Raw genomic sequence first — 131121 nt, 5'->3', positions numbered from 1 at the left:
CAGAAACATGGTTACAACAAAGGCCTCAGCCAATCCTTCAAGGATCTTGGGAGCTGAGGTTTTCCCTGATTGAGATAATGTGGCTGGGCCTTTGTATCTCTCCATTAGCCAGTTACGGTCATGGGTGCTCTCTGGGAAAGGATCTGCCCTTGGAAAGGGCAGTTCCCTGTGGCTGAGGGCAATTCCCACTGAAGGACTCAGCCACGAACCTTCAAAAGCCATTATTTCCAGAAGCTGGGGATGGGTATGTGGGCCCTAAAGAGGGGGCCTGGGTGGACCCCTAGAATATCCACGACACCTTCGCCAGTCATTTGGCTGCAATGTAGATTGAATGAATATCCAAAATGCAAACCTGATTCTGTTGGTTCCTCACATAAAAGCTTTAAAAAATGGTTTCTTATTCTCTTTAGGATAAAGCCAGACTCCTTAACACGGGGCCTGCTGCGGTTTGACCCCCACCTTCTTCTCTAACTTCATCTCTCACACTTCCCCCCTTCTGTTTCTCTGTCTCTCTCTCTTTCATCCAATCCTAATAGATCTCTCACTTCCAGGCCTTTGAACAAGCTGTTGCCTCTGCCTGGAACACTCTGCCCCATCTTCCAGCCACTCTTCCAGCTTGTCCTAGAGTTTCTCTCACTTAAACCTCTCATCCTCCTAGTTGTCTTTGGTGGGCCTCCAGGCTACATGCTCCTAGACTGCCCAGATAATGATACTCATCTTGTTGTACTAGAATTATATTACACTTAAATGTGCTTTTGTCGAAAAAGGAGACCACAAAGGCAAGAGTGCCCTGGGGCCCACGTAAGTCTTCTAATACAACCTTGTCTCCATAAAGGTTTTCATAACTCACTTCATTTTCTTCCCACCTCTAACCAGATAGAATTAACCACTGCTTTGTAACCTCACCATATCTATACATCTTTTCAGTTATAACAATCACAATATTTTATTTTGACTATTTGTTTATATACCTTCACACTAAATGTAATATTCTTAGAGGCAGTGTTCAAGTCACTTAGCATACTGCCTTGTCTTCCTATTTCCTTCCCTTTCTGTCTTCATTCTTTCTTTCCTTTATTCTATAATGGTGAGCAAAATCGAAAACAGTCGCTGCCCTCATGGAGCTGAAAGTCTACATAGTCAGAACTCAATAAATGTGTGCTAATAAACAAGCAAATGAGATGGTGGCTGTCACAAGGCCATAGTCTTATACCTTCTGGGAGCAAAGCCTGGCCCCTCTCTGTACATGGAGGAGCTTGAATTGGTGGCTGCAAATTTTTTGACTTGGGCACCATTTTGACTTGGGAACTATGTACTCTTTAACGTTATTAGGGCTTCCTTATTTTTAGGAGAGGAATGAGATTTCAGTTGGTTTACTAAAGAACTATTTTCTATCTTACATCCTCTTGAGTTGTATACTCCAGAATACGGTGGCCTTGCGTATATAATTGGTGAAACATCATCTGAATTCAATCAGTGTGCACTAGCAGGCATCATCCAAGACATGCATTCTCAAGAGGGTGGAAATTGTTCTTGGTGGGGAGAAAAAAATTTCAGTATTACAATGGTTTATAATCCTCCAAAGGACCACAGTACGTAAACAGATGAAAAGTGTATCTATGGTATTAAAATTTCCTGGGTGAGCTATTAGGAGATGTCTGAAAAGTCTCAATAATGGAAAAAAAGAAAAGATTGAGAAACACCAATCCTAGATAAGCTTCTTATTTTGAAGGCATGGGATGGACCAATTTGATCATTAGATCATTTTCTTCACTGTTTATCCTGAAGGGGAGGGGATCTGTTCCATTGGCAAAGATCTGCTCCACTAAATATCCTTGTTGAGGAAGTTTTCCATGCTAGCAGAGATGAGCTGTAAACTTGACAGTCAATATAACAGCAAAATAGAGCTTATGTCTCCTGCCCACTGGCTTTGACAAACACTCTGGGTAATTAGAGGGCAGCCAATCATCAACCATACCTTTCATTTTAAAAATAATGATCCTGTAATGTTCCACAAGGGAACACATTGCGAGGTGATATGTACTGGAAATAAAATGCTGTAAAGCGAGTGGAAATATAGCTGTCACTCCAGTCTCCAAGTCCTTAGCAAAAACTATGGTGAAACTGGAAAGACAGACGCATCTGAAAACCAAGTCACTGCAGAAACAATGAGCTGGGATGGTGATATCTGGACTTGTTTCACAGAAGAAATGTAAATGCAGGTAGATTTTGGGTTTGGGGGTGTAGTTTCATCTACCATGTTTTCCACAAGGACTAACCAATACAAAACATCACTATATAAAAGAATGCAGTGAATTGTTGCATTTAGAATGATACATGATCAGATTCCAGATATTAGTATCACCAAGTGAAGTATGCACATTTATCATCCCTGGATAAGGAACAAGGAATAGGACAGAGCACAGGTGAAGAACCAGAAAGAGTATAAAATCCCTCAAAGTCCAAATTCCCAGTCCTTATTTCAAAGTTATGGAGCCCCTTAACATAGTATTTTATTTCCCACTTTACATCTTGTTTTGTTTCATAAAAAATATTGCATGTCTAGTTACCTCAATTACACAAGCAAATGCATGGAAGTTTTTCCTTCTTTCCTACTAACTTTCCTTTGGCCCTTCCTTCCTCCCTCCCTCCCTCCTTTCCTTCCTTCCTTCCTTCTTGCCTGAAGAATTTATTGAGTGGAGGCAGTCTGTGTAAGATAAGATGCTAGGTTCAGGAAATATAAACAGAGAGATAATTTCCTAGAAGGGACCTGTTCATAATTTATGACAAGATTCAGTTTATTACCAAGAATACCATTCTGTTTTAGGAAGTTTTGGTTTGAATGAATGAATAATTTCTAGTTGTTATTTATTGAGCTATTTTGCTCTTTATTTTCACAGCACTGGTTGAAAATGGATTTTATATTAGTTATGGGCAGAGACTATGAGCCAATTTATAAAGCACAGCGTTAGTCTCTTCTTTATTATAACACATTAGGGCCAGTAGTAGGATGCAAATAGTTGGTACAAGTCTTTATCATGGTACTGGGCAGTAGGGGAGAGTTTGGCCAGTAAAGAAATGACAACTGTGTCCCTAGATGTAATTTTTCCGTAGTTACTCCTTGATGTTGCTTATATTTTTTGAAAATTAGTGAACATATGACAATAATATGGGCGTGGGGTGTTGGGTGAAGGGAGAGATTTAATCAGATGCAGAGAAAGTGATCCTAGGTTTGTTTGTTTGTTTGTTTTTTCCCAAGTGTCTGATGTCTTTTGGCCCAATCTGAAAGTAGGTTCCCAGAACAACAGGGCTAGGTCATATCCAAGACCATCGGAAAGGGTAGAACAAGAGCTCCTGGGCCTGGTGTAGAACAAAGGTGAGCACTAGCCACCATGGGCAGGCAGGCCTAGAAGGTGCCATTGTCAGGTGCCTTGCTGCAGTGAACAAGTGGCCCCTTTTGCAAAACTTAGCAAAAGTTCACTTAAGACTCGTGTTAATCACTCCTGGATTCCATTTGTCCTCTTCCACCATAATTAGTGAACAGTGAATCAGGGTGGCAATATTCAGTTTGTATCAGGGTAGCATTTGAAAACTTAGGAGGTTGAACCAGATCAAATTGCTGCTATGCAATCATTTTTGACCTACAGAAATGGCAATTTCCTATACTTCAAGCTGTTAGCTCACTACTCAATTCTTTGGAATTTAGGAGAGATGTTCCCCATGTAAATATGTCACATGTGGTAGGACAGCCTTCAGGCCAGTTCACAGGAGCATATTAACCCATGATGTAGCTGACATGTTGTGTATTTATGATGTACAATATTAGAAGACAAACTGTTACAATGCCAGCGAGTTAATGGAAACAAACAACAAAAAAAGAAGACTAATAAGAACCATCTTTGATTGTATTTTATTGTCAGTGCTTGAGGAAAAGCAGGTTTTAATGGAACAATAAGGAAGTGCATGGAACTAGTGAAAGGAATTTAACTCTGAGGACCTTTAAAGGATGTTGATCCTGGCTAATTAAAAATTAGGTCTGTATTTACTGTCTTGGCTTCACCAACATCCACTTGCTCCCTAACTCTTTGCATTCTGGGTTCCATTCCCATAACCCTGAAGAAACTGCTCCCTCAAAGGTCACTAGGGAATCGCGGGTTGCCAAGGTCACGGCATCTTGGTCCTCACCCTCCTGAATCTTTTTGACTCACTTGACAGTGTAGGGCGCTCTGTCCCCCTCTTTGACACACTCTTCCTTCTTGACTTTTCTGTGATATGATCCTATCTTTTTACTCATCCCCTCTCTCTAATCATTCTCAAAGAAGCCAGAGAAGAAGTTGAAAGGGAAAGAAAGACACGGGTGAAAAATTAAGAGATTTTGTGTAAAGTATAGTTGAGCTCTCAGTAGTGCAAGAAAAGAGAGTTGCCTCTTGTGCATAAGGAAGGTGATGGAGAAAATACTTGGGCCTGATGGTTCTCTCTGCTGACCACCAACAGGTTGGTTGCTCTTCAGAGAAGCCTTGGAATAAGAGATAAAAGGTGTGTAGCAGCCATTGTATGTTAAATAATTAGTGCTTCACACAGTGGTGGAGAGCACCAAGGCTAGAGGAATACACATCCACAATCTGCAACTCCGAAATCCAAAACTCTCTGAAAACCATTTGGCAGCAAGCCCTGGCCCAGATATGATACTCTTTATGATCTTTACTGTACTCAGTGGTCTTTATTTATTGTACTTAATATTATTGAATGCAGAAATATTCAACTGTTTACTGATAGGATGCTGCCCCAGATCTCACAGGGTGTAGATTAATACATGGTATATGCACAGTATTACCGCTAGTATTGCCTGAGTTCTAATCCTAACACCACCATTTACTAAGTGGGTGGCCCCAGGTGAGTAGGGCTTCATAAAAGCGGAGAGAAAGCAATCCAGTGAAATAACTTATTTCCGTTTGATGTAAATAGACTAGCTTTAAAAAGGAACTAATATTTGCCCTATCTGCCCAAAGTGTTGTTGTGAGAATAGAATGAGATAAAGAATAAAAACAGCAAAATTAATAAAGAAAGTGTGCACTGTGAATGAAATTTTTCTTTGTTAAAATTGATAGTGAAACTTCTCAACTTGAGGCCATAAAGAGGAATAAGGATTTATTTAAGGAAAATATTTTACTGTATGAATAATTCATAACTACAATGGCTTAATCTCAGAAGTAGATAACCTACCCATCTAGGAAGACACAACTACACATAGATGAAGTATCTATTTGAATTTTCAACCCAAAGAAATTAAAACAAAAACAAAAACAAAAACAAACCTGCAAAACTCCGCTAGTGTAATTGCAAAGAAAAAACTTCCAAGTCCGTACACATTGCTTCTAACTACCACAATGCCTTCATTTTTCCCCAGAGGATATAATTCTATATAATCCCTGAAGAGACAGAGAGACAGATAGAGACAGAGAGAGAGGGAAACTTGTGGTACCTCAGCTAGTCATCCCAGTATTAACTTCAGTTCAGTTAGGTAATGGTGATTATGTTTTTAAATAATTACTCTTTTTCTTTTGACTATCATTGAACCAGTTGACATTTGTTGAATCAACTGGCCTCCCAATCAACTGAGTTAAAAATTATATCTGACTGGATGGGCAAGCTGTTTTGTTGAATTAACTACTCAATATGGTAGAACTTTGTGCATCCAGTCAAATTCTACTGATACTTAGACTCTCCTATATTGAGGATTGGTGCCTGTGACTTGTCTGCCAGGTATGTGGGGATGAGTCACCCATCCTATTTCTTTATTAGTTAGGGCTCTTACAAGCAAAGACTCAAAGGTGCCTGGGAGGACAGGGCCACAAGACAGCAGTAGAACAATTTCATATGATAAGCCTTTTGGCTTTTTTTTTTTAATTTTACTTGAATTTTATTTTTTTATTTTTAATTTTTTAATTATTTTTTTAACATCTTTATTGGAGTATAATTGCTTTACAATGTTGTCTTAGTTTCTGCTGTAGAGCAAAGTGAATCAGCTATACGTATACATATATCCCCATATCCCCTCCCTCTTGCATCTCCCTTCCACCCTCCCTATCCCACCCCTCTAGGTGGTCACAAAGCACTGAGCTGATCTCCCTGTGCTATGCAGCTGCTTCCCACTAGCTATTTTACATTTGGTAGTGTATATATCTCAATGCCACTCTCTCACTTCATCCCAGCTTACCTTTCCCCCTCCCCGTGTCCTCAAGTCTATTCTCTACATCTGCGTCTTTATTACTGTCCTGCCCCTAGGTTCTTCATAACCCCTTTTTTTTTCAGATTCCATATATATGTGTTAGCATAAGATATTTGTTTTTCTCTTTCTGACTTACTTCACTCTGTATGACAGACTCTAGGTCCATCCACCTCACTACAAATAACTCAATTTCGTTTCTTTTTATGGCTGAGTAATATTCCATTGTGTATATGTACCACTTCTTCTTTATCCATTCATCTGTCGATGGACACTTAGGTTGCTTCCATGTCTTGGCTATTGTAAATAGAGCTGCAATGAACATTTTGGTACATGACTCTTTTTGAATTATGGTTTTCTCAGGGTATATGCCCAGTAGTGGGATTGCTGGGTTGTATGGTACTTCTATTTTTAGTTTTTTAAGGAACCTCCATACTGTTCTCCATAGTGGCTGTATCAATTTACATTGCCACCAACAGTGCAAGAGGGTTCCCTTTTCTCCACACCCTCTCCAGCATTTATTGTTTGTAGATTTTTTGATGAGGGCCCTTCCGACCGGTGTGAGGTGATACCTCATTGTAGTTTTGATTTGCGTTTCTCTAATGATTAGTGATGTTGGGCATCCTTTCATGTGTTTGTTGGCAATCTGTATATCTTCTTTGGAGAAATGTCTATTTAGGTCTTCCGCCCATCTTTGGATTGGGTTGTTTGTTTTTTTGATATTGAGCTGCATGAGCTGCTTGTATATTTTGGAGATTAATCCTTTGTCAGTTGCTTCGTTGGCAAATATTTTCTCCCATACTGAGGGTTGTCTTTTTGTCTTGTTTAGGGTTTCCTTTGCTGTGCAAAAGCTTTTAAGTTTCATTAGGTGCCATTTGTTTATTTTTGTTTTTATTTCCATTTCTCTAGGAGGTGGGTTCAAAAGGATCTTGCTGTGATTTATGTCATAGAGTGTTCTGCCTGTTTTCCTCTAAGAGTTTTATAGTGTCTGGCCTTACATTTAGGTCTTTAATCCATTTTGAGTTAAGTTTTGTGTATGGTGTTAGGGAGTGTTCTAATTTCATTCTTTTACATGTAGCTGTCCAGTTTTCCCAGCACCACTTATTGAAGAAGACTTTCTTTTCTCCATTGTATATTCTTACCTCCTTTATCAAAGATAAGGTGACCATATGTGCGTGGGTTGATCTCTGGTCTTTCTATCCTGTTCCATTGATCTATATTTCTGTTTTTGTGCCACTACTATACTGTCTTGATTACTGTAGCTTTGTAGTATAGTATTCTCTTTCTCAAGATTGGCTATTCGGGGTCTTTTGTGTTTCCATACAAATTGTGAATTTTTTTGTTCTAGTTCTGTGAAAAATGCCGTTGGTAGTTTGATAGGGATTGCACTGAATCTGTACATTGCTTTGGGTAGTAGAGTCATTTTCACATTGTTGATTCTTCGAATCCAAGAACATGGTATATCTCTCCATCTGTTTGTATCATCTTTAATTTCTTTCATCAATGTCTTATAGTTTTCTACATACAGGTCTTTTGTCTCCTTAGGTAGGTTTATTCCTAGGTATTTTATTCTTTTCGTTGCAGTGGTAAATGGGAGTGTTTCCTTAATTTCTCTTTCAGATTTTTCATCATTAGTGTATAGAAATGCAAGAGATTTCTGTGCATTAATTTTGTATCCTGCTACTTTACCAAATTCATTGATTAACTCTCATAGTTTTCTGGTAGCATCCCTAGGATTCTCTATATATAGTATCATGTCATCTGCAAACAGTGACAGTTTTACTTCTTCTTTTCCAATTTGGATTCCTTTTATTTCTTTTTCTTCTCTGATTGCTGTTCCTAAAACTTCCAAAACTATGTTGAATGCTGTGGTGAGAGTGGGCAACCTTGTCTTGTTCCTGATCTTAGAGGATATGGTTTCAGTTTTTCACCATTGAGAACGATGTTGGCTGTGGGTTTGTCATATATGGCCTTTATTGTGTTGAGGTAAGTTCCCTCCATGCCTACTTTCTGGAGGGTTTTTATCATAAATGGGTGTTGAATTTTGTCAAAAGCTTTTTCTGCATCTAATGAGGTTATCATATGGTTTTTATCCTTCAATTTGTCAATATGGTGTATCACATTGATTGATTTGCATATATTGAAGAATCCTTGCATTCCTGTGATAAACCCCACTTGATCATGGTGTATAATCCTTTTAATGTGCTGTTGGATTCTGTTTGCTAGTATTTTGTTGAGGATTTTTGCATCTGTGTTCAACAGTGATATTGGCCTGTAGTTTTCTTTTTTTGTGACATCTTTGTCTGGTTTTGGTGTCAGGGTGATGGTGGCCTCGTAGAATGAGTTTGGGAGTGTTCCTCTCTCTGCTATATTTTGGAAGAGTTTGAGAAGGATAGGTGCTAACTCTTCTCTAAATGTTTGATAGAATTCGCCTGTGAAGCCATCTGGTCCTGGACTTTTGTTTGTTGGAAGATGATTTTTAATTACAGTCTCAATTTCAGTGCTTGTGATTGGTTTGTTTATATTTTCTATTTCTTCCTGGTTCAGTCTCGGAAGGTTGTGCTTTTCTAAGAATTTGTCCATTTTTTCCAGGTTGTCCATATTATTGGCATAGAGTTGCTTGTAGTAATCTCTCATGATCCTTTGTATTTCTGCAGTGTCAGTTGTTACTTCTCCTTTTTCATTTCTAATTCTGTTGATTTGAGTCTTCTCCCTTTTTTTCTTGATGAGTCTGGCTAATGGTTTATCAATTTTGTTTATCTTCTCAAAGAACCAGCTTTTAGTTTTATTGATCTTTGCTATTGTTTTCTTCATTTCTTTTTCATTTATTTCTGATCTGATCTTTATGATTTCTTTCCCTCTGCTAACTTTGGGGTTTTTGTTGTTGTTCTTCTTCTTCTTTCTCTAATTGCTTTAAGTGTAAGGTTAGGTTGTTTATTTGAGATGTTTCTTGTTTCTTGAGGTAGGATTGTATTGCTATAAATTTCCCTATTAGATCTGCTTTTGCTGCATCCCATAGGTTTTGGGTCCTTGTGTTTTTATTGTCATTTGTTTCTAGGTATTTTTTGATTTCCTCTTTGATTTCTTCAGTGATCTCTTGGTTATTTAGTAGTGTATTGTTTAGCCTCCATGTGTTTGTATTTTTTACATTTTTTTCCTGTAATTGATATCTAGTCTCATAGCATCGTGGTCGGAAAAGATACTTGATACAATTTCAATTTTCTTAAATTTACCAAGGCTTGATTTCTGACCCAAGATATGATCTATCCTGGAGAATGTTCCTTGAGCACTTGAGAAGAAAGTGTATTCTGTTGTTTTTTGTTGGAATGTCCTATAAATATCAAGTCCATCTTGTTTAATGTGTCATTTAAAGCTTGTGTTTCCTTATTTATTTTCATTTTGGATGATCTGTCCATTGGTGAAAGTGGGGCGTTAAAGTCCCCTACTATGATTGTGTTACTGTCGATTTCCCCTTGTATGGCTGTTAGCACTTGCCTTATGTATTGAGGCGCTCCTATGTTGGGTGCATAAATATTTACAATTGTTATATCTTCTTCTTGGATTGATCCCTTGATCATTATTTAGTGTCCTTCTTTGTCTCTTGTAATAGTGTTTATTTTAAAGTCTATTTTGTCTGATATGAGAATTGCTACTCCAGCTTTCTTTTGATTTCCATTTGCATGGAATATCTTTTTCCATCCCCTCACTTTCAGTCTGTATGTGCCCCTAGGTCTGAAGTGGGTCTCCTGTAGACAGCATGTATATGGGTCTTGTTTTTGTATCCATTCAGCCAGTCTATGTCTTTTGGTTGGACATAACATTTAAATCCATAAACATTTAAGGTAGTTATTGATATGTATGTTCCTATTACCATTCTCTTAATTGTTTTGGGTTTGTTATTGTAGGTCTTTTCCTTCTCTTGTGTTTCCTGCCTAGAGAAGTTCCTTTAGCATTTGCTGTAAAGCTGGTTTGTTGGTGCTGAATTCTCCTAGCTTTTGCTTATCTGTAAAGGTTTTAATTTCTCCGTCGAATCTGAATGAGATCCTTGCTGGGTAGAGTAATCTTGGTTTTAGGTTTTTCCCTTTCATCACTTTAAATATGTCCTGGCACTCCCTTCTGGCTTGCAGAGTTTCTGCTGAAAAATCAGCTGTTAACCTTATGGGGATTCCCTTGTATGTTATTTGTTGCTTTTCCCTTGCTGCTTTTAATATTTTTTCTTTGTATTTAATTTTTGATAGTTTGATTAATATGTGTCTTGGTGTGTTTCCCCTTGGATTTATCTTGTATGGGACTCTTTGTGCTTCCTGGACTTGATTGACTCTTTCCTTTCCCATATTAGGGAAGTTTTCAACTATAATCTCTTCAAATATTTTCTCAGTCCCTTTCTTTTTCTCTTCTTCTTCTGGGACCCCTATAATTTGAATGTTGGTGTGTTTAATGTTGTCCCAGAAGTCTCTGAGACTGTCCTCAATTCTTTTCATTCTTTTTTCTTTATTCTGCTCTGCAGTAGTTATTTCCACTATTTTATCTTCCAGGTCACTTATCCGTTCTTCTGCCTCAGTTATTCTGCTATTGACTCCTTCTAGAGAATTTTTAATTTCATTTATTGTGTTGTTCATCATTGTTTGTTTGCTCTTTAGTTCTTCCAGGTCCTTGTTAAACATTTCTTGTATTTTCTCCATTCTATTTCCAAGATTTTGCATCATCTTTACTATCATCACTCTGAACTCTTTTTCAGGTAGACTGCCTATTTCCTCTTCATTTGTTTGGTCTGGTGGGTTTTTACCTTGCTCCTTCATCTTCTGCGTATTTCTCTGTCTTCTCATTTTGCTTAACTTACTGTGTTTGGGGTCTCCTTTTCGCAGGCTGCAGGTTCGTAGTTCCTGTTGTTTTTGGTGCCTGCCCCCAGTGGGTAAGGTTGGTTCAATGGGCTGTGTAGGCTTCCTGATGGAGGGTACTGGTGCCTGTGTTCTGGTAGGTGGGGCTGGATCTTGTCTTTCTGGTGGGCAGGGCCACATCCAGTGGTGTGTTTTGGGGTGTCTGTGAACTTATTTTGATTTTAGGCAGCCTCTCTGCTAATGGGTGGGGTTGTGTTCCTGTCTTGCAAGTTGTTTGGCATGGGGTGTCCAGCACTGGAGCTTGCTGGTCGTTGAGTTGAGCTGGGTCTTAGCATTGAGACAGAGATCTCTAGGAGAGTTCTCGCTGATTGATATTACATGGGGCCAGGAGGTCTCTGTGGTCCAATGTCCTGAACTCGCCTTTCCTACCTCAGAGGTTCAGGCCTGACACCCAGCTGGAACACCAAGACCCTGTCAGTCACACGGCTCAGAAGAAAAGGGAGAATAAAAGAAAGATAGAAAAATAAAATAAAATTAAGTTAAATTTAAAAGTTATTAAAATTTTAAAACATTATTAGTATAAAAAAATTTTTAAAGTAAGGCAAAAAAAAGAAGAGAGCAACCCAACCAATAAACAAGTCCACCAATGATAACAAGCACTAAAAACTATACTAAGATAAACATAAAAATCAGAAACTAGTCAGTCGCATACAGCAAATCCCACGTCTGTGGTTGCCCCCAAAGTCCACTGCCTCAATTTTCAGATGGTTCGTTTTCTATTCAGCTATTCCACAGACGCAGGGTACCTAAGTTGATTGTGGGGATTTAATCCACTGCTCCTGAGGCTGCACAGAGAAATTTCCCTTTCTCTTCTTTGTTCGCACGGCTCCTGGGGTTCAGCTTTGGTTTTGGCCCCGCCTCTGTGTGTAGGTCACCCTCTGGCATCTGTTCTTCACCCAGACAGGAGGGGGTTGAAGGAGAGGCTGATTAGTGGGCTCTGGTTCACTCAGGCCAGGGGGAGGGAGAGGTACGGAATGCAGGGCGAGCCTGTGGCGGCAGAGGCCGACATGACGTTGCAACAGCCTGAGGCACGCCGTGCTTTCTCCCGGGGAAGTTGTGCCTGGATCACGGGACCCTGGCAGTGGCGGGCTGCACAGGCTCCTGGGAGGGGAGGTGTGGAGAGTGACGTGTGCTTGCACACAGGCTTCTTGGTGGCGGCAGCAGCAGCCTTAGCGTCTCATGCCCGTCTCTGGGGTCCACGCTGATCGCCGCGGCTCGCGCCCGTCTCTGGAGCTCATTTAGGCAGTGTTCTGAATCCCCTCTCCTTGCGCACCAGGAAACAAAGAGGCAAGAAAAAGTCTCTTGCCTCTTCAGCAGCTCCAGACTTTTTCCCGGACTCCCTCCCGGCTAGCCGCGGCGCACTAGCCCCTTCAGGCTGTGTTCACGCCGCCAACCCCAGTCCTCTCCCTGCGATCCGACCGAAGCCCGAGCCTCAGCTCCCAGCCCCCGCCCGCCCCGGCGGGTGAGCAGACAAGCCTCTCGTGCTGGTGAGTGCTGGTCGGCACCGATCCTCTGTGCGGGAATCTCTCCGCTTTGCCCTCCGCTCCCCTGTTGCTGCGCTCTCCTCCATGGCTCCCAAGCTTCCCCCCTCCACCCCCCGCAGTCTCCGCCCACGAAGGGGCTCCTAGTGTGTGGAAACCTTTCCTCCTTCACGGCTCCCTCCCACTGGTGCAGGTCCCGTCCCTATTCTTTTGTCTCTGTTTTTTCTTTTTTCTTTTGCCCTACCCAGGTATGTGGGGAGTTTCTTGCCTTTTGGAAGGCCTGAAGTCTTCCGCCAGCGTTCAGTAGGTGTTCTGTAGGGGTTGTTCCACATGTAGATGTATTTCTGATGTATTTATGGGGAGGAAGGTGATCTCCACGTCTTACTCCTCCGCCATCTGGAAGGTCCTCTGCCTTTTGACTTTTATTTAACACAATTCCAGGTAATCTAACGTACTTTCTGAGGAACTAAAGAAAATTTAAACCTATGAATGCAAGAACTAAAATCTGCTTGCTCAAAAGTGATGGAGGCTTGCTGATGTTAATATCTTTGCCATCATTCCAAGGGTGACTGAAGCTCATAGTAAATGCTCGTCATATATTATAGTGTTTGTCTGCTAGATTGTCATCTGCTTAGCTATAAAGGGGTATACCAAGGTTCATTTTAGTAGTACAGTGATTGCCGAAAGCCTTAGGTTACAGTTTCAAATATAGTGCTTTGACACAGCGCATTCCAATAGATGAGGGGGAAAAAAAGCCATTTATAAAACCTCTCCAAGGATTATACAGGAGTCCTCTGGGGGAGAATTGAGGGTGTGGGGGGCTAGAAATCAGGGTACCTGGCAATTTTTCTCATAGTTTTGTAGTTCGTTTTTACTTTGTGTTGCGAGTCCAAATAGATGCCTTAAAATATCTATGTATTCCCTTTCACCACCTCCCTGTCAGATCTATGTTTCTTTCCAGATAGATAGGTTATCTTAGTTAAGATTTAGTCATTGTAGATATGAATATCCGTATTGTAAAATAGTTTCCCTAAATCAGTCTTTTTTTCTTCTCTTTGTGGACTCAAGTTGAATAGTTTCAATAACACTTTTTATAAAGAATATAAAAGTTTTATTCACAAGGTCCATTTTATTTACAAATTTTTATTGCTTCTCATTATTTATTTTATTCAAAAGCAAGTATTACTAATCCAACTTAACAAAAGAAGAAACAGCTGAGTGAATTTAAATATCTTACCTGAAATCATGCAGCATTTAAAAATGTTCACATGTTGTTAGAGGGTTTGGAGCAACTGATTCTTTTAGTTTCCATATTTTAATTATATTGTTCTACGTTTAGCTTATTTCCGTTTAAAAAGGACTTTGTCATCAACTCCTCTTCCTGGAATGACTTGAAACATGTCATCAGTGCCATGCCAGCCATGTCCTCAATGAGGAGAAGAACTGGGGTTGGGGTGCCTGAAACCCCATGACTGGCTAATGTGCAGGGTGGTTGCCAGGATTATTCTTGGTCCAAACCAAATACAGTACCATGGGCAGTGGCATAGAGAGAAATCAGAATCTTAAACAGATTGAATGTGTTTCACAACTGGAAAATGTTTAAAATGAGGATTATATTTTTGCTTCAGCATTTGTATAGCTCTTTGGATCATTGTTGGCCATTCCTGTGCTATGCTTGATTTAGGTCATTTGCTATTTATACTTGGCTTGGGGGTAATGAAAGGCACATTTTAGTGGCTCTGGTAAAACTGCAATCAGAACTGCAACTTTCCTCATCCTATATTGAGTCAGATTTAAATGGAGGAAGAAAACCCTGACATATCCTGTTTACATGGAAAGTCAGGGAATTCCCTGGTGGTCCAGTGGTTAGGACTCCACGCTCTCACTGCCGAGGGCCCAGGTTCAGTCCCTGGTCAGGGAACTAAAATTCCACAAGCCACACAGCACAGCCAAAAAAAACCAATAAACAAAAAACAAAAAACCCCGAAATAAACAAAACAAAAATAAAAACAAAAACAAATGGAAAGTCAAACCATGATATCATTCCTTTACTTAAGCCTCTCCTCTCTACCCATCTCTTTCTAGGTAGAACCCAACCTCTCTAAATGGTGATGGGGCCCTACACGATCTGCCCTCAGCTCCTGTACACCTCCTGCTACTTTCTAATTATAAACATTATCATGCATAAAGAAAGGTGGAGGAGTAGTATAATGAACACCCACTTATCCACCACCTAGATCTAACCATTCAAAACGAATTATAAAGGGCTGGGAGAGATGAGGTCCTGAGAGGGTTGGAAATGAAAGGAGAGAGGACACACCAGGTCAGGCTGTTAGAGATGTAATGGAGGATGGGCTGGGCTCCTTACACAGGGAGTGAGAGGTAGGGGTGGGGAGGGGAGTGGGGAAGAAGCCCCATTTGGACTGTGGTTGGGGCTCATTCTCAGAGCAGCATTTGCTTTCCTTTGTTTGTTTCCCAGCTTTATAGAGATATAACTGACCTATAACATTGTGAAAGTTTAAGGTGTACAACATGTTGATTTGACATAGATTTCAAAATGATGACCACCATAGTGTTAGCTAACACCTCTATCACATCACATAATTACCATCTCCTTTTTTTTTTTTTAATAAATTTACTTATTTATTTTTGGCTGCATTGGGTCTTCATTGCTGCACACGGGCTTTCTCCAGTTGCGGTGAGCGGGAGCTACTCTGTGTTGTGGTGCGCGGGCTTCTCATTGTGATGGCTTCTCTTGTTGCAGAGCACGGGCTCTAGGAGCGTGGGCTCAGTAGTTGTGGCTCGCGGGCTCTAGAGCACAGGCTCAGTAGTTGCGGCACATGGGCTTAGTTGCTCCGCAGCATGTGGGATCTTCCCAGACCAAGGCTCGAACCCGTGTCCCCTGCATTGGCAGGCGGATTCTTAACCACTGCGCCACCAGGGAAGTCCCCCAGCTCCTTTTTTGAGGTGAGAACATTTAAGATTTACTCTTAGCAACTTTCAGTATTTAATGTAGTATCATTAATTATAATCACCATGTTTTACATTAAATCTCCAGAACTTAGTTGTCTTATAATTGGAAGTTTGTACCCCTTGACCAACATCTCCCCATTTCCCCCACCCCAGCCCCTGGCAACCACCACTCTACTCTCTGTTTTTAAGAATTCGGCTTTTTTAGATTCCACATAGAAGTGAGATCATACAGTATTCCTCTTTCTATGTCTGACTTATTTCGCTTAGCATAATGCCCTCAAGGTCAATCCATGTTGTCACGAATGGCAGAATTTCTTTTTTTTTCTCATGGCTTATAATAGTTCAATATATATGTGTGTGTGTGTGTGTGTGTGTGTGTGTGTGTGTATATATTTCCACACCATGTTTTTTTCCAGGTTCATTGAGATATAATTGACATATAACATTGTGTGAGTTTAAGGTGTGCAACGTAATGATTTGTTACATATATATACTGCAAAATAATTACCATGATAAAGTTAGTTAACACACCCATCACCTCAAATAGTTACAATTTTTCTTTTTGTGGTGAGAACTTATAAAATCTACTCTCTTACCAACTTTCAAATATACAGTACAGTACTGTTAACTATAGTCGCCGTACTGTACACTACATTTCCAAAACTTCTTTATCCATTCATACATTGACAGACACTTATGATGTTTCCATATCCTGCCTATTGTGAATAATGCTGTAATAGACACAGGAGTGCAGATATCTCTTTGAGATCCTGTTTTCATTTCCTTTGGATATATACCCAGAAGTGGGGCTGCTGGATCATGTGGTAGTTCTATTTTTTAACTTTTTGAGGAACCTCCGTATTGATTTCCATAGTGGCTGTACCAATTTACATTCCCACCAACAGTGCACAAGGGTTCCCTTTTCTCCATCCTCACCAACACTATCTTTTGTCTTTTTGATGATACCCGTTTAAAGAGGTGTGAGGTGATATCTCATGGTGGTTTTGATTTGCATTTTCCTGGTGGTTAGTGATGTTGAGCACCTTTTCATGTATCTATTGGCCATCTGTATGGGTTTTTTTGGAAAAATGTCTTTAAAAAGATAATGGTATGTTGTGTTTCCATTGTCATTTGTTTCCAGATATTTTTTAATTTCTGTTTTGATTTGTTCTTTGACTTATTGGTTGTTCAGGAGTGTGTTGTTTAATTCCCACATACTTATGAATTTTCCAGCTTTCTTCCTGTTATTGAATTCTAGTTTAATACCACTGTTGTTGGAAAAGGTACTTGGTATGATTTCAGTCTTTTAAAATTTGCCAAGATTTGTTTTGTGACCTATCATATGATATATCCTGGAGAGTGTTCCATGTGCGCTTGAGAAGAATGTGTATTCTGCTTCTGTTAGATGGAATGTTCTATATTTGTCTGTTAGGTTCATTTGATCTAAAGTATGGCTCAAGTCTAATGTCTCCTTATTGATTTTCTGTCTGGATAATCTATCCATTGCTGAAAGTGGGGTATTGAAGTCCCTACTATTATTATATCGTTGTCTACTTCTTTCTTCAGATCTGTATTTGCTTAATATATATAGGTACTCCAATGTTGGGTGCACATATATTTACAATTGTCATATCTTCTTGATGAATTGACCCTTTTATCATTATATAATTACCTACTTTTCCTCTTGTTACCATTTTTTTACTTAAAGTCTACTTTTTTCTGATATACGTATAGCCACCCCTGCTCTCTTTTGGTTTCTACTTGCATGAATTATCTTTTTTCATCCCTTCACTTTGTGTGTCTTTAAAGCTGAGGTGAGTCTCTTGTAGGCAGCATATAGTTGGGTCTTGTTTTTTAGCTACTCTATGTCTTTTGATTGGAGAATTCAATTTATTTACATTTAGTGTAATTATTGATAGGTAAGGACTTACTCATGCCATCTTATTCACTGTTTTCTAGCTGTTTTGTGGTTCCCTTGTTCCTTTCTTCCACTCTTGCTGCCTTCCATTACGAATTGATGATTTTCCATAGTGGTATGCTTTGATTTCCTTTGCTTAATCTTTTGTGAATCTACTGTAGCTTTTTGTTTTGTGGTGACCACGAGGCTTACATAAAACTTTGTATGGCTATAACAGAATATTTTATGCTGATAACAATGTAACTTTGATCACATACAAAAACTCTCCCCTTTTACGCTCCCCTTTTATGTTTTTGATGTCAGAATTTACATCTTTTTATATTGTGCATTCATAACCAAATTATTGTAGCTATAGCTATTTTAAATAATTTTGTCCTTTAACCTTTATACTAGAGTTAAGTGGTTAACACACCACCATATTACAGTATTAGAGTATTCTGAATTCTTTACCAGTGTGTTATACATTTTCATGTGTCTTCATGCTGTTAATTTGCACTCTTACATTTCAGCCTGAAGATTCCTTTCAGCATTTCCTGTAAGGCAGGTCTTCTGGTGATGAACTCCCTCAACTTTTGTTTGTTAGAGAATCTTTATCTCACCTCCATTTTTGAAGGACAGCTTTGCTAGGTAAGGTATTCTTGGCTAACAGTTTTTTTTCTTTCAGCACTTTAAATATATCATCCCATTTTGTCTCCAAGCTTGCAAGGTTTTTGCTGAAAAATACGGTTATAGCCTCATGGGGGTTCCCTTGTATGAGAGAAAAATTTTTTTCTCTAGCTGTTTTAAAAATTCTCTCTTTGGCTTTGATTTAGATAGTTTTATTATAATGTGTCTCAGAGAAGACTGTCTTGGATTGAAATTTTGGGGTGACCTATTAGCTTTGAGAATTTGGATGTCCAAATCTCTCCCCAGGTTTGGGAAGTTCTCAGCCATTATTTCTTTAAATAGTCTTTCTGCTTCTTTCTCCCTCTCTTCTCCTTCTGGAATTCCAATGATACAGACATTATTTCTCTTAATGGTGTCCCATTAGTCCCATAGGCTTTCTTCATCCCCTTTCATTATTTTTTCTTTTTCCCAGAGCAGCATTTAACTGGAGCTCTGCCCAGCCATGTCCTCCCCCTCAGTCAAGGCCAAATTCAAACCCTCCTAAACCTTCCTCAGCCTATGAAACCTTCCAGAGACAAAGATTACACAACACCCTTCAATAGTCTATGTCAGTGTTGACCACTGTCAAGCGATTCTCCCTTAAGACTAAACTTGAATTCTTGCCATCATGTCCTTTCAGCCCATTTCCTCCTGTCCTTTTCTTGGGAGAGACAGAGCTGTCTGGATAATATCTCCTACATATTGACGTCAACAAATTTCAAGGCAGAAGTACTACATCATTTTCATCTATTTTTAAAAATCATAATTATCTTCTTCTTCAACAATCTTACTAGCTCTTTTGAACTTGACCACATCCCACGGAAAGAGGCAGGAGTTGAAATGGAAAACACACTGACAGGTTAATCCCAGTTCTCTTACTGGGTGACATAGAGCTAGTTACTGATCATGCTGAGCGTTTAGAAAGTAACAACTTCCACAAAGGTGGTTGTGAACACTCAGCAAGGTGATCTACAGTAAATGCTTTAAGTGTTAGTTTTCTCCCCTGTCATGTTAAAGTCAGGGCTAATTATTTGTACTGATATTTTATTTTTTCCGTATTTCTCCTACTTGTTATTGAGACTAGTGCAAATGCACGCATATTCATGTCTAAACAGGATTAGTTACTTTGTGCTCAAATGTCTTGGCAGCTTTGCTATTGGGAGTAGGTAATTTACTATTCTGCTTGGCCCTGATTGAGATGTAAGGAGGTGGAATCACGCACACATGATTCTTGAGAGTACTATGTTCATAGCGCTGTCTATCTAGGTCAGGGTCCCTTAACCTCACACTAGACATTTGGGGCAAATAATTCTTATTTGTGGGGAGCTGTCCTATGCATTGTACAATGTTTAGCAGCATCCCTGACCTCTACCCACTAGATGCAGTAGCACCCTCCCCCCAAGTGGTGACAACCCCAAATGTCTCCAGGCATTGTCATTTGTCCCCTGGGATGCAAAATCATCCTGGTTGAGAGCCGCTGCTCTTTGTTACTGATATAGATTTGCTTTGAAGAGAACAAAATGACTGCCACACCATCTGAGGTTGTCATCTGTGAACCTATGATCTCTAATTACTCTCTATTCCTGAACATTCTCGCCCTACTGAGAAAAACATAGCTTTTCACCGAAAGAGGGTAGAGCACCAATGGTCTCCCTTCAGTGAAAATTATGAAGATGAATGCAGTAAAAGGAGTGCAAGGAGGAACTGTGTTTGTAACTTGTGCAAGTTTGATGTCATTGTGGGACCATTTTTCAAGCTGTCCAGCTACACCTGTTATGCTTCTTTATGCCTTGACTGTCCCTCTCTTCCATGTCTGCAACAGGAATTCCTTCGAAAAGCCCTTTCTGACCACAAAGAGTCTGGGCATGAAGTCAGACTGCTGAGGTTCCAACCCCAGTTCTATTAATTTCCAGCTTTGTGATCTTGATTCCATGCCTCGGTTTCCTCATCTAGAAAATGTGGGTGGTGCTAGCGCTTACCTTATAGGGTTGTTGTGAGGATTAAATGTGGGGACACATGTAAAGCAGTTACATTCTGCCTGGCACATAATAAGCACTCAACAGAGTTTGGATTTTATTATTACTGTTACTATTATTAGTAGTATTAGTCTCTATGATTCAGAGTCTCATCTCCTTTGTAAAGCCTACCTGACTGACTCCTTGTGCCCACTCTGACCTCCTATTTCTCTGAAATCATGAAAAGTTTTATACTCTTACGAATCAGAATTTGTTCCATCATCTTTTATCTGTGTCTTCTGAGTAAAATTTCCCAATAACACAGGATGTAATGAGCCAGAGATTATGTGTTCTATGTGATTTGCATTCTCTCATCCATCTCACTTATTGGATAAGTAGTTGTTAATACTGTTGAGGGGATCTATATCCTGGAAAAAATTGGGTAGTGGTTTGGGAAAATATCTTTTCTTTCCTATTAGAACTTTCTTCTCCTCTTGCCCACTCTTCTTGGTTATATCATATATATTCAGCGGGTAGAGACATCAGCATGCTATTGATACTGAGGTGGAAACTCCCTCCAGACCAAGGCACAATTCAGGAAGATCTTACAAGCTCTGTCTTCTGTGCCTGAAATTCATAAGAACCCACACTTATGGTTGGAATGGAATCTCTACAGAAAATATCCCAGAAATAGTGGGACATTCTACAATGGGTGGAATACGCATGACCTATATTACATATATGAAAGGCATCCCCTCCTACTCTCTTAAGGCAAAGCCAGGTTTAGCTGGAGGTCTACCATTCTCCAACATGAATCAGATGTAAATCTTGATTAGTCTAAGCCACTTATGCTAGTCCCCTGAGAAAGCTTCCCTTAGTCTTAAAAAAGTCATTAAAAAAGAGCGAGATTCACAGGAAGAAACTGCTCCTCTTTTTCCATGTTGTCATTTCTAGATGTGACGCTTGAAATGAATGTAGCCATCTTGTGACCCCAAGGGAAGCTTTAATCAGAGCAGAGCCAACATGCCAAGGGTAGCACAGTGGAAAGATGGAAGAAACCTGGGTCTTTGATGGTATCAGTAAGGCACTAAGTTAACTAACTTTGGATTTAACATATCATGGTCTTTTATTTGCGTGAGTTAATATGTTTTCCTTGTTGTTTAATCCAGTTGAGTAAGAGTGTCTTCTTACTTGCAACCCAAGAGCATCCTATCTGAATAGATAATTTGGAAAGACCTTGGTGAAGTTATTAAGAGATTGTATCAGTTAGCTTTTTGCTACACAAAAAGCCAGCCTAAAACTCCGTGGCTTGAAACAACAGCCATTTGTTTAGTTCATGAGTCTATGGGTTGACAGTTTTGTCTGGGCTCACCTGAGAAACTCTTCTGGTCTTAGCTGCTCTCATTTATGCATCTGTAGTCAGTTGCCAGGGAAGCTGGGGGCTGGCTGGTCTAGGATGGCCTCAGCTTGGTTGTCTCATCTCTGCTCCAGTGGTCCCTTGCTCAGGCTTGTTCACTTGATAGCTACTCAGCCTTCAGAGAGAGGGGGGGGGGGGGGGAGAGAGAGAGAAAGAAAGGATGGACTGGCCCACTATCACTTCTGCCATATGCCATTGGCCAAAGCAGATTCAAGAAGAAGGAAATAGACTATATATCTTGATGGAAGAAACTGCAAAGTCACATTATAAAGGGTGTTGATACAAAGAGGAGTAAAGAAGTCGTTTTGCAATCTACTACAAACATCTTATAGTGAAAGATAAAAAAGCCCTCTCCCTGATTAGCTGAGCATCATGGTAAATAGTGGGTTAAAATGTGGGCAGCTGTACTTGTTACTCAGACTTAGGCTCTTTAGTTAACCTCTTTAAGTCTTCATTTATAATCCTATTAGATGGAAGTTATCATAATTCCTTACAGGGTGACAGTGAGGATTCCAGAAGATACTGCTTGTAAGGTGCTTAACATAGTCCCTGGCATATAAATATTAACCACGATTTGAAATCTATAAAGACAGGCTTGTATGCTCTAGTTAATGCCCTAGAATCCTCTCGCCCTCTCTCTCACTTTTCCTTCTTCTCCTCTCCTCTCTTAGTTAAACAACACTGTGAGTCATTTCTTATCCATTCTGCTACTCCCCTTTACCCCATGACTATTCTAGCTGGCAGCTGCATCACAGCATCCCCATACCTGTCAGAGGCTTGTGCCTCCAGTGGAGCTCTTTAGGATGCTGGCTTGCTAATGCCTGATGCTCACTGATGGGTGTATTGGGGCCTGACCTAATGCCTTGCCTTGTCCTGGGCCTTGTTACTTCTGGTTTTTGATAAGCAGCAGCTCTCTCTTCAGGGAGAGTGCCAGGTTGAAATCCCAACTGAGTAATATATGGAGATTTTTGCCCTCCCCCACTGCTTTTCCAGTTTCCCAAGGAGTATGTTACTTGTCGGCATAGATCTAGACTACCAAAAGTGTCTCTAGAGTGCCCCATGCTCCCAAGCGTCCTAGATCTTCCAGAAACATAATATGGAAGAGTCGGAGCTATCCCCAAATTTCAGGTTCATGTTGAATTTGTATGGAACTTGGGCCTAAGGACTTCTTGACCAAATAAATTCAGAGAGGATGCTGAATCAGCTTCCAAAGATGATCAAGCATCCCAGCGAGCTATAACTGACTCCTGCTCCCCAGCTAATTTTAGGGAGATTCCAGTATTACAATAGGAGAGGCAAAAAAGCTTGTGACGGTACCAATCACAAAATCCAGGGGAAAGGCTGAGCAGAGAAGGATGCTCACTATGAGAGTTCCTCCAAGTGTATTCTCAAGTTTTCAATGTTCACGATTGCTTAGTGATTTCATCCTTGCAGAGATCGCTGAAGCTTTGCCTAACCTTATGTAAAGCAATGTCAAAACATTGGGAATAACTGAAATCCAAAAATAACATCTTGTAACATAATGGCATTATCCAGATTCCAAGGCCATAAGGCCTTGATTCCTTTCTGGATGGAATCCAAATTAATATTATTAATATCTACCACATTCTGACTGTCCTAGAAAAGATGCAAGGCTGCCCTGGGATTTATGTTGTATAGTTTCTGGTTTCTAGGCATTGACATATTTCTCAGCCAAAGAAGATTCCTGATGAGATTGATGACAGGCTGGCAAACCTTAAGAGGGTCGTCAGTGGCAAAGAATGAAGAAGTAGTAAGACTCTTACCCAACTGAGCTTCTAGTTTTTAGGTATTTGTGATGACATTTCATCAAAAGCCAAGATATTTTGATTTAAAAAATGGTAGATTCTGAAGTCTCAGAAAAATTCTTATAATTCCAAGTGCATGTATCCATGTGGGCATGAGATTGAAGCGCAGATGTTATGTTAGGCCCTTGAGGATTTATAATGTGATTTATCTACTCCCCATCTCTCTGATTTGGCCAAGGTAACTAGCCTTGGCCAAGCCCTACCGATGACCCAGACCAGACACATCCCTTAGAAGAGGAGCAGGGAATGGTACAGTGTCTCCAAGATGAACCTGCTGGACTTCAAGAAGACAACTGCTGTTGGACATTTCTCGTTGGATCTGAAAACATGGCTCTTCCACTCAGTCTGCAGACTGAGATAGAGGTCAATAGGGATGAAGGCTTATTCTAAGATATTTAGAGCCAATTAGGAAGTATTAACCAAAGTGTAAAAGTCTTCGGTCCCCCTCAGACTCTAGCTGACAGGCAGGAGCTAGCTCCAAAAGGAGTCTTCTATGCTTTGAATGCCCGTCAGTGTTTCAGCCTTGACCTGGACTGGGTCTAAGCCACTTGACTTTGACTGTATATCATGTCAGCTGCCTTCTCTGAACCTGCACCTTGCTTCAACTCAACCATCCTGTGCTCCTGAGATGTGTCTACTTTTCTATAAACCAGTCAAGAAATGTGATGCTCTGGCCAAGTTCCTGAAACTCCCTTTTATCAGTTCCCTGTACAGTCCACAGATGGCTCCTCTAGGGAGGGTTGTTTCAAGTAACTTTTTTCCTTCTTATCCCATCCCATTTTCCTTTTGAGGTCTGGACTATGTAATAGTTTCCAGCACACTGGGATCCTGAAGAAGTAAGATCCTTTCCTCTTTGCCTTAACTGAAAGGACATATTTGACTAACAACTCTCAAATTTATATCTTCATCCCTGAGCTCGCTGCCAAACTGAAGATTTGTATATAGCCTCACTTGGATTTCTCACAACCTTGACTGACCTCCTACTCTTCCCTCTAAACTGTTTTACCTGCAACCTTCCCCATATAAATTGATGTCAACCTCATCCTTCTCGTTGTTCAATCCAAACACCCTGGAGTAATCCTTGACTCTCTCTATCTTTCACAGCCTACATCTAATTCAGCAGAAAATCCTCCTGGTTTCATTTTCAAATTGTATTCAAAATCTAGCCACCTGTTCTTGATACAGCAGCCAGAGCGATGCTTTTCAAATGTAAATGAGATCATGTCACTCCTCCTTTCAAACTCTACCATGGATTCTCATTTCACTTAGAATAAAGGCTCAAGTTTTGCTTCTAAGGCCCTAGATATAAATTTATACTAGCGACTCTAGTGTTACCTGCTATTTTGTACAGTCTGGGTGGGGGAATAAATTCGGGTTACATGGCAAGCACTGTACTATTATAAATTCAGAGCAGTAATAATCCATACAACCTCCCTGGAATCCAGAGTTTGGCCTCACAAACTTGAACTCTGTCCGTTGAAAATATTTGTCAATTTGGTTAATGAAGATTATCTTTGCTCTATCTGTAGGAAAAAGGGGCAGCTATGCAACTAGAAATGTAAACAGGAAAGAACTTTAGCTTTTCCTTTGGGCTAAAGAGTCAACTTATTTATTTTCTGTAAAGTACTTATAAATGCACTTTGTGTGATAAATATGTGGTCAAAACCAATTGGACTAAAGGCAAATCATTCTTGGTCATGTGGAGTTTTAAATTCTCTCTACTTTATATTCTTGATATCCTTTCTTATTTCTGTCAGAAACATTACTCTCTCAATTTTAAGATAAGAAATTACGCAAAACATTCTTTTTGCTCTGACCAAAGTTGTCCTCTTAACTTGGGGAGCTAGAGGAAATTTTTGCTATAGCTATTTAGCAACCTCACCATTTATGACTCGGTTGGAAGTGGATAGAAAGTTGAGCAGTAAGGGAAAAATGGATCTCAAAGTCTATGCACTTTGCTCGAGGAGAATGAAGACCCACCCTCAGGTCTGAGCCTATGAAGAGGGAGCGTTCTGATTGAACTCCATGGTTATCTGGTTTCCATTTAGTTCTTAGCAGACAGCAAATTAGAAACAGGGAGGGGATTCGTGGTAGGCAGGGCCAGTCAAAGTGCATTCTTCAAGAAGTGGCACAGAATTCAGAACCTGCAGAGACAGCAGTTAATAGCAATAAAGCTGTTTGGAGCCATTTAATGTAAAGCCCCGAAGATGTTGTCACGTTATAGCCTAGTCAGTAAACGCTGCCCAAGATGATGACACTGAGTCATCTGGAAAGAAAAAAGAACACATAAAATAATGTTCAGGCAACATCCTGATTAGATGGAATGTATTTTAGAAAAATGTCTACCTTAAATGGTTAAAAAGAGCAAAACTAGTAGAGTCAAAGCAGTGCATTTTCATCTTGCTTACGTGGGCCTGCTTATTCTCAGAATATGACAGTTTTCCTACAGAACGCTTATGGACGAGTCTCCAATCTCCCTCACTTCTCGGAGTCCACTAATTATTATACAGCTCCTCGCGCTTTGAGTGGCTTTTATTACTAGGCTCCCAGCATTTTTCTCTGTGTTCTCATGTATTAATTCATAGAATACTTACAATGTCCCTGTGAGATGGGTATAATATGATTATCAGCTTTGAAATAAGGAAATTAGACGTGAGGGAAATATCACCTGCTGAAAGTCACACAGCTAATCAGCGGCAGAGTCAATCCGTTAAGCTACCTAAGTCTTCTTCTAAATGACAGTCCCGTGATGGAGGAGAGCTGTCTATGCTGGGTCTCCTTCCTCACGTCTGCACTGTGCTTCAAATGACATTATTTTAGACCTATTTACTCTCTTCTTTATTCTCCTCTGGATACTCTCCTGTGTGCCTCTAAAATTGTGGGTCTTAGAAATTAGCATGATGCTCTAAATTCTTTTGTATCTAATACTTCTAGTAACAAAGTCTAAGATAGTCTAAGATGGCTTTGCTTTTTGGTGGCAGCCATGTTGGATTGATTGCTCATATTAAGCTTTTATTCAACCTTGCTTGACTGGGCAGCTGTAGTAGCTCGCTGACTGACCTCCTTGCTTCTACCCTCACCCCTCAGTGTCTGTTCTCTAACCAGCAGTGAGAGTGATCCTGTTAAAACGTTTGCCGGATCACTTCTCTGCTTGAAGTCCTCCAGTGTCTTCCCACATTACTCAGAGTAGAAGCCAAAGTCCTACAATTGTCTATAAGGCCCTCCTTACAGCTTCCTCTCCATCTTCACCTCCTGCCACTTTCCCCATGCACTGGGCTCCAGCCACAAAGGCCTCTGATGTTTTTGAGACCTTTGCACTTGCTGTTCCCTCTGCCTGGAAAAGACTCCCCTCAGATATTCATGTGGCTTTCATCCCTTCCTTCAGGTCTTTGCTCAGATGTCATCCTCTCATCCCCACCCCATCATTCACCCTCCTCCTTTCCTGCTTATTGTAAAGCCATAGTATTTACCATCAGCTATTTGTTTCTTCCTGCTACCCCACCTCGTATAATATGATATCCACGGGAACTTTTCTTGTCTTATTCATTAGTGTATATCCAGTATCTAGAATAGTGCCTAGCATAGAGTAGGTAGTCAATAAATAATTGTTGAATCAAGATTCTTTTTTTTAATTGAAATATAGTTGATTTACAATGTTGTGTTAGTTTCTGGTATACAGCAAAGTGATTCAGTTATACATATATGTGTATATATTCTTTTTCAGATTCTTTTTCATTATAGGTTATTACAAGATATTGAATATACTTCCCTATGCTATACAGTAGGACCTTGTTGTTTATCTATTTTATATACATGAATCAAGATTTTTGTTGTTTTGGACATGAACTGTTGTTGATCAGAGGACTGCTTATTTCTGTGCCGTGTGGTTCTTTCGGGGACATTTAGAGCTAGTTGTAGAACTTTACATTTTGTTAAATCCCTTATTGAAATGGAAGATGCAAGGGAAATGAGGCAGGCAACATCTTATTTGTTCCTAGTGAATCCCTAGATATATATTTGGGACCAGAGATATATATTGTCCAAGTGCAAACCACATTCTAAAAATGATATTTTATAGTTTTTGTCTGGTGTCAAGACCAAACTCTTCCATCTACCCTTTTGAAAAATAGAACAGGTTTCCTCAATTTCCACTCTCCTATTTTTTCTGGTTCTTCATTCTTTCACAGAAGATCTGTTCCTTTAGGCCAATTGTTTTTCTGGCTCCCATCCCCTGGGTCTTTAGTGGGCTCTTTCCATTCTCAGAATGGTCTCAGGACACTTCTGGGCAGCTGTCAGAACATCAGCATCTTCTCAGTGGAGAGTCAACAAAAATTCCAATAATTCAGTCATTGCTTGCAGTTGGCCATTGTGAGCTAGTTTTCCTACAGAATTACTGTGACAAAATTCTCCTATTTCCCTCGCTCCTCAAAATTTCTTGGCTTCTAGATTTCTCCTGCCTCACTGTTATCTCAGGCTCCTTGTTCATCTGTTTTAACTTTCAGATTTCATATCCTGCTTTCTCTATTTCAATTTGATCGCGTTAATCTGATTTTCCGCCTCAGTGTATTGCAGTTGGACTACTCCCATTTTTTTCCTGAACCCAAGAGCTTCGTTCAGGAAGCAACCTGAGTAGAGTTGTGTTTCAGCTTTTATTAAAGTAACATTCCACCTCTTGGTTCAGAGCCCCACACACTGCCCCCTTTTCTCTTGACCAGTTTTTCTCTAAATGCCTGTGAAAGCGAGTGGATCTCAGCTTCCTTGAATGTGGAAGGAGCCTGACTGAAACTGCACTGATCCCCTCAGCTCACTTTCTTTTAACCTTCTTGATCATAATTGCTTAAATGTGGCAATTACTTTATTTCTTAGAAGGATCATGTCTTTTGATTCATATCAAGGGTAGTAAGAATCCACCTCTTTTTTTAAAATATTTATTTATTTGGCTGCATCAGATCTTAGTTGTGGCACATGAGATCTTTCGTTGTGGCATGCAGGCTCTCTAGTTGTGGCGCGAGGGCCCTGTAGTTGTGGCGCACGGGCTCTAGAACCTGCGGGCTTAGTTGCCTCGCGGCATGTGGGGTCTTAGTTCCCCAACCAGCGATCGGACCAGGGATCGAACCTGCGTCCCCTGCATTGCAAGGCGGATTCTTAACCACTGGACCACCAGGGAAGTCCCAGAATCCACCTCTTTTTGATGTAGCGGAACCAAATCCATCATCGTCACCAAAGGCCCACGTCCCTGTGCTGTTCTTTATCTACACCTCCATCATTGCTCTTAGACTATTGACAGCAACTTAAAGGCCTGTACTCTAGATTCAAACTGCATGCATTCGTATCCTGGCTCTACCACTTCCTGGCTGAGTAAGGTTTGGTCATTTATTTAAGTTCTCTGAGCCTCAGTTTCATAATCTGTACAATGACGATAAAAATATTTGCCTCTAGGTTTGTTGTAATGCTTCAATGAGATATTATAATGCAAAGCACTGTAAACAGTTACTTATCATTTTTTTTCCTCTTCTACAATAACATGTACAACTTTGGAACAAGGAGAAGTAGTGGAAACTTTTTTTAAAGGCTTGGTTACTGCCATTTCACCTGGACCTGGAAGACTTGTTTTTTGGGTAAAGAAATGTTTTCCCTGTGTGAAGGTTTCATAATCACAGTCAAGCAGGCCCATGAGCCCTGCCATTTAAAGTGGCTCCTCTCTTTTACCTATGACACTCATACCTACACCCTGGGGATGAGGACAGTGGTCCAGCTCCTGAGATTCTACAGGATGACCACTAAAGTCTCTTTGAATTCTATGCAATGATACATGGCTATGGATGACCAGAACTTGAGATGGACAGTCTCTGAATTTCATACCATGTGGTGGCATTCTGATTTCCTTGTGACCTTGACCGAGCTTTGAACAGGTAAGTGAAAGGGATGGAGGCACACAGTGAAGTTAGTCGTAGAACCAGTGTTTAGCATGATCATCTGAGAAAGAGAAAAGGAGCCTTTTTAAGTTTTTCCAAGTTAAATCAGGAGAGTTAACTTGTGGAGTGGAGGGTGGTCTTATAATTTTAAAAATGGCCCTGGAAATTAAAATTTATCAGAAAAAAATGAATTCTATAGAGACAAGGGCAAAGTTGTTTATTTAGGAAGGGAAAATGTTACCCAAATAGAGAGTTTCTGTGAATATGAGTGTAAAATAAAAAGGAAGGAGAGAGAAGTGACTTAATGGAATTGTCTCTAAAACGTATAAGTCCCAACATTACCCCCATGACCCCTAATTCTAGAGTTCGTTGGTCACTGTAAAATCATAACACCTTCAGTGTATCTTTAACAGATTTTAAGGAACATACTAACCAAATGGACAAGTTTTGATTTGGCCATAAAATTTGAGGAGAGCTATGATTCTCTAGGATTAATGAATAACATTTGTTTATTTGATTTACTTTAAGAAATCATTCTAAAATCTGTTTACATATCTGTCCTCTCCAGGATGAATTTTGTGTTGGTTCAGCAGATTGTTTACTGTTTTTTCTTCTTCTTCCTTTTTTTTTTATCTTCCTGCTCAGTGCCCAACCCAAGTTCAAAGGCTGATGAGAGAGAAAATCTCATGAGGAGGTTTCACTCTAGGGAAGTTGTTCAGTGAATGGGATCTTCGCGCACAGAGAAGGATGTCAGGCTCTTTCTGGCTCCTTCTCAGCCTTGTTGCTGTAACTGCTGCTCAATCCACCACTGAGGAACAGGCCAAGACATTTTTGCAGAAGTTTGACCATGAAGCTGAAGACCTGTCTTATCAAAGTTCACTTGCTTCTTGGAATTATAACACCAATATTACCGATGAGAATGTCCAAAAGATGGTGAGTTCTTTCCTATAGCTACATAGGGATATCGGTTGCTTCTTAAAAATCAGCTTACTGCCCAGGAAACTGAAAAGGGAAATCAAAGAAATGCTCTGAGCTGTGAGGTTGGATGTTTGCCTCAGTATTTCTGATTCTGGAGTCCCAGATGCCTGAACAATTGACCTTTGGTTCATTTGGAAAATTGTTACAAAATAATTCACTGGTCTCAGTACAGATTCTTGGAAACCAGTGAACATGCTTTAGAAAGTTGCCACCATAATTCTCATCATAGTCAGGCTTTCAAAGCATTTCATAGAAATGCCATAAGTTATTGAGTTAATAATTTTCCCAAGCCTACAATGTCAACAGGAATGTCTAAAGACTCTCTACAAATGATCTATTAACTGAAAAATATGCAACTGGAGGCTTAGTGAAAGAGCTAGCCAGTAATTAAGATTACCAGGGGTCGGGTGAGGCTGGACTTGGGAATTCCTTCCTTAATGGTTACGGAGCTCTGAGGGACTTCCAGAGCATACGGGATCCACAGAACCCTCCAAGAAAAACCATAATCAAACCAGTTCTGACAAATCTCAGAATGCTCTGGGAAAGCAAGATGTTTTGTTTGACAAGTGCAAGGATTTAGGAGATTTCTTCCCTCACAGATCCCAAAGCAGTGCTGAAAATGGAGTGACATTATTTAAGAAAAGTTTTTATGACACTTGTACAGCAATACATTCTTTCAAAAATGTAGTTCAGAAGCGTATTTTTTCAAATAGTGGGTTGCATGTAAATTAAATTACTGCTGCTCACTGGACAGATCCAATCTGAGACCTGCTGCCTCATTTGAATTCCTCAGGAGATTTTTTCCCCCTATTTTTCTAAAGCTTAAAGAAATCCAGGAGATTTTGACAGCCCAGTGTTGTCATAGGAGAGCATTTTTCTTTCTTGTCTCATAGTTTGGTCTTACCTCTCTTCACCTCTTCACTGTTGCTTTTTTCTCACTTTTTATTTGATCTCTGTTGGAGGTACCTGCAGTGCATTGTGCATTTGTTTTCATTCTCTCTTTTTTTTTTAACATCTTCATTGGAGTATAATTGCTTTACAATGGTGTGTTAGTTTCTGCTGTATAACAAAGTGAATCAGCTATATGTATACATATATCCCCATATCTCCTCCCTCTTGCGTCTCCCTCCCACCCTCCAGAAAGAGAAAAACAAATACGGTATGCTAACACATATATATGGAATCTAAAAAAAAAAAAAAAAAGCTTCTGTTTTCATTCTTAGCTGAATGGTCCGCAGGTGGTGGTGAAGGTCGACCGGCATCATGCCTAAGAGCTCTGGAGTCAGACTGCTGGGGTCCAAATCCTGGCTCCACCACTTTCTACCTGGGTGAACGTGAGCTAGTTAATGAACCTTTCTGCGCCTTAGTTTTTGTGCCTGTGAAGAACAACGTAACACTCATATTTGCCTCATAGGGTTGCTGTGACGACAGTTAATACACAAAACCACCAAAATAGTGCTGAATGCTTGTGAGCCTGGGAGAACAATACGATATCATTGCTGTGAATGTGAGAGGGAGTTATAATTGCTGAAGAGACATGTAACAGTTCTGTTGAGTGCCCACATGCTGAGAAGGCATGTTGTACACCGAGATGTAGTGATGTTTGTTGAAATCATCTCTGGATGTTAAGTGCTATCATTTTTGAATTGCACTGGTTGATTAGAGGAAAGGCCGGAAATGAAAGGGCACAAATCCACAAAGTGTGGTCAAAGTGCTGACGGTATGGGCCCTTTAAGGAAAAGTGAAAATATCTGAATGCAAGAAGCAAGCAGGGGGCCCAATATCTCCTTCCTCCAGCAATGGTGAAGGGCGCGTTAGTGCATTAGTGCGCCTGCGTGGATTTACCTGGGGAGGGGGCAATGGACAGGGAGAGCAATAGCTCTTCTATTCTCTTATCACATATATTGAGATCCCCTGATGAAACGGGCACTGCAGCTGGTGCTACAAGAGGCACCAAGATGAGCAGGAAGCTGAGATATGGTCTGCTGCTGGTGGCCATCAATAGAAAGAACTGGAGAAATGGAGCATGTTCCCCAAGAGCCACTGGAATGATTTAGGGGGATCAGAGAGAGTTAGAAGAGAAAGCAGAATTAGCTCTACAAAGCCTGACTCAAAAAGAAAAAAAAAAACTGAGTCTGAGAGGGAACAAGAAAGGATAGAGTGTTCTCAGTTGTACTGGCCAACTCTCTTCAGACTAGAAAGGTGGTGCCTTTGAAAGCTCAAAAGAGAGAAATTTACAATAAATAGGAAGAGGTGCTGTTTACATTACAGGTGGTAAAACTGGTAAGACTTGTAAAACTAGGCCATTCTTTAATCTAAAAATGTGAGACATTGAAAACTGTAAGTCGGTTTTCGAAGTATTTAAGCGAATGTAAGGATTGTAGATCCACTGTGGGTAAGGAAGTATGGTTAAGTGCATTTATGGACCCAGTTCTTTACCTTTCCCTATATCAACACCCAAGGTTATGTCACTTTGCAGTGCCATCCCACTGAAGGTGATGTGACTGTGTCCTTTGCCATGTGACTTACTTTGACCAATGGGCTGTTAGCAGACGTGATGCAAGTGGAGGCTTGGAATGGACTTGAACAGTGGGGCTTGTTCTTTGCACCTTTGGCTTTGCCGTGAGAACATGCCTGGGTTGGCCAGCTAAAGAGTGAGGGATGTGTGGAATAGTTGTCCCGTCTGAAACCAATCCCCCAGAGTTGTACGCAAATCCAGCCAAGATCAGCAGAGCTGCCTGGTAACCCTCAGTGATTCTAGGCACGTAAACAATGAACACATGCCATTGAGATTTTTGGTTGTTTGTTATGTAGTATTATTGTAGCAATAGATAACTAATACAGGAAGAGAAATTTGGGCTGTATGACATGTGTCTGTTCATATCCTATCAGGGTGACATTATTGAGGGCAATCTGCCACTTCCTAATTATCCCTTGGTATAACTTTCAGAGTCAGAATATTGGGCTTGTCAGCCAATCAATCTGACCTAGTATGGCGATTCTCAGATCAAGTCATGAGACTATAGCTTAAAATAATAGAAGACACCAAAACTTGATCAGTATAGTGTCCCCAAATCTCCCTGCTTAGGAGAGGCCCATCAGATAGAGATAAGGAAAAAAGCTTGGTTCAAAACAGGTTTCCATATAGTTCAGAAATACAGTGAAAATTAATTACCAAACACTTGCTTTAGAGCAAATACTGTTCTCATGTTTGAGATCGAACATTCATCAATTAAACTGTAATTCTCTCCTCAGTAAAATGACATTACTTTTTTGCATTGCCCCTTCTTTGTAAGTTTATTGTTCGTTTTGTTTTTGAAAGAGTCCTTTGTAAGTCAAAAGGATTTTTTTTTCTTTTTTCTTTTTCTTTCTTTTTTTTTTGCAAAGTCGGAAGCTCTCTAGCAACATAGGAGGTCCCTGGACAATTTTTTTATCCCTGGAAGAGAGCAAACGGATCCCATCACTGGCAGGGGCAGCCTGGTTCACTGTTCCAGTACTTGGCAGTAACTACTACAGCTGCCCCAAATTCCTGTGCATGCAGCTGAAGGGCGTGTTGAAGACTGCCCTGTTGGAGCCCTGGAGGTCTCCAAAAACACTTCATAAATATTTCTTGTTGAGTTATCAGAAGTTGTGAAGAGAGAGCAGGAGGCCCACACTTACCCTTTGGGTGGTCAGGGCCCCTAGAGTCCTTGGGCACACCTGCTTCCTAAACCTTTTCCTCTGTCTTTAGGGCTGGGGGCACAGTGAACCCAGAGAAGGGTCATTTTAAACTGCTATTCTGTACCCAAGGAAAGAATGTAGACTCCAACCCTGTCTCCAATGAATCTGTCCCACACTCCCCAACACATACAAGTACCTACACCCAGGTACAGGGGTTGGGAAAAGTCAGTGTGATGCAAATACGATGGAATTCAGGGAATCTGATGCTATCTTGACTCTCCTGAGCTGGCTGTGATACCTTGGGCAAGTCACTTATTTTTTGTCTCTTGAAACATAAGAGGGTGGATGGGCCCAGCCAAGATTTTTCAGTGGATAACTGGTGAATAAGTTCCACATGTGGAGGATTAACATGAGTCAAGTGCATTGGAGGCCTGTTCATGCTAGTTTTTCTTTGTCATGAAAACTTGATGATGTCCCAGTTGAGTGATGTAATTTGGTGAAACTGAACTTGAGCAACTCAAAATGACATGTTTAATTCCATCCAAATTTGACACAATTACTCACTGATCTAAGCACTCTGACAGGACACCAGGCAGCCACCAGCTACGCCCAGGGAGGGCGGCCTGGTGGTCAGGAACTGCCGCTGCTTCTTAGTGTGTGCCAGGTAACTGGGCAAAAGAGAATTCATTTAATTTTGGCTAAATCCTTTGGTTTGGAGCAGTTCCATGGGTGTTTCAGATCTAGTTATAGGAGCTAGGGAATAAGGTGGTTTTTTTTTTTTTCTTTGCTTTTACTATTGAGGGCTTTTAACAACAGCTTTGTTGAGATACAATTATGCACCATAAAATTCATCAATTTAAAGTCTACAATTCAATGCTTTTTAGTATATTTACAGAATTGTACAACCGTCATCACCATCTCATTTTAGAACATTTCCATCACTCCCAAAAGAAACTACACGCCCATTAGCAATCATTCGTCCTCCCCCACCCCCAGCTCTAAGCAACCACTAATCTACTTTCTGTCTCTATAGATTTGCCTATTCTGGACATGTCATATAAATGGAATTATACACTAGGTGGTCTTTTGTGACTGGCTTCTTTCACTTTGCATGCTGTAGCATGTATCATTACTTTGTTCCATTTTATTGCCAGGTAGTATTCCATTATATGGATTTTTTTTTTTTACTTTTCATTGTAAAAATTGTCAAACACATATAAAAGAAGAAGGACTAGTATGTTGGATCTCCTTATACCCATCACCTAGCTTCAGCAATTGTCAACACTTTGGCCAATCTTGTTTTATTTTTCTACCCAACCCCATGTTTATTGGATTATTTTGAAGGAAATCCCCAACATCATATAACTATATGTTATGTGTAAATATTTCACCTTCTAGCTCTCAAAGTAAGAATTTTTAAAACAACCTTAATAACAGTACCATGTCAAAAACTTGACAATAATCCCTCAATACCATCAAATATCTAGTCAGTATTCAAATGTACCCTAATGTCTCGTTTAAAAAGAATTTCAGCTGGTTTGTTTGAATCAGGATCTAACAAGGTCCTCTCTTGATCATTTTAGCAGATGTACTTTAAGTCTCTTTTAGTCTATAGAGTCCCTCCCTCATTTTTCTGTTTGTTTTGTTTTGTTTTGTTTTGTAATTTATTCGCAGAAGTACTGAACTGTTAGTCCTATAGAAACTCCCACTTTCTGGATTTGCTGATTATGTCCCTATAATATTGCTTAACATGCTCTTTTGACCCCTGTGTTTTCTGTAAATGTATAGATCCGGGACAGAGGTCAGCACACTTTTGCCATAACAGGCCAGGTAGTAAATATTTCAGGCTTTGTGAGCCCTACAGCCTCTATTCAACTCTGCCATTGTAGACCAGTCAACTCTGCCATTGTAGCACAAAAGCAGCCATAGACAGCACATAAATGGGTGTGAATATGTTGCAATAAAACTTTATTTACAAAAACAAATGGTGGGCAGAGTCCTGATCTAGAGACTTGATCAAAATCAGGTTTCACTTGTGAATTTTTTTAATAGGTGTGGAAAATGAATTTACACAACTAGCAGGGTGCAGGAATATTGAGCCAAGAAATTGACAAAAAACTTGTTCAGGTTCCTAGAGCTCTGGAAAAAAGAAGCAAATTTAAAAATGTGTAGGGACCCTTTTATGACCCAAAGCTCAAGGCATTCCTACTTTATGTAATAGATACAAATAAATTTAAGATAGACTAAAAATTAAATGGGAAAAGCAAGACAAACTTTTATAAGGATATATAGGTGACTCTTGGTTAGAAATGGTTTATTATTATTATTATTATTTTTATAGATAAGATTTCTTTTTTATATTTATTTTTATTTATTATCGTTTATTTTTGGCTGCATTGGGTCTTCGTTGCTGCGCATGGGCTTTCTCTAGTTGTGGCGAGCAGGGGCTACTCTTCATTGGGGTGCGTGGGCTTCTCATTGCGGTGGCTTCTCTTGTTGCAGAGCACGGGCTCTAGGTGCGCGGGCTTCAGTAGTTGTGGTGCGCAGGCTCAGTAGTTGTGGTTCATGGGCTCTAGAGCGCAGGCTGAGTAGTTGTGGTGCACAGACTTAGTTGCTCCGCGGCATGTGGGATCTTCCCGGACCAGGGCTTGAACCCGTGTCCCCTGCATTGGCAGGTGGATTCTTTTTTTTTTTTTAATTTTTTTAACATCTTTATTGGAGTAAAACTGCTTTACAATGGTGTGTTAGTTTCTGCTTTATAACAAAGTGAATCAGTTATACATATACATATATCCCCATATCTCTTCCCTCTTGTGTCTCCCTCCCTCCCACCCTCCCTATCCCACCCCTCTAGGTGGGCACAAAGCACCGAGCTGATCTCCCTGTGCTATGCGGCTGCTTCCCACTAGCTAGCTATTTTACATTTGGTAGTGTATATATGTCCATGCCACTCTCTCACTTCGTCCCAGCTTACCCTTCCCCCTCCCCGTATCCTCCAGTCCATTCTCCAGTAGGTCTGCGTCTTTATTCCCATCTTGCCCCTAGGTTCTTCATGACCATTTTTGTTTGTTTGTTTTTTAGATTCCATATATATGTGTTAGCATACGGTATTTGTTTTTCTCTTTCTGACTTACTTCACTCTGTATGACAGACTCTAGGTCCATCCACCTCACTACAAATAACTCAATTTCATTTCTTTTTATGGCTGAGTAATATTCCATTGTATATATGTGCCACATCTTCTTTACCCATTCATCTGTTGATGGACAGTTAGGTTGCTTCCATGTCCTGGCTGTTGTAAGTAGAGCTGCAATGAACATTGTGGTACATGACTCTTTTTGAATTATGGTTTTCTCAGGGTATATGCCCAGTGGTGGGATTGCTGGGTCGTATGGTAGTTCTATTTTTAGTTTTTTAAGGAACCTCCATACTGTTCTCCATAGTGGCTGTGTCAATTTACATTCCCACCAACAGTGCAAGAGGGTTCCCTTTTCTCCACACCCTCTCCAGCATTTATTGTTTGTAGAATTTTTGGTGATGGCCATTCTGACCGGTGTGAGATGATACCTCATTGTAGTTTTGATTTGCATTTCTCTAATGATTAATGATGTTGAGCATTCTTTCATGTGTTTGTTGGCAATCTGTATATCTTCTGTGGAGAAATGTCTCTTTAAGTCTTCTGCCCATTTTTGGATTGGGTTATTTGTTTTTTTGATATGAGCTGCATGAGCTGCTTGTAAATTTTGGAGATTAATCCTTTGTCAGTTGCTTCATTTGCAAATATTTTCTCCCATTCTGAGGGTTGTCTCTTCATCTTGTTTATGTTTTCCTTTGCTGTGCAAAAGCTTTTAAGTTTCATTAGGTCCCATTTGTTTATTTTTGTTTTTATTTCCGTTTCTCTAGGAGATGGGTCAAAAAGGATCTTGCTGTGATTTATGTCATAGAGTGTTCTGCCTGTGTTTTCCTCTAAGAGTTTGATAGTGTCTGGCCTTACATTTAGGTCTTTAATCCACTTTGAGTTTATTTTTGTGTATGGTGTTAGGGAGTGTTCTAATTTCATTCTTTTACACGTAGCTGTCCAGTTTTCCCAGCACCACTTATTGAAGAGGCTGACCTTTCTCCATTGTATATTCTTGCCTCCTTTATCAAAGATAAGGTGACCATATGTGCATGGGTTGATCTCTGGGCTTTCTATCCTGTTCCATTGATCTATATTTCTGTTTTTGTGCCAGTACTGTACTGTCTTGATTACTGTAGCTTTGTGGTATAGTCTGAAGTCCGAGAGGGCAGGCGGATTCTTAACCACTGTGCCACTAGGGAAGCCCAGGAATGGTTTATTAAATGACTTTTGCTTTAGAATGATTTATTAAATAAGAGACAAAAGAATCAATCTATAAAGGAAAAGACTGAGCAAATCAGTTGAATTAGGATTAGAAAGAAACTTCTGTGCACTAAAAGACATCATAAACATACACACACAGACACACACAAGACAAGAAGCAGAGCTTGATAAAACATTTGTGATACATATAATTAACAGAAGATTAACAGTCAGAATCTATAAAGAAATTTTACTAAGTGATAAAAAAGACAAAAATTCACTAGAAAAATGGGGAAAAGATATGAGCAGTAAATGCATAGAGGAGGAAATTTGAATATATATATATTTATATACCTCATATATATGTTTAACCTCACTAATAATCAGAGGGATAACATTATATTAATAATGAAACGCCGAGTTGACATAAAATCAGATTTACCAAGATTTAACAGTATCTACAGGAGTTGAAAATTGCTTTAACCCATCAATTCCACTTCTGAGAATATGTGTTTTTTTAAAATTAATTAATTAATTTTTGGCTGTGTTGGGTCTTCATTGCTGTGAGGGCTTTCTCTAGTTGCGGCGAGCGGGGGCTACTCATCGTTGCAGTGTGCGGGCTTCTCATTGTGGTGGCTTCTCTTGTTGCGGAGCATGGGCTCTAGACATGCAGGCTTCAGTAGTTGTGGCACGTGGGCTCAGTAGTTGTGGCTCACGGGCTCTAGAGCACAGGCTCAGTAGTTGTGGCACATGGGCTTAGTTGCTCCGCGGCACGTGGGATCTTCCCGGACCAGGGATTGAACACGTGTCCCCTGCATTGAAAGGCGGATTCTTAACCACCGCTCCACCAGGGAAGTCCTACCATTTCTTTTTTGTAGTGAGAACATTTAAGATCTACTCTCTTTGCAACTTTTGAGTATATAATATGGTATTATTGATTCTAACCACTAAATAAATATGTCTGAAGCAACTATTGCAAAGTGTCAACATTTAAAAAATCTGAGTAGAGGTTTTCGTGATATTTTCTATGTTACTTATACTATGTTATATTTTTTTATTATGAAATATCTCAAATATATATCTGGTGGGCCACTTTCTGGCAGGACCCAATTTCAGGTGTGAGTGGATTTTTCTTTTTCCCTATGAGATAAAATTCAGAAAAAATTAAAATGTTTGAAAGCCACACCCCTTCCTCCCATCTGAAAAAAGAAAAAATAAATTTTTGATTCTCATGGCAAAGCAATATTGTTATAATTTAGATTACCTACTTCGTTGAATAGAATAAGCTGTTTTAAAAAATATGCAAGTATCTGGGCATATTTGAAAAGTAACCAAGGCAGTTTTCATCTTTGAATCTGATGTGGTTTTGAGAGCTATATATGGAAACTGGACCAGCATATGGGACCTGAGGGTGGAGGGTTCCCTGGGAGCCTGTCGGGCTCCAAGTCACTGCTTGGATGCTAAGGTTCCATTCAGTGTTTCATCTTCTGTCTTCAGGGAACTCTCATACCTACAGGGGAAGAAGTGGTTTAGGGGTTGATAGTGAGCTATAGAAAAAAAGAAAATGAGATTTTAATTCTTTTCATTTCAAACAACTTATCACAAAAGCATTATAATTGTTTAGATAAAACTATCATAATTTGGGTAGAGACCGCAGACCTGTGGCTTAAGATGAAGCTCATATGAAAACATTTAAAAGCATAATGAAATCATATTTAACTTGTATATCATTAGGGCCAAAAAGAGCAGGATATCTTTTGGAGAGTTTTAAAATATAATTTAGGATTTTACATTTTCAGTCCTTGAAATTACAAAGAATCTCTTGTAGGATGAGAATATGGTATCCACTGTAGTTATATGTAGGAAGTCAGAGAGGGTTCTAACTTCCTGTGATTGTACTGAGTAATGTGTGTCTTGACCCCAAACCCTCATCAATGGCTGTGGAAACTTTTGCTGTGTTAGTTGCTGCTCTCCTGCCTTTGCACAGAGGCAGTATGGGATGCCACTTATTTGATTTGTAATGGTTCCTTTTGAACCCTGTAGCTATGTAAGTTACTGTATACGCTTCAATTCATTCATCATTCAAATCCAAAAATTACATATAGCTCTCAAGCACTGTCTATGTTACTTGGTTGGTATGTATGAACTGACTTTGATTCTCTGTATAACTTCTAAGCTGTCAGTTTTATTTAGGCTTGGGAGCCTTATAGTATGAATATGGAATAAATTGTAAGCAATATTAAAAAGAACAGCTTGGGATGGAGCAGTGTGTCCTCAGGGGCCAAAATTCAAGGCAACATAAAGTAATTTTTTTGTGATATAAAGTATAACACTTGTATATGATAGTGATAAATAAAATAAAACAGATATCTTCAAAGTTCCCACATGCAGTATAATTTTTAAAAAATATTTTAAGATTGGGGCCTTTTGGGGATTGTGAGCTGTTTCCAAAGTAGATTGAAAAGGAAAGAATTGCCTTAATTTGGGATCAAAGTTTTACTAGAAATTTTGCTGTCAGTCATTCTGGATTGGATGAAAAAGGGTAGGGACTGAGAGGTGAGTGGTGGGTTGCATAAATGAATTTGTGCTGTAGACCAAACTCCTCTTTCCATAGCTCACTCCCTCTCATTCGGGCATGTTAGAGACAAGACCAGAATGTGTCGAATCCAATCTATAGCCAATGGTTAAGAGCATTAGCTTTGGAGGTAAACATTTCTGGGTTGACACCCTGGTTCTTCCAGGTGCTAGCTGTGTGACCTAGGCAAAGTTACTTACCTGCTCTGTGCCTCATTTCCCTCATTTGTGAAGTGGAGACAATCACAACTACCTCACAAGATTGTTTGTGAAGATTAACTGAGAAGTAGTTCCTGAGGGGTTGTGTGTGCTCAACAAAGAGAGAAATCTTTTTCCATTTCACTGCGACTATTCCCTTCATCTCTTGTCTGATCCGTTGTTGTCCCTTTCCTGCACCACTTTCATCATGTCACACACCTGCTTGCAACCCCTAAGTGACTCCCTAGTATTTAGGATAAAAGTAAAATTCCTTGGCCTAGAGAGTGCAGTCATGCCTGGAGTCCTGCTTTGGAATCTGTACTAGTTATCTATTGAGTAAAAGATTACCACAAGTGTAGTAGCTTAAAACAACACACACTTGTTATCTCACAGTTCCTGTGGGGCGGGAATCCAGGCATAGCTTAGCTGGATCTGCTTCTGAGTCTCATAAGCTTACAATCAAGGTCCCGGCTAGAGCTGTGGTCTCATCTGCAACTCAACTGGGGTTGAATCCACTTCCAAGCTAATGTGGTTAGTGGTAGCATTTAGATCCTCATATGTTGCTGAACTGAGGTCCTTAGGATGTCAGTCAGAGGCCATCTTCAATTCCTCACCATGTGGCCCTATCCATAGGATAGCTCACAACATGGCATCTTGCTGCATCAAAATCAGCAAGGGAGAGTCTTCTGGCAAGATAAAAATGGCAATCTTATGTAACATAAACATGTATATCCTGTCACTTTTGCTATATTCTCCCAGTTAGAAGTGAGTCACACAGGTCCTGCTCACACTCAAGGGGAGGGGGACACACAAGGGTGTACCACCAGGAAGTAGGGATCACAGGAGCCATCTTAGTGTCTGCCCACCACAGGATCCAGGATTCAGATACTGGCAGTTAGTTGCCAGCTCCACTATTTATTTCTCTTAGCCCCTTTCTACACATAGAAAAATGGAAATAGAATAATTTTCTGTCTCGTGGTGTTGTTAAGAAGACCAAATGAGGTAAATTATTTTGCAAAGTCCTCTACACCCATCTATCTCCTACCTACTTTAAGGTCTGTCTTAAGTTCCACCTCCTCCATGAGGGCTTGCCAAATCTGGTCCCTGTAACAGGAACTGCTTAGCCCCACTCACAGTTTATACATTATCATATGCTCTTGTTTCAGTAATGAAACATTCACGATGCATATCTTATCTATTTGATAAAACTGTCAGCAACTTAAGGACAAGACTTTTTTCCCTGTAAGTGATAAAGTAGCTATGATTTTTAAATGCTTGGGATGTATCAGGCACTTTGATAGGCATTATATTACTTGTTAAATTTTCTCGCCCTTACAACAACCCTTTGAGGTAAGTTCTACTATTATTACTCTCATTTTACGGGTAAGGTAACGTGACTCAGAGAGACTAAGTAATTTGCTCAAGGTCACAACAGCTAGTCAGAAGTGTCTGACTCAAGGAATGGAGTTCTTACTTGCCTCATATGCTACCTCTTTTATAGGGTCTAGAGAAGTACAATGTACAAAATAGTTGCTCATTTCAGTCTTTGATAAATGGAAATGAGCTTGTGCGCTGAGAGAAGACTGCATTGGATAAGTCTGGAGAAGTCCACTTGCCTACTGATGGTCAAGATGGGGGGGCAAGTGAATCCTGGCATCATCACCTGCTTATTGGTTTCTTTTGCTGGGAGAAAATCACCACAGCTACCAAATGGCCATGTTCTGGGCAACCTTGACTGGGGATCATACTTTAAGATCAGAATCTCTGGTAAATCATGGCACCACGGAGCTTCCTGTAAACTGGTTCTCATTTCTTATGGTTCTCATTGCCGTGAGGCGCTGTATGCCCAGGAAGTCCGCTCTGAGCTCTGCTGGACTCTCCCTTTAGAGCGCTCATCCTTGAATCCTTGAACAACTCACCCACGTCACAAGTGCTAAGGCCATACATTCCAGGGCCTCACAACATGAATCATCTGTGAGAATTCACTTCCAGTTCTGGGGACAGGACCCTTGGGAAAACTAAGCACTAGGTCAGAAAGAGAGAGTGACCAAGAGTGGCTTGGTCACTCTTAACCTAAACTTTGACCTTCAGCAAAGTAGAGAATTAAATCACTCAGGAAATATTAAATGTTCCACCAGATGCTCTTTGGACTATATCTTCTGTTCTATCTATTCGAGCAGTGCCATTCTAACTTCAACTTTATTATTATTATTATTTTTATTTTTTGTCGTTTCAGAATGCAGCCAGGGCCGAATGGTCTGCCTTTTATGAAGAACAGTCCAGGACTGCCAAAACTTATCCACTAGAAGAAATTCAGAATCTCACACTCAAGCGTCAATTGCAGGCCCTTCAGCAGAGTGGGACCTCAGTGCTCTCAGCAGACAAGAGCAAACGAGTATGTGACATGCTAGCATTGACCCCAAGAGTTGAAATATTTGGGAAATCTTAAACATTAATATAACCCCGGGCTGCTTCCTTTATCTGCCAAAATAGCAATGCTCACAATAGAAAGAGCTCTGTGCCTCGGTAGGGTGGCCACGTAACTTATCATCCAAACTGGAATCCTTTGAGAGTGAAGGAGGACACTAGTATGTTAGGACACATTGTTAAACCACGATTGTAAGGGCGCTGTGGTGTATATGGACACAGTGACAGTTTGACAACGTCTGGAGACATTTTTGGTTTTTACAACTGTTGAGGGGTGCTGTTGGCATCTAGCGGGTAGGGATGCTGCTAAACACTCTACAAGGCACAAGGAAGCCCCCAAAGACAAGAGTCGTCTGGTCCAAAACGTCAACGGTGCTAAGCTTGAGAAGCCCTGTATGTCGTCTGATCCTCCCCCACCCCTTTGATTCTTGACTCTCCTCTGCAACTTCTTTAACAAGTGGCTAAACCATCCCAGCTCAAACTGCTTCAGGGATGGGCGACTCACTTCTTTCCAAGACGCCAGTTCCATATGTGGGTCCCTCTAACTGATGGCAAGATACTCCCTCCATTGAGCATAAAGTGCTTTACCTCCACTTTGTACCGCCTTCTCGAGCCAGATTGCTCTCTGCCATAATGGTCTTTAAATGAAGGAAGGCAGGTAATTTTTTTTTTAACTAGTTGAGTCTTTTCTTCTCTAGGCTAAACATCCTTCACTCTGTCGATTTTTCCTTATACGATGGTTTCAAGTTCCCTAACCAGTCCTAGTTGCTGGCTTCATTTTGTCAGTATCCTTGGACTGAACACAGCCCTCCGAGTGGGTTTGGGTCTGCATGGAGGTGAGCAGGGGTACGACATCCTGCCTCCTGTGCTTTACATCTACTAAGACAGTCCAGGATTACATTAGGCTTCTGTTTGCTTGCTTTGGTTTTTTGACAGTCAAATTCCATGGTTGATTCATCTCAACATCACTGTTAAGAAAGTCTCCAAATCTCTTCCACCAATGTTGCTCCAAAAATGATACCTTTGAAAATTCTATTCTTATGTAGGTAGTTTGTCTAAATTCAAGAAAGCCTATATTCACCCCTGTTAAAATAAAAATCTCTCATCCTATCTCTCTAGCCCAGGAGTCAGCCAACTTTCTTTCTGTAAAGGGAACGATAGTAGATATTTTAGGTTTGTGGGCCATACTGTCTCTGTCCCACTGAGTCAGTCTGCTCTTGTTGCGGGAAATCAGCCACAGCTAACACGGAAACAAATGGGCATGGCTGTGTGCCAATAAAACTTTACAAAAACAGGCAGCAGACAGGATTCGGTCTGCAAATCATAATTTACAGACCCTTGATTTGATCTATTGAAATATTTTTATCTAAAAGATTTGGCTATTTAACATCAAAGTCTTTCTCAGCTGCTTGCCCTCTGGTACTGTGTTCTTATCTGCATCTATAAAAAGAAAAATGCACGATAAGGACAAAGATAAAACCATATGGCATGTGTCTTCCTACAAGTTGTTGTTTATTATTCTGCATTCTTTGGGGCCCATTATTCAAATAGTTATTAATCCACTTTATTTTATCCATTTCGCCCTTCCCCATCTTTTCCACAAGGACACCGTGTGAAACCTTGCCCATTGCTCTGTTACAATCTAGAGCTTGGTCTAGTCTAGGTGGAAACTGGACATTGTATTTTAAAAAGATCCCCAGATAATTCTGATGTGCAGCCAGGATTAAAAATCACTGAAATGCGTGTAAGAAGAGCTTAAAGTGTTTGGGAAGAGGGGACGCTCAAGGATGCATGAATTCAATGGAGAGGAAGGAGGGGAGATCGAAAAAGCAGGTGGAGAAAGAGACCAGGAGGGGTTTTGTGCCATGGACTTGGGTTTATTCCTTTGGACTGTGGGATCTTGTTGAAGTTTTAAGCATGAGATCTGTTTCATGTTTTAGGATAATGGCTCTTGTAACAGAGTGAAGGAATAACGGAAGAGAGAAATAGGAGAAGGGGAAACAGGGCCGTTCATCCAGTGCTTCTTAAATCATCTGTGGGAGAGAACTAGTCCCTCCCTCCCTCCCTCCCTCCCTTCCTTCCTTCCTTTCTTCTTTCCTTTCTTCCTTCCTCCCTCCCTTCTTCCCTATCTTTCTTTGTTTCCAATCCATCGCAGATCAGTGCTTGGTTAATTTCATTGATCACATGCTTAGCTGTCATGGAAATAGCAAATCGTTTTTAAAAGTTTATAAACATTTATTCTCTCAATTCTTGTGCTTCTCATAGACGAGAAACAAACTATTTGCTGACTTGCACTGGTCCATGGACCATACTTTGAGTAGCACTGCTTTACTCTATTACCCTTATGTTCCTTTACCTACAGGGTAAAAGTTAAACTCTTCAGTAAGGCATAGAAGGCTGCTCATGATCTGCCCCTACTTCCCTCTCTATTCTCCCATCCTCCATGCCCCTCAATCAACACCACTACCCCAGCTTTCTTTTCTCTCTCATGTCACCACTCCCTGAAAATGCCTTGTCTTTCTCAACCTTCTTCTGTCTTGTAAGCTCTGTCCTCTACTTCCCTTCTCTACTTGACCAATTCCTACCTCTCTTCCAAGACACAGCTCTAATGTGCCCCCTCTTTGAAGCCATTCCTGAATCTCCAGGTTATTAATTTATCCACCCCCCCATGCTGACACATCACTTTTTGGCGACAGTTATAGTACCTGTCACTCTATTATGTAATCATTGATTTCATGATTGTCTCACTGTCGCATGATTGTGGGGTCCTTGAGGACCAGTGACTTGTTCATGTCATAATTGTCAGAGTGTAGGACATAGCAGATGTTCAATAAATGTGCACTCAGTGAAGGCTGAATGGAACAAGAAATGCACTGCTCTGCGTGTGGGGGTGAGATACATTCTTGGGATTTTGGTAGATCTGGTTTTTTTTTTTCCAGTCACTCCACATATATTTATCATGTGCTTATAAGGCCAGTCTGTGCTAGTTGATGGTGGGAAAATTTAACTGAGATGTTCCAACCCTACATGAAAGAAGATACTTAGCCAAGAAGATGTGAACTGCTGTATTTTGAGGCATAAAAAAATCACATGGTTGAAAGGACATCTCTACATTAGCATTCTCTTTTGTACATCTTCCACTTTTAACATTGTTTATTATCTTTAATTTGCAGTTGAACACAATTCTAAATACAATGAGCACCATCTACAGTAGTGGGAAAGTTTTGGACCCAAATACACAGGAGTGCTTAGTACTTGAACCAGGTGGGCTATTAATTTTGAGCAGTGATTATAAAATTTACTTTTTTTATTCCAAGCTTTAAAAATGAGTTTTACATTAGATGATGACATTGTGCCTTTCAGATGGATCATCCAAAGAGGGGAAGATTCCAAATGTGTGTGTTTCAGCACATAGATGCTCTTTTAAGTTTTAACAGAACTGCACTGTAAATTCTGTCACACTCAAGTAATTTAATTAAATTAGTAGTTCAATGATCTCAGTGGTTTATTTTCTCTGCAGAAATATTTTGAAACTATAATAAGGGTGAGGAAATGAATGAATCATGAGATTTCATTGAACAACTTTATGACCTTGATGTCTGCCAGCCTTTTAATTCTTTAAATTTCATATAATTCTTTACAAATAAAAACTTTACAAATGCATGTTTATTTCCGTTTGGGTGCTTTGCGATAATAGGTTTGGATGACATAATGGAAAACAGCAAAGACTACAATCGGAGACTCTGGGCTTGGGAAGGCTGGAGGGCTGAGGTCGGCAAGCAGCTGAGGCCATTTTATGAAGAATATGTGGTCCTGGAAAATGAGATGGCCAGAGCCAACAGTGAGTTTGCTGGGCTGTGGCGGTTCTGAAGCTCTCTACAGGGCTGCGGGGCTATTTCTCATGAATCACCAAGCCTGCCCTTTGATATAAGGGGTATTCCTAATTTAACGATCACCTGCTGAACAATTAGGTTACGTGTCTCAAAGAGGAGACCACCAGGGAATAAGGAAAGGTGAATTGACATTCTACAGTTGAAAGGGCTCAAGAGTGAGACTAAGTTACCGGGCCTCAAACAAATCAGTTGTCTGGGTAGGGCTCAGGCCCCCGAGGGTTCCTGAGGTAGTCTGGGGGATTGATCGATTCTATTTACCAGAAAGGATGAGAGTCAGAGACACCATCTCTCCCCTAAACCCCCATCTGGCCACAGTTCATTCTCAGAGGTCATTTGTGTGTTTACGTCAGAGTGGTGTCCCAGAAAGAAACAAATCAGAGTAGTTTAGGCTGGAAACCTACTATTCTCTGTAGTTGTAATTATAACTCAAATCACGTGGTCATCAAAATCTTAACATGGTGAGGAATTTCCATATCTCTTAACTTACCCTCCAGCCTGAATAATGAGCCAAAGCCATGGCATTATGAATTAATTTATGCTCTGGGGTTGAGGAAGGAAAAAAATTTTTCATCTGTTCTTCCTAAATATCTTTCACTACCACTTAAACTCATATTCCCAAGCCATAGGCAAGCTGGAGACAGGAGCCCATCGCCACATCCTTCCATCCAAATATTTACTTGTCTCCTCATCTTCCTGATCATCCATTGCCAATGTGCATGTAAAAATAAAAGTTGCTAAAATACATTTACAGACTTTATTAACTATTACCCTGACACAAGCTTGCATTTCCTGATAACAAGACACTACATGAAGCATACATACAATTTGCCAACAAACACAGGCCCACTGTGGCCGTGTCCAAGATGAGTTGGGTTAGATTTGAAACTATAAGGCCCTGAACAAAATGAGAATTTAAAGATCCAATCACGTGTTTTAAAGCTAAAGATGCAAATTGACCTATGGAGAGAGTAGAGACCCGGGGTTAGGAGACTCGGAGTGCGCCTCTGCCCCTCACCAGTTGTGTGACCTTGGACGAATCATTTAACCGGCCAAGAGCAGGCTGTTACCCTGCACCACGGGGATTATAATACTGTCTGTCTTGTAGAGTTTTTGTGCTTAGTAGATGAGATAATGAATTAAATTTCGGACACATTAGCTAGTGTTATTATTTACTTGCATCCCTTTGAGGTGATATTTAGAAGGGCAATAAAGATGTGACAGGTTTTTGGAGTTTTTAACCTCCCAGGAAAGCTATTCTATGTATATTGTGCTTTATCTCTTTCTTTCCAGATGTTCTCATTTTTCTTCTTTTTAAAAACAGATTACGAGGACTATGGGGACTATTGGAGAGGGGATTATGAAGTGACGGGGGCAGGTGGCTATGACTACAGCCGCGACCAGTTGATCGCAGATGTGGAACGTACCTTTGCAGAGGTAACAAGGAACTGTCTGCAGAGATAGATGTAGGGCAGCGTGCAGGAAGAAGGGACAGGGACCAAAAGTATTCTGGCTTATTCTTAACACACTGGCTGGTCGTTCCCAGGCCTCAGAGTTATGGAATATTAGAGCTTGAAAAGATTGTAAAGAATCACACGGCAACTGCTACAGATGATCGGAATTGCTCTGCTTTTCTCTCCCTTTCAGCCATTGACCAGCAATTACCAACAGGAAGATTATGAGAAGGAAAGACTATAGGAAGGAGTGGTCTTTTAGATTATAAGAAGGCATGGGTTTCAGGAGCTATGTGGGGCCTGTGCTGTCTTCCTTTGTTAGCAGAGCCATAGGCTTTGCTTCCTTCCTCAGGACACTTGATACTGTTGTTTCCTTATCTTTGGCTAAGGAAGACGTTCTAGGGAAGGGAGAGTCCTATTAGAAGTGCCCCATAGACACCTCTCAATGTCTCCCTTTTCCTTCATTTTGACCCCCACATCCCCATGCCTTCCAGCTTCTTATGTGAAGCTGTTCTGTCACAGCCATAGCTGGGCAGAGCTATCAAAAACGGAAGTAGGACAAACAACCCCCCCGAAAAAGAAATGGGCAAGAGATGTGAGTAAGTACATCATCAAAGATGAATAAGCAAATAAAACGTTATTAGGGAAATGCACATTAAAACCATGGTTAAGAACCACCACAAATAGAGTTACCATATGATCCAGCGCTCCCACTCCTGGGCATATATCTGGAAAAGAGGAAAACACTGATTTGAAAGGATACATGCACCCCAATGTTCATAGCAGCACTGCTTACAATACCCAAGACATGGAAGCAACCTAAGTGTCCATTGACAGATGAATGGAAAAAGAAGATGTGGTATATATATATACACAATGAAATATTATTCAGGCATAAAAATGAATGAAATAATGCCATTTGCAGCAACATGGATGGACCTTTCATATTTAATGAAATGCTACTCAGTAATAAAAAGGAATGAACACTGTTACATGCAACAACATGGATGAACCTAAAAAACATTAAGCCAAGTGAAAGAAGCCAGACGTGAAAGGTCACATATTGTATGGTTTCATTCATATGAAATGTGCAGAATAGGCAAAACGATAGAGAAAGAAATCAGTTCAGTGATCAACTGGGGCTGGGGGTGGGAATGGAGTTGACTGCAAATGGGTGCAAGGAAACTTTGGGGAATGTTGGAAATGTTCTAAAACTGAGCGGTAGTGATGGTTGTCCAACAGTATACTTTTATTAAAACTCACGAAACTATATATTTTAAAATGGGTGAATTTTATATGTAAATGATACTTCAGTTTAAAAATGAAGGAAGTAGATAGCATCTTAGAAATGAATTTTGTTTTGCATCTGCCTTCCTTTTGGGATCTGTATCCCTCCAGGTGTGTTCATTGCTTTATGCAGTGGAACTAGTCATCATCGATATCTGGGAAGAATGAATGCTTTCAAACTCTCCAGAGTATTTCAGAGGAGAAGAAATTAGAATTTAGGGAAATCCTACTTGTCTAAAGAAGCTCCTATTTTTAGTGTTGGGGATTGGAAATAGGCTATTCTTGGTCTTAAACTCTCTTCCTGAGCTTTTCAGATTAAACCATTATATGAACAACTTCACGCTTATGTGAGGGCAAAGTTGATGGATGCCTACCCTTCCCGTATCAGTCCGACTGGATGCCTCCCTGCCCATTTGCTTGGTAAGAAACTCCAGGAATTCTTTGTGTACTTTGCTCTTTGTCATTTCTACCAATAAAGTTGTTTTTTTGGAGTGAGGCCCAACTTTTGAAAAATTCTGTGAATGAAGTTAGTAACATTATAGAAATCACAGTTTGAAAGCACTGTCTTCAACAGAGAAGTCATTTTAAATTGTTCTGTTGCATTACTTTAGGCATAAAGAGTTATTATGTTGGCCACAATCCATAGGATAAAGGGGTTATTTAAGATCACTAGAGAAATGAGAGTGGAAATGGGGAAAATAAGTTTTATTAATCAACTTGGTTGGCTAATCCTCGAGGTGGGATTTTAGCATCATATTGTCAGAGGAAAGAAGCTTGGTTGGCTGGGGGGGGGTCAGGGGTGAGAGAAAGACTTTCTAGAATTAAGGTATAGCCTGAGTGAAACTTTGTTAAGTTCATTGTTCAACTGCAACAATTTCTTTTGCTGAAAAGTACTTGGTTTGGAATCATATGAGTAATGAATGAAGTCTTCATCATGAAGGAAGATGCCTAGCTTAGGAGGAGAATCAATCTTCCAAGAACTTTGGATCCTGCCATAGAGCTTTTGTAGACCATGCAAGACCTGGGGCCCTTTATTGAACCTCCTTATTCCCCACCAGAGAGTGGTCATCCTCCCTCCCCTCTCCCTCACCCCAGAAGCTGAGGCCAAATAAAATATGTGTTTGAAAAGTTCATGTCCTGCATACATAGCATACCTACTATAGTCAAGCTAAGTTGCTGATAGCTGATTCTCCACAGCCAAGCCTCTCTCTTAGCAGGAGGGAATCTGGACAAAGGATCAGTGGAGACTTTTTCCTCTAAAGCAATATATAAATACTCTCTACAGTGTCTTTGGCAGGTGTTCTTTGGTAATTCACTTTCTGCTTAAACCTGTCTGGTGTGAGGTGGCTCTTTCTTCCTTCCAAAGTAAACTAACCTAAAGTCCTACCTTATGTGGAGGGGAATCAACACCCCTCTAATGCCTTCCATTCACTTTGCCTAATTCCATGCTATGAGGTTACCCAGAATATGTCCATTCTTCTTCCACAAGATGGCCTTCTAGAGATTTATAAACAACCATTGTCAAGGCACAGCATAGTACCTGGCACAAGAGTACGTACTCAGTATATTTTAGTGAGTATTACTGTTATCATCATGTATACACTATTTTCTTCTTTTATGTTAAATATCCTACATAGATTTTTCAACCATTCTTTAAAATCTCACTTTTCTACTTGTTCTCCTTTGGACAAGCTATCCTTGGTTGATGTCCCTCTTCAAGTATCACGCTCAGAACTGAACAGTTACTCCAGATGAAGTTTGACCAACATGGAGTAAAAATGGTGCTATGGTTTCCTTTGTTCTAGACACTGTAATTCTACTCACTTACCCTACAGTCACATTTGTGTTTTGGAAGCCACATCATACTGTTTGTTGGGTCCCTTTTGGTCTTTTACATGTGGGATACGTTTCAGCCTGATGTCACATATCACATATTTCTATAATAGATAGATGTTTCTTTAAAATTGAAGCATAGGACTTTACATTGATCTCTACTGAATTTTATCTTTTAAAACATGAGTTCATTGACATATTCTTTATGTAGTTATTTTTCCCCATTCCTTTGGTGCCAGGATTCTGGTCCTATTATGAGATTGATTTTTTTCTAGATCCATTTTTTCCTTTTAGGGTTTCTGGCCTTGGAATTCAATTTAACATTTGTTTGAGATGTTTGAAAAATCACCCAGTTAAGTGGATTCCTATAGTACAGTAATAAAAGTGGAACTTAGTTACTGGTTAGTTAGCAGAGATTCCTGAATGATGATCCTATATGATCTCTCTCTTTTTTTTCTTTTCCATTATGGTTTATCACAGGATATTGAATATAGTTCCCTGTGCTATACAGTAGGACCTTGTTGTTTATCCATTCTATATATAATAGTTTGTATTTGCTAACCCCAAACTCCCAATCCATCCCTGCCTCCCCCTCCGTCCCCCTTGGCAACCACAAGTCTGTCTATATGATCTCTCTTGAATCCAATATCATAGATTACTAATAGTCTAATTTGTAGTATTTTGTCCCATGGATGAGGGACTATATAAATCTATTTCTAATCTATAGTAGCTATGATGTCCCGTATATTTAATACATTGTGCCTTTGAATTGTAATTTGAAATGTGAGAAACAGGGATGATTCCCTAACAAGCTTTGCCTAGCCACATCATCTTCTGCCATTTTAACCTTTTAGAGGCGATAAAAAAAAGAAGGGAATGTTGAAAATATAAAATAAGGGAAGAGAAAAAGAGGTAGTGAAAAGGAAGCACAGAAACTAGATTAAATCTAGAATACTCTGTGTCCTGTTTACCAATGCCACCTCATGCACTATGTAAAATCAGGTCTATACTTCTGTTGTCTTTGTCACGTATTAACGAAATCTTTTTTTTTAATAGGCGATATGTGGGGGAGATTTTGGACAAATCTGTACCCTTTGACAGTCCCCTTTGGAGAGAAACCGAGCATAGATGTTACCAAAGAAATGCAGAACCAGGTAGGAAGAAGACACCTTGAAAACCAAATCTAAATCCTCGACCTCATTTCTTTTTATGCCATCCTTCTCTTCTTGTCTTATGAAAACAGGTAAATGAGAAAATTTTCAAGCTAATTTAAATTGATTTCTTATGTAGCTGTCTTTCCATGGAAAAGTAGTTTACAATGTCAGTGACATCAAGTACCTTGAATAAGTATGGTATTGATCTTGCTGAGAGATATTAAAAGTAGAGATGACCTGAGTTTTCCGTTAAGCAATAAGATGTGGAATTATCAACTGGTTGCCATAACTCTTTCTAAAGTTAGTCATTGCGATGGACTTAGAGTCTGTCATACAGAGTGAAGTAAGTCAGAAAGAGAAAAACAAATACGGTAAGCTAACACATATATATGGAATCTAAGAAAAAAAAAAAGGTTCTGAGGAACCTATGGGCAGGACAGGAATAAAGATGCAGACGTAGAGAATGGGCTTGCGGACATGGGGAGGGGGAAGGGTAAGCTGGGACGAAGTGAGAGAGTGGCATGGACATATATACACTACCAAATGTAAAGTAGATAGCTAGTGGGAAGCAGCCGCATAGCACAGGGAGATCAGCTCGGTGCTTTGTGACCACCTAGAGGGGTGGGATAGGGAGGGTGGGAGGGAGGGAGACACAAGAGGGAAGAGATAGGGGAATATATGTATACGTATAGCTGATTCAGTTTGTTATACAGCAGAAACTAACACAACATTGTAAAGCAATTATACTCCAATAAAGATGTTAAAAAAAAATAAAGTTAGTCATTGCTAAGTAGTCAGTAATCTCTGTGAATAGTAAAAAAAAAAAAAAGGATATCATTAGAAGATTTTTGCATATTAAAAATCATTATTGTTAAAAATAATACGAGTCTAAAATAGTTTTTTGTTTTTTTTAAAATTAATTAATTTATTTATTTATTTTTGGCTGTGTTGGGTCTTCGTTTCTGTGCGAGGGCTTTCTCTAGTTGTGGCAAGCGGGGGCCACTCTTCATCGCGGTGCGCGGGCCTCTCACTGTCGCGGCCTCTCTTGTTGCGGAGCACAGGCTCCAGACGCGCAGGCTCAGTAGTTGTGGCTCACGGGCTTTGTTGCTCCGTGGCATGGGGGATCCTCCCAGACCAGGGCTCGAACCCGTGTCCCCTGCATTGGCAGGCAGACTCTCAACCACTGCGCCACCAGGGAAGCCCTAAAATAGTTTTTAAATAACCTTTTTTTACCATCTTGGTATAATTGTTTAAGTTCTCTATATTCCCTTCCATTGATTAAATAATATTATAGTTATAATTGTGTATTTTTCTTTATTCAGCTAATAGCCTACATTTCTGGGTAGGATCCACAATCATACATCTATTGGCTGCGTAAAATTTCTTCAGATGGTTGCACCATGGTTGACTATTTATGCACTGCTTGTTAACAGTTTTAAATCTGTAAGCAGCAATGCAATGAACATCTTCACCTACGTAACATACTCCTGGGAAAAGTCCATAGCAGAATGAAAACGTGAAGCTGCAAGGGCCCCTAAACTCCTGCGGCTGTTGTAGCCCCACTTGGCAGTTGAGCAGCAGCAGAGGCCCATCTTTATGTAGCTCCATAGCCTATCTACGGTGTTTTCTCCCCCACCATCTCTCCTAATGTTATGTTTACGACAAACCTATGGGACTGCCAGGACAGATACTGTGATAGTTCCATGTTGTAGGTGAGGAAACTGAGGCTTGGGTAAATGATTTGTTCGAAGTCACAAAGACAGTCAGTGACAACTAAGGTTGGAACTGAGAACTCCTAATATTTCCAGCCTGGTTTTCTATCCATTCATTCTTCATTCAGCAGATGTTAACTGTTCTTGCCAGTCTACACTGTTTTAGTATTTGTTCATTCTCCTTAAGAATGCCATACTCACCAATAGCAATATTGCCTGACATTAAGCCTTTAAAGGTCAAAGAAAATATCCATAGTGTCTGTTATATCCAGTTGCATATCCCCAAGGCTGACATAGAAGAAAAAACAAACTTGACTGGTGTTTAAGATGAAAGGAAGTTTTCTGTGTCACTAAAAAGTGATTCATTAAATATCTGCCAATTATACAAACTTAGTTTGACTGCTAATGGGCCTTATCTCCAAAGAAGTCTTGGTCAGCTCCAGAGACACTGGTTGCCAGAAGAGTTTGCTGAATCGCACACACCTTCTGCTGCCCCTCTCCAGTTCCAGAACATTCTGAAAGTTTAGATTCCCATACAGACTATGAAGCCAAGGCCCCCCTACCCATTGGCTGCTGGGTCACATGTGGGCCTTTTTGGTTCCAAAATCACGCAACTTCATGTCTGCTTTATTGTTTGTGTCTTCTAATGAGCCTAATGCCAGGGCCTTGCCCATTGAAGGAGATCAATCAAGGGTTGTTGTCTTGAGTTGAACAGTTTTTAGCAAAGAGAAGGTCATTATCGTTTGTGTTTATACTTGGAACATAAAGAATAAAGACAAAAAACTTCACATATAATCTCACCCCATCTACTGTTAACATTTTAATGTATTTCCTCATTAAGATTATACCATAGAAGTGGTTTATATATTTTACTTTTTCACTATTAAATTATTAAAAATATCAATAAAAATTCTTTATAAATCTAATTTATTTAGATTTTCCATTCCACAAAGGCATCATTATTTATTTAACCATTCTGGTGGTTGTTTCCACTTTTCCCCCTATTAAAAATCATTTTACACATTGTACACCTTAAATTTACACAATATATCAAATTATTTCAATTGAAAAATAATAATAAAAATCATTTTAAACGTAATTCTTCTACCTAATTTCTGAGAATTTCCTAGGTTAGTTCCCTAGAGACAGGATTACTGAGACAAAGAGTATAAACGCTGTGAAAGCTGTCCATACATGTTGCCAAATTGCCTTCCAGAACAGTTATGCCTTTGTACATATCCAACAGAAAGAATGCTGTGATTTTAATGCTAGAATTAAATGCTGTTCTTTTTTTTTTTTTTTTCCAGTCCTGGGATGCAAAGAGGATATTCAAGGAGGCTGAGAAGTTCTTTGTGTCTATTGGCCTTCCTAATATGACTCAAGGATTCTGGGTTAACTCCATGCTAACTGAGCCAGGCGATGGCCGGAAAGTGGTCTGCCACCCCACAGCATGGGACCTGGGGAAGGGCGACTTCAGGTAGTGAGGCTGATGTTTACACAGCTGATACTAAAATGGGAGACAATGGAGGGATGAGGATGAATTTGGATTCCTTCTCTGCTTCTCTGAGCACAGAAGAGATGAATGAATTTTCCTTGAACGAAGGCTGGGAGTCCATGAGAGCACATCTGGGCTTTCCAAGGAAAAGGGGATTGTCAGCAGGCCCTAACTTGAACCTTTAGACAGTTTGCCTCATCTGAGATGATATGCACCCATTAGAGTTGCATGGTCATGGGTATGGTGGTGCCCCCATTAGGAAAGAGTTGGTGCAAGATTTATGGAAGATGGATATGTGAGTCAGGCATTGATACCCACCTCCGTTTCCCTCTTCTGAGTGAACTAGGACAGGTGAATAGATAAGCTGGTATGTGTCATTAAGAGAAACACAGAGAACACTCCATGGAGAATTGGAAGATAAGTGACCACACCTGGAATAGGGGTTCGGCTCAGACAGGGCTTTTCAGGTGGCATTTGAGTTGGGCTTGGAAGACAAGAAGGGTTTGGACAGACAGAGCTGGGAGGGACACCGGGCTGGGAGAATAGCAGGATCAGATGCAGAGAGGCAGGACCAGTGCTGTGTGCTGGAGTCAGCAGGTTAGGCTAGAATAAAGGGCGTGTGAAGGAGGGTCTGTGTGAAATGGCAGAATGAGCTGTGTCACTTAATGACTAGGCAACCTTGGGCAAGGTATTCAACCTTCTTGGGTTTCAGTTTCTTTATCTATAAAGTGGAATCGTAATTCCCAGTTTGCAGGTTTGTGAGTGTCTTAGGTTGGGTCCCCTGGCTTGAGATGGAGATTCTTGTACACGTGTTTCACTGAGGGAGAGCTTGCAGGCAAAGGGGAGTGAGGGAAGCAGGATGGGGCAGGGGAAAGAGTTAAGTAAGGATGTGGTCTCTGCTAGAGACTTGGCCTCAGCCTGATCCCATGGGGCTCTCTGGAGCATGATTTGTACCACAGAGTTGGTCACATCTTGAGACAAGATGACTGGCCTTTTGTACCCCATATTACTCAGTCATTGGCTGTGGACTGCCCCAGAGTATGGGGCCATATAACCTCCTGGTTGAGGCACCTCCCATTTAGCCAAAAACATTAAAGAAGGAAGCAGCTGTTGGCCGACAGCCAGGACTCAGACAACTGGGAGATGGGTGGATCTTTCTGGTAAAGCAGATCTAGGCAGGGCCCCAGCCACATGAGCTACAGTAGGGGTTGGCAATCCTTTCCTATAAAGGGTCAGATAGTAAATAGTTTCTTTAGGCTTTGCAGGTCTCTGTTGCAACTACTCATCTCTGCCCTTGTGGCATGAAAGCAGCCATAGATAATACAGAAACAAATGGTTAGGGCTGTGTCCCAGTAAAGCCTAATCTATCACAACAGGTGGCCAGCTGCAGGCCATAGCTCACCGACTCCAGTACTAGGGTGAAGTTGAAAAATGAGTAAGTGTATGTAAGCTTCCTAGCACAGGATCTTACACACAGTAGATATTAACTATATAATAGCTATCCTTATAATTGTGCCAAAAGAGTATAGAGAAAAACCAAGTTAGAGAAGGAGGTCATATTGGGGTGTACAAAGGAGGTTGAGTTTATTCCTGAGCAGCGGGGGTCCTTAAAGGGTATTTATCAGGGGGATGACGTGGTGCTCAGAGTGATGGGAAGACCTGAACCTACTGAAATATGACCCCTACACTCAGCTGCATGAAATTGCTCTTGCCAAGTTGAAAAGGACCAGCACCTAATTGCCAAATGCCGTCCTTATACCATTGGGCCACAACAGCATGGGGCAGTGTTGAGGAGTTGTCTTTGAAGTGCTGTTGTTCACTGGTGTCTGCATCGTCATTCCTTCTGGACTTCTTTGACTTCTCTCTCTGTCTCCTTTTCCTCTCTCCACCTTGTACATCCTGGGACCTCCTGGGGCTTTGTCCTTGGCCCTCTTTTCTTGCCATCCTATAGAGCTTCATGGGCCATCACATCCACTCCCTGACTTACATGCTAATGATTCCCAAATATCAATTTCTAGCCCTTTCTCCTACTACTACTATGTCCTGGCTGTACCAAACTGCTGGCTGTGTCCTGAATGCCACATTCTTTTCTCAAGCCATCCTCATTGAGCACTTCTAGGAATGTCAGTCTCTTGTCCCTCCCTGCCATTTGCCTGGCAAACCCCTGCATGTTGATCAAGGTCCAGCCTGCTCATTGCATCCTGAGTTATGCCCTTCCTGGGGCTTCCAGAAGACTATGCCTCCATTTACTCATTGTTGTGCCCAAGGCCATGTCTACTGATCACTTGTAGAGTACTTGCCTCAGAGTTTTTGTGGTAGATGACTCTGTTTATCGTCCTTTCTGTTAGTCTGTGATCAGGAGGACAAGATTCAGCCCTGCCCATCACTTCATATTGAGCATCTGGTACAGTTTCTAGGACGTACAAGATAGGTCCTCAAGAATCATTGGTGAATAAATCTTGGAAAGGTGATCCATGCTATGGAAATCCCATATAACTCTATTGTGATGATTAAATGAAATTCAGTGAGATTCATTTTAATCTTGCCCATTTTTGTTCAGGATCAAAATGTGTACAAAGGTGACGATGGATGACTTCCTGACAGCCCATCACGAGATGGGGCACATCCAGTATGACATGGCGTATGCCACACAGCCCTACCTGCTCAGAAATGGAGCTAATGAAGGTTTCCATGAAGCTGTTGGGGAAATCATGTCACTTTCTGCAGCTACACCTCACTATTTGAAAGCCCTTGGTCTTCTGCCACCTGATTTTCATGAAGACAATGGTACGGACATTTTTTCATGGGCTGTTTTGGGTATTCTTTAGTCTGACATGGGCAGAGGTATTTATTGTCATGCATAGGATATATTTAATTTTTGCCATGTAAAATATAAGTTATTTATAGGTAACTGGAAATTGCTACTGGTTAAAAAAAATTTTTAAGTATATAGCATAATATGCCAGCTTCTGGTTTTGTATCTTTGAAAAGGGCATAAGAGAGGTAACTAAGTGAATGGTCTTGGGACTCTAAGAACCATCTAACAGAAGTTTTTTAAAAAGATGCTAAAACAGGCCCACAGAACTGAAATGGCTTATCCAAAGTTACCCAGCTAATTAGCGTTAGAGTTCTGACTGAACCCCCCGGTTCTAGGTAAAAACCAAAACAGTGGAGCTGGAACAGATTCTAAAAACCATTTTGCAGAGGAAGCAAACTGAAGACATGAGAGGGAAAATAATTAACCCAAGGTCAAGAAGCAACATGGCAGAACCGGAACCAGAGCCCTGATCTATAACTTTTCCCATAATATTATGCAAAGCAAAGTATAACTTGAAATTTGGGAGTTCTTAAGGAACAGGTGGTGGAATATCAAGATTGGAGGAGACTGAAACGTTTTGTTCATGTGGCTGAAGCATGAATTTGCCCTGTAACATCCCCTCAGATTCAGGCTATCCTTCAGCATCTTTGCCCGAGGCAGCCTGTTTCTCTTTGGATGGGTTGGACTTGATGGAACACAACAAATATTCATGAGATCCAGATTTTTCAGTGAGGATTCTTTCTTGTAAAAGGAGGACACTTAGAGCCAAATATGTTCTTCTTTCCCATGTATTTCTATCCCCTCATTTTAGCAATTTGGGACATAAACATCAGCTCTGCCTACTAGTACATTTAGTCGATGAGGTCAAGGTCATGAGCTCCATCCTTGTGTGGGCAATTCACTTTGCCTTGACTTCTGGCTCCAGACCCTGATGATCTCACAAGGACCTGGGAGTAGGTCAGTGTAAAGCCATCATCATGTCTGAAAAAGTTACTGTGAGCACAGACCCAGTGGGTAATAGACAAGTAGCAGCATCCTCCCATGAAGGGAGCAACAGAGGAAAGGGAGTTCACAGTAACCACACCTGTTTCCTAATTTTAAAGTATCATTCTCAAGTCGATTAACAGACCATTATTAGTTTTATCATTTTTTAATATTCCTTGACAGCAGTCAAAGATGGTTGAATCACTAAGACAGTACTAGGCATGGTTAAACCACTGATTTGAAAAACTCCTGCTTCTTTCCTTGGCTCTGGCCCTGATCGGTGAATGATGCTAAACAAAATAAGGTCCTTCATTCCTTCTCTCTCTCTCTCTCCTTCTCCCTCTCTTCCTTTCTTCTTCCAAAATTATTTATTGAGCACTTACTATGTGTAAAGCATTTTAAAAGACACTAAATACATTGGTGTGCCAAGTAGATAATACCTCTCTGCTTACATTCCAGTGAGCTTCATTTACGCACTAGATATGAGCTCCACTGCCTTTTTACATCAATAATAAAGGATAAATGAAATAACATAATTTGTTAAAGCATTTTAAACTCAGGTAAGGAAGATGTCAGTAAATTTAAAGTACATTGTACTTCTGATTATCCAGTGGATGGTTTCCTCTAGGGAGGCTCGTTTTTGTTGTTTTTTTCCCTTCCCTGGTTTACCGGCTTTTGGCCACATCTGTTTAATATTTGTTTATTTAGCAAAGACTCACAGAGGACATCATGTAGCAGACACCAGGCTAGGTATACAGTCTTGAATGAGAATTGACAGTCACTGCCTTCATGGAGCTTACAAGAATAAACAGTGTGGTGCTTCCCTGGTGGTGCAGTGGTTGGGAATCCGCCTGCCAGTGCAGGGGACACGGGTTCGAGCCCTGGTCCGGGAGGATCCCACATGCCACAGAACAACGAAGCCCATGTGCCACAACTACTGAACCTGCGCTCTAGAGCCCGTGAGCCACAACTACTGGAGCCTGTGAGCCACAACTACTGAAGCCCACGTGCCTAGAGCCCATGCTCCGCGGCAAAGAGAAGCCACCGCAGTGAGAAGCCCGCCCACCGCAACGAAGGGTAGCCACCACTCACCGCAACTAGAGAAAGCCCGCGCACAGCAACGAAGACCCAACGCAGCCAAAAATAAATAAATAAAATAAATAAATTAAAAAAAAAACAAAAAAGATAAACAGTATGACTAGGAAAGTAGATAAAATACCCCTGATTAGCTCTGATAAGAAGTACTTAAGGAAGGCAACTGAAACTAATAAAGAAAAAGGATTAGGGGTACCTTGTGGATTTATTTAACCTGATCTATCCAAGGCTTCACCCTACTCCAAATCCCTCAGCTGAGAAAACGAATATATACATATTATTATGTCCACTGTCAATATTTCTCATGTGATCATCTTTATAGTAAGTATATCTTGAGGAATAATATCTTGAGATTAGGAAATTATCTAATACAAGACATCCACTGTCACCCTCATCTTAATATTTATCCTTTCCCATTTTATTTTCAGGAACAGAAATAAACTTCCTGCTCAAACAAGCACTTAGTATTGTTGGAACTCTACCGTTTACTTACATGTTAGAAAAGTGGAGGTGGATGGTCTTTAAGGGTGAAATACCCAAGGAGCAGTGGATGCAAAAGTGGTGGGAGATGAAGTAAGTCAATGAATATTCAATTAGTAAAATGTTTCCTCATGAGTTTGCTGTTTATTTAAAAGCATTTGGTTGGCCTGTATACACACACTCACATACACACACAGACATCATATACTTAGTACCAGTATCTGTATTTTATTGCCTGAGGGCTTCCTCTGGTCACTAGAACCCTCCTATGGAGAAAAGACTGAGGAACTATGTGTGATGGGAATTGGTGGATAAGTACTTCAGCTCCCTCGCCCTCAGCGGGGAGAATTCTGAGGTTAGTGCTCTACATGGGATCCTAGAGTTCCTCAGTGGGAATAGGCTCCAGTTACCCACTGTGGTGACTTGCTTGATAACACACCTTTTGGGGGCTGCTTTCCTTTTCCTGTCTCACTTCCTCACTCCTTTGCCTGTGTTTCCTGGGATCACGTCCCAGGGTCTGGTCTCAGGGTCTGTTTGGGTGAGAACCCACCTAAGACAACAAGCACTGGAGTTCTCAGAGAATTCTTCCTAGTCAGAATAACTGGGATTTCAGTGGCTAAATCTTGAAATCTAGTGATGTGGGGCTAAATATGTGAAAATGAGAGAGAAGTGTATTCAGGCTAGGGGAATGCCATCACATACCACACACACACACACACACACACACACACACACCACATTAACTGCCTCCTTTTTATTTTTTAAGTCTCCATTTGGGAGCTTTCTCAGATAATGTTTCCTTGGCTCTGCCCCACCCCCCAGCAGGGTCAAGTGACATAATTTCTCATGCTCTATCTTAAGTATTGAGGCACCCATTAAACTGTGATATTATTTAGGAAGTGATCAATTCATTCATTTTTATTTTTGCTTTTGTCCATTCTTTGAAACAAAAATATTAACCCCACATTTTAGGTAAAGCACTGGGGAATCCGATGCTGATCATTTCTGATGTTCTCCTCGACTTCAAAGAACTTGTAGTCTATGGAGGAATGCGGGAAATGAAACCACTGTAATGTGTTGGGTTGTGATGGGAGAATGTGGGCATCCATGAGCATCCAAGGGGGGATCCAAAACCCTGGCTGATAGGTCAGATGAGAAGAAGCATCCAAATTGAGCTTTGAGAAAGATGTGGGATTTAACCAGGGGTATGTAGAGGGGAAGGGAGAGAATTCCAAGCTAGTGAGAGCCTGCTGCATTTGGGCAACAGATGGCGATTCCTTTCAATAGTTTCAGCGCTACCTCATTCATCACCGTATCCCAAGTGCCTTGCACAGTGCCTGGCACATGAAAGTATGAAATAAATGATGAAAGTATTGCAGAAGAAGATGGAAGGAAGGAAGTTAGGAAAGAAGGAATGAATGAACAAACGAACGAATGAATGAAGGAAAAAAAGAAAGAAAGCTTCTCCTCACCATCTATTAGTCAGACTCCTGTCAACTATTTTTCTTTATTTTTCCTCTCTGTGGTGAAGATCTACCATTATAACATTCAGCCCCATATCCGTAAGTTGAAGTCAGTGCCAGTCTTCTGCCAAGATTCTCTCTGGTGACATAAACCCTCCTTGGGAGGGAGGAGGCAGCATCTGTAGTAGCTGTTGCTAGCATTTGAGTATTACTGAAATTATGTCTATCATGATCCCACAATCAGAAAGGACGGATGTATTCACTTTAAACAAGGCCAAATACATGGTTTCCGTACCTTTTTTTTCTGATCGAATTAATTTTTGATCCCTTTTAGTTTATTTCCAAAGGTACATGGAATCAGACCCTTAAAATGATTCATTAATGCATTAATTTCTCTATGCATTCAGTGAATCCACGTGAGGTCTTTTCTTAGCCTTGGCCATCGTGTCTGGCACTGGAACTGTAAAGATGACCAAAACACAGCCCCGCCCGCTAGGTGCTCCAGTCTCCAGGGCAAGAAGGAGCTGTATGTGAATAATTATAAAACGGAGAGAGAAATGGGAAAGGAGGCAGAGCTAGAGAAGGCCAAGGGAGCTGGAGGGTTCACTGGGCTGGCAGGTGGTTGGGATCAGGGGCAGGCCTCACAGAGGAGGGGACATTTGAGCTAGCCTTGAAGAATCAGTGAGATTTCAATTTTAGAAAATTCCGCCTACCAGGAGCCCATAAAATGTGGTGCCGGAGAGGAATTATTAGGACTCTCACTGTATGTTTTTGGCCACGCAATGCACTTTATTAAATTAGTATTTTGAAGGTACAGCTATTTTCCAATGCTGTAGACTGGCTGAATTAAAAAAATAAAGAGATGACTACATGATGCACTTTATTCTGTAATTCTTTACACTGTTTCAATTTCACCTGACAACCAATTTCAGTAGAAATGCCATTGGCTGATGACACTGCACTAATGGCACCATCCATACTTTCTCACGATGAGTGACCCAGAGCTAATGTATCTTCTTTTTTCCCCAAAGGCGAGAGATAGTCGGGGTGGTGGAGCCTCTGCCCCATGATGAAACATACTGTGACCCCGCATGTCTGTTCCATGTTGCTGAAGATTACTCATTCATCCGGTAAATGACAGTTTTCTTCTGTTTCACTTCTAGGATTTGTGGACAGAGTGACAACTCTAATTTCTTTTTCTATCTCCATTCACCTCCCCCTTAGATCCTCAAAATAGATGATCAATTTCAATTCGATTTAACTTAACACGATGTATTGAGTTAAATAAAACTTACATGAGATCTTTTCTCCCACCATCAGGGAATTTATAGTATCCTTGGGAGAAATAGAAATATATTTTTGTTTGTCTTCTTGTTACTGACAGAGTGCAGGGTGATTGTAATAGAGTATTTTTATTTGTTTATTTATTTATTTTGAGTGACTAATATGGTTTTTTTTTGAATTTTTGAATTTTATTTTATTTTTTTATACAGCAGGTTCTTATTAGTCATCCATTTTATACACATCAATTTTGTTTATCTTCTCAAAGAACCAGCTTTTAGTTTTATTGATCTTTGCTATTGTTTTCTTTGTTTCTATTTCATTTATTTCTGCTCTGATCTTTATGATTTCTTTCCTTCTGCTAACTTTGGGGTTTCTTGGTTCTTCTTTCTCTAATTGCTTTAGGTGTAAGGTTAGGTTGTTTATTTGAGATTTTTCTTGTTTCTTGAGGTAGGCTTGTATAGCTATAAACTTCCCTCTTAGAACTGCTTTTGCTGCATCCCATAGGTTTTGGATTGTCGTGTTTTCATTGTCATTTGTCCCTAGGTATTTTTTGATTTCCTCTTTGATTTCTTCAGTGATCTCTTGGTTATTTAGTAAGGTATTGTTTAGCCTCCATGTGTTTGTGTTTTTACGTTTTTTTCCCTTTAATTCATTTCTAATCTCATAGCGTTGTGGTCAGAAAAGATGCTTGACATGATTTCAATTTTTTTAAATTTACTGTGGCTTGATTTGTGACCCAAGATGTGATCTATCCTGGAGAATGTTCCGTGTGCACTTGACAAGAAAGTGTAATCTGCTGTTTTTGGATGGAATGTCCTATAAATATCAATTAAATCTATCTGGTCTATAGTGTCATTTAAAGCTTGTGTTTCCTTATTAATTTTCTGTTTGGATGATCTGTCCATTGGTGTAAGTGAGGTGTTAAAGTCCCCCACTATTATTGTGTTCCTGTCGATTTCCTGTTTTATAGCTGTTAGCAGTTGCCTTATGTATTGAGGTGCTCCTATGTTGGGTGCATATATATTTATAATTGTTATATCTTCTTCTTGGATTGATCCCTTGATCATTATGTAGTGTTCTTCCTTGTCTCTTGTAACATTCTTTATTTTAAAGTCTATTTTATCTGATATGAGTATTGCTACTCCAGCTTTCTTTTGATTTCCATTTGCATGGAATATCTTTTTCCATCCTCTCACTTTCAGTCTGAATGTGTCCCTAGGTCTGAAGTGGGTCTCTTGTAGACAGCATATATATAGGTCTTGTTTTTGTATCCATTCAGCAAGCCTGTGTCTTTTGGTTGGAGCATTTAATCCATTCATGTTTAAGGTAATTATCGATATGTATGTTCCTATTACCATTTTCTTAATTGTTATGGGTTTGTTTTTGTAGGTCCTTTTCTTCTTTTGTGTTTCCCACTTAGAGAAGATCCTTTAGCATTTGTTATAGAGCTGGTTTGCTGGTGCTGAATTCTCTTAGCTTTTGCTTGTCTGTAAAGCTTTTGATTTCTCCATCGAATGTGAATGAGATCCTTGCTGGGTAGAGTAATCTTGGTTGTAGGTTCTTCCCTTTCATCACTTTAAATATATCATGCCACTCCCTTCTGACTTGTAGAGTTTCTGTTGAGAAATCAGCTGTTAAACTTATGGGAGTTCCCTTGTATGTTATTTGTCGTTTTTCCCTTGTTGCTTTCAATAATTTTTGTTTGTCTTTAATTTTTGTCAATTTTGATTACTATGTGTCTCGGCATGTTTCTTCTTGGGTTTATCCTGCCTGGGACTCTCTGCGCTTCCTGGACTTGGGTGGCTATTTCCTTTCCCATGTTAGGGAAGTTTTCGACTATAATGTCTTCAAATACTTTTTCAGGTTCTTTCTCTCTCTCTTCTCCTTCTGGGACCCCCTATAATGCGAATGTTGTTGCGTTTCATGTTGTCCCAGAGGTCTCTTAGGCTGTCTTCATTTCTTTTCATTCTTTTTTCTTTATTCTGTTCCGCAGCAGTGAATTCCACCATTCTGTCTTCCAGGTCACTTATCCGTTCTTCTGCCTCAGTTATTCTGCTATTGATTCCTTCTAGTGTATTTTTCATTTCAGTTATTGTATTGTTCATCTCTGTTTGTTTGTTCTTTAATTCTTCTAGTTGTTTGTTCTTTAATTCTTCTAGGTCTTTGTTAAACATTTTTTGCATCTTCTGGATCTTTGCCTCCATTCTTTTTCCGAGGTCCTGGATCATCTTCATTATCATTATTCTGAATTCTTTTTCTGGAAGGTTTCCTATCTCCACTTCATTTAGTTGTTTTTCTGGGGTTTTATCTTGTTCCTTCATCTGGTACATAGCCCTCTGCCTTTTCATCTTGTCTGTCTTTCTGTGATTGTGGTTTTTGTTCCACAGGCTGCAGGATTGTAGTTCTTCTTGCTTCTGCTGTCCGCCCTCTGGTGGATGAGGCTATCTAAGAGGCTTGTGTAACCTTCCTGATGGGAGGGACTGGTGGTGGGTAGAGCTGGGTGTTGCTCTGGTGGGCAGAGCTCGGTAAAACTTTAATCCACTTGTCTGGTGATGGGTGGGGCTGGGTTCCCTTCCTGTTGGTTGTTTGGCCTGAGGCGACCCAACACTGGAGCCTACCCGGGCTCTTTGGTGGGGCTAATGGCGGACTCTGAGAGGGCTCACGCCAAGGAGTACTTCCCAGAACTTCTGCTGCCAGTGTCCTTGTCCCCACAGTAAGCCACAGTCACCCCCCCGCCTCTGCAGGAGACCCTCCAACACTAGCAGGTAGGTCTGGTTCAGTCTCCTATGGGGTCACCGCTCCTTCCCCTGGGTCCCGATGCATACACTACTTTGTGTGTGCCCTCCAAGAGTGGAGTCTCTGTTTCCCCCAGTCCTGTCAAAGTCCCACCAGCCTTCAAAGTCTGATTCTCTGGGAATTCCCCCTCTCGTTTTCAGACCCCCAGGCTGGTAAGCCTGACATGGGGCTCAGAACCTTCACTCCAGTGGGTGGACTTCTGTGGTATAAGTGTTCTCCAGTCTGTGAGTCACCCACTCAGCAGTTATGGGATTTGATTTTATTGTGATTGCTCCCCTCCTACCGTCTCACTGTGGCTTCTCCTTTGTCTTTGGGTGTGGGGTATCTTTTTTGGTGAGTTCCAATGTCTTCCTGTTGATGATTGTTCAGCAGCTAGTTGTGATTCCGGTGCTCTCGCAAGAGGCAGTGAGTGCACGTCCTTCTACTCCGCCATCTTGAACCGGCAGGCCAACTAATATCTGTAATAGAGCATTTTTAACTTGAAGTCCCAAAACCTATGTTCTTCCCCTATTAGATCCAGATCTTGAATTTGTTGAGTCTCAGTTTCTTTCTTTCTTTTTTATTTACTTATTTAATTGGTTGCGCTGGGTCTTAGTTGTGGCATGCAGGTTCTTTAGTTGTGGCATGCGGGATCTTTAGTTGTGGCATGCGAACTCTTAGTTGCGGCCTGTGGGAATCTAGTTCCCTGACCAGGGATTGAACCTGGGCCCCGTGCATTGGGAGCACGGACCCTTAGCCACTGGACCACCAGCTAAGCCCCGAGCCTCAGTTTCTTTATTTGTAAAGTGGAAATAATATTGTTGATCTGCCATAAGGATCGATTGGCATCATTTATATGAAAGGGCTATAAATCTGTAAAACACAATACAAATGTGAGCTAACATTTAACAAAATAATACTGCCTTTTTATCAGCTGATACATGAATGCAAGTATGATGAGTCTGTAGGGTTCATGTTTGGGTCTTTCTGGAGGGAAAAGAGGTTTAACTGGTACTTCTTTGGTTACTAGGGCTTCAACATTTAAATATGTGCCCCAATCTTTGATTCTACCACAGAAACTAAACACAGGACAACTATTTTTTTCTTTATCTCTTTTACAGATATTACACAAGGACCATTTATCAATTCCAGTTTCATGAAGCCCTTTGTCAAACAGCTAAACATGAAGGTCCCCTGTACAAATGTGATATCTCGAATTCCACCGAAGCTGGGCAGAGGCTGCTGTAAGAGATGCTTCAAAATATTGAACCTCTCATTCCTATTTAATTTTACTCATTTCCATGCCTAGGTTTGAATTTGATTTCTTTGTTCTTAGAAGAAAATTGGGGGCCTCAAAATGTTCTCATCCACAAATTAAATGTTTGTTTCGTGGTCACACAGGAACCTGGACCATGTGATGGCTGGACAGGCCACCTCCTCTCTCCATGTCATAACTACAGAGCTCTTTTTATAGTAACTGGAGGGGAAGAGAGATTGAAGGATGAATACATCTGTTAACATGGCTTCTTTTCTTATTTGCCAGGAGCAAACTTAGTCAAGCCAAAGAGGAGAAAGCATAGATTGTACATGTAAGTAGGTGTACATCTGGAATCCCTCAAAAGGCCCTGAACCCACCCTCCCCTTTTTTCATGTAGCCAAATGCTGCGCCTTGGAAAATCAGAACCCTGGACCTTAGCATTGGAAAGTATTGTGGGAGTAAAGACTATGGACGTAAAACCACTGCTCAACTACTTTGAGCCGTTGTTGACCTGGCTGAAAGACCAGAACAGGAATTCGTCTGTGGGATGGAGCACAGACTGGACTCCATGTGAGTACATCGAGTTGACACATTTCTAATTGCCCACTTTCTGCTTCCCCTAGTCCTCTCTGGCCCCAGTCTCATGGGACTGTGACACAGCTGAATATGTTCTCCCTCTACTTAGCCCCTGTACTATGGTGGTAGCTGCCATTTTATCTGGGAGGAAACACATTTGTTGAGCAGCTACTATGTACCTGGCACAGTGAAAACTACCTCTCTCTCTCTTTTTCAAGTCTGCTTTACTAGCCCCATATTTAAAATAAAAGAGTCTAACAGTCTCCAACCCACTGTATTCGAATCCTGCTCTTCAAAGACAAATACTTTTAACAATTTTAATGCTATTGCCTCTTCTTTCTGGCGGTCACATTCATATTTTTAAACAATTTGTTTATATTGTCATTTCCCTATTGCTCACTTTTAGGCATGCACTTCTGCCTACTCTTCTGCCTCCTTTTCTCATTCTCCCAATTAGGTTTAACATAATTTTTCATAGAGAAATTATCAATATTTGCATCATTATGCTTGCAGAACCAAGTAATATACTATTTTATATCCTTTCTTATGTGGTTTTTTGTTTGTCCTGGAGTTTCTATTGCCTCATGTTTTTTGTATGCCTAATTTGCTATGTACGTCACATTCGTCTTTTTCAACTATTCCAACATATCTATTCTTTTCAGTCTCATTTTTTCCTAAAGAACTCCCTCTTAGAGTCCTCCTATCTCAATCTGGACCACAGTTTTCATCCTGAGTCATCCCTTTGCTGCTGTCCTGGGTTGAATCCACTGCTTCCTGGATGCCATGTCTTCTTTCGTGAATTACCTCTTGTTTTGCTGCAGCACAGCCTCCAAGTGACTTTCTAAGCAAGAGCTCATGGGGTAGGAACATCAACTGTTCCCCAAAGTGTCTTTAACCAGACCTTGAGTTTCATTCCCCTTGTTTTCAGTCCAGTATCTTCTTCCCACCCCCTACTGTACCTGAATCCCAAGCCTCTCCAGGATTCTGTGGGACTTTGGGGGTCTGTGCTGCCTGTGTATACACATTAGGGCATGGCTTCTTGACCCTTGTGAAAGCACTTACCACTCCTCCATAACTTCTCATTTTCCAAAAGTGTGTTTATACCTTAAAAAATTCCTTTACTATCACTTTAGTGGGATCTTGGGAGAGGAAGGAAATAAACACACATGGTCAATCTGTCATCTGTAACAACAGTCTGTTATTTCTCTTTAATCAGATTCTGACCAAAGCATCAAAGTGAGGATAAGCCTAAAATCAGCTCTTGGAGAAAAAGCTGTGAGTATTCTACACAGTGTGTCGATGACTTTTCAATGCATTCCCTTAAATAGGGCACAACAAGCCCATTCCAGTGTGGTCTAAAAGATGAGAGGACACATGGTTCTCTTAAAAAGCTCTAGATTCTGCCCTTTGGCTTTTGGGTTTTTTTTAGGAACACATTCATTCCTTATTGGATTGGCTATGCCTCCTCTTTCCTTGTGACTTTGAAGGTGTTATGAAGATCAATGAGAAAACATCCAATCTTAAGTATCAAATACCCACCCTCCCAATTCACTCTAATCACCATTACTTGTATTTGAGGAAGAGGACATGGTTATATTTTGAGAGATTGCTTGTTCTTAGAAGCACTATAGGCAGTTTTGCGTTTTGTCTTAGTCAATCGTCTATATCCTGGAAGCTTGTTTTAATCTTAGACCCCGGCCCTGGACCTGCTTAATCGGAATCGGCATTTTAACAAGCCCCCCGGTGGGTTTGTAGACGCAATAAAGACTGGGAAGCTCTGATTTAGAACACAGTTTCTCAAACGTGGCTGCACACTGGAGTCCTTTGGGATTTTTGAAAAATATCAATGCTTGAATCCCACTCCCAGAGATTCTGACTTAATTGCTCTGTGGTGTGGCATCAAGTCATCAAAGCTCCCCAGGTGACTGATTACGGCACAGTTTGAGAACCACTGATGTAGAGATGCGTTTCAGGACAACAGAAAGTTTTACAGAAAATCAGCTTACACCTTCATGTGAATTACTTTAATCAGCTATTCCTTTCTCCTAAACAGCTGTCTCAGGTTATCCAGTTTGAAGCAGTAGCGGCTTTGATTGGGAAAGAGGAGAGGAGAGGGTCGCCCCAGGCAGATGGGGATCAAAGGCGTGGGTGGGCTTGTGGCATCCTGCAGGCTTTGCAGGATTAGAGGGCAGCCTGGCACTATTGGATACAACAGTCTAAGGTGCTACAGAAAATTGTTCTTTGCATTGGATAGACCCAAAGATGGCATTTGCACCCCCTTACTTTTCCTGGGAAGTTAAAAATTGTCCAAGGTTCCACAGTAGTTGTAGTGTAATTTTCATAGATAAGTAAGACATCCAAACATAAATAACATAGTAGGAGTAAAACAGGAACATTTAAGAAAGAAATAATAAAAATGGAAGTGCATCACTTCCCAAACTCTAAAAGTTCAAGTTCCTATTTCTTAACAATCATTGAGTGTCTCTGGGATCATTTCTCTTTCTGTCATATTTTTATTAGCTCTTCCTTGGACTAATGAAATTTAATTATTTTAATTTAAAGTATCTGGTAGGTCAGGATCCTTTTCAATTATCTTCTTTTTTCTTGACATGTGTCCCCATGTTCTCTTTCCATGCAGTGAGGGATCGGTAGTCTTCAGAGGGGTTGATGGTGTAACGTTCTGAGGCCTATTCACTGAGCGAGAGGCTGCTTTGATGAGACCAGAACCATACTTTTAGCCAGAATAACTGCCCAGTTCAAGCTATTTCATGGCAAAGTCCACCTGGATCTTTGACACTAATTTGAGAACTTGGCCTTTGCTTTTTTTGAATATAGAAATAGTAACAAGAATATTAGTAATAATATTAATAATATCATTATTACTATTAAAGCAACTTTTTCCAACAGCTGTGTGATATCAAGCTGGGGTCAATGTAGCAATCCTTTGAAATCTTTTTTAAAATTTATTTTTATTTATTTTATTTATTTTTTAAATTAATTTTTATTGGAGTATAGTTGCTTTACAATGAAATCTTTTTTTTAAACAGCTAAAATTTTAGATTTACTTCTGAAAATGTAATTACATTTTTTGAAATTGAAGTATAGTTGATTTACAATGTGTTAGTTTCAGGTGAACAGCAAAGTGAATCAGTTATACATATACACATATATTTTTTTCAGATTCTTTTCCCATATAGGTTATTACAAAATATTGAGTATAGTTCCCTGTGCTATACAGTAGGTCCTTGTTGGTTATCTATTTTATATATAGTAGTGTGTGTATGTTAATCCCAATCTCCTAATTTATCCCCCTTCCCTGCTATCCCCTTTGGTGACCATAAGTTTGTTTTCTGCGTCTGTGAGTCTGTTTTTGTTTTGTAGATAAGTTCATTTGTATCATCCTTTTAGATTCCACATATAAGCGATATCATATGATATTTGTCTTTCTCTGTCTGGCTTACTTCACTTAGTATGATCATCTCCTAATTGTTTTTCCTAGAAGGGGAAGGAGAGACTTCGTGCTATTCATGATCTCTACTGCCATCTACTGGAGAAAAGAGTGAACGCTTTTTTCTCTTTCAACAGGTTTTTCCTGGACTATGCAAATACACAAGCCATTGGTTTAGCACTGAAAAACAAGAACAAACAAATTACCATGTTTACAAAAAAATTTTTTTCCTTTGAACCTCAAGTTTCTTCTTTTTTTTTACACTAACACATATCCAAGAATTTACTATAAAAATAGTAAAAACTCAGCACATTTGTCTACAGTATATGGACATTTTAACCAAAATCAATGGCTCACATGACTCCCATCTATAAACCTTCCCTCCGGGTGTTTATTTCAGCTTACATCAAACTAAATTAAAAGGGCAGTGAACGCCATGGTTCTTAAAGTGTGGCTGCGCGACCAGCAGCATTAGCACCACCTGGGACCTTGTTAGAGATGCGATTTCTTGGGTCTCCTCCCAGACCTTCTGAATTAGAAACTCTGAGGCTCAGGCCCAGGATTCAGTGGTTTAACAAGCCCTCCAGGTGATGCCGATGCACACTCAAGTTGGAGGTCACTGACTTCATGCAGAGCAAGAATCTTTGGCATATTAGACAATTTAAAAATAACGCTTGTGGGGAAATCCCTGGCGGTCCAGTGGTTAGGACTGCGCGCTCTCACTGCCAAGGGCGTGAATTCATTCCCTGGTCGGGGAGCTCAGATCCCACAAGATCCCACAAGATGCACGGCGCGACCAAAAAAAAAGCTTTTAGAATATCAGGTTTTAATGTACCCCATGATCTCTACTGAGCAGCGTTTTTGTTTTGAATTTGCAGTATGAATGGAATGACAATGAAATGTACTTGTTCCGGTCGTCTGTTGCATACGCCATGAGAGAGTATTTTTCAAAAGTCAGAAACGAGACCATTCCTTTTGGGTGAGTTGATTTGCTGTGCTCTCAATCAGTATTTCCCTTACTCTTGGGTCTAAGAAAATATTATGCTTCAACTTTTATTCAAGTGAAATTAAGAAAAACCTCCTAATAACTTTTAAATCTCTTTGATCTCCTGGAATTTGGGCCAGTCTATTTAGGGATGATTGTGACTTATTTGACTTGTAGGTGACAAGAGCATTGTTATTATTAAATGGCCCTCTCCTCGCCTCTCTCCCTTTCCACCCCCTTCCCTCCTCCTCTTTTCCTCTCTCCTTCTTTTCCCCAAATGCTCTCATCCACCCTCAGCACTGAAAAAAAAAGGCAGAAATCTCTGCTTTCATTCATGAGCTTATATTCTAATGTATCTGTTTTGTGTGTGTGTGTGTTATAGACAATCGACAAAATATGTAAATATGTAAGTAGTAGAATTCGATGGTGATAAGTGCTAGGGAGAAAAATTCAACAGGAAAGGAGCTAGGGAGTGCTGGGGTGTGTGTGTGTGTGTAGGGTTCAATTTTAACTAAAATGGTCAGAGAAAGCCTTGTTAATATTTGAGCAAATAGCTGAAACAGGAAAGAGAGTCAGAGGTGCAGACTATGTGGGGAAATGTTTCAGCTGGGAAAATAGCAAGTGGAAAGATCCTGAGGAACAAATATCCTTCACCTGTTGAAGGAACAGCAAGGAGGCTAGTGTGGCTGGAGCACAGTGAGCTAATAGAAGACCAGTGGGAGATGTGGTCATGGTGGGACTGGGCCAGGGGGGTGGGGAGGCGAGAAGAAAGTTCACGTGCGCCTCCCAAGCCGTTCTAAGGCCATTGGCTTTCCTTCTGGGTGAGAAAGGCTCTGAGCCCTGTGATCTGCCTTGGGTTTTATTAGGGTCAGTCTGGCAGCTGTGAGAGCAGAGTCTTGTCACATCGTACTGTAAACCCCGCTCCTCACCCTCACCGTGGGGGTAACATGACGGTTTTTGCTGGGAAGGGCAAGGTTCGAAGATATCAACGTACCACCTCTGTCCATGGAACAGAGCCATTGCTGCCTGCCATGTTGTTTAGCACGAGTCTGGGTCACCAACGATTCCTTGCTGATTCTGCTACTGCTTTCAGTTTGAAATTTTTCTATGATTGGAAAAAAAACCCAAACTGTTGTTCTTATATGGTGGCAGAACTAACAGCGCCAAGACTTGCCGTCACACCTTATGTAGTTGAGTTCGTGTGCTTTGGGCAGTGTTAAGCTTGTTGGGACAATTACATCCTTCCATGACGGGCCCTGCCCCATGTCTCCCTACTTTACCCTGTGATCCTCCCCCCATCTCCTTTTCACCAGCAGGAGAAGGTTTCATTCTCTTTACAGTGTCCTCTGTGCCACCAGGGAAGATGCTTCTTTTGTTTCTCCACAGGGAGGAGGACGTGCGGGTGAGTGACTTGAAACCAAGAATCTCCTTCAACTTCCTTGTCACTACACCTAAAAATGTGTCTGACATCATTCCTAGAACTGAAGTTGAAGAGGCCATCAGGTGATATTTTACTTTCTAATGCATGGTAGCAGGGCAAGGGGGTCCCCCAATGCAGCAACAGCAGTAACGAATATTTGGTGTGCTTTTACAGTGCCAGGCACTCTTCTGAGTCATTTACATGTTTTTCCTCATCTTAAAAACTTGGGTTTTAATTCCAGAATCTCATAGCAAGGGGATTGTCTTAATTGGGTTTACCCAGATGCAGGTCCTTAGACAAGGATTTGAGTGTAAGTAGTTTATTTGGGAGGTGACCTCAAGAAGCACGGATGGAGGAATGTGGACAGGAGACAGAATGGAAGGAAGGTAATAAAGGACACGTTATGAGCAAGTTACCACTGTGGGCAGCTAGAGCTCCATTCTGCTGGGAATTCTGGGAGATGGCGTAGAATATGCACCTCAGTTGTCCCATCAGAGCTGGGGTATTTATTCACCACCTCCCATCAGTCACTGGTTGAGAACTGCTTACAGGGGAGACTAATTTCCCAGCATTGCTGGCCTGCAGACAGGGCTGAATCTTGTGGCCTGAGAATGCTCTCGGGAAAAGGCAGCAGATACTGGCTGAAGGAAGTCTGGCCAGCACACCAGGAAAATGGTAAGAGCAGAGGGCACATGGGCAGGTGTCGCCATCATTTGCTGTAGGGACTTTGATGTAGGATCCATTTAACTAACCAAAGTCTGAAACAAGGTGGGCAAGGATAGGATTCCTTAGACACTGGTTAGCCTCCATACCAAAAGAGGGACTTGCTATTGGTGGTGAGTGCTCAGAAGGAACAGTTTTCCCAATTTGCCTCAGCTGTTTCCCAAAACAGCAATAGTGAAGAATGGATAGATGTAGGTGTTTCCCCTTGTCATCAAAAAAAAAAAAAAAAAAAAAAAGGCTTAAGCTACTCACTGCTACAGGAAGTGCTCACTAGGCGGCACTCTTGAGCTGCTGTTCATCTTCGGAAGCAGAAACAAGACTTGCTGGGCAGAGTGGGCCTAGAAAATCTGGTTTAGTGGGGTTTACAACCGGAGCACGCCCAGAGACTCACTGGCTGCCTCCACATGACTTGTCCTGGGGAAAACCGCCAGCCGAGATCATCATGAAAGAGCCCCGCCCTCCTGCAAGCTACAGGGGTCCTCAAACTTCCTGTTTCCAGAATGCCCAGACTCTTTCAGGCAGAGGTTGCCAGGGGTGACATGGCTAATGCTGCTTTGACCTCTCTCTCTCTCTCTCTCTCTCTCTGGATGGACTTTGACCGCCTCCTGACCTGCCCTATACCCAAGGGCAGGAGGATGTGATGCCAGACACTTTGGTTTTCAATCTAGAATATTGAACATTTCACTGTTTTTTGTTTTAAAAATAATCCTCACCTTTTTTTTGGGCAAAGGCTCCTTCCCTGTATTCCTCCCCAGTGCTGCCTTTTAGTGATAATTTTGGATGTCAACACCTTTCGTTTGGAAAATACAACTGTGGAGACTTGTGTAGAGGGACTGATTCATTTGTAGAAGAGGTGGATGCAGTTGTCCTTTTCCATTATTTGATATAACATCATTGTAGGCATACCCTGACAGAAGGGAAATTCTTACCAAACATGCTAACTTTGCCTTTACAACACAGTAGTCACAGATGAACAAATGCCAACCATTTGCACGTTTCCACACTTGCAGCCTAATTTTCCAATGGAGCTGTTTCCAAACCTAATCTAGGTTACAAGATATGAAAGATGTATAATTGTCAAAACTCAAATCTTTCACTGAACCTGGTTATTTACTTTGATTTCATTGCTTTTTTAGGTATACATTTTTAGGATAAGCCTTATCAAATCCGTTTGGGAACAATGATATAAGGAGTAAATAATTGCACACAGTTTTCTTTTGCCTAAGTGTTTTGCTTTTGGGAATAGGATGTCCCGGGGCCGTATCAATGATGCTTTCCGCCTGGATGACAACAGCCTGGAGTTTCTGGGAATTCAGCCGACGCTGGGACCCCCTTATGAGCCACCTGTCACCATATGGCTGATTATCTTTGGGGCCGTGATGGGAGTGGTAGTGATTGGCATTGCTGTGCTCATCTTCAGTGGGATCAGAGATCGAAGAGAGTAAGTGACCTTTCTTAGACTTATCTAGACTAAAACAGAAAGGTTTAGGGAAAACTAACTGGAAATTTTGCAGTAAGTGGTAGGTTGTACAAGCCAATTACTTATTTGGACAATTTCGCAGCTAAATATTCTTATGCTTCCCCTAGAAATTTACCAGATTTCATCAGCACTTTGCCTCCCTAGCAAAGCCGCACCATACAGGACATGTCCAGGCTGGAGTTGGCTGGTGTGCCCTGGTAAACTCCAGCCTGGCCCACAGCATCACTGCCCCACTGCTAAGAGGCACTCCAAGCCCAGCAGGAGTGAGTGGGCTCAGGGCATTATCCTAACTGATGGGTCCTCCTCGGTCCAGAACTGACCTTAGAGGCTGGATTAGTGATGGATTTGAACTGTGAAATCATTCAAGAATGAGCTCTGAGATTTGCTTCAAACTGCTACACTCGAATCCTCTTCATCCCTCCTCTGATAGCACAGGTGCCCTACTATCCCCTCAGTTCATGGGTCAGGCACCCTCTAATTTGTTCTTGAGTTGAAGATCCAAGTTCATGGAGGATTTAAATCACCAGAGACCTGATGTATAGTCTTGCCCTGCCACTAGATTTGTTTTCTGACCTTGAGACATCATTTACGTTTGTTGGGCTTATATCATTGAAGTTAATCATATTTTATAGCACCTAACAAAACTCTTTGCACACTTTCGGTTGTTTAAACATGTTCTTTAATTTTTACATGCACTAGTCTATTTTGCTCAATTTTCTTCACTATATTATTTGTTCTCCCAAGTAACTTCATTTTTAAAAATAGGCATTTACTAGAATACATTCATATAGTTAAAATTTTTTAAGTACAAAAGGATACACAGAGTCTTCTGTCACTCTTTGCTTCCAAGTTCCCTTCCCAAAGCCAACAAAAACGATCGGTTTTTAAAAAATTTTTATTTTATATTATAGTTGATTTACAATGTTGTGTTAGTTTTAGGTGTACAGCAAAGTGATTTAGTTATACATATATCTCTTCTTTTTCAGATTCTTTTCCCGTATAGGTTATTACAGAGTATAGAGTTCCCTGTGTTATACAGTAGGTCCTTGTTGATTATCTGTTTTATATACAGTAGTGTATATATATTAATCACAATCTCCCAATTTATCCCTCCCTGCCCTTTCCTCTTTGGTAATCATAAGTTTGTTTTCTAAGTCTGTGAGTCTTTCTGAAAAACCATCAGTTTTTTGGAGACCCAATGAATCAGAATCTGTGTTTTAGTAAGACCTGCAGACTTGGACACACATTACAGTTTAAGAAGCACTCCTCTACATACTAAAAACTTGCACATGAGATGCTCTTCCAAAGTTAATTCATTAAAGAAATTATTTGGAAGCCCCTCCTTCATGCTACACACTATGTTAATAGAAGGTACATAGAAAAATAAGACTGTCAACCCTGCTCATGTATTTCTTACATTAGTGTTCTCAGTGATTGTATGATGTAAATATGTAATTATCTTCATGTATATATAAAACTGAGATTCAGAGAGGCCAAGAAACTTTCTCAAGTTTGCACTGCTAGTCAGTAACACATGAGGATATATGCTTGGTTTCTAAAGCTGGTTATTGTACTACAAAGCAGGCCTACCCTGATCTTTATACTTTGGAAGTTGATACTTTAGTGGGGAAGCTTTTTAAAATGAAGTGATTGGCTGAATGACCACTGAGTTCCTAAAAACAATAATAATGGTCAATATTTATTGAGGATTACATGCCGAGTACCGTGAGTACTCTGCCAGCATTATTTCATTGGCTTCACATGATTGCCATCATTTGCCGAATAGGCAGACTGAGACACAGAGCCCCCTGCTCTCTGACTCCAGAGCTTATACCCTAACCAATCTCCTGTGCTCTGCCAGCCATCATGCCGACCAATCATGGGCCTAAAGAAGTGAATCCGATGCACTCTGGCTGCCTATGGTCCATTGAGAGGGGACTGGTATGCAACTGAGTACAGGTGATTAGATGCTGAGACGAAAAAGATGCCTGGACCCAGTGGAGTCCAAGGGAGGCCGTGTCATTCTAAGATCACAATATTAAGGTGACTTCACTTTATTTAACAGGAAAAATCAAGCAAGCAGCGAAGAAAATCCTTATGCCTCCGTGGACTTGAGTAAAGGAGAAAATAATTCAGGATTCCAAAATAGTGGTGATGTTCACACTTCGTTTTAGAAAAATCTCTTTTATTTCCTCTTGAGGTGATCTTATTGTATGTAAATGTTAATTTCACAGTACAGAACATAGGAGATTATAAGGATGTCATTAAATGTCAAAGCTATGGCTCTGTTCAGGAAAAGCTGTCCAAAGAAGACATGCCTGAGGAGAGGGCATCTTCACTTGCATCGCCTTTAGTATTTGTTTCTGCCTCAGGATTTGACTTTTCTGTTTCCTGAAAGAGGTGTTTCTATTTGAGAATAGAGAAAGTTTGTCTTTGGCCTCACACGCTGCTCAGGGGTAATAGAAATGGAAATGTCCGTTGTGTTGCTGGAGTTGAAAAAAAAGGAGACGTGGCAGGAGCAGGTGTTGGGCTCTGGTGTGGAACCTGGGTGGATCGCTCTTAAAGACGGTGCCTGTGAACAGACGGAGCTGCAAGGATGGAGAACAGCACGCACTGTTCACTTGGATTTAATTCAGGTGTAAAGGATGTCATGCTCTCTTCACATTAACTTGATCTAAGTACTCTAGTGATTTCCCCCAGTGATGATTGGACTGGAACATGCCTTCTTCAGGGTGACAGGGCTACAGAAGAGAGAAGAATCCAGAGAGCCATTGGAGGACACTGCCTTCTCACTTCCAAGCTGCTTGATCACCATCTTCCTGACAACATCAAACTAGCCCCAGGGGCCTCCGTGAACCCCCCTCCAGAGCACCCGTGATAGAAACTCACTTCTGTTGCTCTCTAACTGTGGAGTGCATGGAGATCCCAACTGAATGTCACCCTCTGAAGTGGGCTCCCAATCTCTTAAATCTTTTGTATTTGCCCACAATGTCTGAGTAGTGCTGAGCACGAAGCAGACACTCAGTAAATACTCGATTTACACACTCGCGTGGTCTTATGTGTACTTCCGTGCTCGGGTTTCTGTGGCTTCAGTCTTCTTTTCACTTCCAGGGGCAAAGTTGCCATCTGACTGTCCAGGACTCTTGACCTCCCATATGTCTTGGAATGTATCCCAATGCCTTCAGTTGCTTTATATTTATTGTATAAATCAATTATAAAATCAGTCGAAAAAGAGTTGTGTTAACAGCGTCTACACCATCAGGTTAGGAACCAAACCTGGTAATGCTTTTATATATCTCAGAGCCCCCAGCCCAGTTCTGAGCACAGCATCCAATACAGACCTGAAAACTGATTTAAAATGGATTAAATAGGTGAAAATATCCAAACTCTACCCATCAATTCACTTTACGTGGTGACCAGCATACTGTTAGAGTAACTTTGTCAAGTAAGGAGAACTAGCAGCTCCTGCTCAAAAGACCCGAATTTCCTGATGGCTTTTAGGGAAGGGCTTTTAAAGGCAACGTTAGGGGTGAGGGGGACCCCCAACGTAGGGGGTCTGATCAGCTTGTGGACATTCTTCTGATTGATTGGTGGTGAGGTAATTGGGTGGTATTTCTGGAGTCAGCATCATCAACCTTCTGGTTCTAACCAGTGTGGGGTCTGTGTGCTGGTGGGCAGCATGCAGTTAAGTTCTTCCACCTGGTGGCGGTTTCAGTATCTGCTAAACAGCTCAAGGATACGGCTCAGGATATTATCTGTAGCCCTTGAGGAGGAGCTAAAGGTCCTTGACTTTGCTTTATGGCTAAACTATTACTGTCTTGATTGACTGTTTTTCTTTGTTCCTGCATTTTCTCATTTCTCTTATTAAATTTGCTCTTTGGAACTTGGGGAAGGCCTAGAGAGCTAAAGATTTTCTACAAACAAGAGGCAGGGGGAGGGGTCATGTCCCCGGGAAGGTCCCATAGAGTCCTGCTGAGCTTCAGTTTTAGAAGATCAAATATGTAAAAATAAGGAGAAGAAAGGAAAACACCCTTCAAGCGGGGGGGAGGGGGGGGAACCAGGAAGACCTAGTTTGGGCGTGAGAAGTCTTTCTCGGGGGGCTTTAACAGTCTGTGGTGCAAATCTCTGGTGGACGGAATCAGAGCAGCACATTTCATTATATATTGAGATTTCCGTACCACGGTAAAAAAAAATAGAAGACTATTATCATAAGTCGATTCTGCTGAAAATAAAGGAATCATTATTTAAATGTCAAGAGACAAATAACCAAGAGGGATCATTCACAATAGCTGGGGGGTGAGGGGTGAGTGGGATGAGGAAGGGTGTGAATGTCTCTTAAGGGAGATTGTTAACTTATATCTGGAAAATAGTAGCAGGGTCTCATTAGTGTCTTTTCACTGTAATAATGCCCTTCACATAACCTTTTTCTTTCCCTTCTTGACATCACAGACATGACAATGATGTACTCCAAAATGATGAAAACCTATGGGTTCAGTAGCAGACCGTGAAGGTGGGCATTCCCAGGAAGCTTGAAAGCTAAGGCACCTTTTAGTAATAGCCATAAGAAGGTAAAATAGGACTCCTGTACCTTTGTGTCAAGATAGAAGACCGAAAGAGAAAGTTCAGTTATGAAACTAGCCAGAAGCCCCAGGGCCCCAAACTCAAGGATTTTAAATGATTACAGTAGCGTCCACCCTCCCCCACCCACTTTTGACGGTTTCAGTTACCCGCGGTCAACTACTATTTGAAAATATTAAATGGAAATTTTCAGAAATAAAGAATTCATAAGTTTTAAAGTGCGTGCCGTTCTCAGTAGCGTGATGAAATCTCGCGATTTCAGCTCTGCTCCCCCGGGACCTGAATCATCCCTTTGGCCAGCATGTCCCACCCGTTAGTCAATCAGTGGCCGCGGTTATAAGATCTGCTGTCGCAGTGCCGCACTGCTGTGTTCAAGTGACCCTGATTTTACTTAATCCTGGCTCCAAAGCGCCAGAGGAGTGATACTGGTGATTCGGAAATGCCAGAGAGAAGACCTAAAGTGCTTCCTTTAAGTAAAAAGGTGAAAGGTCTCAACTTAATAAGGAAAGAAAAAAAATCAGATGCTGAGCAGGCTGAAACCTACGGTAAGACCAAATCTTTTATCGGTGACATTGTGAAGAAAGAAAAAGAAATTCATAACTAGTTTTGCTGTCACACCTCAAACTGCAAAAGTTATGGCCGCAGTGTGTAAGTGGTTACTTAAAATGGAAAAGGCATTCAATTTGTACAGTAAGATACTCTGACAGACAGACCACATTCACATAACTTTTATTACAGTATTCTGTTATAATTGTTCTATTTTATTATTAGTTATTGCTGTTAATCTCTTACTGTGCCTAATTTATAAATTAAACTTGATCATAGGTATGTATGTATAGGAAAAACATAGTATATATGGGGTTTGGTATTATCCTCGGTTTCAGACATCCACTGGGGGTCTTGGAATGTATCCCCTGCAGATAAGGGGGGAGTACTGTAGAAAGCAACAATCTAATACAAGATCATGGTTATACTTGAGTTGAAATTGAAAATAGTTAACCGTAAGGAAAAAGGCATCAAGTTATACCTTAGCGTCTTTAAAAATTGTCTCTATGTGACACATAGTATATATTATTGAATTATGTTATTTAACTTTAGTTTTATATTTGTGTACATAATGGCATGAATTCATTTTCCTGATTTGGATATCAAATGAGAATTGTATCATTTGGATTGAATTATGGACCACCTAACGGTGCCCACTACATAATGAGGTCCCCTAGGGCAGTTCGGACTGACTGCACAGAAACATCTGGGAGCTTGTTAAAAATACAAATTCTTAGGCTGCACTCAGACCTGCTGTACCAGAATCTCTGGGGTAGCTCCTAAGGAACCTGTGTTTTAATAAACTCTCCATTTGATTCTCATACATGCTAAAGATTGAGAACATTGAAACATGAAGGCAAGTGTCACAATTTCCATACTTGCTAATAGCATATTTAATTATCATGATAGTGGTGATATTAAGAAAAGAACAAATATCCAACAATTTTTCAATTCTGTTCAATCTTTACACATGGTACACACCCTCTCTATTTTGCAATCAATCAGAAGATGTGCTTCTGCTATAGGCTGGGAAGTATAACATTAAGAGCAGCATAAACAAAATTACTAATTCGACCTAAATTTCAAGGAAATCTTTTGTTTCCTACCTTGTTCATTTCTAGATAATAGAACAAACAGCACACAAAATACCATTAAGAAGAACTAGCTAAATTACAATGTCTGTGCTTTGCTACATCCCTTAAAAAGAATGAAAATGTTGGCCAACATTTACACTCACTCTCATCAGAACTTCTCATTTCTTCTTCAAGTTTTGTCTTTTTCCCGAAGTGGTTCAATGGAAGATAGGAGTTGCTGAAATGTGGGACGCTTTTCTGGAAGCTAAATAAAAGAAAAACCCAATGGTTTAGTTTATGAAGGTTATGATTAAAAATAAACTATGTAAAATATTTATACCTCAGTCCTAAAACTAGCAACTTTTACAATGTGGAAACACTATAGACATTTCTTCTAAAGAGAAAACAGTTAGAGCCCTAAGAATTGGGGAAGAAAAAGTACCTTTATTTGCATAAGATACGACTGCAGACCTTGGAAAACCAAGAGAATTAATGATAGAACCAACCCAAATAATAAAGGAATTCACCAGGAGAGCAGTATATAAAATTAACTGACAAAACCAATAGCCTTCCTATACATGTACAATAACCAATTAGAAGATGTAATGGAAGAGAAAACCCCATTTACAATAGCAACGACACCTCAATAAAATACGAACAGAAATGTACCCCCCGCAAATGAGGAAAACTTTAAAACGCTGCTGAAAAATACAAACGTAGACTTGAACACATAGAAAAAAACATTGCTTGTCCTTGAATAGGACACACCAATACCATAAAGATGGTGAATTTCCCAAGTTAAAATACAAGCCAAATACAATCTCCTCCAAAATATGAACAAGCTGGTTTCAAGCTGAACAAATTGATTCTCTAGTTTGTGGATTTTTAAATATGCAAAATAGCTAAGAAAACTATAAAGAAAGATGAGCAATGAGGGGGTGCTAGCCTACCTAGTACTAAAACATGTTAAATACAGCAGAAACTAATACAACATTGTAAATCACTATACTCCAATAAAAATTAATTTTAAAAAATTAGACATTAAAAAAAGTGTTATAAAGTCTCTGTAATTAAAACAATGCAGTGCTAACACATGAATAGAGACCAGAGAACAGAAGAGAAAGTCCCAAAATGAACCCAAATACATATGGAAATTTACTATCCTGTTACTGGGTATTTTGACACCATTCGATAGAATCTTATTGCTGGGGATAACATAGTCTTTTAATAAATGGTGCCTCAACAACTGAGTAGTCACTTAGAAAATGAAATCTTTGGATCCATACTTTTTATTCCATATACCAAAACAAACAGACTAGATCAGACACTTAAATGTAAAAGAATGAAACCATAAAAGTACTAGAGGAAAATCTGAGTGAACGCCTTTGCAATCCGGGTGTGGGAAAGCCTATCTAACTATAACTCAGTTTCCAGAAGAAAAAAAAGCAAATAATGATGTAGTCAACTGTATTTTTTTAAAAGAAAGTTTTGCATGGCAAAAAACATCATAAACTAAATCAAAGATAAGTGACAAACTGGGAGAAAATAATTACAATTTATGTCAGAGATAGAGTATTAATCTCCTGAATTTATAAAGGGATCTTTAAAATTGAGGTGGGGGGAACAAAAACCTTATAGAAAAAGGGAAAAGACATGACATATAATTCTCAGAAAGATATACAAATGCTCTTCAAAATATGCCTCACTCATAATGAAAGATGTACCTAGGAAAGCTGCACTAAAATGCCATTTCTCATCTATCAGATTGGCAGGAATTCAGAAGCTTGACAATGGTCTGTGTTGCTAGAGGGCCAATGCCTGTGGAGAGGAATTTGTATGCTCTTTTTTTTTTTTTGTAAGAAAGAAAGGGAAACAAAACCACATACCTATACAGACATGTTCATTTTTGTACAAAGAAATACGGGAAAGCTAAACTGGAATCTAATGAAAATTGTGAATTTTCTCCCCAAAATTGTGAAATAAAATATCAAAAAGAAGGGAGACTAAAATGTACAAAACACTCACTATAAGCAGAACCTTCAGCTGGGGACTGCCCCCGTGCAAACCCCCCTCAGTGGATTCTGCCCCAGTTCTCACACTTTTACGGACCAACTGTAGGAAGAAGGCAGTTCCTTCCTGTTCAGGGCCCCCTGCCCATCTGATGGTGCAGGCACATTCCCAGGAGCTGGAGTGGGGAGGGCCAGGGAGGGTCCCAGCTTCAACTCAGACACCCTTGTCTGCTCCTCTTCTCCATCGGGCAGGTGACAGCAGTGAGTCTGCCTGGTGTGGGCAGTGCCAGGTCTCTAACCCTCCTCTGACCCAGTCTGACCCTCTAGCGCCGCCTAAGGCTCTCAGCCCCTTTACATTTGGGGTGAAAAAAGAGTGGGGGAGCCTTAGATAGTATTTCAAGTGACATTGGGTGGGAAGTCACCAAGTGCCCATATTCCAAGAAGAATTTAAGCTAAAAGATAAAATGTTACGTGATGCAGTCAGTAACTCTTCCAAAGTGGAATTCTAGGCTCCAACACAAGAGATGAGGAACTCTTTAAATCCTGTGCAGTCATTTACTCCTAGCACCAGCATAGTGCCTGGTGCACAGCTGCTCTATTAATATGTAACAACAACGACAGCCACTTAGAGCACTTACTGTATACCGGGCACTGTTCTAAGGACTTTATAATATTAACTCATTCAATCCACACAATAATCCTGTCAGTTAAGTACTATTTTATAGTGAAGCACAGAGATGTTAGGAGGCTTATGCAAGGTCCCGCAGCTAGCATTCAACCCAGAGCTAGCATTCTGGCTTCAGAGTCCACACACTTAACCACGACACTGATCTGTCTTTTACGAGTGAATGAATGAATGCGTGAACGCATGACGGCAGTATTAGGCCCGTTTGTCAATGAGGCTACGCCGTATAATGGCTATGGGCTGCGGGCTCTTGGATGAATGTTCTTAGAAGTCTCCTATTATCACATCACTCGCAAATGTCTTCAGGGGCTCCGTGTTGCCTATAGAAAGCCAAACTGACACTCCTCTCCTTGTCATTCAGGCTACAGAATCTGGACCAGACGTACTCTTCCAAACTCATTTCCAGCCCTTCCAACCACAGCTCCAGCCGAGCACGCAGTGCTCATTCCTGCCTCCCCACCTGTGCTTGTGCTGGTCGCTCTCACCTGGACACCCTTGAACTGTGTCTCCACCCACATAGTTGGGGAAGCTCTGTAGAGCTTTCCAGACCCGGCTCAGATAACGATGCGTTCCGGAAGCTGGGCTCCCTCTCCTCCGAGCTCTTCCTGTACTTACTTGTCTATGTTTCTAATTTGCACATATAATTATAATCTACTTGCTGTTTTCAGTCCCACAAAAAAAGATACTCTTATTCTCTCCCTGCATGGAAGGCTTTTATTCAGCACTTGGGAGACAGGGGAAGGGAGAACAGACTGGTGTCCATTCTGTGCTCTCTACACGTGTTACTTGTTCTCTGTTACACGTTTTCTCCTTGAGGAGAGACCCTCTAGTGTTGTGGTTGAGAACAGGGCCTCTGACACTAGCCAGCCTGCCTCTTACTAGCTGTGTGAGCTTGGGCGAGTCACTTAACCTCTCTGGGTCTCTATTTCCGCTTCTGTTCGTTTAGCCGTGATAAGAGTAACCTACTCATAGTGTGTATCCTGTTGAATAAATGAGTTAATATTCGTAAAGTCCTTAGACCACTGCTGATATAAGTTGTTTGTTAAGTTATTGGCGCCTACAGTGCTGGTTTCTGATCACAAACACCTGAGGGCAGGGGCCCAGTGCCATTTCCACCTGCTCTGTAGCAGGTGCCCCGCCCACCCTCCCGCCTGCCTCAAAAACGCTTCTTCCGGTGGTGACGTAGCCAGTGGCCCGGATGCGCCCGGCGCCCTGCCCGCTCCCCCAGTGGAGCACTCGCCTCATGCCAGCAGCGGTACATGACCTGGTAGACGGTGTCCGACGCCAGCTGGGGCCGGTAGAGCCGGTGGCCCTGGGAGACCTTCACGACCACCTGCGAGTTGTCGTACAAGTCGTAGGGCTGCTTCCCCAGGCTGAACACTTCCCACATCAGGATCCCTGCACCATGGGGAGGGCGGCGGCGGACAGAGGAGAGAGAGCCAGCGTCAAAAGATACAGTTTGTCGAACGAGCTTCACACGCCAGGTCAGGAAGGCTCTGGGTCGGAGCCGGGATCCCTGGGAGATGAGTCCAAACATGAAGGACGGGGTAGGGACGGCGGGCCTGGACCATAGCTTCCGGAGCCCAGGCTCTCCTCTCCCTGTTCCCTGAGACCCGGACGCCCATTCTTGCCGGGAAACGGGGAACCGGCCAGGGCCGCTGCAGGGGGAGCTCCCTGGGGTCAAGGCCCTTGGGCTGCTTCAGAGAGGCGGCTGAGGCCTGGTCCAGCCCTTAGGAGTAATGGATGGAAGTCCTCGCCCTTTCCCTCTGACTTGGCAACAATTTCATTGCACCATCAGATTACCTTTTGGTGGAAATTTAAGATAAAATCGTGGGCAACGTTCCTCCTTTTCTATTGCCACAGTGTTCTAGAATACTTTGTGGGTCAGGTGTCCTTTCAAGAATCTGATTAAAATCATTGGCTTTTCCTCGGGGAAGTGAATGCACAACATTTTCGGGCTCCTTTTCTGGAAGTTCACAGGGTATTTTCTGGAAGTATCCAGAGTATGGTGGACTCCAGGTTAAGAAACCGAGTTCTGGTCATGGTGGTCAAGAGGGTTGCATTTGGGGCCAGTCAGACGTGCCTTTTGAGGCCCAGGTTTGCCACTTACAGGCTGGGCAACTTTCGTAGCCCTTCTCAGCTCTGCTTGCCTTCTGTAATATGCCGATATCTGCACATCACAGAGTTGTCGTGAGGATTGAATAGGATAAAACACGCGGAGCATTTAGAAGGGCACTGGAGACATTTTAAATGCTCTCTAAATGGTGGCCATTGTGATGTTGTACTGGCCAAGCCAGAGAATTCCAGCACTCAGCCAGCTTCAAAAGCTTGGAAAACTAGAAATATGTAAGAAGGGAGAAAATTGTTCTAGAACCATAACTGAAGTACTAACTTCAAAACTTCTGTGACTTTTAGGGCTACAGATGTTTTGTAAAATATTTACAGTAAGGCAATGTTACAAGTTATGGTGGCTGTGTGTTTTTTTTTAAACAAATATTCTAAAACAACCATCCAAAAACGTGTTGCCCCTTTCACAATTGTCTCTTTGGGAGGCTAACCACTTATCTCAAGAATAATATCATTGCTTAAAATATCTGTGGGACTCCTCTTTGAGAATTGCTTTCAGAGGTCCTGGTTTATTTTGAGTATCTTCACTGGGGACAAATTATTTAAGAATGAATTTAGTTCTTGGAAACAGCCAGAAAATATTTGGAGCCAAATTCTGGCACATAAGGTAAGCAGTCGACCTGGGTAATGCAATTTTTTGGTCAAAACCCAGCTGTGACTATTGAGTAAGGATACCGATTTTTAAAAATATCTCTCATAAGGCATATCAGTTGACACAAAGAGATTGAAACTAATTCTGACAAGTTCATCAGCACAAAATGACATCAAGTATTCGCCCATATGCTCTCTGTGGTTTTTCCTTTTTCTGTATACATTGGATTACTATTTTTTTTACAATGAACAATACCAATTTTACAAAAGGAATAATTATTTTTAATAATTGCCCCATAGAAAAATAAACAGCTAACTACATTTTCCTTTCTTCAGGCTGTCATGTAGAAAGTCAGATTGTGCTTATGGGCTAAGACAGGCATGAAATAGTTCTCAGTTGTATTTAATAGATTCCGTAGCCTTATGATAATTTGGAATATTTATCCTGAGCTCATCTGACAGTGATTTTAAACAAGCCTGACATTCCTCCCAATGTAGAAAAACACCAGAAAATCTACAGAATCACAATTTAAGAATTGTGTCTGTTTTCTAATTACGTTTACTAAATTTCAATATAAATCTTTCAATAAAATAGGGGTCAGCATACTCTTTCTATAAAGGGCCACAAAGTAAGTTTTCTAGGCTTTGAGGGTCATGCAGCCTCTGTGGCAACTACTGTTGCAAGCACAAAAGCAACCACAGACAGTACATAAACCATATGTACAAAGGACGTGGCTGTGCTCCGATCAAACTTTCCTTACAGAAACAGGCCACTGGAATTGGTCCTGCGCCATGGTCTGCTGACCCCTGACCTAAATGATGAATTTTAACAAGGACACTAGTTGAAGTTGGGATGGGCCGAAGAAAGTGCTGAGTCATGTTTGGTATTTACACCAGGCACGCCCCCCAAATTGGTCCATTTCATGCAAACTGGGTTTTAGTTTTCAGTGACTCCTTTTTGAAAACTGAAATCTTCAGTGGGAAAGCTTTTATCCCTTTTGATTTTATGAGAAGGTGCTAGCAGGATGCCAATTATACAATACGTGGCAGACATCCTAACACCAACACAAGAAAGGGTCACCATCATCTTCTTCAATCCCTTGCTTGTCTCTGGCCATACATGTAATTTTGTAAGTGCTCAGAGCTTTTGCTGAAAATGGATGTTGCTGCTCTTGTGGTTTCCTGTTGTGGAAGCCAGCTTATGAAATGGGGCTGGGTCCCACGTGGCCACATTCTTACCGAACGCCCATACGTCTGACTTGCTGCTGTATTTGAAGTAGTGAAACACCTCTGGGGCTGACCACTTGACGGGAAACTTTGTTCCTACCGAACTGACATACTGGTCATCAAGAACATACCTGCAGAGGAAAACATCAACACAGCCCTTCAGCCAAGTATGCAGGACATACAGCCGTCCGGTCTCAGCTGAGGGCCTTGGTTTTCCGGATCTTTTGCTTCCTTTCAGTGTGTGAGCTTAGCTAGAGGCTGGTTATGACTTGTAAGCATTTAAAAAAAATGATCTCTAACTTTGAAAATACCAAAATCTGAATGCAAAATATTTGGTGAATAGAAAGAAACATAAACAAGTAAAAGTAAAATCACTCCGAATCCCACCCCAAAGATAACCTGTCATGCTACCACTCAAGATACATTTTTGCTTGTACTTTCCAATCTTTTTTTCTATATATACTTTGAACAAAATTGGGTTTCTGTTGTATTGAGGTTTGCTTTTATTTTTCTTTTAAGGGCATATCAAGAACATTTTCCCCATGGTTACATTCTCTTCTACAGCATCATGTTTAATGGCTGATTAGTCTTCCTTCTTACGGATTAACGTAATTTGTTTAACCGTGTAAGTTACTTCTAATCTTTTGCTATTGTAAACAATGATGGACAGCAATAATATCCTATGAACTTATCAAGACCATAAAAATATATGCTCAAGATATGCAGTACACTTTTGTTTATAATAATGATAAAAATGCAATCAACCTCAATGTCCCCAGGCTGAGGAGTGATTAAATATAATATGGCACATTAATAGAATAGTGTGCAGCCATGAAAAAAGAGATCACTCTACCCTGACCAAAATAAAAAGATGCCTATGGTTTATGGTTAGTGCAAAAGCATGTATAGGTAATGTGATTCCATTTTTGTGGGGACAAACAGTAAATGTCCATATTTGTGTATATGATTGGGTACACTTAGGAATCAGGTTTGAAAGGACATCCACCAAATGTGTCAGCCATAGTTACTCCTAGTGCTGAAAATAAGGGGAATGGGTGGGGGGGTAGATTCTACTTTTTGCTTTATACACTATTGCTATATTTCTTACAATAAGCATATATTATTTGTATAATTAATCAAGGAGAAGCCCACAAAAAAACACATAAATAATGACGACTAACTCAAGAAAATAGAAAAATGAAAATGATGGAGACTGAAACTTTGGATATAATTTATAGGAAAACTTCACACACAAAAATGTGTTAGAGATGTTTATTGTAATTTAAAATAGCTGAAAAAGCTGGTGTGGCAAATCATTCTGGGAAATATTAATAATAGTAATAATAAATAATGCTTCCATAAGATTACATATAGCACCTTCCATACTTCCCTCCCAAGCCCCCTCAGCTCTTCAGACACCACCAGACACTCAGAAACAACCCTGACACCCCTGACTGGGCTCTGCTCATGACCTAAACCTTCCTTCAAATCATCAGGACCAAGTTCAATCACAGGCATCTGACTAATGTGACCCCAGAGCTTCATGACCAACAGGGCCTGGTGCATGGCCTCCAGGATCCCTTATTTAGAACAAGACCTGCAGCCCCCTTTTCCTAAGTTACAAAGAACTTGACAGTATATTCCCTGGACGCTGGCATAACAGCCAATATTTCTGCTGTGAGAACAAAGTGGGATCAGTTCCCTTGGCCTGGGAGCTTCTCCCTGCCCTGAGGAGCTGTGAGCAGCGTTTTCTCTTGAGCTCAGGCGAGCTACACATTTGGAGTGTGGGCGTAGGAGAGCAAGTGTATGGTCGGAGGAGGATGGCAGGGAGCACACAGCTAAAGGGACACCCTGCCAACATTGAGGGGTCCCAGAAGAGGAGCAGCTTGTCATAATGAAATTTGGAGAAGACTTAAAAAAAAATAGATCTTCCTGTGGTGTTTTAGGGCCATGTTGGCTAAACATAGAGCTGGCTTTCGTCACCTCTTCAGATCGCTTTGAAACGGCGTTATCTCTCCTCAGAATGACATGAGTTTATGTTGAGTGGGCACAACTTTATAGCTGTATTTTGTCTCAATGGCAGGGACATCTACTTGCCCTGTAGACTAAACCATGGGCAGTTTGAGGGCAGGGACTATCCCATACATTTCAGTATCTGTCATAAGGCCTAGGCATTTAGTAGGCACTCAATAAATGTTTGTTGAATGGAAAGGCTACCATGCATGTCTTCATTTCCTATGCAAAACCATGAAAATTGACTCTGAGGCTTACACAGTATAAGGATTCAAAATTCAGGAAATGGAAGACTCTTCTTAAACTGCTGTCATACTCAAACTAATTTCTCAAATCCTGAAGTGTTGCTAGAATGCTCACCAAGAGAATCTGAGTCTACTGTCTTACCTGATGATACAGGAAATTTAATAAAATGACAAGAAAAATTTTCCTAGTGTTAATGCTCTGTCCATTTGAACATATAGTATTAAGAGGAAACAACCAGAAGGGGTAAAGGAGCCATAATACACACACACACTCACTCAATCAAGGCTTTTTAAACTTTTCTGGGTTTTTTTCTGGCTGTAACATGTTATATTTGAATATTTAGGATTTTCATGGAATTTATTCTTAAGTTTAGAAAATATTTATCAAGGTGTTGAAAGAACTAAAAAGGACTTGGGGCAATTTCTGAAGAACAATCCCATCTTATAGGTGGAGAAATGAGGTGGGCAGAGGTAGAGTGGGGGAGGGGATCCCGGTTTCTAAGCCCCTGATTCAGAGCAGGTTCTATATCCCCATTTTGCTGTGAATGGAAATCCCTCTTGCATCGGTTGCCATTTGGAGTTGGCTTACCTCGTCATGCCGAAGTCAGAAATCTTCACAGAGAGGTCGCTGTCCACCAAGCAGTTCCGAGCAGCCTTTAGAGGGAAAGCAGAATTACCAAGTAGTAAAAGTGACCAAGAATCCCCTGACATCAAAATCAGACCTTTTCCTTTTCTTTGGCAGAGTTCTCAGCAAAATCTAAGATTGCCTATCACAACCCCAAATGCTGTATTTCAAAGGAAATATCTAGAGTATAGGAGTTGTCTTTTTTCCTTCGCAATTTTTAATTTTTCAGAATGAAAATGTGCTCCCATAAGTATTTTGCCTCAAGCATCCATCCTTGTCAAACAGCATGAAAGGTATTAGACATTAAACACAGAACATGAGCTCATCAGTGAGAAGGGAAAAATCATGTCTAGGGGTTCCCTCTCCACACTGCTAGGGCACCGTGCATTAACAGGCGCTTTGAAGGCATAACTGTTGCACTGAGGATCCCAAGTACACTGGCCTAGTGTGCATGGCAGGTTTGCTGTTCAGCACAAGAAAATCTTAAAGATCAATCAGTACCAGTGCAAACCAAGCAGAACACTCTCCACACCCACCCTGACCCAAAGACACACAGAAATTTCATTTCTTGTATTTTTGGTTATCGTACTAAACAACTCTTTTAGCACTAAACCCTTCCTGGAGTAAAGATAACCTTGGGTTAAATGGTTCTGGGAAACACTAAAGTGACCAGAGTCTTTCCATCTGTTTTCCTTTACACCACAACCTAACTACATAGATCTTGATGGCTACTTTTACTCTTTCTATTCTTTCTATACTTCAAGTATTTTATTGTGAAATTGTGATTTTGATTACAAAAATGTCATGCGCTTAAGCACGTCACAAGTGAGCAAAGTATAAGTGAAGATGCCCTCCTTGCCGTCCCTCCCAATGGCCCCATCGCTGGAGGAGGGAGCTGGGGATTGCTTTCTTTCCTTACCAAGTCCCGGTGTATGAACTGGTGGCTCTCCAAGAAGGCCATGCCTTCACAAACATCATAGCACATTTCTAAGAGCTGGGAGGGCTCAAGTCTTTTCCCATGACTCTTCAGGTAACTCAGCAAGCAGCCATTGGTTATATATTCAGTCACTATGTATATAGGGTATCTCTTTGAACACACTCCGTAGAATTTCACCAGCTTGGGATGGTTGAGTTTCCTGGAAACAACGGATGTTCAGAGTTCAATACTGAATTTCCCTACTCCATTTTCCAGATGTCCTAAAAAAGAATCACTGTCAGATTTTTGTGTGTTTTAATTTCCCCCCTTCTACTGGAACGGAGGAAGAGTCTGATTCTGGGAGCATTAGCCTTTGGAAGCAGAAAAATGCTGCCTCCTATTGGATCTTGACAACCTCGGCAGCCATTAAGCTGCTCTGGGTGCTTGTCCAACTTTCCTACAGAGAATCAGGGAAGCAGTAGTCTGTTGCCTCAGAAATCCTGCTTAGTCTCGTGGCATCTTGAGAACTTCCATGGCTGATTTGGAGGAAGCTATACCCTAGGAGAAGTCACTTCCCTTTTAAAGCATCCAACTTTCATGTCTAAACATTTCATTAAAAAAAAAATAGAATATGAAGGGTGTAGGTAAAATGAAAATAGTTGCCATGTTAGAGAAGTGAGATTAGTTCTGATTTTCCTTTCTTTTTTAAAAATTTTCATTTTGCATTATTGTGACGTTATTTTTTTGATGATAAATTTAGAAAATAATAACCACGTGACATAGCACTTCTAGTAGATCATGACAGCTATTATGATGTTCATCAACTAGTCCTTATGTAATTGATCTATTCTTATCAATTTACAGGATGATTCTTTTTTTTCTTTTCCATTATGGTTTATTACAGGATATTGAATATAGTTTCCTGTGCTATACAATAGGACCTTGTTGTTTATCCATTCTATATATAATAATTTGCATCTGCTAACCCCAAACTTCCAATCCATCCCTCTCCCACCCCGCTTCCCCTTGTCAACCACAAGTCTGTTCTCTATGTCTGTAAGTCTGTTTCTGTTTTGTAGATAAGTTCATTTGTGTCATATTTTAGATTCCACATATAAGTGATATCATATGGTATTTGTCTTTCTCTGTCTGACTTACTTCACTTAGTATGATAATCTCTAGGGCCATCCATGTTGCTGCAAATGGCATTATTTCATTCTTTTTTTATGGCTGAGTAATATTCCATTGTATATATGTTCCACAGCTTCTTTATCCATTCATCAGTCGATGGACACTTAGGTTGCTTCCATGTCTTGGCTATTGTAAATAGTGCTGCTATAGATGAACTTATTTGCAAAGCAGAAATAGAGTCACAGATGTAGAAAACAAACTTATGGTTTCCAAGGGGGGAGGGGGGGTGGGATGAACTGGGAGATTGGGACTGACATATATACACTACTGTATATAAAATAGATAACTAATGAGAACCTGCTGTATAGCACAGGGAACTCTACTCAGTGCTCTGCGGTGACCTAAATTGGAAGGAAATCTAAAAAGGAGGGAATATATGTATATGTATAACTGATTCACTTTGCTGTACAGCAGAAACTAACACAACATTGTAAAGCAACTATACTCCAATAAAAAAATAGTGCTGCTATGAACATAGAGGTGCATGTATCTTTTCGAGTTACAGTTTTGTCTGGGTATATGCCCAGGAGTGGGATTGCAGGGTCATATGGTAGCTCTATTTTTAGTTTTTTGAGGAACCTCCACACTGTTTTTCATAGTGGCTGCACCAATTTACATTCCCACCAACAGTGTAGGAGGGTTCCCTTTTCTCCACACCCTCTCCAGCATTTGTTATTTGTAGATTTTTTTGGTGATGGCCATTCTGACTCGTGTGGGGTGGTACCTCATAGTTTTGATTTGCATTTCTCTAAAAATTGATGATGAGCATTACAGGATGATTCTTTAATGTTCAGATGTGTAAAGTAAATTAAATTTAACATGTCAACTTGACAATTTTTTTTAACAGATGAGGATTTATTAAATATTCAGTTATTTTCTTCCTCCTTAGTTTAAGTATAGGGACATGCGTTATCATGTTACTCAAGGTGATGAGCTGGGTTATGCATATTTGAGCAGTTTTAGGGACCTGCATTGCTCCCTTCAAAGGGAAGGCTTGTGGTGGGACCAAGGCCTATCACCCAATAAAAGGTGTTCCTTGAGCAAATTCAGTCACTGCCCAGCGGGCACATGGTAGGAATACCATGTCAATTGACACTTCCCACATTTCAGGCCTCCGTTTGACCGTTACATTTGAGATTTAACAGTTTCCCCTGATGATACAGTTCGGACTCTTTCTCTATGACTAGGTGATTTGTTAATGACTTGTTAGGATTCTGTAGGATTACCAGCCCTCTAATAGCAAAAAATATCTTTTAAAGTTACACCATGACACAGGGGTTACACCATGACCCTAAGGGAGTTTCTGTCGGATTTTTCTGTTCGGACATCAAGGACCCCTTCCCCAGTTTTATGGCAGTACAATTGCCAGAGACAGGATGAGCTACATAATTTGCAGGGATCAGTGCAAAGTGAAAATGCAGGGATCCTTGTGTAAGAATTATTAAGAATTTCAATGGTGACAGCACAGCATTAAACCAAGCGCGGAGCCCTTCTAAGTGCAGGAGCCCTCGACACTGTGCAGGTTGTGTGCCCGTGAAGCCAGCCCCAGCCAAAGGCTTCTGTTTGCATAGTACCTCTGCTTCCAAACAATTTGGCAATTGCAGTAAAAGTGGTTATTCTGACTCTATGGGTACCTTTGGTCTTCATAAAAGAATGGCTAAGGAAATGGACACTGGAAGGTCTGCTAGGTTTGCATCTCTGCTGTGCCACTTTTACTAGCTTGGTGACCTTGGGCTAGTTATTTAACATTTCTGTGCTTTAGTTTCCTACCAAACACAACAATGTTTTCCTACCAAAGACAACAATGGTACATCCCTCATAGCCTTCTTATGAGGATTGAATGTTTATAAAGCACTCAGAGAGATGCCTGTAAACACTGTATATAAGTGTTTAAGTAAATTTTTAAAAAATGTTATTCCTCTGTAGCAGGCTAGGATTTATGGTTTCAAGTGTCTTTGACCAAAGGCCTGCTATAGCATTGTTTTTCATACCATGCTGATTGGTTCCTTAAAGTAGGATGACCAGCTCACTGTCCCAGTTTGCCTGGGACTGAGGGGTTTCCCAGGATGTGAGACTTTCAGTGCTGAAACCAGGAAAGTCCCAGGCAAAAATGGATGGTTGGTCACCCTTCAAAGTCTGATTCACCATGTTGACAAGAGGTATAATCATTAAAAGAGTTCTTTGTACTTACATACATGAGAGAGAGAGAGAGAGAGAGAAAGAGAGAGAGAACACATATGAATTGCCAAGAGTTGAGAGCTGCGCTTGGAGCTGAGGCCCATTAGGAAGGGTATCTTCATTTATCAGATGAGGAAAGAAGTAGGGTGAGAAAAGGATTTTTACCGCACTGTGTTGGGATATTGTCTGTAGGGCGTTAGTTTTCAGTAGTGCCTTAGTCCTGGCCACTAGAAGCTCGTGCCCTTGGGCATGTGCTTTACAGGGCCCCACTCTGTTCCTCATTCCACCGCGCACCTCCCCACAGGACAAAGAGGCCAGAGGGCTAAGGAGACATGTCCACTCAGAACCAGTGTATCTCTTTATCACTCTTGGGGTACCAGGACTCTGGAATCCCCTGCCCACATAGCACTGAGGCCTCTTCCAGGACCTTTGCAGACTCTTCCTGGTCTATCTCCCCAAGAGTGAACCATGCTATTGGTGTGCCTACCCCTAGCCGAGACAGTTGCTTGTGGGAGACACAGAGGGAGCTCGGATGTACTGAATGCAATGTCTGCACATAGGCACTGAGTATAGGATGGGGCTGGGGGTGGGAAGAGAAAGGGGAGGGGTGGAGTTTTGGGTGGGGGGAGCATGGTCCAGAGGCTGACTTCTCTAAAGAGCCTTGAGAATTCTAAATTTGAATACGACCTTTCGGGTTGTTGTGAAGGTATACTTGTCAAAGGAGACGCATAGAACCAATTTTGTGTAATGGTGTGTTAAATTGATTTATAACTTCTAAATATTTGTATCTATGATCTGTGGATTCTTTTTTTCCTGTTGAAAAATGGTGCATTTTTAAATTAAAGTATAGTTGATTTACGATGTTGTGTTAGTTTCAGGTGCACAGCAAAGTGATTGAGATACACGCACACACACACACACACACAAACACACACACACACTCTTTTTCACAGTCTTTTCCATTATAGGTTATTACAAGATATTGAATACAGTTCCCTGTGCTATACAGTATGCCCTTGTTGGTTATGTATTTTATGTATAGTCGTGTATATCTGTTCATCCCAAACTCCTACTTATCCCCCCACCCCTTTCCCCTTTGGTAAACATAAGTTGGTTTTCTATGTCTGAGTCTATTTCTATTTTGTAAATAAGTTCATTTGCGTCATACTTTAGATTCCACATATAAGTGATATCATATGATATTTGTCTTTCTCTGTCTGTCTTCACTTAGTATGATCATCTCTAGGTCCATCCATGTTGCTGCAAATCGTATTATTTCATTCTTTTTTTTATGGCTGAGTAATATTCCATTATATATTCTATGATATGTGGACTCTTGATTCAGGCCTTGCAAATGTTAGGGACAGATCTGTTAGCATGAATGTCCCCTCACGGTGAGGGTAAACCACCATTCCTCAGAAGAAACTTACATCATGGTCTGGGCCTCCTGGAAGAATTCATCTTCTGACATGGAGCCCTCCTTGATCATCTTAACAGCAACATCATACTGCCCCTTCCACTTGCCCAGATGGACCACTCCAAACTGGCCACTTCCCAGCTCCTTCAACAGGGTAATCTCTTCTCTTTTCAGTTCCCAGATTCCTAATAAGGCAAGACAGACACTCTTTAGGATGAGAATAGAAGGCTTTGGGGCTAACAGCTTCCCAAGTGATTCCCTCTCCAATGAGAGTTTAACACTGACAATATAAAGAACAGCAAGACCTTTTAATTTTAACTTGATTACTTAAAAAGAAAATCCTTAGTGATGTGGTCTTATGATCTATTAGACCACATGATAATGCCACCAGAACAATATTGTTCCTGAAGCAGCTACAATTATTGACAAGAAAAGTTAGAGTGAAAAAACCTTTGCCAACCAGAGGCGTCTTGGAAAGACTTGGTGTCAAAATGTGCTCAGTGCCCTTAGCTTAGTAAAATATCATTACATTTTCTTATAAAATAAATTAAACTGTGATCCAGGTCGCAGACTGGCTCCCCTGAGCAGGCAGAGAATCCCAGAAGAAGAAAGGACAGGTAGTGGGGTTCTAGAGGCTGATGACTGGGTCAGTCTTTTTGGTAATGCTGGGGAGATTACAGAGTTAGGTTGGGAGGACAGAAAAGGTTTCAGTTTGTTTAAGAAAAGGAAAGAATGTATTAGAGCTGAAGCCCTCCCTGGCACAATATGAATAGCTGAATAGGGATCTCCTCCCTGTCTTCCATCTTTTTTTTTTTTTTTTCAGTAAATTAACTATATATGTATATATATTTAAAACGAAAAATGGTAGGAAATGGAGTTTAAGAGCCCAAGGGCATGTCCATACCACTTCCCAAGGACACGGAGATGGGAACCTTGTTGGCCTTGGTTGACACAGGGTGGCGGAGTCGTGTGATCATGCCTGCAATGGAATCAGCTTCATATCATCACATGATCACATTATGTCACATCACATTACCTTACATTGGTTCACACCTCTGCTTAAGCTCTCTCTAGAGCAGCTGAAAAAGCACAGAGTTAATGATGTTGTCATGCAGAGAGAGAATCCATTCTAACCATATTCATCCTGTAGTTATATTAATTTGCTTGACTTGATAACTAGTTCTATGTAAATCAAAAATTCAAAGAGTAAAACTATCAATACTTCATGTGATTTTTTAAAAATCTCATCGAAGTTAGTCGCTTGATGGAATCTTTTATTTTAAAAAATTTCTCATTTTTATTTTGCTAGCTTTTCTTGTTTTAATTATTTTATTGCATTTGTAGCTAGCCATCAACTATTTTTTAAATTGAAGTATAGTTGATTTACAATATTATATTAGTTTCAGGTGTACAGCACAGTGATTCAATATTTTTATAGATTATACTCCACTTAAAGTTATCACAAAATAATGGCTCTTTTCCCCTGTGCTGTACAGTATATCCTTGTTGCTTATTTATTTTAGACATAGTAGTTTGTATCTCTTAATCCCCTACCTCTATCTTGTCCCTCCCCCCTTCCCTCTCCCCACTGGTAGCCACTAATTTGTTCTCTTTATCTGTGAGTATGTTTCTGTTTAGTTATATATTCATTCATTTGTTTTATTTTTTAGATTCCACATATAGGTGATAACATAGAGTATTTGTCTTTCTTTGTCTGACTTATTTCACTAAACATAAACCCTCTAGGTCTACCCAGTTGTTGCAAATGGCAGAATTTCATTATTTTTTATTGCTGAGTAATATGCCATTGTATATACATGTACCACATCTTCTTTATCCATTCATCTGTTGATGGACACTTAGGTTGTTTCCATATCTTGGCTATTGTAGATAATGCTGCTATGAACATGGGGTGCATATATCTTTTCAAATTAGTGTTTTCATTTTCTTCAGATATATACCCAGGTGTGGGATTGCGGGGTCATACGGCAGTACTATGTTTAGTTTTTTGTTTTTTGTTTTTTTTTAACAGACGTGTTTTTATTTATTTAGTGAGTTTTGGCTGTGTTGGGTCTTCGTTTCTGTGCGAGGGCTTTCTCTAGTTGCGGCAAGCGGGGGCCACTCTTCATCGCGGTGCGCGGGCCTCTCACTATCGCGGTCTCTCTCGTTGCGGAGCACAGGCTCCAGACGCGCAGGCTCAGTAGTTGTGGTTCACGGGCCTAATTGCTCCGCAGCACGTGGGATCTTCCCAGACCAGGGCTCGAACCCGTGTCCCCTGCATTGGCAGGCAGATTCTCAACCACTGCACCACCAGGGAAGCCCCTATGTTTAGTTTTTTGAGGAACCTCCATGCTGTTTTCCATAGTGGCTGCACCAATTTACATTCCCACCAATAGCGTACTAGGGTTCCCTTTTCTGCACATCCTTATTAACGTTTGTTATTTGTGGACTTTTTGATGGTAGCTATTCTGACAGGTGTGAGGTGACAGCTCACTGTGGTTTTGATTTGCATTTCTCTGATGATTACCGATCTTGAGCATCTTTTCATGTGTCTTTTGGCCATCTGTATATCTTCTTTGGAAAAATGGCTATTCAGGTATGTTGCTATCTTTTTTTAGTCTCATATTTAAGTATTATACACACAGCACATACATTTGGTTAAAAAAAACAAATCCAAACAGTACACAAGGGTACAAGATAAGAAGTAAACCACTTGAATTTTTTTTAAAAAAACTGAGCTTATTCCTAAATTGCATTTAACGGTCAAGTCATTTTAATTGTTTACATGGAGTTATGGTAAACCTGGGTTAAAATAATCAAAGTATTTATAGTGGATCAAAAGAACTCATTTTAAAAAATGTATGTTTCTTGCTTTAAATGTGTGACGTTTTCCAAGTCCTGGGAACTATCACACATGTTTCGTTTCTCTCCTTCCTTTTTCTCTATTACTTATCTAGTTTTTACATGAGTGGTCTCTTGTAAATCCTGCACCTTTAATTAGCAAAAAAAAAAAAAAAAAATTAATACACTCCTCCAAAATATGTGTATATATAATTGCTGCTGTGTTGATACAATATATGAATCATAAAATATACTCACAAATAGAAAACTTAAGAGAATGAGATTTTAGAAACAAATCTAAATAAACATTTTAGTATTTTCTTCCAATCCCCTGGGGAATTTCTTGTGTATCCTCCGGAGTGGAATCATTCCACTTGGAGACGTCTATTTATACAATACCTTTTCCAAAGTGTATTTTTCAGGTGCTACATGTTAAAATAAACAACTGAAGAAATTGGGACCATGGAAAAATACAAATAAAAACCAAAATCAACACCAGGAGTAAGACCAATTCACCTACGTGCCTGTGATCAGGTCAGGGAGAGCTGCACAAGTTTGATGCTGATCCCACAGCTTATTTTTTCTCACTGTTGGAAATTCATCCAGTCACTGCCTGTAAGTGGAACTAGTCTAGATAAGACATTTAGAGTGGACTTTTAAATTTTAATTTCATTTTTTTTAGGTTTATTGAGATTTTATTGACATATAGGTAACTCTAAGGTGTACAACTGTGATGATTTGATACATGTATATAGTGCAAAATGATTGCCACAATAAGGTTAGTTAATACTTCCATTACAAGGGATTTCTATATATTTTTTATATTATTTTATACTATTTGTATCGGTCAATTAGGCAAAATTTAAAAAGAGTGATAGCACCCAGGGTCAGTGAGGATGAAGTGTTGCTGTTAGTGGGAGCGTACATTTCTGAATAGCATTTGACAGTGTCTGAATTTTAAACGTTCTTAACCATTATCTCAAATTCCACTTTTAGGGAATTTGGCTACAGAGACACTCATACAGGTACACAGAGCTATGTTTGCATGAAACAGCCATTGTTATGTGAAAATATTGTATATGATCCAACTGCTAACCAGTATACAGTTCGGTGAATGAATTATAGAGTAATTCTACAATAGATTTCCATTAAACAGATCAGAGTGAGCTATACACATGTGCATGGAAAGACTTCTAAGACATGCAGAGTAAAGAAAGCAGGCTGAAAAGTAGTATGTATAGAATGACCTCATATCTGTAAACATATAATGTGTGCACATACATATATATTATATATATGCATATATATAATGAATAATAAATGTTAGTGTCAGCATAGAAAAAAATTCTGTCAAAATAGACACCAGCTTGTCCATGAAGGTTATCTCTCCGATGATGCACATTTCTATATTGCTTGAATTTTGCAATCATCTTACTTCTGTAGGCAGGAAAAAACCTGCAAATATTTTTATAAAGAGAATCTCTACTTCTAAGTCACTGAACTCACTCAACTTCATTTTTCCTGGCATTATAGAGTGTATAATGTTATATTCCAGGAAATGTAGGTTAAAAATCACAACAGTCATAGGGCTTGAGAGCATTTTTTCCCTACTTTCATGGTTCCTTATATAATTAAGAGTATTAGGAGCAGGGGAGAGGGATAAATTAGGAGTTTGGGATTAATAGATACACACTACTATATATAAAATAGATAAACAACAAGGACCTACTGTATAGCACAGGGAACTACCTTCAATATCTTGTAATAACCTATAATGGAAAAGAATCTGAAAAAGAATATATATATATATTATATATATATATTATATATATATCTGAATCACTTTGCTGTACACCTAAAACATTGTAAATCAACTATACTTCAATTTTAAAAAAAGAGTATTAGGAGGGTCAGTAATATCCAAGAAAATTTATATTTATCAACAAGGACCCATAAAAGAAAAACTGAACCAAGTTACCTGCTGAATTGTGTTGATGATAGTGAATAAGCTTTGGAATGGAATCAAAACAGTAGTTTTCTGCCAGGTACAATTTGTTCTCAGCATTTGTATGCACATGGTAATGTTTGACGGTTCCTTTTTTATCACTAGTAAGGAAGAAAGAATGTTAGAATGTTTTTAATAAACAAGTGAAGCTTGATTACATAATGGTTAAATCATTATTTTATGTGCATTTGCAAATTTTAGAAAGGGAAGTCAGAGGTGGTTTCTCAGTCTTGACATCTAGTGTTTTTCTGGAGGTGTCCACGATAATCCGTAATTATGGAAGAGGGCTCCTCTCTGAACTCAGTGGATCCTTTGTGCTCATACAGAATTCATCTATAATAGAATTCCCCCTTTCTGTACCGTTCTTCCTTTAGTAAGTATAAAGCTGGCATCTTCCTTTGGTGATTGAGAGCCCTGCAGTTTTCAGGATCATTATGCTGAACATTAATTCTCTTTTAGGATAGTAATGGAGATTAAAAGGTGGGAGGCAAAGGTCATTAGGCTGTGGATGGGAAGCTCTTTTGGGAGTGGAGTGTACAGGTTGGAGTGGGTGGGAATAGCCTTAAATTCCTCATGCGAACTTGTGCCTTTTCCCCATAAAACTTTTTTTTTTCTGTTGCTCTACTTGTAGAAAATAGTGGTGAATTGATGCACGTTGATTTAGGCTAACCAGGAATGATATGCCTGTCTTAGATTTTAGAGTCTAGCACAGCGGTCAAGAACTGGGCTTTGAGTACATTTCTATTGCCGGCTAGCTACCTCATCCAGTTGTTGTAAAGCTCAGATGAGAGTATGTATATATCAGTTGCACTATGCTTGGCACGTAAGAAACTGTTAATATATCCTTGTTGCTGTAATGTCAGCCTCGTTAGAATTACAATTATAAAAAGGAGAAAGGATGCTTTCTTGTTGCATATGGCTCATTGGCTCTTGGTCTCAGCATCACATTCACTCCAGCCGAATGATGGTGTTTCATTAAAGAAGGCTTCTGTAGTCATTCATTGGGAATCTTTTCATTTGATTCCTCATCTATTTGCTGATTTTTTTTCTACCTAGCCACCTTCAAAAATGAATCTGGTGTCAAGAAGCTTAACTAAGAGGACTTCTGACATCAGGTTTGGCTGAAACTGGAGGCCCTGAGGGCCACAGAGCTTTTGATATTCAGTGAACCAAGCCTTCTCCCTCTTCTTACTGGGTTGGCTTTAGTCAGCATCCAAGTTTGCAAGCTAGTACACGAGGTGCACCGGGGATGTGGCTTCTGGCACCGGAAAATGCCATGCGAAGGCTTATGGTACATGCTATTATCTCAAATTGGAGGTAGGTACTCTGTAAAAAAAAAATTCCCCCAATAAAATAACTTTTTCATCACTTAATTATTTAAAAAATACATATATGCACCACAAGGCAGGGCACATGGAGAAACCACCAAGGCCCTTCAGTCATTCAAGGTCGTTCAATCCAAGCATTAAAAAAGGGTCGCACACATAGACATTTTTTTTTCAAATGGCCCTAATCAAGATTTGACCAGATTCTCATTCCAAAACATTGGGTGGTTTCAGCATAGGCACAGGGATATGATTGAGGGAACATGAACTTGGCTGTTGAAGGCTTGGCTTCAAGTCTGTCATTTATTAGTTTTGAGGGTGGTCTTTATAAGCTCCCTTTGAGAGTGGCATGGACATATATACACTAGCAAACGTAAAATAGATAGCTAGTGGGAAGCAGCCGCATAGCACAGGGAGGTCAGCTCGGTGCTTTGTGATCACCTAGAGGGGTGGGATAGGGAGGGTGGGAGGGAGGGAGATGGAAGAGGGAGGAGATATGGGGATGTATGTATACGTATAACTGCTTCACTTTGTTGTAAAGCAGAAACTAACACACCATTGTAAAGCAGTTATACTCCAATAAAGATGTTAAAAAAAAAACCAAAAAAGAAAAGCTCTCTTTGAACCTCAGTCCTCTCATATGTAAAAAGGTGCGAATAAAAACAGCTTTCCTGTTTGCTTCACAGGAAGTTTAGAAGGAACAAAAAGGCTAACAACCAATGGGAAAGTGGCTTGTAAAACTCTGGAGGGGGACCCTAATGTTGGTGAGGGTGACTTGCCTGAGGTAACCGTGGGGCCTTATATACCTAAGCATGGGGGGGGGGTAGTAGAATTACTGTTTCCCAACAACAACAATACTAGTGATTACTATTACTTTATTAAGTGTGTGTTATGTGCCAGGCACTGTTCTGATCCAATATGTGAATTAACCCACTTCATCCATAGGACATAATAATTGTTATTATGTCCACTTTTCAGATGAGGAAGTTGAGGCACAGAAGTTAAGAAACTTGCTTAATGTCATAACGTTTTGAAATAGCAGAGTCAGGATTTGGACTCAGAGGTGCAGCTTAACACCAGAACTCTTAACCACACCAACAGGACAGCACCCTAGAAAGAAGCCATCCAGGGAACACAGCTACACTGATTCAACCTCCTGCTCCCCCTGGAAAGACTTACTAAAAACCAGACACTGGGGTAGGTTTCTCAGCTCAGCAGGTGGCTAGGGCCAAGAGTGTAGAGGCACCATTCCTATTATTTTTCTCTTTCTAGGCTTAGGATGAATCAAGGGGGAATAACGCAGGATTCCTTTCACAAATGTTAAAGGCTCGCCGTGCACTGGGCGCTCTGCTGCTGTCTGGGATGGGCAGGAGAGAATCGCCCAGAAAACAGCCTCTTGATAGTACGGGGTTGCGGAGGGGGGTGGGGGGGAAGGCAACTACGAATGGTCGCATTCCACAGAAATACTTTGATCCCAAATTCCAGAGTTTAAAGATGGGATCTTATCCCAAAATGTGACTGAATGACCAGCATATTCAAAGAACATACACAAGAAGATGAAAGAAGTCCGCATCATACTTACTTCATAGCCTTACTAAACAAGGACACTGTGTACATTCCCGCCTGGCTGGAATTTCTAACCATAAATGCTCCTTCTTTTCCCTAAATAGGAAGGAGAGTGTGGAAGGGACAGAAAACATTTTCATTATTCTTGAAAACGATTTGCCCTGGTAGGTGGTAGGAAAGTAGATCTTTTAGATCCACTTTAAACACTGATGGCACAGATTACTCACCAGTTGGCACAGAAGGGACCCCTGGTTTAGCTTTCCTCCTTCTCTCACTCAGTGTCTTTATAGATCTACCCTGTGTGCTTCAACTCTTCCTCTCCGGTTAATTTTTAACCTTCTCTGATAATTTCCCCTGTTTTGCATTTGTGCAAGCCTAACGTTTTAATCTTTCAGAAATAAAATTTAAAACCACATATCACCATATCATGCCCTTGGAAGGTTTTAGAAAACCAAAGATGCAGAACAAATCATTTATTAAATTTATGCTCAACTCGTCTTTTGTAATGTGCTGATTCTAAGCAAATTTAGATTTAGACAAAGTGGATATTAAACCGTGCATGTGATGAAATACCGAGTTAGGTAGTGGTCACCACATTCTCACTAGTACCCCTCCAAGAAATAATTGGTGTGTTGTATTAGGTTGAACTATAGCAAAGTGTCATTTTTGTAGGTCAAAAGAGTTTGCAATTGGTAAGTCCATTACCAATTAGTAACAAAATCCAATAGATTTATTCCCCATTACATCTGCTGTACTCTGGTTTAGGTGCTAATGGTTTTAGTGACAGGCTTGAAGTATGAGGTACAGATGGCCCCCAGTAAATCATCTCTCTGTATATTCCTGCCCTGTGTAGTCCCCTCCCACATCGACTTTGGGCTGGCCCAGGTGATTTGCTTTGGCCAGTGGGACATTAGCAAACATGACAAAAGCTGAGACTCTGTAATTGCTTGCACTGAACTGTGGGGCTTGGCCTCTTCAACCACTGCCTTGAGATGACCATGCTGTGAGGAAGCCCAAGTTAGCCACATGGAGATGGAATATGGCACCCTGGTTGACTACCCCAGCTAACCCCACCCTTAGTCAATCCACCAGCTAAATGCAGCCACATGAGTGACCCTAAGCAAAACCTGCAGAACTGCTGGCCCAGCTGACTCATAGAACGGTGAAGAATCATAAAGCTTGTTGTTTCAAGCCACTAAATTTTGGAGTGGTTTCTTATAGAGCACGGGGGTTAGAGGAAGTGGCTGGATGTGAAGGGCCTGGTAACCCACGGGGTGGACAGTTAACACTATGATGTCTTGGCTGTATGATTAGCAACAAGGTTTCTATGAGCAGTGCATTACCCTCCATGCCCAACAATAGAAAGACATTCTTAGAGGCCATTTTAAAGACTAGACTACTTACCTTTTGTCTCAGTAACTGCTCAGATTGTGACCTGGAGATGTTACCTGCAAACCAGCTGCAATAGAAAGGATTTCCATTTTGAGAATTAATAGTTTTTAATTGCATAACTTGTCACTTAACTTTCTCACCTGTAAAATGAGGCATTGGCCCAGATCAGGGTTTTCCAAACCTGGCTGTTCAAGAGGATCACTTGAGGAGGTGTTAAAAACTCAGACTCCTCAGTCTCCGCCACCCAATTATGATTCTGGGGTGTGGCCCTGATCATTTCCCCAGTGCACGTCTCTCCACCCCATTGGAATCTAGAAATGATGGAGATAGAGACTGTCTATATGGTCAGATCTGGGCTTTCCAAGTCAAAGAAAGCCTTCCAATTCATCTAAATGCGAAAGACTAAAATCCGTGATTAGAGGTTCTCTCCCTTTGGTTTAAGTCTTTGTCATCTGTTAAAGTATAATTATCTTTGGATAATTTTTGTGCTAGCATTTCTCAGTCATTTTTCTTTTTAACATCTTTATTGGAGTATAATTGCTTTACAATGGTGTGTTAGTTTCTGCTTTATAACGAAGTGAATCAGCTATATGTATACATATGTCCCCATATCCCCTCCCCCTGGCGTCTCCCTCCCACCCTCCCTATCCCACCCCTCTAGGTGGTCACAGAGCACCGAGCTGATCTCCCTGTGCTATGCGGCTGCTTCCCACTAGCTATCGGTTTTACATTTTGTATCTCAGTCATTTTTATCTTAGTTTGAATGATTCCAGTAGTTGCTTTCCAGAGGGTAGATGTTGGGGAAGAAGCTACGGTTAAAGGGGAACCAGAAGGTGTTGAAGAGTGACATGTACTTTGTAAATGCTCTCACTGCACTCGTAGCCAATGAATCAATAACAGCACTCATACAAAACCAGAACTAGAAATATGTGTTATCCTAGTGTCCAACTGAATTGGTCGCTGTTGGGTAGCAGGTGTCTGAGAGATGCAGTGTGCCTTATTACTCCCACCTCTCCTTAATGCCAGACTTTAAGTCCAGGAGAGGATTATTTTGTCCCTATTTGTTGTCGAATGATAGAGTCTTAGATTTTGGAAAGGACCTGAACAGCCACTTAAGACCACCCTGTCTCAGTGTAATTGGGGTGATCACACATTCTTATTTGCCCACAGGAGTCCAGTTTATGCCTGATGTCCAGATGTAACATTGAGCAGTGCACTCTTTCTCTTCCTAAAGTGTCCTAGTTTGGATGTTCAATGATAAGGTCACTCTAGGAATAGGAATCTCTCGACATAAATGCTGTGATATTCAAGGCTCGGTTGTGCTACCTTGTAAAATTACTGCATCATAACTAACTTCACAATTGGACTCAACGCTAATAAGAGCCTTCAAACATCATCCTGGCAAGGGGCCTCCAGGGAAGAAATAATCAGCAGAAATGTCATGGGCTGTATCTATGAAGTCAAAGCGAAATGAAGAGGAGGCCAGGTATGTGATAAATCCCAGGAATATGTGCAGCTGATTTAGATCATCCAGACTGGGGAAAAATACTTTCATTAGTAACAACCCAGTTCATTGTCACCCATCCTCCAGATACATGGCCCAGAACCTCACATGAGTGTCTCCATGTAAATACAGCCTCCTGAGCAAGTTTGAGCCATCTGCTTATAACCTTAGGGGAAGAAAACAATAGAAACATCTATGTCTAGTTTTAGAGAAACACAGAGGACTTTCAAAACTCACTCATAGTCATCAAGGTTTTCCTCTTCTTCAGATGAACTTGACTCAGGGGATCCCCTTAAGAAGAGAGGGAATGACATGAATACAAAAAAAAAAAAAAAACCACCAAGAAATAATCCAGGTGCCTCACAGTGCCATATCAAATCCCACCCTGCTTTCATCCATGTGAATAAAACCTGGACTGTTAGCTTTTCCTTTTTTGCACTTGGGAAGGTGTCAGCAAAGTGAAGAGAGAATTGCTTAAAAGTTGAGCTCATGCCCAGTTTCATGAGAAATTGGCTCCTTGATACAGAAGGCCCCCAGGAATGTAGATTTCTTTGACTCTGTCAGAAGAGCGGGCTCGTGAAATAAATGAGGACGCTTCCGGGAGAGCCGTGATATAAAGCTAGAGAAAATCTTCGTTGTGTATAGAGCTATTCTCAGAGAAGAGTTACTCAACTCTACGTTGTTTTCCCTCCTGCTAGAGATGCCTGAGCCCGGTATGTCCGTGTTCATGAGAACACCAGTGTATATCATGAACGATGGGTAGGAAGTATCAGCGTGACCCAGAAGCCATCAACTCAGACCACCTTCACAGTTCAGAGAAGCAAACTACCTGGATTTGTTTTATATTTACCTTAAAAAGTAAAGGCTAGTTGCAAAATTATTACAAATGTGGTTAGTTTTCCTGCAAATGGAAGAAATCCTGGGTGTAAAAGAATATCTGAATTTGATTTACCATGACATCTTTAAGGTGCTGTGATCTACAACATTTCTTTCCCTTTGGTTACTGCATGCCAAATCTTCACTGCTACAAAAAAGAGGGATACATTTCATAAATTGATGTTTATTTATAAATGTTAAATGACAAAAGTAATTTTGTTAGATATGTTTCAGCTTTAACATTTTGACCCATATATGTCACTTGGTTTGGAAATGGAAGTTATTGAGTCATTTTCACATTTTCAGACATGCAGGGACTCCACGAAAAAGCAGTAGTTTGACAGGATGCCTAAACAAAAGAGAATTTTTAATAACGGCTCATAATAACCCCAAACAGTAAAAAACTTGGATTAATAAATCATCTTGACTGGGTTTGCCCTGATTTTCTTGTATGTATGCAAGCATTCTGTTGCTGATATATTTTAAAATAAGTTATTTTCCTCTTTGCTGTTATGATTGCAAAGGAAAGTCCTGAAAATACCAAACCGTTTAACTCCATGTGGACACAGATGGATCTGCAGGATTCTCTTCACCCTCTGCCACCCATCATTTTCTCTCTCTCATTTGGGGTGCGAAGCGGAGCATGAGGAAGTACCGACTTCTCCAAGTCCAAAGGCTGTTTTATTTGGAATGTAGGACCTACTTCCTGTTTGCCTTCACAGCCCAGGGTCTTTTTCAAAACCACACTTCAGTGAATGCCTGGAGAAGCCCCAGCACAGCAATGCCTCCTTCCCCAGCTTCCCAAACAGCCTTGCTCACTAACATAGCTTTTTCCCTTCAGTTATTCATAAGAAAACTCTTATTTAAAAATGCTAAGTGAGGCTTCCCTGGTGGCGCAGTGGTTGAGAATCTGCCTGCCAATGCAGGGGACACGGGTTCGAGCCCTGGTCTGGGAAGATCCCACATGCCGCGGAGCAACTAGGCCCGTGAGCCACAATTACTGAGCCTGCGCGTCTGGAGCCTGTGCTCCGCACCAAGAGAGGCCACGATAGTGAGAGGCCCGCGCACCGCGATGAAGAGTGGCCCCCACTTGCCACAACTAGAGAAAGCCCTCACACAGAAACGAAGACCCAACAGAGCCATAAATAAATAAAAAAAAAATAAAAATAAAAAAATAAAAATGCTAAGTGATTTATTTAGCCTTTTTGTGGTTTTTAAGAGCACGTGGAGAGTATCCATCAATTGTGCATCGCTTAGGTTTATCCACATGAGGGAATACTATACAGACATTCAGAGTAATCAGGCAGGTTGCACAACACTGGGAATGTAATGAGCACTGCTGAACTCTACACTGCAAAATGACTAAGGTGGTAAACTTTACATTACGTTTTACCACAATTAAAACTTTAAAAAATTAAAAATTTAGTATGTCCTCATGTATTCAAATGGGAAAAATGTCCCAGGTGGTAAGTGAAAAGAGGAAGTGGCAAAGAAGACTGTGTGGGCGAAGGTGTACCTCCTGAGAAGGCAGCCATGGCCTCACTTGATTTACTAGTCATTTGGCCAGTGATGCTGAAGTACATTAAAAAGTAACCCACTCTGAGCTCTCTCAGACAGAGGATATAGTTTAAAGATTTGGTGTTCTGGAGCATGGGGTTATTTGGAGGAAGAGGGGAGAGAAAGGAAAGGGAATAAAATGCTCAAGTATTACTTAGATCATTAGATATGATCATCTAAATGGAAAGTCTGTGCTGCTGAGTCTCAGCAGGGCCACCGCTACCCAGGCTTCCGGCTCAGGCACTGAACATTTTCTCAGAGGGCATCTCTATCTCAGCTGAGGCCTGTGTGGACCGAGTTGAGGCTCAGCTCCAAGGCAGTGGGGCAGTGTCTACTCTATGCACCGCACAGCCAGACTGAAAGCTGGGGTTTACCTTTTCAGTCTTCTTACTTGCCACCAGTCAGGGCAGTCTTCTCTTGGCATATACCACATGTTGACGTTTGACTGGGAGCCACAGTTTTTCTTGGAGTCACTGTCATACTGAGCTAGAGCGGTACTTGAAGATGGTTCATCCATCTTGAGAATAGGAACTGCTCGAGGAATCTTCAGCTTTGGAGGATAAGAGATTTTAGTACATCACAGTGAGGCACAGATGCATGAACTGGGGACTAACAACCAAAGTATATTAGCTCTTAAATTTTAAAAAATCGGAAGGAAGGGAGGAGGGAAGGGGGGGGGAGGGAGGGAGGAAGGAGGGGGGAGGGGGAGGGAGGGAGGAGGGAAGGAAGGGAGCGGGGAGAGAGGAAGGAGGAGGGGAGGGAGGAAGGGAGGGGAGACGGGGGAGGAAGGGAGGAGGGGAAGGAGGGAGGGAGGGGGGGAGGGAGGGAGGAGGGGGAGGGGGAAGGGAGGGAGGGGGGAAGGAGGAAGGGGGAAGGGAGAAAGGGGGAGGGAGGGGGAGGGAGGGGGAGGGAATTACTTGCCAGAGACTAGATGCCAGAGTTTTGGGCTCCTAAATTATCCTCTGCTCTTAGATTTGTTTAAAATAAACTTTATTAGAGTATAATTTACACACCACATACTATAAAATTCACCCTTTGTAAGTGTAGAATTCAGTGATTTTTAGTAAATTTATCAAGTTGAGCAGTCATCTCACCACAATCCAGTCTTAGCATCTTTCCATCACTCCTGTAAGATCTCTCGGGCCCATTTCTAGTTAGTCTCCGTTCCCATCCTGCCCCTAGGTAACCACTAATTGACCTTTGCTTATTCTGGACATTGCTCTTAGGTGTTTTACAGAGCCATAATTTTCAAGCTTCAGGGCTGGAGCATGTATCCAAACCAAAAAAAGCAATATCACTGATAACAAACTAAAACCCCCAAACCTTAAAAATTCCATCAGTGTCCTAGGGCTGCCATAACAAATTACTACACATTTGGTGGTTGAAAACAACAGAAATTTATTCTCTCACAGCTCTGGAGGTCAAAAGTCCAAAATCAAGGTTTCACTTAAAGGCTGTGGGGGAGGATCTTTGCTTGCCTCTTCCAGCTTCTGGTGGTTCTAGGCATTCTTGGCTTGTGGCATCATAAGTCCAATCTCTGCTTAGGTCTTTAAATGGCCTCCTTCTCTGTGTATCTCTCTGTGTCCCCTCCTCTTCTTATAAGGACATCAGTGATTGAATTTATGATCTATCCTAATCCAGTATGATCTCATCGTGATCCTTAACTAATTATATCTGCAAAGACCCTCTTTCCAAATGAGGTCACATTCTGAGGTTTTGGGTGGACATGAATCTGGGGAGACAAAAATTCAACCTATGACAATAATGGATTTCTTTTTGTCCTTCACGTTGGTTTACAAAAGTTACATGGTTTTTACTTAGATAGAAAGAGAGAAGTAAGTATGTGTGAATGTGTGTAGGTGAAAATAAGTACCCAAGACACCACAGAGCTGATGGGTGGATGGAGATGCTCCCTTACTTTCAGGTGAGCTTCCAGAAAACCACAGGGAGGCCATTTTATGTGTCTCCTGGCATTTGAGGAGGCTGACACCTACCTGGGAAGCCTAAAAGCAGGAAGTTATGGCTTTGAACCCAAGAGAGCAGAGTACAAGGATAGCCTGTACTGTGAGCGCGAGCCACATACAGTTTTACTGAGCAGAGCAATCAAGGTTTTGTTTGTTTTCCTGTAGGCCGACTCCACCCTTGAGTGAGGGTTGGCTGGGAGCCATCTTGAAAGGAACTCTGCCCCAGATGGGTGAATGGACCCAGTAGAAAGTTTGAGGGCTAGAAACCGAAGAGCTAAGGGTCAAGACATTTGCTCTGTCATAAAACTACACCCCAGGGGGAAATCCACAAAAGTCTCCTGTATGATAAAGAATCAGCATTGGAAAACAGTCTCACCCAGAAGCCACCACTACCAAATCATGATGGGAGTGGCCACGTATGACTGTCTCTTTTTCATTAGACCGTCTCTTCCTGGGCCTCAATCCTGAAAGCGTCAGAAATCTCAGCCTCTCCATGACCTCTCCCCCAAAGCAGGCTGCCCTCTGATGTAGACTTGAGCTAAGGGAAGGGGGGGATGTTTTAACTTGAAATGACGTTTCGAGTCATGGGATTATAACATTGGATGGATCACTTTAGAGGCTGTTCTCATGACTACTAGTAATTGGGAAATTTTATGTCATCTGAGGTAATGACATACCTCAGGGACAGAGAAGAAAGCCCACCAAGTGGCTCTGAAGGGATAATGGAGGGAAAGAATTATATTCTGCTCGTGCCCTATGGGGTCCCGTTCCTTTGCCAGGATACGAACATGAGGCAGACTTAGCCATGCTGGTGGTGGGGGAGGAATGTCAGCCAATAATAGCTGCCTGTTATATGTGATGCCATCTTAAGGGCTTCTCCCACATACACCATTTTTTGTGTTTACAGGTTAGAAAAAGGCCCAGTCGTTAAATGCAAAAAACATAAAATGGTAAAATGGTTCTATGTTTGAATTTATTATTTGCTACTGCCATGGCTATTGGCGATAGGTCACGTCTTCTCTCTCTTTGCTGGGCATTCTGAATGAAGCCCATGTATTCTAGTCTTGAATTTGGCAACTCTTGGTTTATTTAATATATCCTGACTATGAAAAAATTGAAATGTCGACTTACCACTCTGTCTGGGAAGATGGGAACTCTGTGTTTTTCTTCTTTGGGTTCAATGTGCAGATCAGCATCTGAAGAGTAAAACCAAGTAATAGCAGAAAAAACTTTAAATAAAACAAAGCAAAACACCCAATGTTATGAATCAAAAGAGTGAACTAGATTGTGTGAGCAATACTCCAGATTACATGAACTTAGACAGAACATCTGGAGTGATTCTGTTGCTTTCCTGTATAATACCCAACTCAGATACCACTTCACCATTGATTATCAGTATCTTCCCAAGTGGATAAGAAATTCAAGGTCCTCTAAATTCTATAAACTGTTAATTTATACCACATTTCCACCTCGTATCTGAGTAACAGATATCTAATCTCATTGGGTAGTATCTACGACCCTAGGATTCAGAATCCATGTCTGATTCTTCTTTGATCAGCTCATACAAGATGCATAGAAATAGCTGATTTATAAGTGAACAAACTTATCATATGCTTCCCCCCCCTCCCGTTGTTAGGATACTTGTTGGTTTTTCTTTCTACTCACACATGTAGATAGACATCCAGGTTGTGAGGGTGAAGCCATTGTATGCCTTATAAGTGGGGTCGCCATATGGTTTATTGACTCAGCTGGAACATTTCTGACAGTGATGGGTAGGCTTTTAATAATTATGTCAGGTCCCCAGCTGCAGGATGAGATTGTCCCAAACAAATTGGGGTGTATGGTCAACTTATTTATAGGCCATATATACCTTGGACAGAGGATGGTCCATGACATTTTGGAAACAGAAGGAAGCAAAGATGCCCAACTGTTCCCTTCCTAGTAGATGTGCCTGTGGGCTGCCTTGTAGCTCAGCAGAGGAGGAGGCCGAGGGAGGAAGTTACACTTAGGCAGACAGACAATATCACAGCTGTCTGCAAGCCATGACATCTCTACTACATTCTGTAGTTTTCTTCAGAGGCCGGCAGAGAGCCTTTGGCCCCCAGGACACATGGCAGGTGCCATCCAGACAGAGCCCAGGAAGATAATCCCAAGGCAATGCTCTCTCTGGCCTGTTTTCCTGCTCTTTCCCAGGGAGTTAGGGCAAAGTCAGAGCTGGAATCTGGCCTGCTGAGTAATAATGCTGACCATAGACAGAATCATTGGGGTAAATGATTAATGCTGTATGGAGACATTACTCTCTGGCCCTTCACACTGGAGGGAAGATACATGCACAGTTCATTCTGTATAGTTCATTAAATCATTACAATTCATGAGTATAAAGGGCAATGTGATCTAATTAAGATGAATAAATATTCATTGTATAGTTTAATTGAGATGGGAAATACAATGAATATTTAGTCACTGATTTTGTTGTAAAATTACCCGTAGTATTAACACGATTGTCGGGGGTCAATACTATTGTGGGGTGAATTTGAATAATATTTCACGTCCTTGTTTTACAGTTCCTGAAGTTGTTATCATGCAGCTGATCTCATTTAATTCTTTTAAGTCGTTATAGTCCAAGCATATTTTGTCCAGGCTGGTAAAACTGTTACCAAAATAAGTTCTCCTTCTTATTTATCAACAACTTCATGTTGTTAAACAACGATAAACTTCTAAAATATATGACTGCTTCATGTAAGTATCCTGGTGATAGAATGGGGCCCCGTAGGGCACAAGCAGAAAACAACATAATTCTTTCCCTCCATTAGCCCTTCAAAGCCACTCAGTGGGCTTTCTGTCCCTGGATAAAGTCTCAGGCAGATTTCCCTGGGAATATAACTCTGGATAGAATCCGATTGCACGTAAAGCAAACCCTACACTACTTTCTGTGATGTTATTAAGAAATCAACAAACATGTACAGAATGGCAAACCACTTTAAATATATCTGAAAACTTGGCCATCCATCATTTTGGTATATATGGTGATTAAAAGTGTTACTTAAATTTTATCCTTGGACATATTTTTGAAAAGAATGTTGGTTTTTTAAGTTTATGATGTTAGTTTGTGAACCATGGTGATATGTTCACCACGTTCTACCCATCTGGAGTTTATCTTCAAGCAGGAAGAATTTTGGGAGGAAATAAACAGCTCCTTGCTTGATTTATGATTTCCATTTAAAAATATTTCTCATGACATGAATGAATGGCAGATGTTCATATTGTTATTATTTTAAGGAACATGACTCAAGTGACCCTGGAATTAGATTTCATTTGCTAGATATCATGTTCGAAGCTGGATATTCATGATGCTGACCAATCTGACACATCTTGTTTTCCTGAACTGGCGAGCTGTTCTGGCATTTGCCAGGTTTGCCTAAAGGGCATCGTCCACCCAGGGTCCAGCCCAACAGAGGGGTCACATTACATGCTTCCCAGAGAGTACATCCTGGGGCCGCTTTGCAACTCTGCTGGCAGCACAGGAACTTCCCGTACACGAAGAACCCACTGTGGTACTTGATCAGCAGATGGGGGTTGCCCCTTATCTCTGGGGAGCAGGCAGGAAGAAAACATAGCGTGAGTAAACGTTGGCCCAAGAGAAGAAACACATTCAGTAAGTGCTGTTGTCATAAAACAATGAGAACCTCATTTTGCTAGCGACCAGGCTAAGAGCAAATGCTTCCCAAAGGGTGTAAGTCTTTCACTCAGGAGTTAAAAAGCCAAGAAGAAAAGTCTAATCATGTTTGAGTAAGAACAACACAATAACTTACATCAGTCTTAAAAAAAAAAAAACTGCTAGAAACTACATATACGCATCAGCTTGGTGTTAGGATTTTAGAGTAGGACTAGATCTTAGCAAGAAGAAAAGAAGTTTCCAGTAAACATGTACTCCCCCCGCTTCTGCTTTTTATTTTGAAACATTTCAAATGTGCAGAAAAGTTGCAAGAATAGTGCAGTGAATGTCCATATACCCTTCACACAGACTCACCAACTTTTAACTGTTTGCCACATTTGTTTCATCTAATTTTCTCTCTGTACATACACATTATTATTATTATTAAAATTTTTTATCATTATTATATTTTGCTTAACCATTTGAGAGTAAGTCACAGATATCATGACCTAAATAATGTCATCCATAACTACTTTAGCATGTAACTTCTGTTAACAAGGACATTTCCTTACATAACTGTAATACAATTATCAAATTCAAGAAATTTAACACTGATACCATACTGTTACTTAATATATATTTTGTATTCAAAAATTTTCCAGTTATTCCAATAATACCCTTTGTAATCATTCACTTTTTCTGATGGAGGATCCAATCTAGAAACACACATGGCATTTAGTTTTCTAGTTTTTCTTGAGCTAGAACAGTTCCTCATCCCTTCTTGGTCTTTCGTGACTTTTGATCTGTTTCCACTAAGGAATAAACGGTTTATGGGGCTACTTTTCTAGGAATATGTGCATATTTTAAAAAACCATGTTGTTTTCTCTTACCTGGACCACTTGATTCTCCTACAGAATAGGTTGCTAAACCCTTTCATACAAAGGGAAAATTAAGCCCTATGAGTGAAAAAGGATGTATTTGCATTGAAGTAGAGTAGGTGGTTGTCTAAGTGGTGTAATTTGAGGGGTAGTGAGAAGAGCCCGAATCTAAAACTTAAATGAAGTAAAATCTTCCCCCATCTGGGAGCTTAATATCTGAAATTCCACCAATAGAGTCACTCGTTTGAGTTAAATATTGTCCTCATACCATTACCCACCTTTAAAATAAAAATATCATAGGGAGAAACATCATAGTGCCAAATTAGTAATAATTTTCTCTCTTCTGTCAAAGATTGTTACCAGGGCAGCCTAAGAATCACTAAATAAATGTTTCATGAAATTCCCAGTTTTGCCTGGCATTTATACTGTACTGTTTAAAAAGTTGGGTTTGGGTAATTGAATTATGTGTTCTCCGTAATTAGGTATGTGACGTTTGCCATGTCTGTTTAATTTCACTTATCTGAAAAATGGAGAATAGTATTATTACCCCTTGCCATAGAGTTGTCAAGAGGATTACCTAAGAAAATGTTTTACAACTACTTGACACAGTAGCTGGCAAATGATAAGTATTAGTAAGTATTAGACATAATTTTCTGTAAATATCCAAAGTACAGTAGCTACGGGACCCAAGAGAGAGCCCCATGAGGATCTAGACTTTGCTCTGATAAAGGCAAGCACAGTGGGTGGAGAGCAGGTGGTCTGGCTTCCTCCTAGCTGTGGGGAAGGCACAATAGCCAGCTCTGTGCTGGGCAGGAAAGGGAATCCGATCCCCAGGCTTCCTCTAGGTAACAAAGAGAATGCAAAACAAGGATGAGTGCAGCACATTCTCTGAGGTTGGTAGGAAAATCAACAGATTTCTCTTTCGGCGTTAGGCCCTTTTATTGCCATATCTTTCCTCCACTGAGCCTCAAAAGAGCTCAGTCAGAGACTCCCTTTGGTGACATTTTTAAAAAAATTACCTTTTTGTAATGCTTTCAACCACTGACTTCGGCTCTCTTCATTTGATGCATACACATAGAGAAGCCCATCTTTATAGACAATCTGGAAAGGAAAAGGTTTAGTGCATTTAGATATAATTGTGTAATAGTTCACTCTGGTACAACTACAAATTTTTGTTATCCAAGAGAAACACTGAGTTTGCCTATATAATACACATTAGCTCTGGAATTAGATTTTTTAAATCTAGTTATTTTTATCCTCCACCCCTCAATTTATTTTATCCCAGACACCTCTACACTTTGGAAAATCACAGCAATGATGCATCTGACAGCAGTGAACATTGAGGCCTCAGCAGGAATGCCCTGGACCATGGAGAATTATAAAAGTATAAAATGTTAGACATTACAGGTGTCTTAGAAGTGTTCTGGTCTATCCACCAACCCAGTGCATGACTGTCTTTATAGCCCACTGGAAAATGTTTATCTGCTCTATCCTTGAAAATATGTTCAGGGATAGAATGTCCTTTATTTTTGCTATGCCATCCTTGCCAATTTCCATTCATTCTGATCATTATATGGTTCATGCTTATATTGAGTGAAAATATGTCTCCCTGTTACTTTACTCCCTTGGGTCATGTCCCACCCTTGGAATCCCCAGTATAAATCATTTTCTATTCCTTATGATACTTGGTGAAATGTTTAAACATTTCAGTGTCTTGCCCAGATCCTTCTCTAGTTTATTCAGCGTTTGTGGGTAAACAATACAGACCATTTACTAAATACCAACTAGTTTCTGGGCTCTTTCCTAGATAATTTAACATTTTAATTCCCTTTCAAGTCTATAAAAATATATGATTATGCCCACTTTGCAAATGAAGAAACAAACTCAGAGAGATGTTGAGAATGTTGTCTATGGTTACACAAATATAAGCAATGGGGCTAGGAGCTCTGTGGTGTTCCAAAGCTCATGTTCTTTTGAGTATTCCATGCCGTGGTGATACTCATTTGAAGCATCTTCCATGAGCACACGCTCCTCCGGTTTTTCCCAATTGGGCAATGTTCTTTTTTTTTTTTTTTTTTTAAGTGGGAAGTATGGACTGTTAACTGACTGGATTATTTTATTTTATTTCATTTTTTGGCCACTGTTCCCTCATACTAGCACAGGGTAGTCTGACCATTGGAAGAACAGTCTGTCTGTCTCTAGAGCAGAAAGATAAGTGTTCCTGATATAATAAAAGTAGGGCAGGTGTTAGATCAAGTCACTTCCATGGGGTACTGTAGGCACCCTCTCCATAGGAGACCAGTGTTTGAAATACTTCAGGGTAAAATTCAAACTCCTTAGCGTGCTGTGCAAAGGCATTCATGATATGGCCCTGGCTACCTCTCCAGGCTCGTCTCTCACTCTTTCATGGGGCTGCTTAATTCTAAGCACCACCTGGATTTCTCCAAACATGCCATACTGTTTCACCTACCAGGGTCTTGACATCTGCTGTTTCTTTGGTTTCGCTGCCCTTCCTGTTTTTGCTGGGCTAAACTCCCATTGTCCTTCCCAACCTGAGTGTCACCTCCAACAGGAAATCTCCCTGACCTCTCGGAGTGAGAAGTGCAGCTTCACCTTTCTGGGACACCATGGCTACGCTGCCACCTTCGTCTTAACACCCACCTCCCTGCATTATAATGCTCTGTAAGTGCCTTGGGGACAGGGATGGCATTTTATTCCTGATAGCGTGCCTAGTACCTTGTAGCATATTAGAAATGCTCCGCAATGTTTGATGAAAGAGATCATCAGACCCCAAGGCAAGTCAGACCACTAAGGCTTACACACTCATCTATCTTTCTCTCCCACTAGGGAAGGCAGCTTGGTGGATAGAATTTTAGCAAACTGCCCCAGTCCTATCTGGGGATGTTCCAAATTCAGAGAGAGGTTGAGAATGCTCTCTATGGTTACACAAATATAAGCACCTGCCATCGTCTTAATGAATCATTTAGCAACATCTTTATTTATCCCCCCAATACTGAGTTCATAATAGAAAATATTAAAAGAAGAGCCATCCATCCAATGGAATGTTATCCCTCCCCTTACCTGAAATGGGTACTGTCTCTCCACGGGGGTCTGCTCCTCAAGATTTACTTTCTCCACACATCTGATTTTCTTAATCTCAATTGATCCTTTTCTGCTGCCTCTTTTCTGAATTAAAAGGAAAATATAAGATGCCTCACGTGATATACAGTGGTGCACAAAGAACAGAATCAAGTTAACGTTACACTTAGGAGGGAGATTGGGAGATGAGATGGGCACGTGAGAATCATTCCAATTATTCCATAATAGTCAAAATCCAATGATGAGAGAATATATTTTTCGAGTGTGGACATAAACTTAAACTCCTCCAAAAGCAAGTCTTCAAGCAGCACTTAATTTTTTTTGATAATCTTGAAACACATTTCAAATCACCTGCCATATGGTTAATCTATTCAGGAAAATTAAGCATCTTCATCTTGTTTCAATTTTATGACAGTATTTCAGTATTTCTACTGTGATAAAATTCTCAGCTGCACGGAAATAGTCTTATTTCCAGCATTTGTTAAGACAGGGTTTCTCATCTTCAGCACTATTTGGGGCCAGATCATTCTTTGTGGCGGGGCCAGCCTGGGCACTGTAGGATGTTTAGCTGCGTCCCTGGCCTCCACCCACTCGATGCCAGTAGCAGACTGCCCCCCTCCCCCAATGATGACAACCAAAAATGTCCCCAGCCATTGCCAAGTATCCTTTGGAGGGCAAAAATACCCCCAGTTGAGAACCACTGTTCTAAAGTTACAATTTGCCTTAGTAAAGTTAAGCAATGTTTGAAAATGCTTTATCTTGAATTAATTATAACTTGGCTAAGAAAAGACAATGTGATAAGTGAGTGCAAGTTGATTTTTACTGTGTTCGCTAAGAAACCTGATGTTTCCTTATATTAAGCACTTTGTGGAGACTTGAGAAAAATAAGTAGCATTAAAAACAATGAAATAAATAGGGTCTCACCATTTTGTCATACTCATAGTAGGAGAGGTTTGTTTTGGTCAAAACAAAAAGCCGCTCTTTGTAATTATTGGGTGACATTTTCTTCTTTTGCTGTGACCTTTTGAGAAGAAGTTCTTCTAGAATGGATTCTGTGTCCATATTGTCGTCCTAAATAAAATAAAATGATTAGAATGAATGTTGGCAGCATCTAGCTAGGTTGTCTTTTAGCTTTCATAATTTTTATTCAACTATTTCTCATTAACGGATAATATAAATAGTTTTTTAAAATTAGATTTAACAGTATAGAGGAAAATGCAATGAAGCAGGCTCTTAAACACACACATTTCCTGCACTTTTTTCCTACTGCCTTGGCTTTGACGTGTTTAAATACGTTGATATTTTTATAGCATTTTATGCATTGTACTCATCTCCCACTTTGGATCATAAATTCACCATCTTCACACTACCTTCCAGACCACCATGTCAAAATTCTCCTCTTTCCTTAAACATTCTATGGACGTTTGTTGAATTGAATCGAATATCATCCAACTTTAAACAATCTGAACTCCAGACAGTTCACCATGTCTGAAGCAACTGATCAACTGAAACTTCTCTCCACTAATGTGGCCAATTGTTGGACCAAATTATCCAAACCACTGTGAGACTCTGATATTGTTATAAATGACACCACAGTCCCTGAACATGATCAGATCTTTAGCATAAAGGACTTGGGTATAATTTTCACTATTTCTGAGCATAAAACATTTTCAAAAGCTATCAAAAGAGATTTAAAAGAACTGAAAGAATTGGTGCTTCATAAACTAAAAACACTCTTGCTTTTTCTTCCAAAACTGCATTAAACATTAAAAGTTAAGATATTTCTGGAAAATAAATGCATTCATTTTCTGGTTCTACTAAGACTGTTGCTTCAACCCTCTGTCTGATATCAGGTCTAGTAATGAAAAGGAATGCTAAGCAGTCGGCCACAAGAGACCAACTTCCTTATGTTCTTCTTTGCTTTGTGAAATCACGTGGTTATTAGCAGTCAGATGCCCAATCATTACTATCTTTCTTTGTTTATTGATAATCTGAAGGTAATTAACTTTACTCACCTTAATTTCGATAGAGCTGAAGAAGTGTGCTTGTAGGTCTTTAACTCTCAAGCTCTAGGCAAAAAGTCACTGCTCTGAGACACCCCACTCATTTTCCCTCTGGCTATGCCAGGGTCATGCATTAAAAAGAAGATATTTGCATCCTATTTATCACTTGATCAGGAAGCAGCCACACAGTCACTAATGGGCATGGCCCCAGAGTATGATGGGCCCACTATGGTAGGAGTGGAAGAAAGGGAGACTAAGAAACTCTGCTTGGCATTGAATAAACCATGGTCAGGCCCAGCCAGTTTCCCTCGTGACATAGGCCACACCACTCTAAAAATGGGAATCAAGCAAATCAGCTTTTATTATTTATCTACATAGATCAGGCAATTATTTATTAAAACCTCAGATGTTCTCCAAGGGCATTGTTCGTCTCCTAGGCAGAAGTAGTAGAAATCTTAGCCATTAAATATAATAAAGTCTTGGCCACTTTTTGCTTTGAATATTGTTTTATCTGGAAAAAAAGTATAATTCTTTTGTGAAAGTAGAATGGGTTTCTTTTTGAGCCCAACGAGTGCTATTCTCCATGGCCACTGGTTTCTTTGTCCTGGACTCAAAGATGAGGCGGAGATCAGGGCACAGTCAACCCAGCCGGCCCTGGGAAGGCAGGGAGCACGCCTCCCTTCACCTTTGCCTCCGTGGTAACCTCTACGCACACGCCTGTTCAGATAAGATTATTTTCTACACCCATGGTCTATGGCCGGAAGAGAATTTGCTCGAACACTTATTGAAACTCTGGAAGGTCTACTTTTTGTGAGTTAAAGTCCCCTTTGGAGGAGCCATATCACACTGGGCAGAGGTGTAGGGAACTTTTTGCCTTTTAAATTTCTCCATGAAAAAAATTAACTAACAAAGCAGAAAGAGAACACTGTGAAAACTCTTGTCAAATGTCTTTTACATCCACAGCTAAAACATTCCTCCTCAAAGCAGAGTGGTAGTGAAACAGATCTGGTTAGTTGAATACAAAGTTAACTTTTCAACATTTTTTTTCAGACACTGAATCAATTTGTAACATTAAGAGCACTGTTTTAAAAATGCAAATCCCATTGTCCAAGGTAGAGCACAGCCCTTCTCGTACTACATGATGATACACATGCTCCTCTGTTTATAGAACTTGCACATTCATCACATGAAGAATGGTTTCTTGGGGAATTTTATCTAAAAAATTAATATGATGAGCCACAGAAACCACTGACAAATGAAATTCACAAAGTCGCTTCTGTATATTGAAGGGAAGAAGGACATTGAGTAGAAAGGAAGGTACCGAGTCCTCAAGAACATTTTCTAATAAATCTCCAAGAGTTTATACACATCGTTGCATCTAATGAAATATAATTTGTCAAATTTTAACAAAAATGTTTATTCCAAATCCTGCCCTTTGTGAATTTTTTGGCTTTCATTTTTAAAATCGTATGTGATATATGTTTATTCGACAAAAGCAAGAACTACAGACAAGCAAAAGAAAACTGTTAACATTTTGGTGAACATACCTTTAGATTTTTTTCAAATTACACATGCAGGTGTTTATTTTCACAAAAATGAGTTCACATGCTGTGCATACGTGTCTGTGTTCTATGGTTCTCATGTCACAAACACCTGGAGCCACCTGCCTCTGAGGTCCTTCAAAGTTCCACTCCCTAAGCTGGACTCCAGAGCATCTTAACAAAGTTAAAGAACCCTGTTTTGATGACTCACACTTTTGTCATCTCCCGATCAGTTGCTTCTGAGACAATACTTGGTTCCTGATCAAGTTTGGACCTGCCTTTCTCCTTCTATTTGCTTCTGTCCCTTCCTTGTACTTCCCTCTTCTCCTAGAGTAGCCTAGATTCTAAACTGAAGGCATGTCTATGGTGAGGACTAATTTTTAGAAATGGAACGTCTCTCGCCTTGTATTAGGACAATAAGTCAACAGGGCTCCAGGGCCACTGTTCACTCAACCGCCTGTCCAGCGACTAGCAAACTCGGCTCTGCCTACCCACATTTAAGGGAAATTCAGTTGGGAAGGTTTTTTTTTTTTTTTTTTTTAAACTAAACAAAATAAAATTCGATCCTAAAGCTAGAAACCAGAAATCTATTTCCTAGAGAAGCTGGTGCGATTTGGCTGGACACTCATATATCACTACCTACATAGAATAGATGCATCAATTTGCTTACCAAATAGCTCAGGCTGCCTATTTCCATAAACACATGAGACTAGAAAAATTAAAGTGCACGGGAGGCCAAAAAAAAAAAAAAAAACTCAGAAATCAGTACAGTATTTTCTATAAGGAAGTCAGCAACCATTGTGTAACTTTTAAACATAAAAGGTGCATGCTAAATTAACCAGACTTGGAATCACTATGGTTACTTAGCATTTATAAGGAAATGATATCATGAGAGTAAGGAGTTCAAGCCTGCACATCTATTCAGCACACTTGATGTTGGGCCTACAGTGTGCTTGAGTGACAATGAACGGGTTTGAGAGATGGTTTCAGTAGCTCAGGGATATGCAAGCTTGCTGATTTCTGGTAGACTCAGAAGCCTTCGAAGAGGTGATAGGACTGCCACTCGTGCACTGTGTCACCCTGACCAAGCCCCTTCCGTGCTGTAAATGTTAGTTTTCTCACCTGTAAAATGAAACGGGTAACAGCTCTTTCACTTTATGTGACTTAAATGAGAAACTTTATGTGAAAATACTGGGCACACTATGGGTACCCATAATTTATTTATGATTAAAAGAGAAAAAGGTGGAGAGAAACAACTCAGGTTAGAGAGGAGTCCTTACTCTTTGCTACGAAAGGCCCGAGGAAGGAACAGTTATTATTTTTCTTAAGATAATTGAGAAAGATATTATGGAAGGGAGGGCATTCAAATTGGACCTTGAAGGATGTAAGTGATCGCGGGGATGATAATCCTGGCTAACATTTAAGGAGGGCTCACCAAGTGCCAGGTGCTCTTTAAAGAACCTTAAAAAGATGCATTTGTTTACTGGTCACAACCGCCCTATGGGGTAGGCCATAAACAGCCCAATCCTGTGGGGTAAGTTGTAACAAAGCCCCCCTACGGGGTAGGTTGCAACGTCATTCCCTGCTTACAGCTGATGACGCTGTCACAGATAAGTAAACCGCCCAGGCCGCACTGCAAGTGCGCAGGAGCTGGGGTCTGAATCCAGGCAGCCTAACTCCATAGCCCATATTCATTTTATTTTATGTTGGAGAAATTTAAAAAAATTTTTCAATTGAAGTATAGTTGATTTACAATATTATATTAGTTTCAGGTGTACAGCATACTGATTCAATTTTTTTTAGATTATATTCCTTTTAAAGTTATTACAAAACAATGGCTCTATTTCCCTGTGCTGTACAATATATCCTTGTTGCTTATCCATTCTTTTTTATTGAAGTATAGTTGATTTACAATATTGTGTTAGTTTCAGGTGTAGAGCACAGTGATTCGTATATATATATATATATATATATATATATATATATTCTTTTTCAGATTCTTTTCCCATATAGGTTATTACAGAATATTGAGTAGAGTTCCCTGTGCTATACAGTAGGTCCTTGTTGTTTATCTATTTTATATATAGTAGTGTGTATATATTAATCCCAAACTCCTAGTGTATCCCTCCCTGCCCTTTCCCCTTTGGTAACCATAAGTTTGTTTTCTATGTCTGTGCCCAGCCCATATTCTTGACCATAACGCAGATGTTAGAGAAGGATATGCCAGCTGTGTAACGCTCCTAATCAGAGAAGGCTCTAACCTAAATGTAGGAAGGCAGCCACAGGGTATCAAAGGTGGTAGGAACCCTAGAAGTCATTTTAGAGATGCAACACTGAGCCCTGGCAGCCTAGGTGACTTAGCCAGAATCGCGACACTGTGACTAGAGAGACACAGCCCAGGGAGCCAGATTACTGGTGTCCTGCCTGGGACACTTGCCCACACCATCATGGCAATAAATACACTAAAAGAGATCTCTGTGTTCAGCTAAATGTACGATAGCCTTGCTAAAGCCTGTGGTCTGGTAGAACTAGGCATAAATTTGAGCCTTACCAGATACACGCAAGGGAGCTTTTATTGGAAATATCGGAAAGACGTGACCTATAAATAATCTTTCAGCGGGAACCTCTAAAGCAGTGTTAAATAGCAAAACTCTAGCCCACATTTTGAAAATAGGTAAGAACATACAACCTCAGAAGTTGGAATAAATTCTAAGTGGTGCAGAAGGGGAGCAGGAGTCAAGAAAGGAAGGGAGAAAGGTATGTATAGTTAATTGGGGCCATTGGATAGTTCCCTCAATTAAAATGTATATTCCCTGACTGGCTCAGGATGGTGCCTTTAAAGCTTTATTTTTTAGAATTGAGAGATGAAGGTAGCAATTCCTTACCCCTTTATTTGATTTGGTTATCCTCCCTTACTTTACATATCATTTACCTAAGATTTTGATAGGTGTCAAGATATTAAAATAATACATGTGGTGGGAGGGCAGTGGAGCGGGGAGGGCGGGAAGGAAAGGGAAGACGCTCCAAGTGCGGACGGGGATGGGGGCTCCGAAAGCCAAAATGGTGGACCTGTGGCAAACTTGACCTTCAGATATTTGCCCAAGGCCAGGCCTGCTTACCTTCCTGCTAAATAACTGAACAAAATATGATGGTAAGTTAAACAGGAACAGAAAGCTTAACTCAGAATCAGGTAAAGTGGTTCAAAAATATAACTCTTAAGATGCTGGCCAAAGACAAATACCAGCTCCACAGAACCTGACAAATCCCCGTTTCATAGGACATTTTGCAGGCGAGAGAAAGTTACAGTTGATCTCGGCATGATACGGACAGAAATCCTTTAACATTGACACTTGAATCCAGCATTTTGAAACACCATACCTTGGTTGCTCCAAAATGAATTTATGGAAAGCACACACTTTAGGAAGCCAGTTTTGCACAGAGAATGCCAGTGCCTTTCCTGTTAGAGCTAAAATTTGCTTTTGGTGTGAAATTCCTCTTCAGTGCCTCATAGAGCTTTGCTAAGCCCTTTCCTTCTTTTCAGCAGCGTCTTTCCTTTTGCTCCCTCCCCTCTGCCCAGCGCACCCCTCTGGGCACCTTCCTTAGAAGAAAAGCAAACAGTGATAAATTCACGTCCTAATACCTCATGCTGAATTAGTTTAACACGTAACACTGCTAAGGATACAGGTTGGTGTGGACAAAAGCACCAAGCTTTGGTGGGTTCAAATCCCTGCCCTGTCTCTATGCAACGCGGCATGTTACTTCACCCTGCTAAACCTCAGCTTCCCCATCTGTAAAGGGAGTAAAACAATAGCCGCCTGAAAGGGTCATGAGGAGTCGAGAGAAAATGGCGGTACAAGGCCTAGCACCCTAGTAGATGTTCCAGAAACCTGTACCCCTTCCCCTCATCACTCTGTAGGCAAAGTTTTTAAAAAGACCATAGCAAAGTTTAAAAGCTGGAGACAACGAAATGACCTCAACATAAAATTTTAGTCTTCACCCTCCTTCCCCCAGCCCCCTGGGGATAGGAGATACTGGGAGGGGAAGACTCCGCACGCCTTCTCTAGTCAACAAGCCCCTGCTCCGTGGCTCTGTTACAACCTTTCAATCCTGGGACTGGTTACCTTAAAATCAGTTTGACTGTGTATCTGTGCCACCGATTTCTACGAATCAGTACGTGGATGTTACTCCAAGTGTGGCCCACGGACAGGCAGTAGCAGCCTACCCTGGGAGCTCGTTTGAAATTCATACTCTCAGATCCCACCCCAGCCCTAGTGCATCAGAATCTGCATTTTAGTGAGATACCCAGGTGACTTATGTGCACACGAGAGTTTGAAAAGCAATGACCTAGACCACATTATAGTTGTACTGCTTTTTAAATCCAATGAAACCATCATGGTCTGCGAAAACTTTCAAAATTCTATGTATGTGGCTGCAACTGTGTGTTCACCTCCCTCCCATCTTTCTACCTCCATCTAGAATACCCACAGCCCCTGACTTAAGGGGACTTCAGGAAGCTAAGAATAAATATTCGTAGCAAAAAAAAAACCCATCATAAAGCACAGATAAATAAAAGAAGGCATGACTAACATTTCTTTGTCTTTTTGGGAGCAGTTACGAAGCCAATATGAAAAGTCACAGAAGGACCTATAATGGAAAATAATCTGAAAAAGGATAGATTTTTATATATATGTGTATATGTATATATGTATGACTGAATCACTTTACTGTACACCTGAAACTAACACAACACTCTAAATCGACTACACTTCAATTTAAAAAGTTAATAAAGGGGAAAAAAAGAAAAGTCCTCGAAGGGCAATGGCTTAAGAATAGTATGGAGAAAATCAGCAGAGGAATAGACACAAAGCTAGATCAAGCTGATGGTGATGTACACACAACCCGACAGGTTCCCTGAACGAGATCTTGAGCTAGGAGGGAATTTCCAGTGACTCTTCTATAGCAGGCCCCCGAATGACATGGTCCCATTCAAAGCCCCCAGAGGAGCCCCAGCAATTTCACTTTCATAATTTTGCACTATTTTTCTTAAAGCACCCCCCTCCCCCCAAGTTTGTGAACTTCAGGCTCTACAACACCCAGATCCGAACCTATTTTCCTGTAGGACATGACACTGTAGAGCCACCTGCCCTTCCACGCACCATTTTGCCTGGCTCTGCTGCCCGGGTCCACGGCGGTGAGGTCGCTCTGCTCTTGTAGGGACACAGCCGCAGCTGTCCTCCTTCCAGCAGCCGCAAATTGCCTCACATTTTCCCGGCTGCTGGGTCAGAAATGGCTACATTACTCAGTGCCCCCCAAACGTTTATTGTCCTGCAAGGTCTTACACAATCCCACAGGAAACCGCGCTCAACGCTTAGCCAATACTTGTTGACCTGATTGAGCGCAACAAAAACGGAGACAAAAGCATATTTCATAAAGGTTCCAACTTTGATAACTACAGCTCCTGCTTTTCCCAGGCAGCTCTCGGGTACATGTGATAACCTGTCTTTGTTTGGAGAGTTCTGCACTGGAAAGGACGAGAAAACATCTCGGCAAAAGCCCGCTTGTGACGCTGACTTCTCTCACATGAGTCAGGAAACCATGAGGTAACGCCAAAGTGTGCAGAGAATAAGCAATGAAAACTTCAACTCAACACTGGACCGAGGGAGGTCAGAGAGGATATGAGAGAGAAGGACGATCAAATGATGGAAAAGGAGCACATTTCCACAGCTTAAATTAAGAAATCCAGAAATGGAAGAGAGATGGGTTTGGCTCACGTACCATGCGCCAAGAGTGCAGTGAAAGAATGTGATTATCACTTGACTGATTTATGATGATCACTCTAATGATTTATGACATCACAACTTTTAAATTTTATTTTTTATTAAAAAAGTTTTTTATTGAAGTATACTTGATTTACGATGTGTTAGTTTCAGGTGTACAGCAAAGTGATTCAGTTATACATACATATATATATATTCTTTTTCCAATTCTTTTCCATTATGGTTTATTACAGGATATTGAATATAGTTCCCTGTGCTATACAGTAGGTCCTTGTTGTTTATCTGTCTTATATACAGTAGTGTGTATCTGTTCATCCCAAACTCCTAATTTATCCCTCCCCCCCTTTCCCCTAGGGTAACCATAAGTTTGTTTTCTATGTCTGTGAGTCACAATATCATGGCTTTATTCATTCTACCGTCTTCTCCAGTGCACACTGACTGTATGCAATCTGTAATAAGTCTAATGACTTATTTTAGGCTCAGCTATGGATGGCTGAGAAAATTAATCATCCTTTTGGCATGCATTGACACACTATATTAGCTTATAAATTGTTGGCTACTTTAACTTATTTGTAAACGTCTGTGTTGTGATGAAATCTTGGGTGGGCAGAGGATGGTGAAGCCACTGACTTTCACAGAGGTATTCTTTTGAGTGGACACAGGATGAGCATCATTTCTTTTTTTTTTTTTT

At 40.6% G+C, this 131121-nt stretch overlaps 2 protein-coding genes across 2 annotated transcripts; one reads left to right on the top strand and one right to left on the bottom strand.

Annotated features, from left to right (window-relative positions):
- The first annotated feature begins 29225 nt into the window (after window positions 1–29225).
- ACE2 (angiotensin converting enzyme 2) lies at window positions 29226–80241 on the top strand. The gene is made up of 19 exons (XM_061179537.1): window positions 29226–29251; window positions 29900–30187; window positions 43222–43380; window positions 46586–46676; window positions 47110–47253; window positions 48627–48739; window positions 50358–50463; window positions 52933–53030; window positions 56050–56219; window positions 58798–59024; window positions 61563–61707; window positions 64109–64207; window positions 68258–68380; window positions 68792–68964; window positions 70187–70245; window positions 73297–73397; window positions 74790–74906; window positions 76793–76987; window positions 79092–80241. Exons 2-19 carry the CDS (start codon window positions 30002–30004, stop codon window positions 79198–79200), a joined length of 2415 nt encoding a protein of 804 aa, XP_061035520.1. The 5' UTR covers window positions 29226–29251; window positions 29900–30001; the 3' UTR covers window positions 79201–80241.
- A 3135-nt stretch (window positions 80242–83376) lies between these two features.
- BMX (BMX non-receptor tyrosine kinase) lies at window positions 83377–129916 on the bottom strand. Its single transcript, XM_061177823.1, has 19 exons — window positions 129810–129916; window positions 122034–122180; window positions 121092–121196; window positions 119030–119111; window positions 116947–117066; window positions 114609–114673; window positions 111888–112063; window positions 110033–110104; window positions 109318–109371; window positions 107589–107643; window positions 106201–106280; window positions 103267–103394; window positions 99352–99426; window positions 98461–98632; window positions 93665–93881; window positions 92710–92774; window positions 89875–89993; window positions 87158–87315; window positions 83377–83488 (listed from the first exon to the last, which is right to left on the bottom strand). Exons 1-19 carry the CDS (start codon window positions 129810–129812, stop codon window positions 83414–83416), a joined length of 1968 nt encoding a protein of 655 aa, XP_061033806.1. The 5' UTR covers window positions 129813–129916; the 3' UTR covers window positions 83377–83413.
- Window positions 129917–131121: the final 1205 nt, after the last annotated feature.

Source organism: Eubalaena glacialis, chromosome X (assembly GCF_028564815.1).
Source record: "Eubalaena glacialis isolate mEubGla1 chromosome X, mEubGla1.1.hap2.+ XY, whole genome shotgun sequence".
NCBI lineage: Eukaryota > Metazoa > Chordata > Mammalia > Artiodactyla > Balaenidae > Eubalaena > Eubalaena glacialis.
This window is presented reverse-complemented; position numbering and strand designations above follow the sequence as displayed.

Coding starts and splice junctions, on each gene's coding strand:
- ACE2 (XM_061179537.1), top strand. CDS start 30,002: ATGTCAGGCTCTTTCTGGCTCCTTCTCAGCCTTGTTGCTGTAACTGCT. Junction 47,254..48,626: donor TGAGATGGCCAGAGCCAACA/GTGAGTTTGCTG, acceptor TTTTAAAAACAG/ATTACGAGGACTATGGGGAC. Junction 70,246..73,296: donor CAGCTCTTGGAGAAAAAGCT/GTGAGTATTCTA, acceptor TTGAATTTGCAG/TATGAATGGAATGACAATGA.
- BMX (XM_061177823.1), bottom strand. Junction 103,395..106,200: donor TTGTTTAGTAAGGCTATGAA/GTAAGTATGATG, acceptor CTTCCTTACTAG/TGATAAAAAAGGAACCGTCA. Junction 98,633..99,351: donor CTCCGTGTCCTTGGGAAGTG/GTATGGACATGC, acceptor TTGCCTTATTAG/GAATCTGGGAACTGAAAAGA.